The 144179-nt window shown below is 36.7% G+C and overlaps 7 protein-coding genes across 11 annotated transcripts; 3 read left to right on the top strand and 4 right to left on the bottom strand.

The window, feature by feature from the left end:
• The first annotated feature begins 22008 nt into the window (after positions 1-22008).
• LOC126733343 (cell wall / vacuolar inhibitor of fructosidase 2) lies at positions 22009-22810 on the top strand. Its single transcript, XM_050436590.1, has one exon. It carries the CDS (start codon positions 22135-22137, stop codon positions 22684-22686), a length of 552 nt encoding a protein of 183 aa, XP_050292547.1. The 5' UTR covers positions 22009-22134; the 3' UTR covers positions 22687-22810.
• A 47289-nt stretch (positions 22811-70099) lies between these two features.
• On the top strand, positions 70100-75971 carry LOC126733342 (chromatin assembly factor 1 subunit FAS2). Its single transcript, XM_050436589.1, has 12 exons — positions 70100-70278; positions 70710-70827; positions 71288-71314; positions 71435-71507; positions 72956-73059; positions 73173-73387; positions 73483-73579; positions 74412-74484; positions 74690-74778; positions 74870-75008; positions 75111-75211; positions 75320-75971. The coding sequence occupies exons 1-12, from the start codon at positions 70165-70167 to the stop codon at positions 75658-75660; spliced, it is 1491 nt and encodes a 496-aa protein (XP_050292546.1). The 5' UTR covers positions 70100-70164; the 3' UTR covers positions 75661-75971.
• Positions 75972-79965: 3994 nt separating this feature from the next.
• Positions 79966-84350, top strand: LOC126733339 (pentatricopeptide repeat-containing protein At3g26782, mitochondrial-like). Of its 3 annotated transcripts, XM_050436583.1 has the most exons (5): positions 79966-81894; positions 82085-82187; positions 82781-82847; positions 84009-84087; positions 84285-84350. In XM_050436583.1, the coding sequence occupies exon 1, from the start codon at positions 80155-80157 to the stop codon at positions 81640-81642; it is 1488 nt and encodes a 495-aa protein (XP_050292540.1). In that variant the 5' UTR covers positions 79966-80154; the 3' UTR covers positions 81643-81894; positions 82085-82187; positions 82781-82847; positions 84009-84087; positions 84285-84350. The 3 variants fall into 3 exon arrangements, with proteins under 3 accessions (XP_050292540.1, XP_050292538.1, XP_050292539.1); XM_050436581.1 differs by lacking the exon at positions 84285-84350 and having other exon boundaries at positions 84009-84157; XM_050436582.1 differs by lacking the exons at positions 82085-82187; positions 84285-84350 and having other exon boundaries at positions 84009-84157.
• Positions 83779-84854, bottom strand: LOC126733341 (protein TRACHEARY ELEMENT DIFFERENTIATION-RELATED 7A). Its single transcript, XM_050436588.1, has one exon. The coding sequence runs from the start codon at positions 84779-84781 to the stop codon at positions 84005-84007; it is 777 nt and encodes a 258-aa protein (XP_050292545.1). The 5' UTR covers positions 84782-84854; the 3' UTR covers positions 83779-84004.
• Positions 84855-86931: 2077 nt separating this feature from the next.
• LOC126733340 (protein trichome berefringence-like 7) lies at positions 86932-92807 on the bottom strand. 3 transcript variants are annotated; one of them, XM_050436587.1, is made up of 5 exons: positions 92610-92806; positions 91288-92242; positions 88887-89045; positions 87857-88158; positions 86932-87365 (listed from the first exon to the last, which is right to left on the bottom strand). In XM_050436587.1, exons 2-4 carry the CDS (start codon positions 92124-92126, stop codon positions 87864-87866), a joined length of 1293 nt encoding a protein of 430 aa, XP_050292544.1. In that variant the 5' UTR covers positions 92127-92242; positions 92610-92806; the 3' UTR covers positions 86932-87365; positions 87857-87863. The 3 variants fall into 3 exon arrangements, with proteins under 3 accessions (XP_050292544.1, XP_050292543.1, XP_050292542.1); XM_050436586.1 differs by having other exon boundaries at positions 86932-87370; positions 91288-92807; XM_050436585.1 differs by having other exon boundaries at positions 91288-92806.
• Positions 92808-107042: 14235 nt separating this feature from the next.
• Positions 107043-108157, bottom strand: LOC126689685 (transcription factor HEC3-like). Its single transcript, XM_050384893.1, has one exon. It carries the CDS (start codon positions 108060-108062, stop codon positions 107376-107378), a length of 687 nt encoding a protein of 228 aa, XP_050240850.1. The 5' UTR covers positions 108063-108157; the 3' UTR covers positions 107043-107375.
• Positions 108158-128962: 20805 nt separating this feature from the next.
• On the bottom strand, positions 128963-129418 carry LOC126690028 (uncharacterized). The gene has a single exon (XM_050385173.1). It carries the CDS (start codon positions 129416-129418, stop codon positions 128963-128965), a length of 456 nt encoding a protein of 151 aa, XP_050241130.1.
• Between the last annotated feature and the right edge of the window lie 14761 nt (positions 129419-144179).

The raw sequence follows: 144179 nt of genomic DNA, 5'->3' as shown, positions 1-144179 counted from the left end.
AGCCTATTATTGCCATACTAGAGTGGATTAGGGTTAGGTTGATAACTAGAATGTACAGTAAGAGGACTAGGATTGAAAAATTCACTAGTGACATATGTCCAAACATAGTGCAGAAGCTTAAGCAATTGAAAGTTGATTCTAAGTCATTTTCTGCTATTCCATCAAGTTGCTATATATATGAGGTTGATAATAAGTATGAGAGGCATGTGGTTAACCTTACAAGAAAGTGTTGAATGAGGTTGATAATAAGTATGAGAGGCATGTGGTTAACCTTACAAGAGAGTGTTGTACTTGTAGAGTTTGGGATTTGACAGGAATCCTATGTAAACATGGTGCTGCAGCAATTTATAAGAACCTAGAGAGGCTTGAGGATTATGTGCATGCATGTTTTAGAAAGGATGCCTATGTGGCTGCATATAAGGAGATGATTACCCCACTGCCTGGCCAAGATGAATGGGTTGAAACCAACCAACCTGCCCCTGTTGCTCCAATTGTGTACAAGCCTCCAAGCAAGTCTCCAAGCAGGCCACCAATGAAAAGGAAGAAAGATGCAGATGAGCCAAACAACCCATATAAAGTTTCTAGGTCATATAGGCCTATAAAATGTGGGTTTGCCATTAGGAGGGGCATAATTCAAGAAGGTGTAAGGCTGAAATAATTGGTGAGACACCATGGCTAATGAGGTAGAGACTTGAAAGGCAAAAAAATTTGTAAGTAAAATAAGAATGTGTTCACTATGACAATTATATTACAAATCTATTTTTGATGCAAGGCAATTCTTTTTGTAGGGATAAGAGGGACAAGGAACAAGTAGCCAATCAGCCAGCCAGCCAGCCAGCTAGCCAGCCAGCCAACCAGCCAGCCAGTTAGCCACCTAGGCAACCACCAAGGAGGTTTGCAAGGCAAGCACCCTGGTTTGCCAACCAGGTAGCCAACCAGGCAGGCAGGCAGGCAACCAACCAGCCAGCCAGCCAGCCAGCCACCTAGCCAGCCAGCCAGCCACCTAGGCAACCACCAATGAGGTCTGCAAGGCAGCCAACCACCAAGGTAGCTAACCAGGCAACCAATGAGCAAGCAAGGCAGTCAGCAAGATTAGCAAACAAGAGGGCCAACCAGGCAACCACCATTCAAGTAAGGCAGCCACCTAGATTTGCAAATAAGGCAGCCAACCAGCAAGCAAGGCACCCACCTGAGGCAGACAATGCAGCCAAGCAAACAAGCAGACAACCAACAAGTGGGGTAGCTAGCCATTCAACAAGAAAGCCAACCACCCATTAAGCAAGTCAACCAGCCACTAAAGTAACCACTGGGGCAGCCAACAGGCAAACCTTACACACAGCCAACTAAAACATCTGTTTTAGCTTCAAGCAGACCACTAGCATCTACAGCTGATTCAAGTAGACCACCACCAAGTAAAGCACCCATAACTCAATGGTTCTCATGCAGCCAGTCCATCTCTCATACTCCTAAGGAAACATGGGACACAAGAAAACCTCTATCTCAGGTATATACACAAACACAAACACAAACACCACCCTTTATACTTACATAAAACACTAGATTAGATCTTGATATGGAGTTTCTATATATTTTGCAGCCTCGAAAGGGGTTGGTACCACCAAGGGTAGTTAGGAGCAGTCATCTGTCCTCATATGGGAGAGGAGGTGGATTAAGAGCTGAGACATCTGGTACAATGTTCTCAACAAGCAAGGGCAAAGGCAAGGACAAGGGCAAGGTCTTTGGGAAATGAAGATTGGAGAATATGTAAGCAGAAACTTTACTTTACTTTTTTTTTTGTTATTGTGCATGTCTGATAGTGGCATGTCACCACTTTTTTGTTTTTTTGTTATTGTGCAGAACTTTATATTGTAAAATTATTTTGTTATTGTCTTAGTGGGGACAAAACCACCTATTATGTAGATGAAATTTGGCAATGTTTAGCCATTAATGTTAAGTGGAGTCCACTTGTTTTGAACAATGTTTATTATATATGTATGGAATGGTATTCTTGCTTAGATGAAATTTGGCAGTATTTAGCCATTAATATTAGGTGGAGTCCACTTGTTTTGAACAATGCTTACTATGTATGTATGGAATGGTCTTACTTTAAAACATACTTCTTTATGCTTCTTCAATTGATGTAAACAGAATCTTATGGGGTGCATGTCCTTGCCTACCCAATTGATGTACAACATACACAATCTTTATAAAGAAGAACATATTGCATACCCTATTCAAATTATAAGAACATATTACATAAAGAACACATTACAAGGTAGCATTACACATTACATAAATAAGGTAGCATGCTCTATTCAAATTACAAGATCACATTACACAAAGAACACATTACATAAACAAGGTAGCATTACATAAACAAGAACAAATTACATAAAGAATACCACATCACATAAAGAACACATCGCATAAAGAACAAATTGCATACTCTATTCAAATAATCAACAACATTACATAGTGCCAAATACATGGAATACACTTGTCAAAAGTGGTAGTTCTCAAAATTATACAATAACTACAACAATTTGCCTTCAAGGCAGACACAATGGTTTTGTTCTAAATTCTTCCATCCTACCAGAAAACACATAAAAAATAGCAAAAAACCCCAATGACACAACAAGTGCAAGTTCGTACTTCTGTAACTTCTTTTTAGCTATCCTCTCTCTTACCCTAGCTTTTTCTTCCCATTGCTTGGCTTTATTTTCCCTCTCAGTAGCTGCTATTTCCCTATCACAAGCCTCCTTTTCCTTTTCCTCTACAACTCTTGCTTGATTCTTGTACATACTGAATCTTGCAAGGACAATGGGTGCAACTTCAGATCCACGCTTACATGTTTTGCCATTCAACCACCTAAAGTATTTACAAGTAGGTTCATCATCCTACAAACAAAATCAAATTAGGGTTATTCATAAAGCCAACAAAACCTGAAAACTAACAAAACCAGAAAATAAAAAAGGAAAAAAAATATGAAAACCAACTATTACTCACCATATCATAGTAGCTGCACCCATAAAACCTTCTCCCAAAATTGTTCAAGGTCAGAGCAGTTCGTAGCCGACAACTGGCAATAGAGCATGAATGGTGACTGGAACCCGAGTAATAACTTGAAGAAGACATGTTCTGATGCAAACCTCAATCGACACACTTTGAGACCCAACAAAAATATTGGAATACTTGCCCAAGAAAGCTAAAATTTAGATTTTTGATAGAAACCCTGACCCAACGTTTATAATCGAAATGCGAACTAAAGGTATAAGTGTAACACCTTGACCCAATGATTATAATTGAATCACGAACCAAAGGTATAAAGTTTGAACGTCACAAGAAAGAATCTCTGATAAGTTCACAGTTCTTGAAGAACCAAAAGAAGAGCAAAGCCTCACCTTTTGTCTGATTTTTATTCAATTATCCCTCTCTATTACAATGAGTGCATGCTATTTATAAGACATGACTGAAAATAGAAAATCTAAAAACGTACTAAATAATAAAACCCTGATTAAAAGTTGATTTGGTCTGAAATTAGCAAATCCAAAATAGGAAAATAGCTAAAAAAGGTTCTAAATAATAAAATCCTAAAATTAAGGTAGATCTGGTCCGAAATTAGAAGCTCCAGAATAGGAAAAATATCTATTAACTGATATGGAGCTGGAAAATCAATCAGCCATTAATCCACGCCATAAATCAAGCCCAATTAAGCCAAATCAGCCCTCAATAGCTTGAATTAAATTTATTACTCCCTCATCTTTCTTTGGGCCTAGCTCGGAATGTCCTGCGTTTGAATTAGCCCAAATCTCTTGAATCAGCCCATTAAGTGCTTCTTTGATCTTCTTGGATCTTGCTTTAGTAATAGGCCCAATTGGAACATGCAATGGATCCTTGAATGCTTGTTGATTCTCATTGTGTTCAGATTTCACTTTGGCAATCGGAGTACAGAGGGAAATAGATTTGGGAGTTCGAAGGTAGAGAGAGGGAGAGAGCTCGGTCCTTTTTTAGGGTTCTAATTGGGTTCTAATTTTGGCTTATATAGTAAATGAGATTTTCTAATGGAAAGGGCAGAGGTGGGTAACGAGGGTCTAACGAAGGCCATCTCAGGCGAGTAAAGTGACAACTTTTAAACCACGGGTGAACATTGTTAAAACGGGTCAAACCACAAGTGGGTAAAGTGCAATTTCTCCTTTTCATTATATTTTGTCTCTCTCCTCTTTTCTCTCCTTTTTCTTCTTTACATAAAACATAAAAGAAAACCATTACACCTATAGTCACAAAAAAAGCCACAAATCCATGTGAACATACACCCACAAATTCGCTAGCCTTCCACTACTAACCCTCTTTCTTTTGCTGGGTTCTCTAAAAAAAACCCAGATTTGCAAGTAAAAAAAAAAGAAAATCTGCAAAAATAAAACCCAGCAATCTGTTCAAATTTTTTGGGTTTAATGGATTTGTGGGTTAATGGGTTAATACTGCTACAGCCATAGATCCAGCAACGAACCCAACTCTATTCAAAACGGCACCACTCTGAGCCGGTCTAGGAGCTTCAGCAGGTGGAGTACTGCTGTGTTGGCGACAGCGTTGAAGAAACAAATAGAGAATGAAGAAACAAACAAATTTTTCATTTTCTTCAGTTTCTCAGCAAACAAATAGAGAATGAAGAAACAGAATTTCAATAATCTCTTTGAAATCAACTGAAGCAAGTAAACTAATCACATTTAAATTTCACTGACATAGTAACCTTTTATTCCTTTTCCTTCATTTTCTCAGGAAACAAACAGAGAATAAGGAAATAAAATTTCCAAAATCTCCCCAGAAACTTTGAAGAAAGCGACCATTCTCACTGACACACACTAACTTTCTATTTTCCTTTCCTTCAGTTTCTCAGCAACCAATCAGAGAATAAAGACACCAAATTTCTGCAATCTCTCTAAAAACTTTTGTTATTATTATTTTGGGATAATTACACATAACCCACCTGTGGTTTGGGTTAAAATCACTTTGCCCACCCGTGATTTGAAAAGTATCACTTAACCCACCTGAGGTGTGTTTCCGTCACTCTCCGTAACCCACCTCGGTCTCTGCCGTTACAAAAACACCTTTTAACCCCAAAACAGAACATAACGCGAATCAAAACCCCCAAAACTCAAACACTTTTCGAGAGAGAGACCCAAGGTGCAATCAGGCTTGTTCTTCGTGGTTTGGAGCGTCTGGAGAGGGAGAAAACACTTGTTTTGCATCATCAAATCTAGGCAAGGTATGTATGATTGTTTTTCATCTGCATTTGGGTTCTTGATGTCATTTTTTTATCGTGACCCACTCACGTAGTTAGGTTTTGCTGTTCATCTGCACAATAAAATTTTTTTTGTATGTTAAATGTGCATTTTGCTATTTATGTGTAGAATCGCTTAGGATATGCATTTTGCTATGGTTGTTTCTATAATGCATATACCTGAAAGAATCAAGTTTATTTGTCAATGATTGCACTTGTTTGGGAACTGTGGGTAGTGTGGTTCCTATGAATTTGTTGGGAATTTGGTTTTGCATGTGCTTTATGTGGTCCTTTGTCCGTGTGTTGTTGTCTCTTTTGGCTTCTTATCATTTTCTGCATGTCAGTGTGTAAACAAACTATTTATTTTAATTGCAGATGGTTGACTTCACATTTGACATTGAAATTCATGTTGGGGGATGTTTTATGGAGGAGCCAACCATACAATATGTGGGTGGGTCTGTACGTTTATTGACAGAGATTGACCCTGACAAGTTGAGTTACTTTAAAATTCGGGATTTATGCCATCTAGTTGGTGCTCCTAAAGAACACAATAAATATAAGTATTTACTTCCTGAAGGTGATCTACAGCATGATTTAAGAGACATAGAAACAGATACAGATGTCGTAAACATGACTAACCTTCATAAGGCATGGCGTGCTGAAAAAATCATAATCTATATTGACATAGATGTGGAGCCATTGGCAGTTGAGTATCCTGATGCAGGGGGAGTGACAGATGGTGGTGTAGGTGGTGATGGAGGGGGAGTGGCAGATGTTGTAGGTGGTCATGCAAGTGGTGATGTAAGTGGTAATGCAGCAAGGGTTGAAATAGATTTGGATAGTGATTATGATGAAGATGATGAGAATGATGATGAGAGTGATGATGAAGAAGATGTTGAGGATGTTGACATTGATGCAAGAGATGAAGAACAGAATGTTGAAGGAGATGATGATGATGATGATGATGATGATGATGGTGATTGGCTAAATGAAGGCCTAGAGGGGGATGACTTTGGTGATGATATATTTGCTGCTCAAAACTCAGCTCCACAAGGTTCCGCTCCCAATACAAATCCAGAATCAAGCAATGCACCCCACACAGCCCCAGAATTAAGCAATGCATTCCATGCAGACCCTGAGTGGGCTGAGCCAGCCCTTGAGGATGACTTAGTAAGTATGGATGGGTCTGATGATGAGCAGGTACCTGAGTAAGTAGAGTTTAATGCTAAGAGTGACATGAGAAATGTTGTACTGAAGAAGGAGATGAAGTTCCCTAATGCAAAGGTGTTCAGAGCTGCTTTGAGGGAGTATGCAATCAAAAAACCTATTGACATCAAATTCAAGCTTAATGAGAGGACCAAGATATCAGTTCACTGCAAGAATGGGTGTGGGTGGAGATGTTATGCATCTCAAATAAGTGGAGAGCTAACATTTCAAATTAAGACCTTGACTGATGACTGTACTTGCCCCAAGTCTTTTAAAAACAGCCAAGCAACATCAGCTTATGTTGCTAAGAGGTTCATTGAGGATTTTAGCAAAAATCCAAATTGGGAGGTGAGTGGTGTACACAACCATGTGATGCAAAATTTATCTGTTGACTTAAGTGTAAACCAAGTGTATAGGTCAAAGAGAAAGGCAAATGATTTGATAAATGGAGATGAGCAACTGCAATATAGTGTCCTTAGGGACTATGCACAAATGATAACCACTGTAGACAAGGGGAGTAGGGTTATACTGCAGACAGAAATGGCTGAGGAGACTTCCTAGCCAAAATTTAAGAGGATGTATGTTAGGTTCAATGCTCAAAAGGAGGTAGGATTTTTAGGTGGATGCAGGCCATTTATAGGTTTAGATGGTTGTCACATAAAACACAGATTTGGTGGGCAAATCTTATCTGCCACTGCCAAGGATGTAAATGACAACATTTTTCCAGTAGCCATGGCTGTTGTGGAACAAGAAATCAGGGAGTCTTGGATATGGTTTTTGGAAATTTTTGTTGATGATATAGGGAGGCCAGAAGAGCTTCAGTTGGTCTTCATTTCTGATAGGCAAAAGGTATGCAAGTTTTGTTTTGTTCAGTTACACTTGAATAGTTGACTTTATTTGCTGAACTAACTTGTTTTGTTTGTTTGTTTGCTTATTTACAGGGGCTTATACCTGCAATAGAGACACTATTCCCTACCGTGGAGCATAGATACTGTGTGAAACACATCTACAATGATTTCAAAGTTGATCACAAGGGATTGGAGCTGAAAGATGCATTGTGGAGGTGTGCTGCTGCCACAACAGTAAGGGAGTTTGAGAGATGCATGCAGTACATAAGGGATTTGGATGAAAAGGCATATGTGTACCTTGCAAACATTGCACCTGCACAGTGGACAAGGTCACACTTCACTCCTAGGGCCTTAACAGATTGTTTGGTAAATAATTTGAGTGAGTCTTTTAATGCAATGATATTGAAGTCTAGGGACAAGTCTATCTTGGCAATGTTGGAGTGGATTAGGGTTAGACTTATGACTAGGCTTTACACAAAAAGGGAAGGGATATAGAAGTATGCTGGAAAGTTGTGTCCAAGCATACAAGATAGGTTGGAGAAATTGAAGGTTGAAAGTAAGCCATTTAGTGCTACCCCAGCTGGTAGTTTCCTTTATGAGGTAGGCAGTCAGTATGAGAGGCGTGTAGTTGATTTGGTGAAGAAGACATGTAGCTGTAGGTCTTGGGATTTAAATGACATTCCCTGCAAACATGCCATAACAGCCATTTATACAAACATGGAGACACCAGAAGACTATACCCACCCATGCTACTTCAAAGAAACTTACATGGAGATATACAAGAAGGTACTTCCTCCCATGCCTGGCCTGTCAGAATGGGCTGAGACTGGACAGCCTGCTCCCCTGGCACCTCACATTTACAAACCACCAGGCAGACCACCCAAGCAAAGAAAGAGGGCTTCTGATGAGCCTAGGAACCCTTACAAAGCAAGTAGACTGAACAGACCTGTAAGATGTGGGAAATGCAAAAAGGAAGGACATAATTCAAAAAGGTGCAAGGCTGGCATCACTGGGGAGACACCATGGCAGAAGAGACAGAGACTTCAAAGAGAAAAAGTTGTAAGTAATTAGGATTTAAATGGCAAAAAAAAAAAAAAACTTGTTTTTAAACTTACAATAAACACTGTATTGAAACTGGGTTTTGTTGCAGGCAAGGGGAGGGGTGCCTGCACCTAGATCTGCACCTCAACCTGCACCTCAGCCACCATCCCAGCAGCCTACCCAGACCTACAACATGATGTCTGCCACTCAACCTTCCTCATCACAGCAAGGAAATCAACCTAGGTCATCTCACAAGAGAGCAGGATGGTTCTCTTCCTCACAACCAGAGTTTCACACACCTAGGGAGACCTGGGATACCTTACCAAGTTTTTCACAGGTAACTTAGTTCTGGATGGTTGTGTAGACTGGGATATTTTTTAACAAGTGAATCTATTTTTTATTTTGTAGCCTTCACATGCAAATGGGAGCACTGGTGGTGTGAGGACTAGAGGACAGCTTGCTGCACAAAGGCCACCAAAAATGAATCCAGTGGGTGGAAAGAGGAAAGAGTAAAGGCAAGAAATGAATGAAGCTAGTGGGTACGCATGCCAGCATTGGGAGTAAAGCTAGTGGGAACTTGGGGGCTTTTTTTTTTTTTTTTTTTTTTTTTTTTTTTTTTTTTTTTTTTTTTTTTTTGTGAAGACCACTGTTGGCCTTTTGTAATTATCAATTAGTGTAAAAAACAATCACCTTGTTTTGAGCAATTATATGTATGTGTATAGATGTGTGTATGTATATATATATATATATATATATATATATGTAGCTGGCCTTGGAATGTGCTTTTTTGTAATTAAGGTACAATACACTCCAGGTTGTTATATGGAAGTTGTGATATTATAGTTTGTATGGAACAATTTTTGTCCAAACTAGATTATATGAAAGTTTATTTATTTCTACTACAAATTGTGTCCAAGTATATTTTTCTAATATAGTGTATGGAAGTTTTTATTGTGGAATGGTTGTTATGGTATGCACAGCCAAATTATATGGAAGTTTATTTATTGCTACTACAGATTGTGTCCAAGTATATTTTTCCAATATAGTGTATGGAAGTTTTTATTGTGGAATGGTTGTTATGGTATGCACAGGTCATTGATAATTGACCAATACTTCTTCCATTAAATGCCCACAGACTAGTGGCATGACCAATAATTCTTCCATTGAATGGTTGTTATCATATGCACAAAATACTCAATAATTGACCAATTCTTCATTCATTGACACATCAAAACATTACATCAGTAGACTAGTGCTATTACAATGCAAATTCATTAATACCATTGCCATAACTATCTCTACTAACCAATTAACTACTTCAGGGGCAACAATCTAGGTCTCTTCACTCTAGAGAACTCAATTGAGCCAAAACACAACAACATAACAATAACAAAAAAGATCCATGACAAAATGCATGCATACTTCCACATTCTTTGCTTCTCTTCAACAAACATGGCTTTTTCCTTAACTTTTGCACAGACAGCTCGAGCCTTTCTCTCCCTCTCCTTGGCTTTGGCTTCCTCTTCAAGAGCCTTTTCTGCCATTTGCCTAGCTTCTTCTGCCGTTTCCAAAGCTGTCCTTTTCCTCTCATTTGCAAATTGGAGAGCACTCTGAAGCCTAGACATCTTCTCTAGAGCCAAAGGTGCAGTTTCATTCCCACGATGACAGGTTGGGTTATCAATCCAAACAAAGAAAGGACACTTAGGACCAACCTTATAACGGCTACAACCCAAGAACCTCCTCCCAAAATTGTACAAACTCAAACTTGACCTCAAAACACAAGTCTGCTCATTGCACATATGTCCACATGAACCCGAGAAATTACCACTTGATGAAGACATATCAACATAACACAATTCCTGGGAAGTACAAATTTAGACTTTCACACAATAAGTTCACACTTGAACAAAATCTGAAACCCTAAATCAAGAACAGACCCAAATGCAGATGAACAGCAGTCACACATACGTTGCCTAGGTTCGATGATGCAAAACAAATGTTTTCTCCCTCTCCAGACGCTCCAAACCACGAAGAACAAGCTGATTGCACCTCGGGTCTCTCTCTCGAAAAGTGTTTGAGTTTTGGGGGTTTTGATTCGCGTTATGCTCTGTTTTGGGGTTAAAAAGTGTTTTTGTAATGGTAGAGATCGAGGTGGGTTACGGAGAGTGACGGAAACACACCTCAGGTGGGTTAAGTGATACTTTTCAAACCATGGGTGGGCAAAGTGATTTTCGCCCAAACCACAGGTGGGTTATGTGTAATTATCCCTATTATTTTTCTTCCTTTTGTTCAGTAAATTGTTTCCAATTCCATTAACACAAGAGAAAATTATATTTTCCTTTTGATTTTCTCGAAAATCAAACAGAGGATTAAAAAACAAGAGATAATTTATAGGGTTTTAGGAAGTTTCTTTCTTTTTTTTTTTTTTTTTTTTGGTGGTTTATTTAGCGTTACCTGTAAAGCGACTCTGGTGAAGTTGCGGGAGTAGATGAAATCAGCAGTAGGGGCAATTTCATAATTAGATTCCAAGTCCATGGCCGAAGATCAAGTTGATATAGAGGAAATGGGTTTGGGGTTCTAAGGTAGAGAGAGGAAGAGAGCTCGTTCCTTTTTTTAGGGTTCTATTTGGGTTCTAATTTTGGCTTATGTATTAAAGAGGATTTTTTAACAGAAAGGGCAGAGGTGGGTAACGGGGGTCTAACGGAGGCCACCTCAAGTGGGTTAAATGACAACTTTTAAACCACGGGTGGGCACTGTTAAAATGGGCCAAACCACAGGTGGGTAAAGTGCAATTTTCCCAATTTTTTTTTCTTATTGCTTTAAAAAATTTCTCTATTTCTTATTTATAAATTTTAATATTGTGTTTTGTGTGTATGTGGGTTATTAGGATTGTTTAGAGAGTTGGTGAGGGTGTGACTGATGCAGTTCATTTTTAAAGCTAGTCGTTTTCCTTTTCACCATTTTTCCTCCATCAGTGACAGATCTCAAACCTGGTGATCAAGTTTGCTTTGTTATTAGGATTGTATTCGTCATGCTTGCTTTGTTACATAATGGTAATCCTCATAGATGGAACGATAAGTGAGAGTAGTTATCTCAATGAAACTTAAAGTTCTTTGATAAGAACAATTAGCCAAATAGGAATTAAATAATTCAATTTTTTGGTTCTTTATATTGGACAATATCTTAGCCACCACCCTTTTTCTCTCCAGGCCCTATATCTATAAAAAAATTAAAAAAATTTGTCTACCAATATTTGGATTGCTCTCTGTTGTTTCAGTTTCTAATTTTTGTCAACAGCAAAGAAATTTGGAGTTGCAGAGTTTGTAAACTCAAAAGATCGTGTCGAGCCTGTCCAAGAGGTTTGTTTCTTTAAGTTCTATAAAAGATTATCTTTTGGTGATGTGAACTTGCATATATAAACCTTCAATTGTGTATTAATTTTGCTTTATTCTCTTTAGGTTATTGCTGAAATGACTGGCAGAGGAGTTGATTGAAATGTGGACTGTACAAGAATTATCAATACATTTTCTGCATTTGAATTCATGATGTAACTTTCTATGAATTTCTAGTTTTCAAATATTATACTAAGATGTTAAATTAAGTCCATTTAAAAAAAAAAAAATGAAGTTCTTTGTGTAGGGGTGGGGTGTTGTTGTATGTGTTGGCGTTCCAAACAAAGGTGATGCTTTCAATACCCACCCAATGAGTTTCTTGAATGAAAGGACTCTCAAGGGTACCTTCTTTGGCAACTATAAACCACGTTCATACCTTCCCTTTGTTATGAAAAAAATACATGATAAGGTAATTAAGTTGAATCCTTGATAATTGTGATCTAGGATATGCATAACGGGGTGACTCTTCAATTGACAGATACTCCAGCTTTCAGTCTATGACTTAGTTATAGCCATATAGGGAAAGTGAATTTGGGTCTATACCCACATCACCTGTAGGAATCTTAATTCTTAATATAGAACACGTTATAGTGATTAGTGACCATTATATTGGCCTTCAAGTTGCATCTACTAGATTCCTAATTCTTCTATTATCGGGCTGCCATTTCAATAAAGGAAAATCATTGTTTCACACCTTCGGTATACACACTATGTACAAATCATGTGTAAAATGTGGATACTTGGTTTCCACTTTTTACATGTGATGTGTATGGAGTATGTGTGCCAAGAGCATAAAACAATCACGGTCCTTAAATAAAATACTTCAACTCTGCATCATCACCGAGAACAAAATAACAAAAACTTTAAATCCTAAAAGTTGAAAAGAAACATATTTTATCAGATCATAAATAATTTACTACTTTAAGTAATGCCGCTTTGATCTTAAAAGTGTTATATAATTTCGATTTAGAGCCATTTGTTTGATTTTGATCACTTATTATATAAATTGTCATCCTTCATGTTGGTGTTTAGGAGCTTTAGCTGAAGAAGTTCATAACCCACGGGTTCCCATTCTTGAAGATCAATAGGCCTCTTGAATAGATGCTTAAAGGAGCTAGCGAGTATCATCCGCATGGATGCATAGAATGAGATTCCACTTTCAATGTGAGCTTAAAAAAAAGGTGTGGTGAGTGTGATTAGACTTTAACTGGTGAACAATGTACTTCTTTTTCTTTACAATGTGATTTCCTTGCATTCTAAGTGATAAAAAAATTAATGCCTCTTAGCCTGTTTTATAATTAGAATACTTGGTGTTTTGTTATAATTTTTACTGATATTTGGTTTGAGGGAGATGAGAGGAGAGTAAAGGAGAGGAGAATGGAAGATGACTAGAATGTACTAAATTTTAGTATATTACGGTTGCCTTTCCCTCTCCTCTCCTTCCATCTTCCTTTGTTTCAAACATACTATTAATGATTTCATTTCTTTTGTCCCTTTTCATGTTGCTGTAAATTATCCACATTGCAAAATCATATTAGTATTTGGCCCAAGTACAAATTTAGTTTGTACACTTCAGTAGAACCCGGACAATGTACATTCCTAGAAAAAAAAAAAACATTGTAATGGACAACTTTGACTACACCCTAAAGGACTAGTTCATAGCTAATAACATGTTTGATCCATATCCCTCATTTATGAATTCTTATATACTGGTTCGCCAAAAGCAAATTTTTACTAGTACATTTTAAAAATTTAGAGCCGGCCTTTAACATGAGAAAGAATGAGATTATGTAATACTTCAGTTTACAATTTTGATGTTTTTGGCTTTGGGATGATTCTTGGGCATTCTCATAAGGTGTACTATGCAGGAGAGTACAAGACTTCTGTACTAAGAAATTCTAGCTAGTAGTGCTATGCCTGCTTGCAAAGAACAAGCAATACCAGACCCTCTTGTTCCTAGAATTAAAGGTGGCACCTCAGCAAATATGCTGTGAATATGCTTCAGCTAGTTTTGTTTACCATTTGAATATGCACTTCTCTTTTTTCTTTTCATTCCAAATCCATTCCATTACAAAATCTCATAGAAGCATTAGGCAAGCAAATTTTATAGCTTTATTGTCACTTACCTATTTAACCTCTCACATCTTCTCTTGAACTGTAGTGATATCAATTGCTGTGAAAGTAGAACGTGCATCATTTTAATTTTTATCTAGTGCTTCCAAAGAACAAAGAAAATCAAGTTTGAAAATAATAACTTGTCAAATGAGATTTGAGTCCCTATAGGTTCCTTTTTTTGTAAAATCTACTTGCAAAATGTTTTCTTTTTATTTATTTTTATATGCTAATGTGGTTGTCCAGAGCTCTTTGAGAGCCTAACTATTCCTCCGAGTGTGTGTAGTTTTGCGTTTTGTGCACACTAGGTAAATAGAGGGAAGTTCCCTTAGGGCTGACCTCAAGATCTTGATTAGGAGTTTTGAACATAAAATGTTAGGAATCTCATGAGGTCTTAGGAACTGTTGAAATCAAGAATCCAAGCTCGAAGAAGGATCAACAATGGAGGAAAGCATGCAGAGACGTGAAGGAAAGCATACAGAGAGAAAGTGAATCTTCTAGAGCTTCTATGTGAAATGATTTCGTATATTAAAATAACTGACTCTGTTCCTTTTATATAGTAGAAACAGAGGACCAAGTCAAGCTCTACAATTAGCCAATACAAAATGACAAGTGGCCTAACTAACTAAGTATAAAACTACTAAACTAATATCTACAAGATATTCTATGTGACAAATATCTACAAGACTAGATATTTACAATATATTCAACAATGTCATGCTAGTCTAAAATATCTAGTTGTACGTTGTTGCATGGGCAGTAGACATTTTAATACTCCCTCTCAAGATGAACCGTATATATTCATCAGGTTCATCTCAGAAAGAAGATAAAAGAACTGCCTTTGTCCAAGAGCTTTAGTGAAGCAATTTGCTATCTAGTGCTTTGTTGGAATGTGGAAAGTCTTGATAACACCAACTTGGATTTTCTCTCTAATGAAATGACAATCTACTTCCACATGCTTTGTTCTCTCATGATATACCGGATTGGCAGCAATGTACAGAGCAGCTTTGCTATCACAATACAGGTAAGCAGCTTGTGTATGATGCACCCCAAAGGTTTTGAACAAAGCAACTAACCATACAATTTCACTAGTTACTGTGGCCATAGCTCTGTACTCAAACTTGGCTGAGGATCTTGAGACAACTTGTTGTTTCTTGCATTTCCAAGAAATTAGAGAATCCCCTAGAAAAACACAAAAACCTGAAATAGATCTTCTTGTATCAATGCAAGCTGCCCAGTCAGCATCACAGTAAGCCTTTAGTTGTATACTTGAATCTGCAGAGAGAAACAAATCCTGCCCTGGTGTTTTCTTCAAGTATTTGATGATTCTATATGCTGCTTGTAAATGAGGGACTTTAGAAGAGCTAAGAAATTGGCTCAATTTATGCACTGAATATCATATATCAGGTCTGGTCAAAGTTAAGAAGTTTGCCAATTAGTCTTCTATACTGTGACACATCTGATATGGATTGACCAACAGAGTTGCTGAATTTTGCAGATGGCTCCATAGGTGTGCTTGCAGGTTTACTAGCCAACAAACCTGTATCAGCAAGAAGATCCAAGGTATATTTTCTCTGACATAAAGAGATACCTTTGGTAGTCCTAGCCACCTCAAGTCCAAGGAAATACTTCAATGTACCATGTAAGGTTGAATTTATTCAACCATCTAATTGGCTTTATTCCGTGCCAAATTTGCTTGTAATTCAGCATTTAGTAACCCTGTATTTAGGTGGGATTGTTGTAAGGGTAGTGAGTGAGATAGAGTGAAGATTGCTCAAGAGTGTGCAAGAAAACAGAGTGTCGCGGCTGGGACTCGCGGGTGGACTCGCGGCTGCAAGTCGCCAGAAGCTGCACACGTGCCAAGCATGCTGGAAGATGAACAGTCATGCTAGCTGGAGCACTACAGGACAAAACAGGACAACTGGCCATACGGTTAACTCGCGACTGGATCTCGCGACTTGGTCAAGCCGTGAGGTCAAGCCGCGAGCCACCCCTGTTTTGGAAAAACCTGACGTTTCACATTCCTCTTCACTCCAGTATAAATACCCTTTAACCCACGATTGAAAGAGAGCTTCCAGAGAGAATTTTGAGAGAGAAACCCTAAAGAAAAACCAGATTGTTTCAACCATAATCTCTACCTTAGAGTCTCATCAAATTCCCTCACTCTCTTCCTCTCCATTGTCAAATCCTTGAGAGGCATTATACCAAACCTGGTTCTCACCATTATCATCTCTGTGAGACAGTCGTTTGGAGTTCTGGGAAGCAGTTAGGAAGGAGCCAATCTTCATTGGTTGATGCTACGGTGTAGTAGCGGAATCCGGGAAGCTAGAAAAGAAAAAGGTTCGGCGCAACCTCGTTGGAGCAAGAAGCTTGGAGGGCTTAGGTGCACTGGGTAGATTAGGCTTGGAGGGTCTATTGCTGTCCTTGTATCCCAACTGTATTTTCTAGTGGATTGATTACCGCTTGGAGGGCGGCGGAGAGGTTTTTCACCGAGGTCTTCGGTTTCCTCTTCGATAACACATCGGGTGTTATCTTTGTGTTTGCATCTTCCTTCCTCTCTATCTCTGCCTTTACATTATCTGCTGTGGTTTATTTTGTTATGGCTTAGATAGTTGTTTAACCAATTTCATATTATAGCATATGTTAAGTTTCCGCACACTTGTTGTTTGACATATTGCTTGTGTTGGTTAAGTTGGTTTTTGGGGGTCTAAACGTTCAAAAGTGTTTTTGTACACGTTTTTGAACTTTCATACCAAGATCCTTAAGCTTGAACTTACTATCCAAAAACTGTTTGAAAGAATTCACTACATCCACATCATTGCTTGCAATCAAGATGTCATCAACATATACCAAAATGATAATGATAGAGCATCCCTGAACTCTAGTGAAGACTGAATAGTCAGATTTGGATTGTACAAACCCATGATCAACAATTGTGGTAGACAATTTAGCAAACCATTGTCTGCTAGCTTGTTTAAGTCCATACAATGACTTGAGCAATTTACAGACCTCCCCCTTGCTACCAAAACCAAGTGGTGGATGCATGTAGACCTCCTCATGAAGATCACCATGGAGGAAAGCATTATTGACATCAAGCTGTGTCAAATGCCAACCAGAAATTCTAGCAAGAGCAAGTAAGGTCCTGACTGTGACAAACTTAACCACAGGAGAAAAGGTCTCAAAAAAATCAATGCCCTCAGTTTGAGTAAACCCCTTAGCCACCAAACGAGCCTTATACCTCTCCACAGAACCATCAGCTTTCAACTTCACTTTGTAAACCCATTTACACCCAATGGGAACCTTACCAGGAGGAAGGGGACACATAACCCAAGTGTTGTTAGCCTTAAGAGCATCAAACTCAGCTTGCATTGCCTCTTGCCATCTAGGATCCAAGATGGCTTCAACATAAGAATCAGGCTCCTTAGAAACAGAAAGGGAAATGACAAAAGCTCTATGACAGGTAGAAAGTTTATCATAAGTCAAAGTGGATGAAATGGGGTAGAGAATACCTGAAGGAGCAGAAGTACTGGAATCAAGAGGTTGAGTAAGTGAAGCTGAAGTCAACACATGTGAAGAAGCTAGATTGCAATGATAATCAAGGAGATAAGAGGGTGCTTTGTGAGGTCTAGAAGACTTTCTTTGAGGCTAAGGTAAATGAGGAGAAACAGAAGTGGGAAGCACAGGTAAAGTAGGATCAGAATGAGGTTGCTCTAAGGTAGAAGGAGGAGACACAAGATCTGGAAACTCATTAGGAGGGGTTGCAATGTCTATGGTAAAAACAAGAGTGAATTCTACAGAAACAGGAAGAGTGAAAGATTCTGCAGAAACAGGTTGGGATGGAAAGACTGAATCAGAGGGTGTTAAAGAAGGAATGGGGTTGGATTTAGAAGTCCAATGTTTAAAAGGAAAACAGGACTCTTTGAAGACAACATCCCTAGAGACAAAACAAGTCTTAGAAGCCAAATCATAAAGCTTGTATCCTTTGGTACCAAAAGGATAACCAAGAAAAATACAAGCCTTGGCCCTGGGATCAAATTTGGACCTGTCTCTAGCCAAGGTAGAAGCATAACAAAGGCATCCAAAAGATTTAAGATGAATATATGAAGGAGGCTTACCTAGCAATATTTGAAATGGAGTGAGATCGTGCAAAATAGGACTAGGAATTCTATTAATCAGGTAAGTTGCAGTGAGAACACAATCACCCCAAAACTTCCAAGGAAGATTAGCTTGAAATCTCAAAGCTCTAGCAACAGCAAGAAGATGCTGATGCTTCCTTTCAACCACTGAGTTTTGCTGTGGTGTTTCTACACAACTAAGCTAGTGTATGATGCCTTTAGAAGCATAAAAAGAGTTTAAAGAAAACTCAGGTCCATTATCAGATCTAAGCATCTTAATAGGAACCTTAAATTGTGTAAAAATCATATTATAAAAGGTTTGAATTAAGCATGAAGTCTCAGACTTGTGTTTCATTAAGTAGACCCAAGTACACCTACTATGATCATCTACCAAGGTAAGGAAATACTTGGAGCCATTTAAAGAAGGAGTAGAATAGGGGCCCTAAATGTCAGCATGAATTATATCAAAACAAGAAGAAGAAGAAGAAATAGATGCAGGAAAAGGCAACCTTTTTTGCTTGGCTAGAGGACAAACAGAACAGTCAAAAGTTTTATTGATATTGCAATTAATGACATCTGGTACAAGAGAATGCAACAAGACTAATCTTTGTGGGGAAGGGTGACCTAACCTACAATGCCATAGACTAGTGTTGTCAACATTAGATGTACAAGAATTGAAACAAAAGGAAGAAATTTTAGAAAGTTTAGCAAGTACAGTAAACACGGATTCAGGTAATGAAGCAGTAGACTGACTTCTTTGTAATGTGTAGAGCCCACCTTGCTTTTTACCCAACCCAATCATCTTCCAGTGCTGTAAGTCCTGAATTAGACAAAATTGTGAGAGGAAGATGCAACAACAAGAAGAGGATTGAGTCAATTTACTAATGGAGATTAAATTGAAAGAGAATGTGGTAATGCAAAGCACATTTTCTAATAGCAAAGTGGGAGAAACTTGAATAGTTCCAATATGTGAAACCTTAGCCATGTCACCATTGGGCAATCTAACAGAGATGTGAATTATGGAGGTAATGGAAGTAAAGAATTGGATGGAATGAATCATATGGTCTGTAGCACCACTATCTAAAATCCAGTCATTGGAACTAATGTGAGTTGTGACTGTACTGGAAGAAAAAACAGAATATTCTAAAGAAGGAGCTGACCAAATACCTGAAACCTCATGTCCCTGAAGAGCAAAGGAAGACTGAGTAGGCTGAGTGATGATGTTGGCAACTTGGTGTGTGTCAGAACCTCCTCCTAGTGTTGCTTGTGTACCAAAGTGACTGTGAGAATTCAGTAAGCCAAGTAATTGCTGATACTCGGATCGAGTTAAGTTGACACTTTTATCAAGAGAAGCATCAGCTGTTACAACATTATTGGCAAAGGAAGCTGCTTGTGGAGCCTTGTTTTTGAACTTGTAACTAGGGGGGTATTCGTGAAGCTTGTAGCACTTGTCAACAACATGGCCTAAAACACCACAATGAGTGCATTGTGGTCTGCCAGACTTAGCTTTGTTGAATGACCTGCCAGAACCATTAGTCTTGACTGCTAGAGCAGAAGACTCAATAGTATTCTTCTTGCCAACCTTTCTTTGTTTCTCATCTTGAATCAAGAGAGAAAACACCTTGCCCATGGGAGGAATGGGATCCATCAGTAGAATTTGCCCTCTAACTGTGGTATAAGTTTCATTAAGCCCCATCAAAAAAGACATAACACAATCTTCAGCCTGATGACCACAGGAGCAAGTCCTATAATCTGAAAGTTCTTGCCACAGTGACTTAAACTTGGTGTAATAGCTATTGATGCTCAAATCTTCTTGTGCTAAGGAGCAAATTTCTTGTCTTAACTCAAAGATGTGTGGTCCATTGCCTTGAGAGAATCTGTGTTGCAAGTCCAACCAAACTTCCCTAGCTGTTTTGAAATAAACCACACTTGGTTGAAGATCCTTAGACACAGAATTGAATAGCCACGCTAGAACAGTGCTGTTGCATTTGCACCAAGCAGTGTAAAGAGGATGATCCACAGATTGAGGCTTCAACAGAGAACCATCAATGAAACCTATTTTGGATTTGACATCCAAAGCTATGAGAACAGCCCTACTCCAGGTGCTGTAGTTCTCCTCAGTGAGATGTTGCACAACCAATAATACACCAGGATTGTCACTGTTTGACAAGAAATATGGGCTGGAAGAGTTCTCCCATGGCTGAATGGTTGGAACTGTGGCTGTGGTTCTTGGAGTGCTATCACTCATTTCTTTAGATCAAAGATCAAGAATTGATGAACTACAAACAAGGCCAGGAACAAATACTCCACAACTAATAATGATGAATTCTAAATCAGAATTCAACAAGAACAACAACGAAGGCCTCAAAAATCCCAGAATTCAATAAGAACAGTAACGAAAGATTCAAGATTCTCATAATGAGAATTGAACCAAGAATTGTATGTAAATCTTTGAAGAATTGAAGATTTAGACAATGAATTCAATCATAGAAACTCTAAGTCTCTATTATAAGAATCGAGAATTGAATTTTCAACGATCAAATCAAGATCCAAGTGAAATTCAATTATTGAAACCCTAATTTCTGATTTTAATTTGCTAAGAATTGCAAAGAAAATCAAAACATAGGGGAAAGAAAATTGTGCGCAAATCAAGAGAAAATACAAAGAAATTTCTACTCGATCTGAAAAAATGCACAAAGAAGAGAAAGAATTGAATGAGAAATTGAACTAGCAAATACAGAGTGTACCAAGAATGAAGACTCTGATCTAGTTCGGCTCTGATACCATGTTGAAATCAAGAATCCAAGCTCGAAGAAGGATCAACAATGGAGGAAAGCATGCAGAGACGTGAAGGAAAGCATGCAGAGAGAAAGTGAATCTTCTAGAGTTTCTGTGTAAAATGATTTCGTATATTAAAATAACTGACTCTGTTCCTTTTATATAGTAGAAACAGAGGACCAAGTCAAGCTCTACAATCAGCCAATACAAAATGACAAGTGGCCTAACTAACTAAGTATAAAACTACTAAACTAATATCTACAAGATAATATCTACAAGATATTCTATGTGACAAATATCTACAAGACTAGATATTTACAATATATTCAACAATGTCATGCTAGTCTAAAATATCTAGTTGTACGTTGTTGCATGGGCAGTAGACATTTTAATAGGAACCACTAAACTAGCCTTGAATATTTGTGAAATGTTTGTGCACATTGATATGTACTTATTCCCTTTTCTTACAACCCCACGTGACTACACCACTTCTTTTCTGTTATTTTTCCAGCACTAACTTTAAGAGATCCAATAAATTAACCTCACATGCCCTTGTGAGACTAAAACGGACTTTTGAACCATTACAACCAAGAAATGGAACATGCTATATCAGCACAAAGCAATATTCTTTTTATACGGAATAGTTTATGTTTGGATTACGATTGAAATTAATTATTTACAGAACAGTTTTGAACATCAGGATCAGTACTTGTCAACGACAAGTCACATTCTACCACATACTAATTCAAATGTTGCCCACTCCAATATTGGCTGCTAATGTTTTCATATGAACAGATGACATAAACCTTTGATTTCACACTAGATATTATAAATGTAGAAACAAAAACGGTCCATACATCAATAGAAAATTGGCACAGTGATTTTAGATGTTTAGAAAGTTGACAGAATCTAATAATTGGTGGGTCAAGATACTATGTATGCTGACCACATTGTCCAGCTATCATGGCTTCCTTCCCATAGTAAAACAATACATTTCAGAACTCAAAGGACATTGTATTGAGGATCTACAGTTCTCCACACCATTGCCAGTTGTGACCCGTGAACTAGTTTTGGCTGCTGGCTAAGTGCCTAACAAGGCCTATTACATGCAACTTGCCTAACTTGGCTTCCAATCAATAAAGTAAATATAATGTAAAACAACTCATTTTCACAATTAAATTAGTGACCGACAACATAAGTCAAAAGACCTAGATCTAAAATAAATAGGAGATATTGGACAAGAAAGGGACTATTATCACAAAGTCTCTGCTTCCTTGAAATTCCCATCTTAACAAATTCATTCTATCTCTCTTTCACTCCCTCTCTCCATAAGAAACTTGAATCAAAGTTCATCATTCTCCCAAATGGGTTCTACAATTTTCTTGCTCTTTCTTCTCTCCCTTGCATTTCCTCATTACATTTTTTACCAACCATATACTTTTGTGACTGCAGATGATAATCTTATCCAAAAGACTTGCAATAGCACCATATACTATGACCTTTGTCTATCGTGTCTCAAATCTAATCCCAACAGCCCTAATGCTGACACAAAGGGATTGGCAGTCATCATGGTTGGGATTGGAATGGCTAATGCCACAGCCACTTCCTCATACTTGTCCTCTCAGTTGCTTGGCACAACTAATGACACAAACATGGAGAAAGTCCTCAAGGAGTGTGCTGACAAATATACCTATGCTGGTGATGCACTCCAAGCTTCTGTTCAGAATTTGGTTGCCGAGTCCTATGACTATGCTTACATGCACATAACTGCAGCTGCAGATTATCCAAATGCTTGCCACAATGCCTTCAAAAGGTATCCGGGATTGGCTTATCCATTGGAGCTTGCACGTAGAGAGGATGGTTTGAAGCATATATGTTATGTAGTTTTGGGAATTATTGATCTTCTTGGGTGGTGATTGCCTTAACCATATACTGCTTACTCTTTCCCTTGTAATCTTTGTGTTATGTACTTTTTTTCTTCCCCTTGCATTTGTCAATTGTTTCCACTTTACAATCTATTGTCTAATTGCCTTTATTTGACTTTCTTTTCTTTTTTTGGTAAAGTGTATTTGACATTTTGACTTTATCGGTCTGTGAGTTTGTAGTTTTGTGTATCGTAAATGTTTTATATTTCTTTAATGTTTGTGTAACTGTGTAAGAGTATGTAATATTGTTGATTGGCTCTTGTCTCTTGAGTGGGGGCGGATGGGGCCATCAATTATTGGGCCGTGGGGTAACTGGGGACCTGGGGTTGGATATTTGGTTTAGGGAAGTGGACAGGCAGTAAATTAAAAGTAACCGAACAAAACATTATAAAAGATAAATAAATTAAATTATGTTAGGCAGTGAATTGAGCTGGGTAGATGATGCACAGTAGGGTGTGTGTTAGACTGCTAATAGTTGATAAATAAAAATAATGAAATAACTAAATAACAATAATTAATAATTTTATTAATATTACAAATGAACTTATAGTTTATTGTTTATTCTTTTACTAAAATTATGAACAAATTATAAAATTTATGTATTTGTGTTTTTTTTTTTTTTTTTGTTGTTAACATATGAATTTCTCTTTTTATTAGATTGCATAATTTATGCTTCTTAAGTAACATACTAAAAAAAATTTGTGGAGCCACTCAGCCACCACTACCATGTGCATGATGCCTAACTGTTTAGACTTTTAGAAATAAAGCCTATAAATTAATCTAAAGTTCATTGAGAGGAGACCTCTGTAGAAAAATTCCCACTTGGGATGGATCTAGTGCTATCATAAAGTAGATAAGGATTACCATTATAGTAATCTCCCACTACTTAAAGTGTTTTTGTCCTTTTTATTTTTTAAATGACGACCCAGATAACAGGTGTACTAGTGAGAAGACTGCCAAAAGTGATTTCCTTTGTATATGATTTAGATCCCAGACAAATTAAGGTCAAGAAAAATGAAGTAAAAGATTCAAGTTGCTTGCTTACTTTTACAAACAAAATTTATTGAGGCTTTTTTTTTTCTTGGAAGAGTAGACAATAGACTTGCACCAGAGTACAGGCTTTAGGTGATTCAATTCTTTAAAATTCCTAAAACCAAACCAATCTGAACACAGTTGCATTCGTATTCGATGTTGTAATAGCAAACTCAAACTCAAACTCACCCGATAAAAAATGAAAATGCTTTTGTTTTGTAGCATTGGAGTGGTGCCTGAATTTATATGGGATAGGTTATGAATTTGACCTTCAGACAGAGACATTGCCTGATTCCGCATAAAGATCCCTTCCTTCCACATGAAATCATTAGCGTTTTGGGGCAAGGCATGCAGGGACTCCCTGCTGTCCCCGAATTTTAAGAAGGTTTAATAATTTTGTCTAAGCTTTCCTCCAAACTACTAGGTGGCAGTGTGGCACTCCCTAATATATAACACCTTTTTTTTTTTTTTTTTTTAATGAAAAATAGAACACATATTATTAATTTGACAATCCAACCATTAGATTTTCAAAATATACAATCATGATAATTTTTTTTAGTGAGAGATTGAATGTTTTCTCTCTAAAACTAATTTGGAGAGACTTTGTCCTTAAATCATATTATATATGATTTCTCATGACCTTTTTAGTTCAGTAGGCTTCATATATCAATTTCAGTTTTTGTCTTCTCTCCTCTTCCGCCTCTCTAAAGACAAAAGTGAAAATTCTACGCCTTAGCATTGTCAATCACCTTCCACTGATCATTCAACCAATTGAAATTTTTAGACTTGCGTATCCATATCATTTTAAGCATAATCTTAATCTCTTTATTATTAAAGAAATTCCAATAAAGCACAAAAATAAATAAGTAAATAATTCTCTGTATTGTTGGTGGTTGTTTGCTGGTATTGTGAAGCCCATTAAAAAAAAAGTCCTAGCCTTTATGCCTCGAGTTTTACACTACACATTATTTAAAACCCCTTAGGACTTGGTCGATGGAGACATTGGAGAGTGACATATGGGATGGAGCATAGTTGATATACTTCCACTACATGAACATATTATTGTTCTTCATTGATATCAAACTCATATATATCACTACTCTTTCTCATCCTTTTAAACCTTTAGAACACCATAAGAAGCAAGAGTGCAAAAGTTCACAAAGTTTATAAGATCTTAATGTTGCTACAAAGTTAGGAAACACACTCGGTTTTAAAGCCATCTGACGGGAGCTTTTAAGTTGGCATCCAAAGCTTTGAATGTGAAGTGTGGGTAGAGGACACCCCTGTTGGCTTGCAAAATGCGCTCTAAATATTATGTGAAGAAAGAAGAAAAAAGAAAAGAAATATTATGTGTTAGCATCATATTCAAACCATTGGTTTTTGCTACAAACTTAAATATTAAAATAAAAAAAATAAATAAAAAAAGAGGGCTGCATAATTTTTAAAATCACTTCAGACAGTTATGCAAAATAACTTTCCAAGAATATTGCTATATTTTTAATATTTTTATATTAATTTTTTTTATCAATTTATTTTGAGCAAGCAAATTACATGTTTAAACTTTATGTACTATTTTAATCTCTTGAATTGATTATTTTTATTTTTTATTTTAATAATATGAAAAATCATCAAGGGCAACTAAGTAAATTAATCTAGTGTGTGATATATGAATTCTATTTTACTTTAATATTACATTTTGTATGACAAATAATTGTTATATAATTCTTTATTTATTTTTGTTAATGTTGATTATACTTTTCTATTAATTTTTTTTTCTAAATCTTTTAATTCCCCCTCCCCTAACTAAAGTCATGGCTTCACTAGTTGTTTAAATAACTGACATGAATCGCTACAAATAATATCATTGTTACTGGGCTATCAATTTCATCAGTTTAATTGCCTTTTTTGCCAAATGGAACAATTTTAGGAAAAATTTAGAAGAAAAGCACATAGCAAAACTTATTTAGTTATGTAACACTTTTTTGAAACTTGAGTTTGTCAGACTCGAGTTCCAAGTAAAACTCGAGTTTACCAAACTCAAGTTTCCAAGAATTATGGCAATTTGATCAAATATAATACTTAGAACTCGAATTTGATAAACTCAAGTTTCACTTAGAATTTGAGTTTGACAAACTCGAGTCCCAAAAAGTATTATTTTAAATTACCCTAATCGTTTGCTAGAAGAACTTTATTTGAAGTAAAATTTTAAATTATTTGAAAATTTAGTGATAAAAGTTTTAACTAGGGTAAACCATCGTAAAAATTGATAAGTAACCTGATATTTTGGTAATGGAGTTTAATTTAAATAAAATTTAATAATTAATGAGAGAGTAGACACTTGCCGTAAAGAGAAAATAACCACAGCTTCTAGTTTAGAAGACCCAACTTTTATTATTTAGTATATAATATGATTTTATCATTTATTTGACAAATGAAAAATTACAACCATAACTATATTCATTGAAAAAAAAAATTACAAATACATTTTGTTATATATATAGTCTGTTTACATCCTCCAACCAAACATAATCTTAATCGTATGTGTGATTTGTTGTTGTGAATCTTAGCCAGAATTTGAACCAATAACATAATTGGTTAATTAATTAATTTGGCTTATTTCCCCATTTTTATCAACGGGCTCTCAATCATATCTTCTTAAAAATAAATTATTATTTCACAATTTTGGGGTTTTGGGCAATAACTTAAGTTGCGTGGTCCTAGAATCAGCCCCACTAGTGCGATTATTCTTTTTTGGAGAAGAACTGTAATAAATGTTAGTACAAAACAAAAATATAACACAGGGTTTCACTTATGCTTGATACCTGTTTTGATGCAAAGAAAAAGAACTTTTTTTTTTTTTTTTTTAAGAGATAAAAGATAAAGAATCTTTTTTTCTTTTTTCTTTTTTTGAGAAACAAAAGATAAAGAATCTAAACATAGTGGTATTACAATAGAATTTATACTAAACTTGCCTTGTTAATAAAAACGCTTTTAGGGTTATCCAGGGACGGAGCCAGAAGTGTAAGTTAGGGGAGGCGAAGTTTAAATTAAAAAAAGGCACATAACAACACTAGGCACATAGCATAACACTACAATCAACAAACTCTATTAAATATTAACAACTAACCATTAAAATTTCAAATCATCTCAACAAAAAAAAAAAAAAAAAAAAAAAACACTAAAAGACAAGCACCACCATTAATTATTTGTTGCTCCTTTATTCATTTGGGCATATGTTATAAAAAAACAAAATCACCCATTCAGCATATGGGTAGTTCATAAAAAAATATATAAAAATAAAAAACACCTAATGGGTCCAAACTCCAAATAGTAAAAGATTTAAAGTATTGATAGTGATTCTTCATTTAGCAACAGAACAGAAAAAAAATTAAGAGAATTCTCCATCTTCCATTGAGAGAGAGAGAGAGAGAGAGAGAGAGAGAGAGAGAGAGAGAGAGAGAGAGAGAGAGAGAGAGAGAGAGAGAGAGAGAGAGAGAGAGAGAGAGAGAGAGAGAGAGAGAGAGAGAGAGAGAGAGAGAGAGAGAGGTTTGCCCAATGGCGACTCCAGGATTTTTTTCTAGGGGATTCAATAATGATAGAGCAAGAAATTTGTCGTGAGAGTAAATAAAAAATAAAATGATTTTTTTTTCTATACATACAACTTCCATATTATATACAATAATCTAAAATAGTAATCTAAATACAATTCAGTATATAATACAACTATATTGTACAATAATATAAAAAGTTATTAATAGTTTAAAAATCAGTAAGACAACAAATATAATTAATTAATTAATCATAAATTTTTGTCAAAACAATAATAACTTATTATATTTATATGTATTGTCAATTAAATAAAAATATATGATAAAGAAGAATACTAACACACCTAAGAGTAGAACTAGGAGTAATGTGAAACAAAGAAAAAAAAATGGTAATTGTAGGAACCAAGTACAAGACTTCTGGGCCTTAGATCACTTGGGCTCACAATTTATTTGTAGTGGGCTTAAGGATTTCCTACAATGGGTCGTTCTCGGCAGAGGGACTCAAATCAACGCTCAATTGATACTCTCTCCTTGACTGTTTTCTCTCAATTTTTCTGAACCCTTTCTTCTCCCAACTTTCTTCTATTTATAGCCAAGGTTAGTGGGGAGATTATGATTACAGCCACCGTTAGTGCTACTGAAAGTCCAATATTATCTGATTAAAGTGGATGTTTAGGTGAAAGGGCGGTGCAGCATTTATGATCTTGGAACTTGACTCCATCTTGACCGATTATGTTCGGCAACTCAGTTCCCTGTGAATATCACATTTTCCCGGGAACAGTTCATATATTTGACCGGGAACGTTTGACCGATCACCTCTTGGAATTCAATACTCTACGCTTGTTTGTACATTAAGGAAGCTCCAAGAAGGGCGCAGGATAACTGGACCTTTCTGCTGGGCCTGTGCCCAAGGCCGGTATGGGACTGGGCCCAGGGCCTGTGTGGGACTGGGCCCAGGGCCTGTATGGGACTGGGCCCAGGGCCTGTATGGGCCTAGGATCTCGGTGCCGTACAATAGCCCCCCCCCCCCTTGATTCATACTCGGTCGCCGAGAAGAATCAAGGAGCTGTCTGGGCCTTTTGACCTCGGGAATCTTCTAGCCTGGGACTTATGACTGTTACTTCTTATTAATATTCATCTCAAAAGACGTGCCGTTTCGCGGCGCCAGGCGCAGTCGTCATTATTGCCTGACGGTTCGTGGACCGAAGCGGCGCGCGAATCGGTTACGTTTGGCATTCGCTGGGTCGCTCGTAAATTGTGCCCATTTATTGCTTGATTAAACGTTTCTTCTTCCCCCATTTCTTTTTGGCTTTATAAATAGTCCCTCTCTGAACACCATTCCATTTTTCCTTCGCCTCTGATCTTTAGTGCTTACTCTCTGCCGACCACATTTCTGTGCGCTTGCTTGCTCAGTGTTCTTTTCCTCCTTAGAACCCAAAGTAAGTTTTTCTTCCCCTTCCTGTTCCTTCAGCTTTATTTCTTTGAGTTCACTTTTGTAGTTTTAGGTTTTATAGATGGGTTACTCTTACCTTCTAGAATCCCCGGCTGCTTTGGCCACCTTTAGGAGTAAATTTAATATTCCCGATGACGTGGATGTGGCTTACTGCCATGAGAGTGATATGGAACTCCACCGAGGGCAGGGTACAACCTTCTTTCCTTTGATGTCCATTTTAGAAGGTGGGGTCAGGTTCCCCGTAGATATCCTCTTGATAAACACACTCACTTACTATGGGCTGTGTCCTGACCAGCTTCCCCTCAATTTTTACCGGGTAGTTAGTTGTGTCAGTAAGTTGAACCACACCTTTAACTTACAGTTAGACCACCATGACATTAACCAAATGTATAGCCTCAGTGGGAGCAAAGCCACCAAGTATTACCTAAAGACAAGGGATGCTCGGGTACGGCTGATATCATGCCTACCTGATTCGAACAGGAACTCCGCCAGGGAGTTCGTCAGGGTGCACGGCAATTGGTTTGCCGGGGAGATCCCTTGCCCCCTTACACCGTGAAGTGGGTTCGTACCATCCCTTTCATATAATTGCTTTCCTCCGCCTCTTCTTTTCTTCTTATTGGAGTAAAAAAATTTTATTGTTAGAGACTAATGCGCCACCTGTTCTTTTGTAGACGGCAAAGTGTTTGTTCAGGACCTCAGAGCCGTCCACGCCAAGGATTTAAACTTCGTCCTCCGTTCCGAGATATACGTGCATTGGGACGGACAACTCCGGGCCTCGCACTTGATCCTCGGAGTGGAGCCGGTTTATTCTACTTGGCAGCCTTTCAAGCAGGCACTGATAGTTGACAGCCCCCTGCTATCATACATAGACGTCCGGTACGTAAACTTTTTGCCGCCGAAGCTTACAACCGGGGAAGCGAGGGAATTTGGTCGGCGGTTTAATTGCGCAGACGAGCTAGCCCCTTTGCGAGACGAATCCGCAGAAAAAGCATCCCGACGTCTCAGGGAGATAGCCCACGAAGCCATACAGCAAGGAGACCAAGCGCAAGGGCAGCCCATTCCCGAGAATCCAGCCGCCGTGCCTCAACAACAAGTGACAGAAGCGGCTGCCTTGCTAGTTGAAGCTATCCAACCTAGTGGAAGGATGGTATCAAGGAAGGTGATGTCAATAGAACGGTTCGTGCCAGGTGTCCGGCAACCCAATCAGCCCCCGCCTTCCCAGGGCCGGGGTCAAGTGCCTCATCCCCCACCCTCCTCGCAGGCCGGACGTGCCCGAAAGAAACAAAAAGTTACCAATCAACCTTCCACGGGCCCGGGAGATGCCACTGTCCAGACTCCTCCCCGACCAACAGGTGGAATCGTTATCCACGAGCCGCCAACCGAAGTTGGCACGGGAGGCGCGTCCTCCTCCCAAGTGGCTCCAGCGTGGAAGCCAAAGTTCCTTTTGGACGACAAGCCATTGCCCTCAACCGCCTGTGTTCGGATGTGGGAGAAGGGCGAGGGCGGCCGTATTGCCCAAACTTTGGCTGAAGCTCTCCTACTTCCCGAGGACGTGCATGCTTTTGAGTAGGGGCGTCCAGAGGAGTCTATGGGGCGCCGGTTAGAGTGGCACGCCATTGCGGTAATTCTTTTGTCTATCTACTCCTTCATATAGATTTCCTTTTGCTTCTTTTCTAACCTTCGTGCTTGCTAGGCCGCTCAAATGGCTCACATTGTGGCTGCCCGGGCACGGGAGCTTGCCGAGGAAAACGAGCGCGAGAAGGGGGGCGCGGGAGTCAGCAGTTAAAACGGCTAAGGAAAAGCTGAAAGCTGCTGAGTCTGCTGAGAAGAAGGCTGCTGCTGCGGAGAAGAACCGGGCATTGGCCGAAAAAAGGTATGCGGAGCTCCTGACCAAGCAGAATGAGACGGAAGTCAAATTAGCCGAAGCCATCAGCCTTAACACTTCCAACGCCGATGAGATAGCCGATCTCAGGGCAGGCTTGGCGGCCGCGGAACAAAAGTGGTATGACGTAGGTTTTGCTGATGCCGAAAATTCCGCAGAGTCGGTGGTGGCCCGGGCTCGGAATATGGGTTTCGAGGCCGGGTGGTTTGCTGCTCTCCAGGCAATGGGAGTTCCTGAAGATTCGCAGCTGAGAGACCCCAGCCAAATTCCATTTCCGAACCCTGTACCTGCCGTCCAGGACGCCCCGGCTGCTATTGACGAGGAGGAGACGGCCAATATGAGGGAGCTAGTTGAGCAAATCGATTCTCACGCCGAGCCCGAGGAAATGGAGGCCACCAGCATCCCGACTGTGCAGGAGCTTCTCGGTGAGGACCCGCCTTTCCCTCTGACCGTCCAGCAGGAAGTGACACCACCGACCCAACCTCCTAGCTGATTTTACTTTTATTTACTAGCTTATTTTTAATTTGTTGGTTTTATTTGCCTATGTCACCGGGATGTGGTGACTGAACAATTGCCTTATTTTGCTGGTTTTATTTGCCTACGTCACCAGGATGTGGTGACTGAACAATTGCCTTTATTTGTTTAATTAGCAGACCGTTTTCTTTTCCCGTTTCAATTTGTTGAAAGAATTTATATCTATTTGTGTGTTTTGCTTGAATTATGCCAGTGCTACGGCTGCTTAATAGAATGGTACCCCCGAAAACCTGTTGTGCGGCGCTTTGGGTAATTTGAAAGCACTAATGGGACTTAGTATTTGCAAAAGAGTTAGGTTTTCTTCAGGCTTTAGTATAACCGAGAATCGTGTTTTCGTCCTTAGAGTATTCCGCTTGTAAGGTTTCCATCTGTTCGGAGATTTGAGTTTAAACCGAGAATCAGGTTTCTGTCCTTAGGGATTTGTTTGTAAGGTTTCCACCTGCTCGGTGATTTTGATCGAGCCGAAGGTCAGGTTTCTGTCCTTAAAGATTTATTTGTAAGGTTTCCACCTGCTCGGCGATTTTGATCGGGCCGAGGGTCAGGTTTCTGTCCTTAGAGATTTATTTCTAAGGTTTCCACCTGCTCGGCGATTTTGATCGAGCCGAGGGTTAGGTTTCTGTCCTTAGAGATTTATTTGTAAGGTTTCCACCTGCTCGGCGATTTTGATCGGCCGAGGGTCAGGTTTCTATCCTTAGAGATTTATTTGTAAGGTTTCCACCTGCTCCGGCGATTTTGATCGAGCCGAGGGTCAGGTTTCTGTCCTTAGAGATTTATTTGTAAGGTTTCCACCTGCTCGGCGATTTGGATCGAGCCGAGAGTCAGGTTTTTGTCCTTGGAGATTTGTTTGCAATTCTCTGGGTGTGCGGTTACGGAATCAAAAATAGCATATAAAAAAAAAAGTTCATCATGCTCTTAATTTCAATGAAATACAAGTTCTAGCTTACACGGATGATCATGCATAGAATTTCTTCAAGTTGTTGGCGTTCCATGGTCGGGGGAGCGGCCTCTCGTCAAGGTCCTCCAAGTAGTAGGCCCCTGCACCCGCAATGGCTGTGACTCTGTATGGCCCCTCCCAGGTTTGAGCAAGCTTCCCTGCAGCCACGTCCCGCATGGTCCCCACTACCCTTCTTAACATTAGTTCCCCGGCACTGAATTCCCTCCCCCTTACATTTCAGTTGTATCTTTGGGCCAACTTCTGCTGATACTCGGCGAGCCGTACGGTCGCGGCCTCCCTGCATTCTTCTAGCCAATCCAAATGCTCCATCATCAGGTCGGCGTTCTGGACGGGGTCAAACCCGGCGACCCTTGCACTGCATAAGCTCACCTCGGTTGGTATCACTGCTTCTGCTCCGTATGTCAGAGAAAATGGGGTTTCCCCCGTGGATCTCCTAGGGGTCGTGCGGTAAGCCCACAATACACTGGGTAGCTCCTCCGCCCATCTTCCTTTCGCCCCATCCAACCTTCTCTTGAGCCCGTTCAAAATAGTCTTGTTTACTGCTTCAGCTTGGCCGTTGCTTTGTGGGTATGCCGGGGTTGAATACTTGTTCCTGATGCCGAGCTCGCTGCAGAAGGTCCGAAAAGCGTTGCTGTCGAACTGTAGCCCATTGTCTGTTACAAGCGAATTCGGCACCCCAAACCTTGTAACTATGTTTTTCCATACAAACTTCTTCACATCCGTATCCCGGATATTAGCCAAGGCTTCGGCTTCAGCCCACTTCGTAAAGTAATCTACAGCTACTAATACAAAACGACGGTTCCCCGTTGCTCGGGGGAATGGCCCGAGGATGTCAAGCCCCCATTGTGCGAACGGCCACGGGCTGCTGACAGGGTTTAGGTGTCCTGCAGGCTGATGGATCATTGGGGCGTGCTTTTGACACTGTTCGCAGCTCCGAGCGTATTCAGCGGCATCCTTCTGCATCTGTGGCCACTAAAACCACTGTGTCATCGCTCTGTGCGCTAAAGATCGTCCCCCAGCATGCCCGCCACACACTCCCTCATGTAGCTCGGTCAGAAGCTCTTTGACTTTTTCGGGATGTAGGCACAAGAGGTAAGGGCCTGCGAAGGATCTTCGGTACAACTTTCGATCCGCAGAGAGCCAGTATCGGGGAGCCATCCGGCGAATCTTGTTGGCCTCGGCCTCATCCTCTGGAACTTTATCTTCGGCAAGGAAGTCTATGATCGGGTTCATCCAACACGGACCAGCCACTGCTACCTGCGCAACTTCTACTCCGGCCTGGTCGGGAACACTCTTCACATAGATGCTTGGCTCGCTTATAAGTTCTATCGAGATAAGCCGCGACGTGTCCTCGGTGGCCGATGAGGCTAACGTGGCAAGAGAGTCAGCGTGCTTGTTTTGTGACCGAGCCACCTGGGATATCTTTACCGTTCCAAACTGACCGATAATCTGCTTTGCCATACTTAGGTAAGCTTTCATTCGGGGGTCCCGAGCCTCGAAGTCCCCCGTGATTTGATAAACGACCAGCCGAGAGTCCGAGTAAATCTTAACATCCTTCGCGCCCAGATGCAATACGGCCCTCAATCCGGCCAGTAGGGCCTCATACTCGGCTTCATTGTTCGAGGTTTTGAACCCCAATCTGAAGGAGTGTTCCAGTCGTATACCCTCAGGGGTGATTATGACAACGCCAGCCCGGGCCCCCATAGCATTTGATGCGCCGTCCACAAATACCCTCCACGGGCGAATCTCCGCACTACAGATTACCTTACCTTTGCTCTTGGGTGTGAATTCTGCGATGAAATCAGTGAGAACCTGTCCCTTCACCGAGCTTCTAGGTCGGTATCTTATGTCAAACGATCCCAACCGAGTCCCCCATTTGGCAATCCGATCTGTGAAGTCCGATCTCTTTAACAGTGACTGCAAAGGATACTCGGTGAGGACGAACACCGTGTGTGCCTGGAAGTAATGTGGCAACTTCCTCGTGGCGTGCACCAGGGCTAAAACTAACTTCTCAAGGGGCAGGTACCTTGTCTTGGCGTCTACTAAGGTTTTGCTCACGTAATACACTGGCATTTGTACTCCCCGGTCCCTTAGTAACACAGCACTTACGGCATGTTCGGTGACTGCAAGGTACATAAACAGATCCTCCCCGGGCTCTGGGGCCGTCAACCTCGGCGCCTCTGCCAAGTATTCCTTTAGCTCTCGAAAAGCCTCATCACAGCTCTCGTCCCATCGAAACCCCTTTCACTTTTTCAGAAGTTGATAAAACGGCCGGCAGCGATCGGTAAACTTGGAGATAAATCGGTTCAGGGCGGCTAACATTCCAGTGAGCACTTGCACCTCTTTAGGATTGCTTGGTGGTTTGAGGCGGTTCACGGCCTTTATTTGGTCGACGGTTAGCTTCTATTCCCCGAGTAGAGATCAGATATCCCAGGAACTTACCAGCCCCCACTCCGAAAGTGCACTTCTCGGCATTCAGGCGCAATTTGTGCCGTCGTAGTATCTCGAATACTCCCCGGAGGTCTTCTGTGTGCTGTGACTCGATTCTGCTCTTTACCACCATGTCGTCGATATAAACTTCAACCGTGCATCCAATCTTTTCTCGGAACATTCTCGTCATCATTCGCTGATACGTGGCCCCGGCGTTTTTCAATCCAAACGGCATGACCTCGTAGTGATAGTTTGCGTTCGGGGAGATAAATGCTGTCTTTTCTCGGTCTTCGGGCACCAAGGCAATCTGGTGGTAGCCCTGTTAGGCATCTAGGAAGCTCATCCTCGGGTGCCCGTATGTTGCATCTACTAACTGATCAATCTTGGGCATCGGGAATGGGTCTTTGGGACATGCCTTGTTCAAGTCTGTGAAGTCCACACAAACTCTCCATTTGCCGTTCTTCTTCTTCACCACGACAGTGTTTGCCAACCACTTCGGGAAGAATATCTCCTTTATGACTCCGGCCTCCCTCAGCCGCTGTACCTCCAGGTTTACTGCATCGACGTGTTCTTTTGACGCTCATCTTGGTTTCTGCTTCTTCGGAGGGAATAATGGATCCACATTGAGTCTGTGGACAATGAATTCGGGATCTACGCCAGGCACTTCATACGGGTTCCATGCGAAGACATCTATGTTCTGCACCAGGAACAACAACATCTCTACCCTTTCTCGGTCATTCATGCTTGTACCTATCTGGAAATATCTGTCACTATCTGGAAGAATTCTTACCTTCAGCACCTCCTCGGCAACGTCCACCCCAGTTTCCCGGGGTTTCTGTAATTGCTATGCAGTCTCTTTCTCGACGTGCTCAACTTGACCGAGCTGTTCATTTTCCCACCTGACCGCTGCTACAAGGCATTGCTTCGCCACCTGTTGGTTCCCCCTTACCTCTGCAACTCCATACTCAGTAGGAAATTTTACTTTCACGTGAAGGGTGGACGGAACAGCCCCCATGGCGTGAATCCACGGCCTCCCCAAGATTGTGGTGTAAGGTGCGAATGATCGGACTACTATGAATGTAACTATAACTCCCTTGCCTTCCATGTCCACTGGGAGAGAGATTTGCCCCTCGGGAATCACAACTCTCCCGTCAAACGAGACCAATGGCGTGTCATACTTCGCCAAATCCTGGGTCTTTAACCCGAGCCCTTCGAAGAGGTCCGGGTACATGACGTCAGCCCCGCTACCTTGATCAATTATCACCCTCTTCACCAAGAATCCACCTATCCGGGCTGTCACCACCAAAGCATCGTCGTGAGGTTGGATCGTCCCTTCCAAATCATCTTCTCCGAATGAGATGGCCAGCCGTCCAACTTTCTTTTTCTTCTTGGATGATTCTCCCTCCACGCAAGCCACTGTCATTACCCTTTTTGCCGCTGCTGCTCTTCTTGGTGCGGCATGGATGACGTCGATTACCCCCAGGGGTGGTGGAAGGGGGTTCCTTTTCTGTTGGGCGCCCTGCCCGGATTCTCGGTCAATGGAATCTGCTACAAACTCTTTCAGGTGCCCTGCCTTCACTAGCTGTCCGAGATGATCTTTTAATACCCTACACTGCTCGGTGGTGTACCCCTTGTCTCTGTGATAGGTGCAGTATAGGTTTTGGTTCCTCCGAGATGGGCCGCCCCCCATTTTGTTCGGCCATCTGAAGAATGGCTCGTTTCTGATCCGTTCCAAGATTTTGTGCACGGGCTCTTTAAACACCACATTAACCCCTTCGATTTGCACCTCTGGTTCCTGCATTCTGAAGTCTCTTTTCGGCTTTGGCGGCAAAATGCTTTGCCGAGATCTCCCCGCAAAAGGAGCTTTCCCCTTGCTTTGCAGCCAGTCATCCTCTAGGCGTTTGTACTCCTCTATGCGTCTCATCAGTTGCCTCATGTCCTCCGGGGGTCTTCTCGTCAGCGACTCCCGCAATTCAGAATCTTCGGGGAGCCCCATCCTGAAGGTGCTTGCCGCAATTTTCTCGTTTTCTCCACCAATCTCGTTGTAGAGTTCCCAGTATCGGCTGGCATAACTCCGAAGGGTTTCCCCGACCCTCATTTTCATGGAAAGCAATGCGTCGACCGGCTGTTGCACTCGGCTGCATGTCACGAACCTACTGCCGAATTCCTGAATCAGCTCGGCGAAGCTGTGTATAGAACCTTTCCGCAACCCATTGAACCATCTCAGTGCAGTAGAGCCGAGACTAGAGGGGAATACTTTACACATCAATGCATCGTTGTGCGCATGCAAAGACATCATGTGGATGTAATGGCTGACATGTTCCACGGGGTCCGTCCTCCCCTCATACGAATTGAATGGCGGTCGCGTGAATCTGCTCGGCAGCGGGGCCCGTTCAATTTCATCGGAGAATGGAGACCGGGCCGCCATCCGCAAGGCTCGGCTCATGGCATCCACGGCAGCATTGTGGTGCAGTCGTTCCTCCGGCGATTCTGATCCTTGGTCATCGTAACCATGCGACCATGAGCGGTTTCGTTGATGACGTAGTCCCCGTGGTTGCCGGTGTGACTCTTGGGAACGCGATCGGTCTCGGGATCGTTGCGTACCAGATCGGCTGGAGCCCTCGCCCTGATTTCTCCTTTGCTGGGGGTTGCGATTCCTTTCATGTTGCCGATCCCTCGCTTCCAGCTCTAAATCCATTACCAATCTGCGCAACCGCTCCAACTCTCGGTCTCTATCATCATGCTGCCGATGCGCCGAGACGCCGGAAACCGTCCGGTGTGTCTGAGCCGACCCTTCTCCCAATCCAGACCTTTCCTCCCCCCTTGGTTGCTCCCAATCTTCCCGCCGTTTCTGCCTTCTCTCCCTCCACGTTGACCCCCGAGAAGATCCTATGGAGCCGCTCGGTGTACGCTCTCCTGAACGCTCCTCAGACATTCCTTTCGTTTGAGTCTCAGTCAAACCACGGCTTCGTAGGAGGGCCCCACGGTGGGCGCCAATTGTAGGAACCAAGTACAAGACTTCTGGGCCTTAGATCACTTGGGCTCACAATTTATTTGTAGCGGGCTTAAGGATTTCCTACAATGGGTCGTTCTCGGCAGAGAGACTCAAAGCAACGCTCAGTTGATACTCTCTCCTTGACTGTTTTCTCTCAATTTTTCTAAACCCTTTCTTCTCCCAACTTTCTTCTATTTATAGCCAAGGTTAGTGGGGAGATTATGATTACAGCCACCGTTAGTGCTACTGAAGGTCCAATATTATCTGATTAAAGTGGATGTTTAGGTGAGAGGGCGGTGCAGCATTTATGATCTTGGAACTTGGCTCCATCTTGACCGATTATGTTCGGCAACTCAGTTCCCTGTGAATATCACATTTTCCCGGGAACAGTTCATATATTTGACCGGGAACGTTTGACCGATCACCTCTTGGAATTCAATACTCTACGCTTGTTTGTACATTAAGGAAGCTCCAAGAAGGGCGCAGGATAACTGGACCTTTCTGCTGGGCCTGTGCCCAAGGCCGGTATGGGACTCGGCCCAGGGCCTGCGTGGGACTGGGCCCAGGGCTTGTATGGGCCTAAGATCTCGGTGCCGTACAGTAACTAATATAAGTTTTTGCTTTTGAAGTTTATGGCCTTTTTTTTAGAATCATGTATGGCTTTTTAATCATACATGTGATTGCTCTCTTGGAATTTGAGCAAGCACTAAAAAACTTCTTGGACTTGAAAATCTATAGAGTATTTATCAAACAATTTGATTAAATAAAGAGAAAAACTAAGAAAATACAGAAGAGAGAAAGAGAGATAAAGAGAATGGAAAAGCATCACAAATAGAAAGTAAAGTAAGTCAGCAAAAAATATACATATATATTTTTAACAAAGGAGCAAAAATGAAACTTTTTTTTTTTAAATAATATTCAATACACAATACTTTCACAAAAATTTTATAACAAAATTTAGGTGGTAAATTGTTAATGATAGGTAAAAAGTGATATTAATTATGGGTTCAAATAAAAACCAGTTATAACTTGCCATATAATATTTATTATGAAAATATTGTGAAAGTAGTATTAAAATGATCATATTTAAATTTATTTTAGTTGGGTTTAAATAAAATTTAGGGTCAGAGTGTTCAAATTTTTATTTTAGAGGGGTCAAAACAAAAGTTAAAATATATATATATATATATATATATATAATTGACAAGTCAGGGGGTTCATTTGAACCCCCTGGCTTGAACACAACGTCACCCCTGGTTTTGCCTCTACTCAGCTAATATGAGAGAGGGAAATACCGTGCTGGTGCTTTCTTGGTCTCTCTTTGAAGCAGATCTACTACTGATGTGTCATGCCATGTTGCTGCATTTTTGGTCTCAGTCTTCATTCCCTTTGCCTCACATCTCAATACTAGTGTCTCTCTTTGGGTTAGGGTTTTTTTTTTTTTTTTTTTTGTGTGGTGGGGGGGGGGGGGGGGGGGGGGTGGGGGGGGCAATTTGATGGAATGATTTGATGTTTCAAATTTTTTAAGGGCTAGGCTAATGTTTTTGGTAAATTGTCTAATTTTACTCAATTTCCTTTAGCCTTTCCATTTTGGTGATTTTGTTGTAGGCCTAATTCTTGGGGTTTACCCATTTGTTTTTTCTTGTGATTTTAGATTTGTAAATTTTAGTGGGCTTTTTCTTTTTGTTTAAAAGATTTTGCTTATGGGGACAAGTGTAATTGTTTTGGGCAAAATTGCTCAAATCTGTAATATATATATACTCTTTGATTTTTTTCCAAAATTTGCCCCCCCCCCCCCCCCCCCTCAGTCAAAGAATGGCTCCATCCCTAGGGTTATCACATCTTCACATTTCATTTGGAGCATGATACATCCTGTAACTCGTTTCTTCCTTTCATAAAACTATGTCATTTTGGAAAGAATCAAGATATTATTTTTGAGAGATGCTACATCTACAACATTTTTACAACAAATCACAAGTGGTTAGTTGTTATTGGTTCAAATTTGAAACTAACACTAATATGACTTTTTTTGTCCTAACAATAACCAGTAACAACTTGACACTTAGGATTTGTTGTAAAAATGTTGTAGAAATGTTATAAACGTATCATTTCTCATTATTTTTAGAGGTAAAGTACAAATTAAAAAAAAAATCTCTTTTTAATAATAAATATATTAAAAACTAAGTGCATATTTGACAACAAATTTTTTGTTTTATCCTTACTCTTTTTTTTTTATAAGAGCTTTTTTTTACTCTTATTTTTTAATCTACATTTACAAAATAAGCAAATAAACTTCAGAAAAAGGTATATCCAAACACATTTTAAATTTATACAAAAAAATCCAACTGTAATTTTCAATATGCTTTAAATAAAACCAAATTAGTATTACCAAATAGATAAAAATAAAAAATAAAAAAATCTATGATTTCAAGAAGATATAATTTGGTCCTAGAGTCATAGAGTTTGGGTTCCATACACAAATTGCACCCACAATTAATCAATTAGAAATTAATTTAAGAGAAAAAGAGAGATGGAATTGGAGTGTAGTGGTGGTGTAGTAGTGGGCTATGGAAGGAACGGGTCAAGAACTGAGAATCCTTACAGTAGTTGCTCTCCTTGCAATTGGTACCACCACTCGAGGATCTCAAGATCGGTGCTCCGTTGTGGATTAGCTCTAGCAAGTAACAAGCCAATCCGAAAACTCTGTTACACACAGTGTGATTTTGAATTTCTTAGGATTTTTTCTGGCCCTAAGGCTAACATTCAATTCTTGGGAGGGGCCAAATATAAATATTGAGAACCCAAACCTCAAACCTCAAACCATTAAATATCTATCTATATAATTTTAAATAAAATAGGAAGGAGGCCATGTCTTCGTTTATTCTGAAGGTAATAAAGCCTTTGTTCGTGACACAGAACTATAAGTTGTTGGGAGAGATAACATCTTGGAAGACTTCAATTGAAAATTTAATATCATATATATATTATATATAAAATATGAGAATAATAATACTTTTTTTTTTTTTTTTGAGAATAATAATACTTAATTCACTTAAGATTTTGAACCCAATTATATTAAATTAATGGATAAAAATTGTAACACATTTTTTTTTTAAACTAAAATCGTGAGTTGAAGACACAATTTCAGTTTTGAAATCATGTCTTCAACTCACATTTTTAGTTCAAAAAATGGATGTATAACAGGGTGTGTGTAACAAATATTACCTTATATTTAATTCTCCAACTCCTTTACTTTTCTCTAGGTTGAACTTCCACACACACATACACACACATATATATATATATATGGGAAAAATTAATGGATGTCCTAAGGGCTATGGCCTTGGTTTGTAAAATAATTTTAGAAACTTTTTATGTGAAATAAAAATATGATTGATTTTGCCAAAGGCCTTGTAGCTGAATTGGTACCTTCCCATGTACAAAGTGTTTGGGGTTTAGAGGGAAAGGGTTCGAGCTGCGAGGTTAGCAGCATGTTGTAATTATTTATCCAAAAAAAAAATTGATTTTTTTGACAACTTTTATATTTTCCATAAAAATAACATCAAAACTTTCCTAAAATGTTTCTATTAAAAAGGGTACTCATTAATTGATGGGACCCTATGTGTATCTTTAAGTTTCAGTTAAATCTACTAGGGATGGCAATTTTTCCCGTCCTGCTTAACCCGCCCCTCCCCGCTTCGTCTCGCGTTGGTTTTCCCCGCCCCCGCAAAGGTGGTGGGGCGGGGACGGGGCAAGATTTTAGCCCCGCCCCACCCCTCCTCATCCCCGTCCCGTCCCGCGTTATTAAGGGTTATAATTGTAAATTTTTTATACCCTAAAACCCTACTATTTAAACAAACATATCAATATTAGCTTATTTTATTCTATCTAATGTGGTTCTCTACCTTTATTTTGTTATGTGTTATGTATGAGATTTTTTTTATGATTGTATTGTTAAACACTTGGATATATTATTCAATTTTTTCTAAAAATTGATTTGATTTTATAGGATAAATTTAGTTGTAATTTCAAGTATATTTTTATCAATGAAGTAGGTTTCATTAAAAAAATTGTACTAGTTGTAGGGCAAATTAACAAAAAGTAAAGTTTTACGGGGTGGGGTGGGGCTTCGTGGGGCCCCAAGGGGTGGGGATGGGGTGAGAAAGTTTTCCCCATCATGCGGGGCGGGGCAAGGATGGGGCAAGACAAAACCATGTGAGGCGGGGACGAAGACTCCATCCTTCGGCCCCACCCTACCCCATTGCCATCCCTAAAATCTACCACCGCACACCCTTGGTGCAGTGGTCACTCCACAAGTATAAATGCCTGTAGAGTGTGGGGGGACAAGGGCTGGGGTTTAAGTCTCCAAGAGGGAGCTCCACACACATATACACTTAGATTAGGTTAGAGTAAAGTAGAAATTCTATCTTGTATCAAAAAAAAAAGTTTCAGTTAAATCTGTTGATAAAGTTTATTTTGATGAATATTAAAGGATATGAAAAACCACAAATACGCTATACATGACAGATTATAACTGATTAATTATCACTTTCACATGGTGTAATGGACTCACCACATTTTTTTTCACAGGAACGGCTTGTGTCCAGTGGCCAATTCTATTGGACACGTATTTGCATCGCAACGTGTCCAGTGGAATTGGCCACTAGACATAAGCGCCACCCTTTTTTCACCGCTCACAATTCGCAACTTCAAGAATTATGGTAAATATTATCATTTTTTTAAGTGGTGCTATAATTTTCGGAATTTGAATCATGTAAAAAAAAAACCAATTAATGGAGGAAGAAAGGATTTTTTTTTTTTTTTCAAATAACGCCATTTTGCAAGCAATTTCGTTAGTTAACACAGTTTTCAAACTATTTAAAAATCTAACATCTCGAGTTTGTTAGACTTGATTTTGCTAGCAAATCGTGTCTTAAAAACTCGATTTCCTAAGGGAAATTGAGTTTGTAAATCTCGAGTTCTTGCTTTAAAAAACCGAAGAACTTCCTTTTTCCTTATTCCTTCTTCTTCTCCAACTCAAAAATCATGATCTCATCAGCATCGGCATCGGAGTGGCTCTTGGAATTTAAAAAAAAAAAAAAAGGAAAAAAAAAAGGGAGAATCGGAGAAAAAGAGAGACAAACCTGATTCACCACTGAGATGAGAACAGGTGGGTATGGGTCTCCTCTTCTTCTCTGTAGGTATGAATAGTATTTGTTGGGTTTTGGTTTAGGGTTCCAATCGGGATGAGTTGTGGCGCGATTGTTGGTTTTGGGTTTGTGAGTTTCGATCGGTGATGGTGGCGTGTTTGTTGGGTTTGGGTTTGATTTTGAGTTTGCAGGGTTTGGGTTTTGATCGAAACAATCGTACCTAGGTTTTGCTGGTTTGGGTTTGAAGAATTTGCTACAGATGGGTTCTGTGTGAAACTCGAAGAATTTGCTGAAGATGGGTTCTGTGTGAAACTCGAGTCTCCTGAGCTCGATTTCAATGGGAACTCAAGTTTGTTATGCTTGAGTTACTACAGCAAAACCAACTCTAACGAATTCGAGATGTTAGTTTCTAAATAGTTTGTGTAAGGTTGAATTTAATCAACCATCTTGTTGGCTTTATTCCGTGCCAAATTTGCTTGTATTTTAGCATTTAGTAACCCTGTATTTATGTGGGTTTTGTTGTAAGGGTAGTGAGTGAGATAGAGTGTTGAATGCTCAAGAGTGTGCAAGAAAACAGAGTCTCGCGGCTGGATCTCGCGGGTGACTCGCAGCTGCAAGCTGCCAGATGCGGCACACGTGCCAAGCATGCCAGAAGGTGAACAGTCATGCTAGCTGGAGCACTACAGGACAAAATAGGACAACTAGCCATACGGTTATCTCGCGACTGGATCTCGCGACTCAGTCAAGTCGCGAGACCAAGCCGCGAGCCACCCCTGTTTTGAAAAACCTGACGTTTCACATTCTCTTCTCACCCCATTATAAATACCCCTCATACCCACAAATGAAAGAGAGCTTCCAGAGAGAATTTTGAGAGAGAAACCCTAGAGTAAAACAAGATTGATTCATCTACAATCTTTACATAAGAGTCTCTTCAAATTCCTCAACTCTCTTCCTCTCCATTGTCAAACCCTTGAGAGGCATTTTACCAAAACCTTGTTCTCACCATATTCATTACTGTGAGAGAGCTGTTTGGTGTTCTGGTAAGCAGTTAGGAAGGAACCAATCTACATTGGTTGATAATATGGTCAAGTAGCGAAATCCTGGAAGCTAGAAAAGAAAAAGGTTCGGCGCAACCTCGTTGGAGCAAGAAGCTTGGAGGGCTTAGGAGCACTGGGTAGATTAGGCTTGGAGGGTCTATTGCTGTCCATGTATCCCAACTACATTTTCTAGTGGATTGTTTACCGCTTGGAGGGCGGCAGAGATGTTTTACGCCGAGGGCTTCGGTTTCCTCTTCGATAACACATCGCGTGTTGTCCTTGTGTTTGCATCTACCTTCCCTTTTATCTTTGCCTTTTATTATCTGCTGTGGGTTGTGATTTTAATTTGGCTTAGATAGTTTTCCAATTATGTTTTATAGCTTTTGTTCATTTTCCGCACACTAGTTGTTTGACATAAAGCTTGAATTGGTTAATTTGTAAATTGAGGGTCTAAATGTTCAAGGGTGTTTTTACACTATTTGAACTTTCAATTGGTATCAGAGCAGGTACACTTCTAGTGGTTTCATTACCATTGTGTGATCCTTGACTCCCTATTGTGATGGATCGGTCTCAATCCCTAAATGCACCTCCATATTTTGATGGTAGTAATTATGCTTTTTGGAAGGTTTGCATGAAAGCATTTCTGTGTTCCATTGATGAATCTGTTTGGGATGCTATTGAGATTGGTTGGACCAGACCTGAGGCAGCCAAATCCACATGGGATAAGGTAGCACTCGCTGCATCTAATGCTAACATTAAAGCACTCAATGCTATTTTCTGTGGTGTGTCTCCAGATGAATTTCACAGGATCTCTCACATTACCGTTGCCAAAGAAGTATGGGAGATATTGGAGACCACTTACGAAGGCACGAAGAAAGTAAAAGACACCAAGCGGCAGATGCTAACCACTCAGTTTGAGGAGTTAAAAATGAGTGAGGATGAGTCCTTTGACTCTTTCTATAGCAAGCTGAATGAGGTGATTGTAAGCAAGTTCAATTTGGGAGAGAAAATGGAGGATTCTAAAATTGTAAGGAAGATCCTTCGATCATTGCCGGAAAGTTTTCGCGCCAAAGTGACAGCAATTGAAGAGAGCAAAGACCTTGATGACATCAAAGTCCAGGAGCTGGTTGGTTCTCTTCAGACTTATGAAATGTCGCTACCCAATCAATGGAAGAGTAAATCTCTTGCTCTTAAGACCATTAATGAGAAGGTGGAAGACCATGACTCATCGGGAGAAGACGTGGTTGACAAAGATGTTGCATACCTTGTAAAAAATTTCCGAAAATTTTTGAAATTCAAGAATAATGGCAAATTTGGTGATAAAGGAAAATTCCAAAGTTCAGGAAGGGAGAAAAGGGAATTCAAAAAGAAAGATGGAAAAGAATCCCAATCTACACAAGGTGTCACTTGTTTCGAATGTAACAGACATGGATACTTGAAGAAAGAATGTCCGAATTATTTAAAATCGAAAGGCAAAGTATATGCCACGACATTGAGTGACTCAAATTCATCCGACTCAGATTCTGAGGAAAGTTGTGACGGAGCAGGAAATTATTTAGCTTTTATGACTATTGCCCATGTTGAGTCTTCAGACGAGTTGAATCTGCTTGTACGAGACCTTGGAGAACATAGTGATGAAGAATCATTGGGAGTTGTTGAAGAATCAGATGCTGAAGAAGATGAAAGCACAGCCAATCTTTAAGAGAATTATAACTCACTCCTAGAGAAGTCGGGTGAGTACATAAGGGTGGCCAAGGCAGCTGTGAGAAAAATGAAGAAGGCAGAGGAGGATTATAAAGTCTCCTAATCCGATATAGGGAGGCCAAATGTGAGATAGAAACACTGAACGGTGAGCTGTCAGAAGCTTACACAAAAGTAAGATTTCTTGAGCAAGAGGTTGTGCAAGCGAATGCTAAAATAGAGAGGGTTACCACCAAGAAGCTAGATGATGTTATTTCATCTCAAAAGAGCTTTTCAGACAAATCCGGATTGGGATATACCAAAGGAAGTAGCTCATCTGGAAATGTCACTAAAGAAGTGAAGTTTATAAAGGTCAAGGAATCAGCTGATGTTGGCCCTACTACTGAGAAGCCCAAGATAGAGGAGAAGAGGAATGTGGGGAACAAACGGTTGTTGAATTCACGTAATCAATCTGTGGGCAGGTCTGAATCCTTAGCCAAGTCTCGTCCACGACCACAAAGAGGTCCTAGATCAAATTATGTGTGTCACCATTGCGGACTTCAAGGGCATACTCGACCAAATTGTCAAAAGCTGAGAGCAATGAATAGTGAAACTCCTCAAAGGTCACAAGGACCTAGAATGATAGGAGAAATTGGGCTGGTGAACCATCAAGAGATCAAAACGGTGATCCCAGAATGATGAACGTGATGAAGATAATTGGTGCATTCACCAACTGCTTGGAAAGCTTCACACGAAGGTTTGAAAGCCCTAACTCCCGTACCCAATCCTATAAGGAAATCACCCCAAACGCAAGTGACATGTGGGTGAAAAAGGGTACTCATGCATAAGCATTACAACATGTCCATGCATTAATTCTTCCTATGCTTTGTGACTGTGTTTGATTCTTTGCTTATTGTTTATGTTGATGGTTGTTTGTTTGTCTATTTGTGCATACTTTTGGTCATTTTTGTTTTTGATCAATCTTTTTCTTCTTATGTGTCAAAAAATCCAAAAATCACATAAAAAATAGAAAATCAAAAAGTTTGATTGACATTGTTTAATTTTTTCTCAAAACTTGTTTTGTCTTGTACCTTTATGCTAATGGCTTTGTGCATTTTCGTGCGTAACTTGTTTCATTGCACTCTTATCACTATGGGAGAAATCTTGAAATCTATGTGATTGTTGTAAATAGATCTTCAAACTTGTCATGAATGATTAGTGAATGGTTATGTTGATCTTGAGACATGCATAGACTTGTGTCTATATATCTTCCCACTCTTTATTTTTGTTTTTGCTAAAAAGAGCTCACCAAATGTAAATCTCCAAATGAAAAGAGATATTGAGCTGCAAAAGTCTGTCGCACATACTAGTATTCGACTAGGAAAAAGGGAAAGCAACCAAAAATTAAAGTGAATGTTTATTCAAAAAGCCAAAGGCTATCTCATCAAAGTGAAATATCAAATATCACTCTCACAATGAGAGGTGATTGTCTCAAAAGGATCAAAAAGATCAAATGTTATGATTGAAAGTGGAGTTAAATGTAAAGCTCCAAGTTATGTTATCAAGTTTTGTAGGAAGTCATATATGCATACTTCTATAATTGAGATGGGTCTCATGATCTAGTACTAATTGTGTATGCCTTGGTTGAATTGATCATCGAAACTTCACATTAGACTAAGGACTATCTCATTGTTGATATCCACACACGACACACAAATTTATGTTCAAATAAATGACATATTCATTTGTGTGATTGTACTTGATAAAATGTGTTTTCACATGCTCAATCTTTGTTGATTCAAGTACAAAAAGATTTTTGAGTGTTTTAGGTGTTTTTGGAAAATATTTTGTTCTTCAAAAACTGAAAATTTCAAAAATCATTTTTGCCCTGTTTTAGCGACTTAGTCGCGGGTAAGTCAAGTCGCATGCCACAGTCGCGAGGTCGCGTGTCAATTTTGGCGACTTGTTCGTGAGTGGAAGGTCCAGTCGCGAGGGTTACATAAAGATTTTCACAGCTCAACTCGCGACTCCCTCGCAGGTAGACCCTCCAGTCGCGAAAAACACTTAGAAATTTTTTTCAAAATTTTGTCTTTGAATGGTTTGGTGACTTGACCTAGCGTCTTGTTGGCTACTCACTTCAGTCGCAAAAAACGCGTGTTTGGCAAAAACAGGGGTAGTTTTTTAAATCTTTTTCAGTTTTCCCTCGAACTTTTTGTGACTATTCATCTTCTCTCTCAACTGTCTCTTTCCCAAACGCTCCGTATAACCCATTTCAAACTCCATTGTTGCTTCATTTCTTCTCAAAATCATTAAGAAAAGGTATGGGTCTTCTCTTCTTCACTTCATATGTTATGGTTTGTGTGGTACTTTCTTGTTGTTTGGGTTGTTATTTTTGTCATATTGTGTTCAATCGTTTTACTCTTTGTGTGCTGGGTACGGTGGATTGTGTTTGATGCTGATTTCATCTGGTATTGTTTTGTTGGTCTCAATGTTCTTATCTTTGTTCTGTGCTTTGACATTTGTTGGTGTTTATACTCTTTTGGGAAATGGGTTTGGTGTTTTTCTGGTTTTTACTCCGTTTGTGTGTATGAAAGTTTACTTGTGTCTGTGATTTTGGATTACCCATCTTGTTTCACTATGTTTTTGGTGCCATTACATATGTGTGCTTCTGTCTCGAGTGTATTACTTTAATACATTCATTTTTCTGTTTGATTTGTCCCACTGCCATTTTTTTTGGTTGTATGTAGTTCTGATTGTGCATTTTAGACTCATGATAGATTATCTTATTGACAGTCATCTTTAAGGTTATCTTACTCTGTGCTCTATTGCACTTTCACCATTGTGTTGGACCTGCCTTATTCTATATTGTCATGATTTTTGTTTGAAATTATGTGTGATTTCTATGTCTTACATTCATTTTTGAATCTAATCAAGTCGATATCTATCCTTTGTGGTGTTGTTTTTGGCTCTTTGCTATGTGCCTATTCTCTTACAGATGTCTTGTCGATCCTCTAAGGGCAAAGACATTGTTACTGATGATCCATCAACCCCAGTTGCTAAAAGGACTCGACTCTCATTTCTGTCATCTCAAGACTCCAATTTGGAGAGGTTCAGAACCCCGCTTACCTCGCACATCTACTCAAACATTTTTGACAAGGCATCTCCTATAGTGGAACGGGTGGTTGAGTTTGACACCTTAGGGACCACCTTTATCCCTCAAATCTTTGAGCCACGAGATTGGGCAAACCTATTTGGGAATTTTGTCGATCCAATGGATGAACTGGTTAAGGAATGCTACTCTAATACAAGTGATCTTGGAGTTGAACTAATTTGCTGGGTCAGAGGAAAGGAGTTTGGCATCTCCTCAAACTCCATAGCTGATATTCTCTGCATCACTAGACCTCAGAATGTGGATCTTACTCCGTATGATGATCGAACTCCAGAGACTCAAGACATTCTACAAGTTCTAGGATCTGATCATGAAGTATCCAGTACAGGCACATCCATAAGCACCACAAAGTTTGCACCAGAGCTGACCACACTAAAGTTGATCATGTTCTCTAATCTCTACCCACTGTCCAACACTACCTTCATAAATCTTGGAAGAGCGCAATTCCTTTGTGATCTTATTACAGGAGCCCCCATTGATATCTGTGCCCATATCTTTCAAACCATGAGGAAGACCGCAGCTCGAGGATGTATTCCATTTTGCAGTCTCATCATGAAGTTCATTCTTCGTGAAGGCATTGTTCCTCCCTCAGATGGAAAAATGTTGACCCGTCAGCATCCAATTTCCATGTTCACTCTACAAGCCAGCAGAAGCCATTCCTCTAAAACACCTAAGAGTGCACACATCTCTCCGATTACTCCATCTGCTCCTGAGTTAGAGACACCTGTACATACCACACCTACTTCGCGTGTCATCCCTGAAGTTCCACAAACTAGCATTCCGCAAGCACAGTCTGATTCTCAAACTGATAGAGTGAGTAGTTTGCTTGCAAATATTCAGAAACGCATTGATGAGATGGTGACACTTCTCTACTCCACCAACAACCATGTTCAAATGCGACTCGAGTCCATGGAGAATCAGCTAGAAGCTATTCAACAAAAGTTAGACGACAGCCTTTATCTATTCGTGCCAAAAAGGGGGAGAGCATTCAGCAAGGGGGAGAAAGCTCAAAGGGAAGTGTGCATAGTAATAGGAGGAGTACACACATACTTTTGTTTTAAGACTTATCCTTTAAATTTATAGGTTTATGTCTTTGGATATTTAGTGTTTCTATGGGTTTGATACACTGTAGTTTTGGTGTATTTTTGTCTCTAACTCATAACTTATAAACTTGGTTTACTCTTTATATATATATATATATATATATATATATATATATTGTTGATGTTATTCAGTATATATTGTGATTTGTACCCATATTGCTTTTGTAAGCTTTTAGGGTTATGTTTTTATGCATATCTGTAGGCTTTATGGTATGTACCATGCTTTATGCAGTTTTTTATGCTTTGTTTAAATCAGTACTTCTATCTAAATGTCATGCATTTTCTGATTAAGTACTGTCACTCTTGTGCCCTTGTAGGATTGTTCCTAGATGCATATACTTAGTGTATTATGCATTGGTTGAGTGTTGGGCATACAAGTAACTTGCATTGTTCTTGTTTGCTTGTATGTTCAAGTGTTCATTCCAAGTGTGAATGAGCACTGTGATCACTACCCTATAAGTGATTACTTGTTTGATCAAGCCATGATTTGGTTCTTAACTTCATCTTTGCTTGATCACTTTATGACTGTTTCATATGCATTTCATGCTTTTCTGCATACAATGATCATGGTATATTGTTATGTTTCAGGAGTTTCATGTTCATATGATTCAAGTGCTTCACAGCTTCTAGAGTTAGGTGTGAGTGAGTTTTGCTCAACTATTCTCAACTCACATGTTAAGTCTAGAGTCTGTTTTAGGGTTTTATCACGGAATAGCCGAAGGGGGAGATTGTAAGGTTGAATTTAATCAACCATCTTGTTGGCTTTATTCCGTACCAAATTTGCTTGTATTTCAGCATTTAGTAACCATGTATTTAGGTAGGTTTTGTTGTAAGGGTAGTGAGTGAGATAGAGTGTTGAATGCTCAAGAGTGTGCAAGAAAACAGAGTCTCTTGGCTGGATCTCGCGGGTGACTCGCGGCTACAAGCCGCCAGATGCAGCACACGTGCCAAGCATGCAGAAGGTGAACAGTCATGCTAGCTGGAGCACTACAGGACAAAATAGGACAACTGGCCATACGGTTATCTCGCGACTGGATCTCGCGACTCAGTCAAGTCACGAGGCCAAGCCGCGAGCCACCCCTGTTTTGAAAAACTTAACGTTTCACATTTTCTTCTTACCCAGTATAAATACCCCTCATACCCACAAATGAAAGAGAGCTTCCAAAGAGAATTTTGAGAGAGAAACCCTAGAGTAAAACAAGATTGATTCATCTACAATCTTTATATAAGAGTCTCTTCAAATTCCTCAACTCTCTTCCTCTCCATTGTCAAACCCTTGTGAGGCATTTTACCAAAACCTTGTTCTCACCATATTCATTACTGTGAAAGGGCTATTTGGTGTTCTGGGAAGCAGTTAGGAAGGAACCAATCTACATTGGTTGATGCTATGGTCAAGTAGCGGAATTCGGGAAGCTCGAAAAGAAAAAGGTTCGGCGCAACCTCGTTGGAGCAAGAAGCTTGGAGGGCTTAGGTGCACTGGATAGATTAGGCTTGGAGTGTCTATTGCTGTCCATGTATCCCAACTACATTTTCTAGTGGATTGTTTACCGCTTGGAGGGCGGCGGAGAGGTTTTACGCCGAGAGTTTCGATTTCCTCTTCGATTACACATCGCGTGTTGTCCTTGTGTTTGCATCTTCCTTCCCTTTTATCTTTACCTTTTATTATCTGTTGTGGGTTGTGATTTTAATTTGGCTTAGATAGTTTTCCAATTCTGTTTTATAGCTTTTGTTCATTTTTCGCACACTAGTTGTTTGACATAAAACTTGAATTGGTTAATTTGTAAATTGGGGGTCTAAACGTTTAAGGGTGTTTTTACACTATTTGAACTTTCAGTTTGGAAACTGTGTTAATTTATGAAATTGTTTACAAAATATTGTTATTTTGAAAAAAAAAAAATCCCCAGGAAGAAAGGTATAACGTACCAACAATATTAATTAATTGGAAAAGAAAAACAGTAATTGGGTCGTACCCATACACAGCTTTATCAAACTCAAGTTCACAAGACAAATTTCGATTTTTCAATAGTGTATGCGTATTCCAATCTTGATACATGAATAAAGTTGAATTAAGAATCTACGTTCTTCAAGATTGAAGTTTTATGATTCCTCAGAATAAAGTTGAGCATAGTTGAACAATATTGTGATCATATTTAACCCAAAAAAAAAAAACCAATATTGTGATCATATATAACAATAGTCTGGTTGAAAAGTGTGTCATATATTGTGGAGGAATGGAGCATTTCATTTCCATAGAGCAGTCTCATTCGACAACTTTGGGTAAAAGAAACGTTGGTGAATCAAGCGGAAGCGATGATCAATCTGTCGTTCCCACTGAGGGGGCCACCTTGAATAAGAGCTCTATAGTCGATGAAGAAGTAGGTACCAACGTTATTAATATATATATATATATATATATATATATATATATATATAAGTTCACTTTGTCTTTTATTTTTATTATTTATTTTATTGTTCAACGTTTAAAAAAAAAAAAAAAAAATTCTACGATTAATTAACCAACACATGAATTTCAACCCAATTCAAAACAAAGCACAGGATTTCAGTTTTTTTATTTTGATCTCTCGCACATGAGGGAAAGAGAAATTCACCGACCCAATGCCTCTTCTTCTTCTGAGACCCATGGCTTTCTGTCTCTCTCATCTATGAGGCCAACCTGTCATCGTTGATTTGTTTGCTTATTTTACTTTAGCCAGACTTTCGTGTTGCCCATTGATGAAGTTGTGGCATGTGAAGTGAATTTGCAAATACTGGTAAATATCTCCTTCTTTTTCAGTGTTAAGTTTTTTTTGTTTGTTTTTTCTTTTCTTTTTTTTTTTTTTTTTTTTTTAGAAAATATAAACATAATTACCAAACAAATTTTCTGTTTTTGAGAACACAATTTATTTATTTATTTATATTATTCCTAAAAACAAGTTTTTGAAAAGAGGAAACAAAAATAGTTATTAAACGTAACCTTACATTTTTAGACTCCAAGAACATAATTTATAACCTGTACCCCATCAAAGAATATTCACCCAAACTAAAACCTATCTTTGTTTTTTTCTTTTTTGGGTAATTAATTCATTTTAAAAACAAAAATGTACTATATTTATGTAGTCGATATAAATCACTAATAATAGTGATTTATATACATTAACGTATCATAAAAAAAAATTCTGCTTATTACTTGTAGGGTCTCGATTTACAGTCCAAACCCAAAACATATAGGATATTGGCCCAATAAACCCAATATAATAAATTTGTAGAGAGTAAGTCGAAGAACTAAGCCCTAATGAATTAAACAACGGCTAGTACTGAATTGCATGACAATCAAATACAAGTAAGAGATTCTGATCTCAATAGACTTTCAGTCCAAAGAGTTCACCTTTGTATAAGTTAACCATAGATGGATACAAAGATAATTTAGATTGCTACAGTGCTCTATCTCTATTTTTCCAATCCCCCTCTCATGGAGGGTCTCTCACATTATATCACTCACTTTGGGTCATCTTGGTCTTACACTTGTTGATCATCTGAGCTCCTACTTGAGTACTCATCCCATCAGACACCCTCTCTGACTTTCTGTGAGTTGTGGTAGCCAAGACAGCACTATTCAGAGGTCTTCTCCACATAAATGCATCCAGAAAAATAACTGTAGTGCATTGAATGCGATGGTAGCAGCTTTCCCTTAGATATTTTTGGGTTTCCTTCTTTCTAGTATGTTTGTAAGGCACGTTCCTATCATGGAAGCTTCTTGGAGGGTCACTCTAATTGCCAGAATACATACTTGAGCTGCATTCATCATATCTAAGGAGGAGTTCCTCCTCAGATCACCCTCCACTCGTCCCCTACTTATGAGACTTTAATTGAGAACTTCTAATAGTTATTTGTTCCTTCTCGGACCTATCAATGTCTTCAGACAAAACCCAAGACCCAATATATGATCTTGGGTCTGTATCCCTACATTACTCTTATACCATTCTTATCTTGTTATTACTCTTATGCTATTCGTATCTCGTTAAATCAAAATGTCTTCAAAATATATATTCCTAATAATAGATAAATTTATGCATTTTTTTATTCTAATATCATACATAGCTTATTAATTCAAAGAATATTCAAGATATGTTCATAAAAATAGATAGCTAAATTTATTTACTTTTTAAAAAAAAAAAAAATTGTGTTTGGAGAATTAGCTATCGAACACTATGATTATTTATTGTGGATTTTTGGTTAAGACTTTTTTTGAGAATGTGGTTAAGACTTGAGAGTAAAAGATTCATATTGCATTTGTCATCTATATATGAACAATAATGTTTTTCTTTAGTTTTTATTATTGTTATATTGAGCCTTTAAACAAAAAAAAATATATATATCTTTATTATATTGGCATGTATGTGTACTGTGTAAAATGATATTAAATTATTTTTAAATTGCTTAAATTATATGTTTTAAAACTTTTAGAACTATTTTTTTTATAGTTTATAGAACTATTTTTATATTATAATTGTGTAATCTTCAAATTATATGATAAAAATATTGAAAATTTAAAGGATATATATTTTTAGAGTCCCATTTGTTATAAAATTTAAATCTTATTATATTTGTTATAACATATTATTTATAGAAATATTTTTATATTATAATTGTGTAATCTTCAAATTATATGATAAAAATATTGAAAATTTTAAAGTATATATATTTTTAGAGTCCCATTTGTTATAAATTTTTTTTTTGAAACCCATTTGTTATAAAATTTAAATCTTATTGAAAATAGAATTATTAATCAACATGTTATATTACCATACTAAAAACAAAATAGAATTAATAAATAAAAAAATAAAAAAAGGTCTATGAAGGGGGAAAAAGGTGATTGATGGTTGTAAGGAAATAGAATATGCTTTTTTTTTTTTTTTTTAATTAAAACCTAATTATCAAACGTAGAAAGTTTAAAATAAATTTAAAAAATTCACAAAGAACAACACAACTTTATCCTAAGAAGTGATAAAACAATAGATGAAAAGTTGATAAGAACAAATAATATGTTATATTTATCACCCTTCCTACCTATTTACAATATTATACATCTTAAATTACCAAATATCAAGCTTTTCAATTGGAAGGATCAAAATCTTCTGTAATAGTAATTTTTTTTTTTTTTTTTTTTTTTTTGGTTTTTCTCTTGCAACAGGCCTCTGAATATTTATTTTTCCATGATTTATATTTCATTGAGTCCAAACATATTTCTTATTTTGTTATTATAACCATTTGATTGAATGAAATCAACACCCAAAAAAAAATATGATTTAAATATCAAAATAAGAAATAAAAATTAAATTTCTTTTAAGTGTACAAGTCCAATTTATTTTTTAATCTTAAATTTTGAATTAATTCTTTTTCCATTTTATTTATTATTAAATTTAATTATATTATCAAAATATTTTTTATTAAGCTGTGCATCGTACGGGCATAACACTAATAAATATAAGAAGTGGAAGATAGATTTTTATTTTTATATGTCTTATCTTAAAAATATATTAGGTCTATCATCCAAACTTCACTACCATAATAATTTTAGTAGATAATGAAAGAAAACCCGAATGCTATATACCAAATATCAACCCCAAGTTTAATTTATTGTAGTATATGAAATATAAAGGGATAATTACATTTTACCCACCTGTGGTTTGCCTCTAATTTGATGTGCCTACCCGTGATTTAAATTTTGACACTTTACCCACCTATGATTCTCATCGTTACTGTGCCATAACCCACCTCTCCCTCACCGTTACTCTAACATAGAAATATGTAAAAAACAGAAACCCCACAGATCAAAAAGTTAGGGTAACATGGCATCGTTTAAAATTTTAAATAACTCTTACCTAAGAAAATATAATCTTAAATTTTATTTATCTATAAAATATTAATAGCTTCTTGTTGTTATTCAATTTATGGCAAAAGGTTGACAACAAGGAGGGCAGGAATATGAAATGGACTCCAACTACGGTAAAATTAGAGAACCCTATTTTTTTTCCGAATTTGGATCCAAACATAGATCATCCAGACTAGTTTGTTGAAGACTATGTTTCAAATTTGACCAAAATTCCCATGGACCTGTCCAAAGCATTATGGGAACTCCACCTCCTCAACATTAAAACCTCGGATGCAGAGGCAGTCGGAGTATTTCGAGTCCACCACTCAGTTGATGATGGTGCATCTCTCACTTCACTTCTCATTGCATCTACTCGAAAAACCTCGGACCCAGAAGCATTGCCTACTGTTCCCATAAAAAAACGAGTTGGTTCAACCAATTCCAACACTACATTTTGGTGGCTATTATCCATTTGGTTTGTTTTGAGGTTGATTTGGAACACTTGTGTGGATTTTATGTTGTTCCTGGCAACTTTTTTGTTTCTGAAAGACACACAGAGCCCCATCAAAGGTGCACCCAGGTGCGATCTGACTACTAAACGATGCCATACCACAAATTTCAATAACCCTAACTTTTTGATCTGTTTGAGCTTTTGTTTTTGACATATTTCTATGTTAGAGTAATGGTAAGGGAGAGGTGGGTTATGACACAGTAACGGTGAGAATCACAGGTAGGTAAAATGTCAAAATTTAAACCACGGGTAGGCACATTAAATTAGAGACAAATCACAGGTCGGTAAAATGTAATTATCCCAAATATAAAATAAAATAAATAGAATGTTAATCACCACTTCAAATTCTACCTAAAAACACATGATCATCATGCGGTGGGATTACGCATGAGTTGTCTAAGCTTAAACATGATTCTCTCCATTCAAGTCTTTTCCATTTCTTTTATTTCACGGTTAAGTTTTTATATTCAGGATCTAACTGTGCACATACTATGACATCTTTATTTTTTAAGATTTGTAAAATTAATTTGAACCTACTAAAATAGTGAGTTGGGTCTAGCTGACCCCAAGAAAAAAAAATCCCATGTTCTCATGTGCTTCTTTACAATGAAAACAAAAAACAAAAAACATATAATTTCCAACTTTGCTATTAATTAAATTAAATTAATTTTTTTTTAAAAAGAAACTATATTAAGAAACTTCAATGACTCATTTATTTTATTTGCTATCGATCTTTATATGGAGCTTTTTTTAGGCATTAATATTACATAAAAATTGCTGAAATATTATTAGATAAATTCACTATTTATAAAAAATATTAAATATGAAAAAAAAATTATTAATAAAATTTGTGTAATACGTTTTTAGTGTTATTTGTTTCTTATATGATATTATTGTCCTTTTTAATCTCTTTTTAAACTTCATAAAATTATCTAACTAAATAAATATGGTCTTACACATAATAGAATCCTTTAATTCCATTTCACTTGAAATAATAGAGAGAAGATTTCATAGTTGAGATTTTATTTATTAAATCTAATAGTATACAAACGGTCACATTATTTAAAATTTTAAATGATATGTACTAAATATTCATATTTAGATTTATATAATATAATTTGAACTATTATTTTTTTTTTTTGAGAAACAAAAATAGGGGCCTTTATGGCTATATTATACCCCGGGCAGGGCGCCAGATAGCCTCGGACGGGGTAGCCCGATCTCGAGGGCCCACCTGTACCACTGTGTGGGGAGTTACCCCACTAAGAATGCCCACCAATGGACTCCTGCGGGCAGCGGGATTCGAACCTAGGTGTGGTGCACGAAGTGAACAAACCTTGCCCACTCAACCAAGCCCCCCGTCGGCTAATTTGAACTATTAAGTAGATATATTTTAAATGGAGAGGAATTACCCATTTGACATATATACCTTTTCTCTCCAAATATGTGGGTTTCACATATTCATATTTTTCCGTAATATGTGAATTTCACGTATCCATTTATTGTAAGGGAGGCATTATATCTTCTTCATGAGACACAAAACAAAAAGTATCTAAGTATTCTTAACTATGATGAATCTCCAGAGCGAGGAGGATGAAAGACAAGAAAGGAATGAATATGGAGCAGATTGGCCAATCAAGGAAGTAACATACCTGCGATCCATTCTGCACAATGAGGATCAGCTCATAAACAAAAATGAACTCCAAAAAGTCCCTTGTCCGAAAGTCCCACCACTACTGCGAAAGAAAAAAAGAAGGAATATTATGATCCCAAGATTGTTTCTTTTGGACCTTACCACCATGGGAGAGCTGAACTCCGAGCAGCAGAAACGATCAAAACAAAAGTCGCGAGAAAGTTTATTTCAGAAAATGGCAAATCCATCGAAGACTTGTACAAGGTGCATAAACTGAATGAATACGCTGGACGTTGTTACATTGATGGTTCGACGGGCGGCTATAGTGAAGAAGCATTTGCATTGATGATGCTTTTGGATGGTTGTTTCATCATAGATTTAATTGAACATTTCGTATCTCGAAAGCAAAAGGGGAATGAGTTTTCAATGATAAGAAGTCATCTAGGCATCTTGTCACTTCAGTATTTAATTCCAGACATGCTTTTGCTAGAGAACCAAATTCCTTTCAGAGTTTTGGAGGTTTTGATGAGAAATATTTACAGCAATGAAAAGGAAGGGCTAACAATGATTAAGTCATTCCTTAATATTGTGCATTGGGGAAAATTTCAAAATGGAGCTACCAAAGACGAAGATATGCAGCTACCGGTTCATCTCCTCGAACTTCTTAAAACACAGATCTCCAAACATCATCCTGAGAAAGGCAAGCGAGCAACGGATTTAGATTTCACTCGTTATCTTCAATCATTTGGTTCAGTTTGTGATCTTCAAGCTAAGGGGATCAAATTCAAGCCATGTAATACTATTTCTCTTCATTCAGCAAAAAATAAAAAAACAAGATCAATTTCTCTTCGAGACGTTGAATTCAGATCATACTTATTCTCTGGAGAGCTTAAACTTCCCCCCTTGGTCCTTCGTTCTGATTCACAAGTATATTATACAAACTTGATAGCCTTTGAAATGTGTGCTACTGGTACTCACCATAATGATTTTACAGTTTCATCTTACATCAGTTTCATGAATTCAATTATTGACAATCCCGAGGATGTTAAAGAGCTACGGTCATAGCGTATAATTCTCCACACACTGAGCAGTGACGAAGAGGTGTTTAGAACGTTGAAAGAGATATCCACCACAAACTGGCCGCAGGATTTTTATATTTACCAAGAAGTTAGAGAAGTTATTGAAAAGCACTATAATAGCAAGATAGGACCTGGATGGCTGTAATAAGTCACAAATATTTTAGCTACCCATGGTCTACTTTCGGTTTATTAGTTGCAGGTATTGCCATTGTTTTAAGTTTTCTGCAGACCATCTACACTATTTATCCTCCAAAAAGTTAAGTGCATGGAATCTATTTGCAGCTACCTTTTAAAGCAGCTAGCACATCTGAATAGCATACGTACCACTGGAATCTATTTAATTCTACGTCTTTTGTTTGTAATTGTTACTTTATTAATAAAAGAGTAATTTTTCTTAGTAATTGTTGGGAATTTAGAATTGGGGATAGCACTAGCTAGGATGGGGTAGTGTATAAGAAAGTACAGAAACTTTGAAGAAGAAACAGAGAAACAATGAACGAGAGAAAAGAGAATGAAAAATTCTGATTTCAATTCAATAATGAATCTGTACAAGCTCTGTGTCTAAATACCAAAAACAGAGGCCTGGAAAATCAGTTACACCCAAAATCTGTTACAGCACGTGTGACTTTCTGTTATTCCACGTGTGTGGCTCCTTCAACTTAAATACATGGAAAACTACAAGTAGCTTATGTACAGAAATTATAAAACTACAACAATTATATTTACACTAATGTCGTTTAGACAGAAAATTCATTTCTTCGTTGCTCTCTTCTTTTGCTTCATTTCTTTTCTGTCTTGCTGAGGTGGCCTGCTATAATCTTGATACTCCCCCTCAAGATGAGAATTGGGATTATGAATATCCACAATGCACATCTTGGATAGTAAGGCTTGCAATTGCTGGCCACTAAGAGCTTTTGTGAGGAGATCAGCTAGCTGAGAATGAGTGGGAGTAAAAAACAAACGAATGACCTTATCTTCAACTTTGTCCCTGACCAAGTGGCAATCAATTTCTATGTGCTTGGTTCTTTCATGAAACACAGGATTCTCACCTATGTAGATGGCTGCTTGATTGTCACAGAAAAGCATGGCAGGTTTGGGATGAAAAATCTCCAAATCCTTTAACAAGGCCAGAAGCCAAGTTATTTCACATGTAGTGACTGCCATAGCTCTATATTCTGCTTCAGCAGATGAACGAGAGACTATAGATTGCTTCTTGGTCTTCCATGAAATGAGGGAATCACCTAAGAAAATGCAAAATCCAGTAGTGGATCTTCTAGTGTCAATGCAGGAAGCCCAGTCTGCATCTGTGTATGCCTTCAACTGTAAATCAGATTTGGATGAGAAAAGGATGCCCTGACCAGGAGTTCCTTTAAGATACTGCAGCACTTTATAAGCTGCATCCAGATGAGGTTTGCGTGGCTTGGACATATATTGGCTTAATTTCTGTACTGAGTAAGCAATGTCTGGTCTAGTGATGGTAAGATACAACAATCTCCCTACCAATCTTCTGTAAACACTAGGATCAGGCAGTAACTCTCCACAAAACTTGCTTAACTTCAAATTTTGTTCCATAGGAACCTTACTTGGTTTGCAACCTGACATCCTAGCATCTTTAAGTATCTCCAAGGTGTATTTCCTTTGGCATAGACAAATGCCTTGTTCTGATCTGGCCACTTCAAGACCAAGGAAAAATTGCAGGTTTCCAAGGTCTTTCAACTTGAATTCTTGATCCAGAAACACCTTGAGGTCTTCAATAGCATGAGCATCATTACTGGCAATAAGGATGTCATCAACATACACCAAGAGAGCTATAAAGGACTGATTAACTTTCTTAGTGAATAGAGAATAATCTGACTTAGATTGTTTAAAACCACATTTCAAAATGGTAGCTGAGAACTTAGAGTACCATTGTCTTGAGGCCTGCTTAAGTCCATACAAAGACTTATTAAGTTTACACACCAAAGACTCCCCCTTGCTGTGAAAACTTGGAGGCAGATGCATATAAACTTCCTCATGGAGATCACCATGCAGGAAAGCATTGTTCACATCAAGTTGAACAAGGTGCCAGCCCTTCACAGCAGCAATAGCAAGGATAGTCTTCACTGAAGTCATCTTAGCCACAGGAGAGAAAGTGTCTGTGAAGTCCAAACCCTCCTGCTGAGTGAACCCTTTGGCCACAAGTCTGGCCTTGTACCTCTCTACTGTACCATCAGCCTTATACTTGATCCTATAGACCCATTTGCACCCAATGGCCTTTTTGTGGGAAGGGAGTGAAGTAAGAGACCAAGTGTGGTTGGATTCCAAAGCTGCAATCTCATCAGCCATAGCATTCTGCCACTTAGGATCCTTGATAGCCTCAAAATAGGATTTTGGCTCGAAAATAGCAGTTATTAGGGAGCAAAAATGGGCATAGGAAGGGGAAAGACCAGAGGTATCAATATAGTCAGAGAGAGGATACTTAGTACCTGACATGGAGGAGGTGGAACCAGACTTGATGGTTGAATTGGAGTGATCAAACTTAGCATGAACAACAGAACTGCATTGAAAATCTTGCAAATAAGCAGGAGCTTTACTGACTCTAGCAGACTTCCTTAAGGGTGGAATGGAAGCAGGAATAGAAGGAGGTACTAAAGCAGGAATAGAATGAGATATAGGAACAGGTATGGGATCTGCAGAATGAGGAGGAACAGAAGCAAAAGAAGGGGTATAGGTAGTGTCTGGAATAGGTGAAGGTGAAGTAGAGGAAGAGATAGTGTCTGGAATAGGTGAAGGTGAAGTAGAGAAAGGTGAGATAGGATTTGAAAAGGCAGATGTAAAATCTGTAATGGGATCTGTTGTGGTATATGGATCAACATTGGGAGTAGCAACAAAAGGTAAGGAGTCAAGGTAAGGATCTAGGGAAGGAAAAATATGAGGTAAGGTGATGGTGGAATGAGGGGAAGAAGAATATGTGGAAGAGATAAAAGGAAAGACTGTTTCATGGAAAAGAACATCCCTAGAGATAAAAATTTTCTTGGTGGCCAGATCAAGGACCTTGAAACCTTTAACTCCATAAGGATAACCTAGAAAAACACATGGTAAGGATCTAGGATCAAATTTGGACCTATTGTGAGACAAAGTAGAGGCAAAGCAAAGGCAGCCAAAGACCTTTAGATGATCATAGGAAGGGATAGTATTGTATAGTTTCTCAAAAGGAGTTTTGTTGCCAAGGGTAGAAGAAGGCAGCCTATTTATAATGTACACAGCAGTTAAGACACACTCACCCCAAAAGATGAGAGGCACATTTGACTGAAACTTCAAAGCCCTTGCAATGCTCAATATATGTTGGTGTTTCCTCTCCACAACTGAATTTTGTTGTGGAGTGACTACACAAGAATGCTGATGCAGAATTCCATGCTTAGCATAAAAGTCTTTTAGAGTGAATTCATGAGCATTATCAGTCCTAATGGCCTTGATTTTAGTGCTAAACTGTGTGAAGATCATATTGAAAAATGAAATCAACAATGACCTGGTTTCAGATTTAGTTTTCATAAGGTATACCCATGTGGATCTAGTGGCATCATCAACAATGGTAAGGAAATATCTAAAACCATCATGTGTAGACTTAGCAAAGGGGCCCCATACATCACAGTGAATAAGATCAAAGGGATTTGCAGACAAATGATTAAAGAAAGGAAAAGGAAAACGTTTTTGTTTAGCAATGGGACAAAGAGTGCAAGTTTTATTACTATGAACACTGCTTACATCAGGAATACAATCATGTAAGGCATGGAGTTTAGCATCCGAAGCATGTCCTAGTCTAAGATGCCAAAGAAAAGGCTTGGTTATGACAGGAACATTAGAAATATTATTGACAAAAGTGCCAAAAACAGAATTCAAAATGGACGAAGCTGCAGAATCAGATTTGCAAGGAGTTGTAGATAGCAAGTAGAGGTTGTTATGCAGTTTTCCCACTCCAATCGTTTTCCAACAAGAAAGGTCCTGTATAAAACACAAATTTGACAAGAAGATGAAACAGCAAGCTAAACTTTTTGTCAATTGACTTACAGAGATCAGATTGAAGGTGAAGGCAGGTACACATAATACATTTTCAAGTGTAAGGCTGGCTGTCACTTGAATGGTGCCAATGTGTGTGACAAGAACTCTTTCACCATTAGGTAATTGAACAAAGGATGAGACAGATTTGGTGATTTTAGTGAATAGATTGACAGAATGAACAATGTGGTCTGTTGCACCAGTGTCAAGGACCCAAGTGTGTCTATCAAATGTTGTTTTACTAGCAGGAGTATTGGCAAAAATGGAATGTTGCATACTTAGGCAGAAAGAGTCATGAAAAAATTCACAAAGATTACCTGAAATGGCAGAATTGGCTGTGGCTATATCATCATTGGAATTACCAGAGGTGGATGCATGAGAATTCAGTAGAAAAAGCAACTGTTGATACTGCTCTGAAGTGAAAGGAAAGGGATTATTCTGTTGCACAAATTCAGATTGACCTTGGTTATCATCTACCATAACCTGATTAGCCTTGGCCATCTGTCCATTTTGCTTGTAACCTGGAGGAAATCCAACAAGTTTATAGCATTTTTCCATAATGTGACCAAGTTTCCCACAGTGGCTGCATACAGGTCTTCCTTTGGTAGTATTGCCCTTGAAATTTCTACCATTGCTGTTGTTTGAATGAGAACCTTGATTGAAGACTTGGTTCTTAACAGCAAGAGCTGTTGATTCAATAGAAGGAACACCATTAGAGGTTGAGAACCTTTGCCTTTCTTCCTGAATTACTAATGAGAAAGCCTTATCTATTGATGGAACAGGCTCCATCATAAGGATTTGAGTCTTTACTTGTGAATAACAATCACTCAATCCATTAAGAAACTGCATTATTGAATCTTGATGATAAAGCTGCGTAATCTTATCATTTACTCCACAAGTGCATTTTCCACATGAGCAGCTTGGCAAAGGCCTGAGATTCAACAGTTGATCCCAAGTAGCTTGAAGATCAGTGAAAAAAGTTGTTACTGTAGAATCTCCTTGCATTATAGAGGAAATCTGCTTCTGGAGCTGAGAGATTCTTGGTCCATTTGCTTGTTGGAAACGGATCTTTAATGCATTCCACACTGCACGAGCTGTGTCTCTGTAAATAACACTAGCTTTAATGTGAGGTGAAACAGAGTTTAAGATCCAAGATGAGATCATCGAGTTGCATTTTGACCAAGCTTGCTTCTCAAGCGGTGTGATCGCCATTGCAACAGTGATAGAACCATCAACAAAACCGAGTTTGCTCTTAGCATCTAAAGCCATTATCATTGCTCTAGCCCACGTTGGATAATTATCCTCAGTCAGGTGTGGAGCAACAAGGATCGCACCAGGAGACTCACCATGGTGCATAAAGAAAGGACTGCAAGGATCTTCCATTGGAGAAAGCTCGCGATGCGAAGAAGTAGATGAGACAGTTTCTGTGTTTGACGCCATTGATAAAGGCTCAAGCTCTGATACCATATAAGAAAGTACAGAAACTTTGAAGAAGAAACAGAGAAACAATGAACGAGAGAAAAGAGAATGAAAATTTCTGATTTCAATTCAATAATGAATCTATACAAGCTCTGTGTCTAAATACCAAAAACAGAGGCCTGGAAAATCAGTTACACCCAAAATCTGTTACAGCACGTGTGACTTTCTGTTATTCCACGTGTGTGGCTCCTTCAACTTAAATACATGGAAAACTACAAGTAGCTTATGTACAGAAATTATAAAACTACAACAATTATATTTACACTAATGTCGTTTAGACAGAAAATTCATTTCTTCGTTGCTCTCTTCTTTTGCTTCATTTCTTTTCTGTCTTGCTGATGTGGCCTGCTATAATCTTGATATAGTGTCCAATCATGGGGTGTCCATCCCTGATTCATTCCCTCTTCCAAAAAGGGAAAATACGTATACAAAGCAGGAGCAAGCAGGTGGGGTTCTAGGGCAAGATTCAAGGAATCGTTCTAACCCTATTGAGATGGTTCAAACATTTATTAGATAAATATGAAACAAAAAGAAAAATGGCGATAGTGTGAGAGTACTACGTAAGAATAATAGACAAATATTTCGGAGATGGTAATAAATGTGTATAATAAACTACATTATAACTAGTATATACATATAAATAATTAAATTCTAATCCTAGGCTATTGAGATATGACACATTATTATTTGTGGGAGATCATAAAGCTTGATCCCATCAGGCTTGAGCCGAGGAACGTAAAGGCTCAGCAATCAACTCATTAAACTCAAGTGGGCCCAGATAGACCGAAAGGAAGAGCTGAGCGAAGAAGCAGTTAGTTTGAGGAAGGTGCTCGGAGAAGGATAGTTCGAGGAAGTAAAGAGGTTCTATTGACTGAACCAATCGGGTATTGATCTGAGGAAGGTAATAGTAACCAACGTGGACAAGAATTTGGGGAAATTTCATAGCGAAGCTACTGGCACCTCAACATTAAATGCACTACACCAACTAGGCATGCCGCATTAATGACCAAATGACACCTAAACAGTGCCACACAGTCTGTTATCTACCCAGCATAGCCTCAAAAGGAGGAGAAGAGAAGGATGTGACAAGTATCCAAGAGGGACAGACCATCCACCATCCAAGTGGAAGGCCAGGATTGAAGTAATGGGACTATAAAAAGGAAAAGATCCTTAATGTATAGGGATCTGATCTACAAAAAAGGGAGAAAAAAGAGAAAACAAAAATATAACAGCCTAATCTTGTATTTCAGTAAGTCTAAAGGTTCCTTGGTATTTCCTTGGAAGAAGAAATATAACAAAAACTTGTCTTATTATTAGTTTTTATCCCATATACTGCTCATTATCAATATTTAGTGAGAAATTATTGTTTCAAGTTCAACTGTTGGTTCAAAAACTCACCTCTATAAATTAATTGTTGTGGACTTTGGTCTAGCCCAATATCTTTTTGAGTTCATAAGATTTTAGCCCATAATTAATTACAAAAATATTACCTTATTGTTACCAGATTGAATTGAATTTTAGAAGGAAAAAAATAGAAAGGGTAAAGTGCAACTTTGTTTAAATTATACATATACCTTCCCTATTAAGGTTTGGATGAAATTGAGAATATTATCTTAGTGTGTATTTGGCTCCACATTGAAAAACCAGCTTATTTTACTATTCAGCTACTTTTTGCTACTATTTATAGGCCTCACTGCACTTTTTGGTACTATTCATGGGTCCCATTGTACTATTTCAGCTAATTTTTACCTTTATCTACAGTATTTTCAACAAAAAGTTTTCAATTTCAGCAAAATAAGTAAATCAAATAGACTCTTATTGTTAGAAAACATGGAATGTTGGAATGTTTGTCTTGTTTCTAAAGGATATTGAGATATTGTCTTCATCAACTTAACGTGCTTTCTCTCACAACTAGGCTTGTCCAAAGGTCGGGTTAGTTCGGTTTTGGACCCTACTTGGAATCAACCTGCCAACATTGGGTGGAAGGCGAAGGGACCCAAAACTGACCGCCGACATCAATCGATCAAGTTGATTTTCAGGTTCGAGTGGTAGTCGGTTGGTTCAATCAGTGGTGAAAGTTGTTGGAATCTGTAAAAAAATATCGCCAGAATTTGCTTCGAAATCGTCGTAATATGCAAAAACTCTCTGAAATTTGTTGGGATTTGGCCAGATTTGGCTAAATCTCACCAGATCTAGTTAAGATCTCGCTGAATCTGGCTTAATCTCCCTAGATTTGAGTTGATCTTGTCGGAGTTAGCCGAATTTTGTATATATTATCAGTCGAGTCGGGTGGCTCGAGTTTTGGAGAAGAAAAGCCGCCACTCGATCCACTAACATTAGTTCTTGGAGGTGGAAATTTGCCGCTAACTGACGGGATCATTCGTTCGGGTCAAAATCGAGTGAGGGTTGAGTGGTTTGGTCGATTTGGCAAGTGTTGGTTAGGTCTGGACACCCTTACTCACAACAAATCAGTAACCCCTTCTCTAATATTCTACTTTCAACTAATCAAGCAGAAGTTAGAGATAGTTAGTTTAGTCTCATTTCTTCCTTTTGTAATTATTGTTTATTTAGGGGGAAAAATAAGCTATATAAATTTGGTATTCAAAGTGAAAATAATAACAAGATGCACAAAAATAAAAACAACATTAGTATAACTTCATAAATTTTAATAGGAAAAAGAAAACAGATACTTTAAGGGGGTGTTTGGTTCACTATAATGTGTCCTTGATGTGATGTGCATTACGATAATGTAATATTAAGGTTTTTGGTTTATTTTATTTTTCCAACATTACCATAATTTAAAATTATAAAATATATCATATTATCTTAATCTCATCACCTTCCTAAACAATGTAATGTTATATTCTTGTATTGAGATTATATTAATGTAAAATTACAATAATGTAATATTATGACGTAATATAATATCACGACAAATAAAACGCCCCCTGAGAGTATGGTTTAAGAAATATTTTTAGAAACTTTTTATTAAAATAAAAAAGAAAAAAATAGTTTTATTTTATTTTATTTTATAGTTTTTTATATTTCACATAAAAATTGTATAAACACTTTTCTAGAATGGTCTAATCAAATGTTCTAAAGGCACTTGTTAACAAGAAATTATAAAAAGAACGATGATTGAATCACATCTAAAGTAATGTGATTGCTTATATATAGCCTTATAGGTTTGTGCCTTCCCATTAAAGTTAACAAATAATAATGAAAAAAAAAAATCATTATAAATTTAATAAGTCAAATCTATATATATATATATATATATATATATATATATATATAAAATAAGTGTAACTGAGAGAAAATCCAATTATATTTCAATTGAATTCTCAATTTTGAGGCACATGTTTTTTTTTTTTTTTTTGGTCAAGTGAGTTAATTGGATTCTCAATTTTGTGCCATGTGTCCTATCTAAATTTTTGTGCCAAAATAAATAATACATTAACACCTAATACAAAAACCAAGAAGACCACAAAAATAACCTAAACAAGAACATTTCACCTAGACACTTCTATATAGACTCTCAAGTTCCTCTCTCTCTCTCTCTCTCTCTCTTAAATGTTTCTCTAAATATAATCTCAACCCCTAACCACTTGCTATCATCGGCAAACAACTCTTAACAATACACCGGTAACCCCCCAATGCATAACAAACAGATTTATAAGTAAACTTGTAGTCCTATTTCTATTCATATTCATTGACTTATGAAACATTGTCAATTCCTTTCCTCACATATTTTTTTAATGATTAACAACTCTTTTGCTTCATAACTAACCATTGAATTTAACAATATCAATATTCAAATGTATAAATGAAACTTAAATCCGGTACAAGGATTAAAACAAGCAACCATACGAATTTGAAAAATATGGCTTTTAGAAACAATACTTCATTATAATGCTATTTGGAGATTTTATTTAATATTAATTTTGTTGTTGTCGTATGCCTTTTTTGTTTTGGGTTGCATCTCAACAATAAACAAAGCCAATAATCCAATTATTTGTGATAAGAATATAAGGGTACGTATGATTGGGCAAGACCAGTAGTTCTTTTTCTTCCAAGTCCAATGTACATGACTTATTTTTTGGAGACATCAAGTTGAAAGTGGTATTTCTTGAAATTTTTCATATTGCATGAGATAAGATCTATAATGAAAAAACATATAGTTGAATTTAGTTATACGATTAGTAACAATAACCAAACTTTAATACAAGTTTTTTATACAATAAGGTAGATGAGATTTATTGACTAAAAATTTAAAATATATTTAGTTTCTCAATAGGTAAATATAGAGAGATAATATTTACCTAGATCCAATATGGGGGATAGCACTCAAAAGCAGTAAATATTCATCAATAGCTAAAATATAGCATTCCATATGAGTGTTGTTACCTAACTTTGAAAATGTCATATCCAAAAACAAACAAACCAAAAAAATAGGAAAATTATAAATTCGGCCCATTTTCAGATAAATTTGTTTAGTTTACGAGCTTTTATAATAGGGTTTTTTTTTTTTTTTTTTTTTTTCCATAGTTTGTAATGCTCTTCAAAGTATATACTTAGTTATGTGTGACTTTTAATGAAGCTAAGTATTGCTAGAAACAATGGCATCATATAGCAAAAAATATAGTGGATCAAATGAAAGCTCTCAATGAATGCTATTTATTTGCCTTAATTCATGAGCGAATTTTGGTTTGGAAGATTCACATATGAATGAATCTAGAAATATTTCATATGAGAATCATATATTATAATTACTATAATATAATAGTGGGTGAATGCCATGGTTGAGAGAGAAGATGCTTTAAAGTTTGATTTGTGAGCTAGAGGATAATAGTGGGTACATGTCATTTGATAATTGTATTTTTGACCTTAAGCTTCCTAAATCAAATGTACATAACTTAGCAAGGCAAGCTTTGAGTTTTAAATTTTTTAAGACAAAACTTTTTCTCCTGAATGTTGTCATTCATGGTCATTTTATGTCATATTGAACTTGATATTAGAATCATGTATGAAGCATAGCTTCATACATGCACCCATGGAATGTGGCTTATAATGTAGCTTATTCGCCTTCTCAAAAAAAGTAAATACTAAGGTCCCTATTCAAGTGGAAGCCAAAGCTTTTTTGTGGGCTGTGAAATTAGCAAGTCAAAAGTAGATTTAGAATGTGGTCAAAAGTAGATTTAGAATGTGGTAATTAAGGGTAATTCCAAAATTTGAGTTGAGTTAATGACCAATAGATCCAAATTAGTGCACTAGAAAACTGTTAATTTTGTTGTTGAAGTTAGATTGCTATATGCAAGATTTGACCGGCTGGAGTTCAATTGGGCGTATAGGAATGCTAATAAAGCTACATGTCTTAGCAAAACGGTCTTTGTCAAACTCTTTTCCAAGTTATTTTGGTGAAGGGATTGGTCCCTTAGGAAATGTTGTCTTGGCATGACTAATTAATTTCAATTTGTTTTTTAATTCATAATCAATAAGTAAACAATTTATATATATATAAAAATAATTGTGATTGTTTTTAAATGTACCATGCATATAGAGGGGGTTACACACTAGTTGATATAAAATAAAAAATGGTGATCAAATAAGAAAATTGTGATTAAATGTGTGATGTGTCATGTTGGTGGTGGTGGCTTCCCGATAAAATTAGCAAAAAAAAAAAAAAAGGATAATTGAGGGGAAAAGAGTGTGAGTGTACAGTACATTTCCCGCCAAATGAAAGCAGCGCGCCAAATATCTCAGACCCAAAATAAGAAAAGAAAAAAGAAAAAGAAAAAGAAAAGCCCTCTATTATTATTATCTTAAATAAATTGTGTTCCTCTTTCTCTTTCCCAAAATTCATTTCAGCAAAAGCAAAAAAGAAAGAATCGAATGAAGGGAGGGACAGTACAAATCAACTGGCACGACACGAAGCCAGTCCTAACCCTAGATTTCCACCCTCTTTCCTCTACTTTAGCCACCGGCGGCGCCGATTACGACATCAAGGTCTCTCTCTCTCTCTCTCTCTCTCTCTCTCTTTCTTTTATTATTATTATTATTTCAACCATTTCTTTCTAATCTGATCTAATCTAATCTAAGAGTAGTAGTAGTAGTATTGTGTGCTCCTAATTACTGATTACTTTGTCTGTTATTTCATTTGCTACTCAATTCAGTGACTGTTTCCATTTTCTTGTGCCATAGATTATAAATTCATGACATTTTCTTTTTGTGTTATTTTCAGCCAATGTTGCTCACTTTGTTCAAATTATTAAAATCCTTCTTTGGGTTCATATGAATTGCTCAATTGAACGATAAATCAACATATAATTTTTCTTTTTCTTTTTTAATCTGTGAATCAGTAATGAACTGAAGTTAGTTCTTTAAGTACTCTTGTCAAGTCAGACTAACTATTCTGTTTTTGCTTAATTTTGTTTCAGCTCTGGTTGATAAATTCAGACTCAGACGAAACAGAGAAGAAAGGCCCAACAGCTACCTACCAAAATAGCCTTTCTTACCATGGTTCTGCTGTTAATACCCTTCGCTTCTCTCCTTCCGGTAAGGACGCACCAATTCTTTTCAAATTTGTACATTTCGTTAAGATTTGGATGGTTAGCATAATGTGTATTGCAATTCTATCAAACTATGGTATCACGAAATACATTGCATCTGTGTTGTGTAATTACATTAGTAGCGAAAGAAAATAGCTTCTCAGAATACATTTAACTAAACCTTTAAAACTACAGGAATCTTGCTTCAATTGGATATCGCACATTAGCAATAAACCCATCTTCAATGGATGCTTCATGTTGTTTCTAATATTTCAATGTCTTTTTTGTCATCTGAATTCTTAAATTAATCTTTCATACCAAACTTCGTCAAAGTGTTTATAGCAATGACTCCAGCAGTGGTTTCTACTACTACTTAGTTTGTAATTTAGTTATCTGCATGTATAAATTATAATCTTGGTGATGCTTTTTTTATGCTGGAATTGATATCACTCTTTTATATAATGCAGGAGAACAACTTGCGTCTGGTGCCGATGGTATGATTTCAATCGCTGCGGCTTTTTTCTTTCTCAGTACATTATCTACGCTAATTCTATCATTGCTTTAGCAAGGCAACCTAGGAAATTTTCCTTAAACCGACTTTTCCTTTTTCTCAGGAGGTGAGCTGATCCTATGGAAGTTACACCCCACAGACACAGGTCAAACATGGAAGGTTTTCAAGACTTTATCGTAAGGCTATTCATCTGCGTTTGTCCTTTTACTTATCAAAAAGGCTATTCATCTGAGTTTTTTATTGAGCTTTTGCATGCATTCAAATTGATTTTAGGTAAAACAAACCAGGTTTTTAAATCTGAATCAGACTGCATATTGACAACCTAAGCCAATTTTTCATTTATATTTTAATACTGACAAAAAGAATCAGTTAAAGTCCAGATAGGAATCCTGTCCTTGAACCACTCACATTCTTGGCATGGGCAGAGCCAGAGGGGTTGAGGGGGACAATTGCACCTCCTGACTCCACCCAATGAAAGTCTCCTACAACACAACAACAACAACAAGGCTTAAACCCAAATATTTGGTGTCGGCTATGAATCCTCAATAGATTAGCTAGGGTTGGCCGCATGTATTTTCAATTGAAGTCTCCTGTAAACCAAAAAAAAATATCAATGTTGTGAGTCTGCATTTAAAATAAAAATAAAAACAAAAGTGAAATATGTCAAAAAAAAATTTTAATTTTTAATTTTTTAAAAATTTCAGAATAAAGAAACGCCCTTTTTAGATTGCTTTTAGATTTGTATTTTCCATTTTAACATTGATTTATATCTCACTTTACTCTTCAGTATTCAATTGACATGTTCAGATTTCTTATAAATTAATCTTTTGAGTTAATATTTTATTATTAATTGTTTTGCTTACCTCATTTAATTGTATCAAATGTATATGTAGTTATTTAAGATTATGGAGAATAGATTTTATTGAGTTCCAAGAATCTTAAATGAACTTGTATAAAGATGATTTTGTTTTTTGTTTTTTTAACTTCTTGCAAATCCTTGCTTAAGAAGACAAAATTTTATTCCCATCTCAATAATTAAATTCTTGTTTAATTGTATATTGTTTTGTTACTTATATCAGTTAACTGTTTTTCAAAGTTATCTCGATTGGTATAGACATGAACAACTCTGAATTGAATCAGTTTCTCCTCAACAAATAAGTGCTTAGGCCAATAAAATCCTACCTAATGGGGATAGGGGAGATAGTTGGAGAGGTGACAAAACCTTATACTTTTCATTACAAAACCAATAAACTTTTCTTTCAATGTTGTCTTTTAATCTTAGCCCTCCTATATTAAAATCTTGGCTCTACCACTAATTCTTGGGGTCCAATTTAAAACTACTTAACCAATCTGATCATATTTCTGAATATATATATATATATATAACAAAATAACTTACATTGAAATAGATGTAAATCTTTAAATGACGAAGAAAACATTGGTTAGGTTTGGTGGCCCAAGTTGAATGTAATTTGTGTAAGGTTTAGTTGGGCCTGTGGTGTTTGAATTAAACCTTATATCTAGATACCAAATATGAATTCACTTACATTCTGGATTTGGAAAGTTTGGGTATTATTTTCTGGAGATGAATTATATGCTCATTAATGGGCTATTTGTGGAATAGATTTCACCGGAAGGATGTTCTGGACTTGCAGTGGTCGGGCGATGGTGCATTTCTGATTTCTGGATCAGTTGATAATTCTTGTATCATATGGGATGTAAACAAAGGTTAGAAAAAAATACATAACTTTCAGAATGTTTTGATTAAAAAAAAGGAAAGAAAATGTCAGTTAAAATGTTTTGTTAATTTGTATACTTTTGTGGATGATTCTGTTCTTCAGGTTCTGTCCATCAGATTTTGGATTCCCATTTCCATTATGTTCAAGGTGTTGCATGGGATCCATTGGCCAAGTATGCTGCTTCCCTTAGTTCTGATAGAACTTGCCGTATTTACGTTAATAAGCCTCAAACAAAAGCAAAAGTCTTGGAAAAGAAGAATTATGTTTGTCAGCATGTCATTTCCAAGGCAGAACAGCCATCAGTAGATGATTCCAAGGTAATGAAATAGTAGGTCATCTCTGTTTTTCATGTATTGTAGACAAGTTGCCACTTGTTATAAGTCTCACAATTTACAAATGGTTTCTGATGCAGTCTGTGAAAAACCATCTTTTTCATGATGAAACATTGCCATCTTTCTTCCGAAGATTAGCTTGGTCACCTGATGGATCATTTTTACTTGTGCCTGCAGGTATTGACCCAATTAAATGTCCAATCCAACCTACTGTGGACTTATTTAGACAAGTCCTTTTTCTTTGAATGTTGGTAGTCTTAGAACTCTTGAAAGTAACTTGATGAAATTATCTGGTTGCTTGATGGGATTTTCATTAACACCTTGGAGTCTTCCTATCAATTTCCAATTTTTTATCATTTCAAACTGTTTGTACGATAAATTATTTGGTAGATGGTTGTTATCTTACTAAAATTGCAGCCTTTGTTAGTTTGTTTTGGTAGCCAAAATGTAATTGTGGTTGTCGTTTCAAGCATTGACTTATGTGCCTGTGATGTTAAGACTTTTAACCTGAGTTAGTAGAAGAGGGTTAATCTGCTTGTTAATCATTATTTTATGTATCATCGCTATATTTCTTTAGGAAACTTAACAGGTAGGACAGTTAAATCTGATTTATATGGAAAATAAAGGTTTATTAGCATCTAAAAAGCCTACATGGTACCTTCTACTCTGCTAGTACATGGAGCTTGTGAGTGTGTTTGACTTGAACATTGGTATCCAAATTCCAATTATAACGTGGCCTTTAATCCATTTTGCCCAATTGTTCCTACATCAATGCCATTGAGTGAGGCAAAGTGGATAGAAGATAAATCATCTTACATTTATATGAATTTTTGTGATTTTTTTTCCTAAATGTTATCGTGTTCTTGTTGTTGTACAAGTAGGAAGCCACGTATCACCCAAAGATTATTTCCTTTTACAATGACTACATCCTTTTCTGATCATGCTCTATTTTACTTATTTGATCATTCTTATTAAAACTTTTGCTGGTATTCCACATTTTTGCTTTTAGGTTCTTGCAAACTTTCGCCTGCATCTGAACCAGTAAATACAGCTTATGTGTTTTCAAGAAAGGATCTTTCAAGGTAAGATATTTACTCTAGGCTTATTCACTTAGTTCTATAATATTATCTATTGATATTGAGCCTGATATCTTGTAATGCATGGTCAGCTGAATTAATAGCAGTGTATGCATTTCAATATGTGATAACTGTTTTAAATGGTAAAATAAGTTTGAAGGAGATGTTCTTTTGTCTGGCAGTCATGTTTTCTCAAATTCCTGACATGCAGGCCTGCTCTACAACTCCCAGGTGCCAGTAAACCTGTTGTAGCAGTTCGTTTCTGCCCCATAGGTTTTTGCCTTCGGGGTTCAAATCCAGGTACCCTATTGATGGTCAATCTGTAGTTTCAAAACATGATTTTCGGACAATTTATGATTGTAATTTGAATTGTTTTTGGTGAACTGTGCAGCTGCAATCTTTAAGCTCCCTTATCGCCTCATTTTTGCGGTGGCCACTTTGAATTCTTTATACGTTTATGACACAGAGAGTGTTCCTCCTATAGCAATCTTGGCTGGTCTTCACTATGCAGCCATAACCGATATTGCATGGTAAATTATACACTAGTTCGCATGCAATATGCTCTTTTGATGATTATATTTAATAATATTTTCTGGGTGGTTTTGAATGGCTATTGCTATTTCTGTTGTAAGGTCACCTGATGGTCGTTATTTGGCATTATCCTCCCAAGATGGTTACTGTACTTTACTAGAATTTGAGCATGATGAACTGGGATCACCTGTCTCTTTATCAGGTTTGCTGTTCTTTTTTCACTTGGTTTTACTTTTTACTTTATTTCTTTCCTCTTTCGCCTACAACTGTTTTGTTCCTTCCCTAAATTTATTGTTTCAATCTGCTCTAGAATATAAGAAAGTAAAGGATGAGAAAAAGAACCCTGTTCAAAAGCCAGAGGATATGGTGATTGATTTGACAACAAATAATAGCGTCGTTGCAGTGGATGGCACAAAACGAAAAGCAGGCAACAATGAAGGAAAACAGGAATCACCAAATAAGAACCCTGTTCCAAAGCCAGAGGACATGGTAATTGATGAAACTACAAATGATAGTGTTGTCACAGTGGATAGCACAAAACCAGAAGAAGGAAACAATGAAGGGAAACAGGTACCACCAAGCTCAGCAAGTACTCCCGTCTCAACTAAACCAGCTAAGAGGCGTATTACTCCCATCGCAATTGATCCTTGATAAATGCAGTGCTCACCTCTGTAAATTTTGATGTAGCGTAATTTGAAGGTTTCGTTTAGAGGTTGTAGATTTATCAATAGTTTTCTAATGTAGGATATATGATATATAAGGAACCAATCAGCTCTTAGTTATAGGTGCTCAAAAAATGATATATATATTTATTCTTTTAATTTTCCCGGAAACCAGAGTTTTCTTTATAGTAGATTTTGGTGAGAGATCAAGCCAATTTTGTTATGTATTGGCTTCTTATATTGAAAATCTGGTCGGATCTAGTCATATTATGATGACCTTTGCTACGTTGGCTTTGTTCATTATTGTTTCACTTCTCTTGTGGTTGCATTATGTTGGGTTGTTCACAAGTGTTCCACTTCTCTTGTGGCTGCATTATGTTGGGTATACACTGCAAGTGAAGTCTTACAAGTGAAGTCTTACATTGAATAATAATAAGAAAAATGATTAATTAATATAACATAATTGATAAATACACATTAGGCTTAGGCCTTTTGGGTAAAAGGGTGTCTCTAATAGCTATTATGAACTCAACCTTCACTCTACTGATCTTGACTGTTCAGTAAAAACGTCTATTTTGGATTATCCCACTGCAATCTTCATTAAAATGTGTTTCTGAATTTATACATCATCATGCAATGCAAAAGAATTTAGGGTAAATTGAATTTTTAATCTCTCAAATATGGGCTTTCTGCAATTTTGGCCATTAATGTTAAAAAGTTCTAATTAAGCTCTTTAAGTTCAAAAAAAGGAACAATTTTGTCAATGTTTATTTTATTTCCACTTCTTGCTGTCTAAACTCTTAGAATGGGGTGTCTTACCATTCTGTTACTAGATATAATCCGAAAATAGATAGATGAGTTAAATTGTTACATTTAAAAGTTTGATGTCAAAATTGAACCTTTTGATTTGATAGATCAAAATCAAACAACCCATATATTTAAGGAGCCAAAAATACAATTTACCCAAGAATTTATATATAATCATGTAATGAAAACCACTAGACTATTTTTTTAGGGGGGAAAAAACCCACTAGACTAGAGTAGTATATCAATTGAAAACTGATTAAATTAACAAAATCCTCACTCTCATGAAGTATTGTCAACATGTGGAAGAACATAAATTAAATAAAAAGTGAATACTTTTCACGACAGCTTTTCTCATTTTATTACATAAAAAGTTATTTAAATGAATAAAATCCTCACTCTCATGATTGTGTTGGCAAATACGAAGTATTACTAAATTTATATTAGATTTACATGATTTATAGTTTCTCGACTTCTACATCACCTCTCTCTCTCTATTAAATATTACTAAATTTTTTTCATTGCTAAATTAACTTTTGATTTAAGAATAATGCCTTTGCATGGAAATTCACCATTAATGAATTTATTTTAAAAGTCATTTTTATTTAATTAAAATGATTTCTACTTGAAGGATTATTATTTTCATGCTTTATTTATGTTGTACTATTTTCTATTAACCTTATAATATCATGAAAATTTATTTGAAAGTTTGTTTCAATTTTTTTAGATATTTTTATGTCAAATTTGCTAATATTTACAAATTCAATATCTTTATTTTTATTTTAATTAATTACTAAATTAATTATGACATTATTACAATTCAACCTAGATCCAATCTTAAAAACCTTGAACATCTTTTCTTAATAGTTCTTTGAACAATCTGAGTCTTAAAACCATGTATACAACATCCCTCTCATATTTGGTGAATCTTACGTCTATGGGACCATATAATGTGAGTGAGATGTTGTATAAGTTTATTTATTAGATAATTTTCCTACTTATGGGGGTGTTCTACTATGATATGTATGTTGTGTACTAGTTATGCACTCCACGAAGTAATTACTAATTACATGTAACAAAATACCAAATCCTCATTTATTCGTATTTGTGGTTGTGGTGTGCAAGTGTGTGGTTTGCCCAAAATTGGAAGATGGTATTGTAGGGATGTTAGGCCCAGTAGAATATATTGGGCCTGGGACCCAATCTGAGGACATGAAGTAGTCCGAGGAGGGGTGAACATTATCAGAGGAGTCCGTGTTGGTAACTGAATAGGTTAATTTTGATCATAAGGGTCCATGAGAGCGGTCCGAGAATAAATACCTCCTCGGCTAATCAGAGTCGAGGTCTGAAATGGTGGTCTGAAATGGTGGTCTGCCATCCAGGGTAGCATTCCAGGAGATTCTATTGATATGGATAAGCATCATAGAAGCCCAAAATAGAGGGAAATCCTAAAATATCTAAAGAGAAAGTTGTTATCACCACATTGAATGCTTTGCACCTAATCAACTGACTGCATTAATGTGGAGGTGATACCTAAACAGTAATTTTCAGCCTTACAGCTACTACCAGAGATTTCAGGAAGGTGTTGATGGGACAAGGATCAATACCAGCAATCTGCCCTACATGTGAAGGGTAAAGAGGAAAGAAGGAAGATAGTATAAAAGTGAAAGAAGACCCTGAAGAGAAGGGACCAAGAAATTGAGAGAAAAACATTGTAGCCATCAAGAATTGAACTTGTAATCAAACTTGAGTAGAAATATATAAAAACTGATCTCCTTGGATTGTGTCGAGGACGATTTTGGTCAGATTAAACCAGTCTATCTGCATTTTCTTGTCATTTGGATCTACTTCACTTGTTGCCTGACTCATTAAAGCCTGGTTTTTCAACCCACTCTCTACAAATTTATTGCATTAGGTTCTTTAGGCCTAAGTTCATCCATTGTTTGAGCTTGGGAACCAAATTGTGACCTTATAGGTATTATTTAAAATTACTCTTTATATATCATCGATCATCCTATCTGTGTATCTTGAAGATGTCACTTGCATAACAACCTATGAAACAAATTGTACAACAATGTTACACTACCTAATTTTTTATTAAATTCATATTTTGAAAATCACACTATCGAATTTCATGTTCTATATATTCTTAATATGCACATCAATTTTCATGCTTATCAAATTTTATTTACCATTCGATCTATAAACTCATCTTTTATGCATTATTTTAAATATAAAAACTTGAATTTAAACAATTGATTGATTACATGGTTATTGATCTTTGATCATTTTGAAATTTTGTAAGCATAGAGAATATACAAAAATAATGTAATCCAACGATGGATTTGTCAAAATTTGATCCAATTAAAAATATTGGGTAGTATATATAACAGTGCCAATTAAACTACAAGCCTCTTGGCTAGAGAAGTATCTTATGTAATAACTAAATAAGTTTTAGGTTGGCTAAGATATTGTCTTGGGGGCACACACGCTTAAATCCAATGAATTATTCAATACTCTGAACTAATGTTCCCTCTTAACACATAATAATGGGCTCTGATAATAAAATTTATGGTGGGATCCACTATTTATGTGAAAGAATGGATTATTATTCTCAAAATATTGAATATTTTTTCCTTAATCTTTATAGGAGTTATTAACTTATTATATTCTTAGGAAAAAAAAAATACTATGATAGAAAATTATGTTGGACAATAATGCAAATGATTAAAAATGGATTTGGCTACAAACAGTTCGCACCAAAAAGAGTAACATAGTTATATATTTTGAAATTTTAATCGTTAAATCACATATTCTATATGTTCAATACACATGTCAAATTCGTGTTAATCAGATGTTATTTAATATTTTATCAATAAACTTATTTTTTATGCATAACTTTTAAACTACAAAAACTTTAAATATAAATATTTCATTGATGATATAGCTATTGATCTTTGATCATTTAAAATTTAACCTCATGATAGATTTGTCAAAATTCACATATAATAAAAAGATATTCAATGTAGTTATAGCCTAAACATAGGCCTAAAGTTTTTTGCAAACTTTGTCCTAATGCTATTAGTGTCTAAAAAAAAAAAAAAAAAAATCCTATTAGTGGAGGCAATCATTATATCTAAAAAATTAGCGGAGGATAGTGGTTTAAATTTTAATAGTCGAAAAAGTCAAAATTTTTTAAGGACACACAATTTACTGGGTTATCTTATCTCATTTCTCACCAAGAATTTTTATGTAAATTTTGAAATTTATTTTGTGCACCTTTAAAAAATTTCTTTAAGAAAACATCTTTTAGTTTTTTAAAAAAAATAAAATTTTTCAATTTTCAAGAATATACTTAATTTAAAATTATATAAAATATTGAATATTCATTAAAAAAAAGGGCAAAATTATGAAATTATAAAAATAGAATAATGGACAAATAAAATGAGAATATACTTGCATGATTTGATTTTGAAGAAGGAGATCAAGATAAAGATAAATTTTGACATTTTGTGTACTAAAAAAAAAAAATCAAAACCATTCCAACATGGCACGAGTTTAGTACTCCGTGGAAGTCAAAAAGCAGGAAATTACGGAACAAGATCCACACCTGATTATAACTCATTCTCTTCCCTCCAAATCCTCATATGACCGTTGGAAATTTAGAACTTCGAAAAAAATGTCTTACAAAGCTGCTTTTTACTTGTCTTCCCTACTCAGAAACTGTGTTCCACTCTCTGCAATTTACCAAGCTAAGCAAACCCATGCACAAATCCTTGTCCTTGGCTTCCTTTCCAACGTGACCCTTCAAACAGATCTCTTACTGTTCTACTCTAAATGTGGGGTTCTTCAAGATGCCCGCCAAGTCTTCGACAAAATGTCTGAAAGAAATATGTACTCATGGAATATAATGCTCGCTTCTTATGCTCAGAATTCTCTTTTTTTGGATGCTATGAATGTTTTTTATGATTTTCTGAAAATGGGTCTTCGGCCTGATCATTATACAATGCCTCCAGTGTTTAAGTCATGTGTTGGAATAGGAGATACTTTTTTGGGTAAGATGCTTCATGGTTGGGTGGTTAGGCTTGGGTTTGAGGAATATGTTGTTGTGGGAAGTTCGGTTTTGGATTTTTATGTGAAATTTGGTAATTTAGTTGATGCAAAGCGGGTATTTTCTAATATGTTGTCTAGAGATTCTGCGGTTTGGAATTCAATGATTTCAGGATTTGGGAGGGCTGGCTTTTATGTTGATGCTTTGAATTGTTTCAGGAGCATGCTTAGTGAAAGAGTGAACATGGATTCCATGACGATTCCTAGTATTTTGAATGCTTGCGGACGGGAAGGAGACTTGATGAAAGGGAAGGAAATTCATGGGCAAGTAGTTAAGAGTCTCATATTCGATGGAGATGTCGCAATTGGTAATTCATTGATTGATATGTACGCAAAGTGTGGATGCTTGGATGACTCAGAAAAGGTCTTCAGGAACATGTGTGAACTGAATTTGGTAACTTGGACAACATTGATATCTTGTTATGGTGTTCATGGGAAAGGCGAGGATTCTTTGGCTTTGTTTAAGAAAATGAAAGATTGCAGGTTTAAACCAAACTGCGTTACACTAACAGCAGTTTTGGCTAGCTGCAGCCACTCTGGTCTCATTGATCAAGGCCGGAAGATTTTTGATTCTATAAGTTTTGAATATGGATTGAAACCCAGTGTAGAGCACTATGCTTGTATGGTGGATCTTTTGGGTCGTTTTGGACATCTAGAGGAAGCACTTGGATTGGTGAAAAACATGAAGTCAGTGGCAACAGCAAGTGTTTGGGGTGCCCTACTTGCTGGTTGTGTGATGCACAAGAATGTTGAAATTGGAGAAGTTGCAGCTCTTCAGCTTTTTGAATTGGAACCTAGAAACTCTAGTAACTATATAGCTTTGTGTGGTATTTATGATTCTCTTAGCATACGTGATGGTGTTTCAATAATCAGAGCAAAGATGAGGAATTTGGGTTTGGTTAAAACTCCTGGTTATAGCTGGATGACCATTGCAGGAAAAATACATAAGTTCTATCAGGGAGACTGCTCTCATCCTCAAACCAAGATGATACATGAAATGTTAGATCAAATAATTAAGGCACCTACGTTGCCTGGTGATTGTGGAAACTACCTTTGAGTAAAACCATGGGTTGCTAATTTAATGTCCTTTGCAACATGAATATGGCCACATTTTTTATAGTTCTTCCTTATGAGGGTTGGTAATTCAACCATTTTTCTTTAGCACATATAGAATAGCTGGAGGATTCATTTTTCTTCATGCAAACGCAACTGTATCGCACATCAGCATGATCTGTGAATATATGTACAGAGCTATGGAACATATGCAAAGTGACAGAGTCAGATGGATCTTGGATGCACTCATTTAAGGGTAGAGTTCTTTACCTTAACATTTATGTAATCTTTTTTTTTTTTTTTGGGTTTTTGTTTTTTTTTGTATCTACTGTTAAATTACCGACTGTTCCAAAAGTTTAAGCTATTGGGATATGGTAAATTTAATCATTTAACCTCATATTTCTAACACTTTCCTTCTCGTGTGAGCTCAAACTCTCTTTTAATAGGTGAGGTCCAACACGTGAGATTTTAAATGAGAAGTAAAGTGGAGGAGACAGAGATCGAACTCAGAACCTCTTGCATTGATTCCATGTTAAATTAACAAATATGGTAAATTTAATCTTTTAACCTTATACTTCTAAGTTCTAACATAAGTTTTAACATGTTAAATTACCAACTCTTCCAAAATTTTAAACTATTAGGAGATGGTAAATTTAATTATTTAACCACATAATTCTAACACTCCCCCTTCACGTGTGGGCTCAAACTACCTTTTAATAGGTGAAGCCCAATACATGGAATTTTAAATGGAAGGTAGAGTGGAGAAGTCAATGATCAAACTTAGGACCATCTACTTTGATATCATATTAAATTACTGATTGCCTTAAAAGCTTAAGCAACTTAAAACTTTTTGGAGAATTGGTAATTTAAAATCTACACTCAGGAATAAGAGGTAGGTCTTGGGGTGATGGCAAGTGCCTTCCACCAAAAGCTATAGGTCACAAGTTTGAGTTTGGGAATCAATTTCTCCAACAAAAATTGGAGTAAAAGGCTGCCTAGTGCCTACCAATCATGTCTCCCAAACCTCAAGTGGGAGATTTGTGCATTGGATATAACCTTAAAAAAAGAAAATGGTAAAAAATCTACATTCAAGAATAACAAACAGTGTCCAATCTTTCACCATTTGTTTTTTTGAGTGTCAGGTCTTCTGCCAAGTGTCAACCTTCTTACATTCTGGCAAGCAGCTTGTGTTACTTTGTGCTTCTGAAGGTACACTTCCCATCAATTTGACTAAATGTTTCATTTTAATATTACCTGGTAATTAATAATTGTTAAACAAGAATCTGGCTGAATGGTGTCTACCGACAGAAGTTCTAGAGGAGATCTGTCACTCGCCAAATTTAGCGAATGTTATTGGGTTTTCAAATTATAAGTATTCTTATTAAATTGTGAAATCTTAAATGAGGGGAGTTGTTGACAGGGTAAGTTATCCATATGGTTCATTTCCTATAGCAGTCTATGGTGAAAGATAGTTAACTACAATACACTAGTTTCTGAGGGTTATTATTATTATTTGCATTTCACATTTCTTAGTATATATGTGAGTTGTTATTGAGGATATCACTAATTGGATGTTCACCAGACTTCTATGAAAATTAAACTATCAAACACTATATATGTTTAGAATTGGAGAGACATTTGAAAGGAGAAAATCCTACTGTAGCCTACTTCTATATGATGCTGTTTAATCATCCTTTTGCCTTTATATCTTCATAATTATTTCACTGGATGAGAAATAGTGATGGGAAGCTTAAACTGCCCCTTGCCTCTTCATCTAAATATACTTTAGCCCATATTTTAAGGATGAGCTTATAATTGGCTACTTCACAACATATTCACTCTTTTTTTTTCCCCTGCGCACGATTTTATTTCAATTAGCTGTGTTAAACTCAGAAAAATTATTTGAAATAAAATAATACAATAATATTTAAAGTGACCTCGGTAATTGCTAATATAATTAGTAAGGGTTATATAATTGTAAAAGACAAGCATGATTTAGACCAGATTACCTACACTGAGTTTGATCGAATGTTAATGGCTTAATGCTCACAATGTGCAATAATTGCTTGTGGGGTTGTTAGTGGCTATTATCAAAGATTCAAAGTTGATAATACACCCAAATTACCTATAAAAAAAAAAATGATACCCCAAAGATGAACTGAGTTTTTTATATACATATTTTAAATAATTTATTTCTAGTATACAAAGGGAATGTCAAGGTATTTTTTGACAACCTTTACAGTTTTTATTCTCACAAAAAACAAGTATGGGAAAGAACAAGAAATTGTAGTTTGTTGTCTCAGAAAATAGTGGTTGTAAATATAAATCATTTTGTTGCTTGTGACATTTATTTGTGTAGCTTTGAATCAGGCCTTTTGCTCAAGATGATTATGACTGGACACAGAAGAGGATGCTGCCGCTTGAATAGCTTGAGGATGATTCTTTGCAGGTTTAATATGTGGACCTTCACTCACCTTCTCATTTTTCTTGATCTCTTCCTCAATATGCAAATCCTCTTCGATTGATAATACCTTGATTTGTTCACCATGTGGGCCTGGTATAATGGCTTCCTGAACCTTTATATGTTCATCAATATTTATAATCTCAGTTTTCTGAACTGTTTTTTTCTTTCTCTTCTTAATGAAGCAACACAGAGCAACTGAAAGGAATGCAAGAAAGAATAGACCACCAAGTGAGACAAATACAATAACAATAACAGTAGAATGGTGTCCTGGTGCTGGTGGTGGGGAAATAGGATGAGGCGGTGGTGGTATCACAGTTGGGGAAGGGGGTGAAATGGTGTGGGGAGGTGGTGGATAGAAAGAATGATGGGGTGGTGTTGCTGGTGGCGGAAGTAATGGCCGTGGTGGTGTAATGGGGCCATGGGGTGGGTTATCGTGAGGTGGTGCCACCTTTGGAGGGGATGGAGTGCCATGTGGTGGTGCAGCCTTTGGAGGTAATGGAGGGTTAGGAGGTGGTGCCACATTTGGAGTTGGAGGAGGTGGAAAATTATGTTTATGTGGTGGGGCCACTTTTGGAGAACTGTGAGGTGGCAGTACTTTTGGAGGGAATGGAGGATATTGGTGGGGTGGTGGTAGAGGAAAAAATGGGTAAAAATAGTCTTTATTTTCGCTAGGAGCCATTTCAATGTGCAAAAGTTTTCAAAATTAATTGATAGATTTGTGCAGGTATTGGAAGATGGACAACAAGGCATGTGTTCAATGCCTATTTGTAGTTCCTGAGTACGGGTTTGAATTGTTTGATGTTTTGAATACTTCAAAGCCTTTAGTAACTTGACTTCCATGCCAAGATTTTGCAGTGTTGTCATTGATTGCATTGAAAAACACTTAATTCTACTTAATTAATTTCTTTTTCATTTTGCTTTCTATCAAAGTCTCCTCTTTACAAATAAAAAATGTCAGTGGGGTTGATTAGTAATGTTTTCTGCATTGAACGAATCGACATAAACTTACTCTTTTTTATCACCTCCTGATTATGAGGTGAGGTATTTTGGGAACTTGCTTTTTAAAGTGTACCAGCTTAAGGAGGATTCTACCTAGGAAAATGTTAACGAGTGCCGTACGGCATTGGTTAAGAATCTAATTAAAAAAAGTTTTTATGGAAAAATTAAAAAAAACAATTAATATTTTAACAGTTTTTTTCATTTCCCATAAAAGTGATGTCAAAATTTTTCTAAAATGAATTCTTAACAAATACTGCAAGGGATTCCTCACCCTATTTCTGCCTTCACATTTAGGTATGTCTAACTTTTTCTCTAATCCGTATCAGTAATCATTTGAAGATCGTACGGTACAATCTGGGCCAAAAAAAAAAAAAAGAGAGTACGGTACAGGGAATGAATACCCTAATTGAAATATCAGATCTACTAAGGGGCTGTACATTAGGCATTTTGGTAGTCTTACAATTTTTTAGATGATAAGATAATCATGTTAAACTGGTGGTTGGACTAAATGCTTTCTTGAAAAAAGGAAAAGAAGATATTGTTGTAACTTGGGTTGGCACAAAACCTATTATTAATCCATGACCTGAAACGTGAAAATATTTTATTTTGTATGGCTCAATTTTAAGTCTGGTCCTGGTCATTAAAATACTCATACTATTACTAGTCTATGCATAGTAATGGAGGATTCCCTCGAAATTGAAACTTTAGTACAACCAAGGATCTAACAGTAATTAAATTTAAGACAAGTTAATTTTTCCATTTATCAAAGTTGGGTAAAGGAAAGGAAGAAACATTTAAGTGCACTTCTTTGGTTAAGATCATAGTTATCAGTATCGTATGATACGCGATACGTATCGCATCGTGTACAAAAAGTTTCGTATCGTAAGGACGTATCGTTAGTTTTTATGAATTGTCCGATACATAAGTGTGTATCATATGAATCATATCGTATCGGTGAATCGTACGATACATAGACATATGGGTTTAAAATGAGTTTTTTGTTAAAATTTGTGGTTTTATTTGATTTAAACAAGTTGTTAGATTTTTTTAACACAAAATTATTGAGAAACTTCATTGAGTCTAATAAAATAGTCCATGAGTTTTTTTTCCTCTCTTCTCTTTCTCCTACAAAATTTAGACTATACTCATAATACTCACTTTCATATTTGCAAATTTATTTTCTATGCTATTAATAATGTATTAAATGAAAATATAATTATCTTTTGTTTTATTATTATTTTGAGTCTAAAAAGCTAGAATGCCAAGAAATTATAAAGAAAAAATTATTAGAATTAAAAAAAAAAAAAACTAAATGTTGATAATAATGAAGAAAATGTCTATTAAAAACTAATTTTGTAAGATGCTGAACATGATGATAATATTAACTTAGATGGATTTAATTAACTAAGGTGATGAAAAGATATTATTATTTTGATTCATATATCATGTATTACTTTTGAGTTTAATCAATTTGAATATGAATGTTATAAACATAAGTTAATTTGATTTATTTAGTTAGCTTTGTTAAATTTTATTACAAAAGTAATGATTAAATTGGTCATTAATTAAATATATTTTGAATTTATAATGAATATACCTTTTATATATGTATATCTATAATTATTTTATAATTTTATTAGATGTTTGTGTATCTTACGATACATAATTCGATATAATACACGATACTGAAAAATCAAAAATCGATTCACGATATGATTCACGATTTGACAACTATGGTTAAGACTTAAGACATTGTCATTGTATTACACTATTCATTTGTCAAAGAAACAGCACAAATTTAAAAAGAAAAAAGAAAAGAAAAGGCAAATATGATGGTAAATTTCAATTCTCATTCTTTCCCCTTCTCTATTTTGTTTGAACAAAGATAGCATTGTAATCAAAACTGTGATTAATGAACAGGAATGGACAATTTGTTACATCTCTGAGACAAAATTTTAGCCCCTTTTTAATACAAAAGAATTTGCAAAAAGAATGAAAAAAATTGGTTTCTGTGCAAAATTGTATCCTCCGTGTAATTCTAGATTTTCTTTTGAAAACTTGGTGCTATCTTGAAGAGTTGTAGAATGGTTCGGGCGCTGAGCTGCTATAGAATGACAAGTAATAAAGGAAATAAACTTAAGCTCAATTCAATGTTACCCAATTTTTCTGGCTTCCAATCTTTGAGACCACGGGTGCTGGTAGTCTGGAGGTTTTGGCAACTTGCTTCATCAAAACTGGTACCAGTAAATCCACTTTTGTCCACTCTGCACTGATTAACAAGAATCATTTTACTATCAAAAAAAAATAAAAAAATAAAAATTGAAAAAGTTGCTTTAATGGCCCACTTTTTTACCTCAAAAGGGGAGAGAGAGAGAGAGAAGGAAAATGCAATTCTTACTTCTTCTTTTTTAGTTGTTTTTATTATTCTTTTCTAAAAAAAAAAAAAAAAAAAATCGAATGTCAGATATACCCCTCCTATTCCTAGTGCTTCCAACCCCTGTGCCAAGGCACAGGGATGAAACGTATGAGAAATACTGTTTGAGATGGTTTTTGCTAAGCGCAACAAAAACCAATGTGCGCAAATATGGTCCGTTGAAGGAGTTAAAGCAACAAGATGAAGGAACATATAATGTGGATTGAGTTTTTCTACGAGCAAAAGTCCCAAGGATGAAGCAATTTACATCAATTATGCTCGGATGTACATGAGCAATAATAGGAAGAAATTCAGAAAGTAATCAGAGCTTACTGTACTCACCCATCAATCAGAAATGAAGCCTATAGCCTGTAAGCAGGTAAGAGAGGACAATTTCGTTCCACACATCAGGTACCCCAGGTAGACACCAGTGGCTACAATCAGGCGTATATGGGCTGTCACTCCAGTTACCCACATGAGCATCACTCCGGAGAGCTGTCATGGAAGTTATGTGCAGAACAGTTACAGGAACTGTCATATTCTTTGCCACCTCCAAAATAGTATCTGAAAATAGGTTCCGGTCCCTTCCTCTTGCTTCTGATAGGGGGTGCTGGGTCATATTACAAAACCTACGAGTTTGATCACTGATGCAGAAATAAACCATATCCTTAGTCGTGTTGAAGCCAGTTTGTGTCCACCTCAAGAGGAATTCAAAATACAAGGGAAACAATGAAACAGACTAAAACTAAACAAATATAATGGTAACATCAGCCCTTCAAATGTGGTTGGTTGCAACTTGTAACTATTACTAAACTTGTAACAGAATATCAATTCTAGAAACCTTTTAGGTTGCATTTGGATTTAGGGACTAAAAATTGAAATCAAGGGATTTAAAAAACAACTGCTAGCTTAAATTACCTGTTGTAATTGTAACACAACACATAATGGATTAACTTTAAGGATTTTGTTTGAACTTGTATTATGAATTTGACATAACATCATACACCTAATCATTTCCAATCTACACATTAACATGGTGTAAATCCATCCATGAATTTTACAAAATTGAAAAATTTTGTACTTTCCATACTCTATTCAAGTCATTTAAAGTAAAAAATGAAATCCAAAACTTTCTCTACTTCCATTCAAATAAACCATTAGAGAATGATTAGCAACTTTAGGGGAAAAAAAAGGATCAACATTGTTATTGTGGGAAGCAATTTCATGAGAATAGGCCAACTGATAAGTTACAACAGGGAAAATTCATTTTTAGTTCTGTAAGCAGAGACAGTAGTTTCCAAGCAATAACATGAAGTGGAAAACCAAATATGTTTGAGAACACAGGATCATATTGCCAATATAGAAGGCATACCTCCAGTGAGATGGCTCAAAACTTCGGAAGAAGACACGCGTTCGATTTGTATTGATGTTTCTCTCAACCCATGATGCCCATGTGCCTAGTGCAGTTCTGTAGGCAGCAGAAATTGGCATTCCAAGCTTTAAAGTGTTTCGAACCTGGAAATAACAGCCACTATCCAAAATACAATTTAGAAGCATTTTATACAGTTGTACTAGAAGATAATAATTTTCAACAAAGACTCAAAAGTTTCCAGTACATTAGAAATTTTGTGGATGGATAAAATGAGAGCACGGCATACAAATTACTAATGCTAAGATAGGGAAGCCAATATCCATATAAATTACTTTCTACAAGGCTTAATAAATATTGTCTGTGTTAAAAAACTATATATGGAGAGAAAGGAATTCAGGTGGAGAAATTTTGTCTGTGTTAAAAATCTATATATGCAAATATAGACAAATATAGAGAAATTTGTCTGTGGAATGATTAGAGAAATTTTGTCTGTGTTAAAAAACTATACATGCAGAGAAAGGAATTCAGGTGGAGCTTTTACAATTGAAAATATAGGAAACAAACCATAGGGATCACCCTCATGAATAAAAATCTCACTTTGAAAAGTTTTGTTTCCATAATAGCCTTCATATTGGACAGGGTTTAATTTGACTCTGCAAGGTCACAAGCATCCAATGAATGTGATTCACCCCTGCCCAAAAAATTTTTGACTTCCAACTTGTTGGGGAAAGTTACAAAGATCATTTTTTCCCTCAAGCTCTCTATGAGCCCATCCTTGAAACAATTTTCCAACACATTAGTCAAAGAGAGGATCTGTTGCAAAAGAATAGTTATACTCCTATATGCTGACAGGTTTGAGGCTCTGCCAGTGTTTGACAATGAAGCAAAATTGGTTAAGTGAAACATTATTATTCCAGGATAATTTGGGGCATGGCTTTAGTCAGGGGTGAAACATGAGAGGGTTTTGTTGAGTGGATTTCAGATGATGACTTTAGTCAGCAACGAAAGTTGAGAAGGTTTTTGGGATAAACACTTTGTTAGGTGGAGTTGAGGTCATTTTAACAATCCTTTTTCATGCACAATTAGCCTAAAAGGATATCCATAATCTGATGTAAACCAGTACAATTATTTCACTCAGTGGGGCTTTCAATCTAGAGAAGGGTGATTCTCGAAATGTCTTATTGGTGGATCAAAATCCATGCAGAAGTATCATTACTAAGCATAATGTCAATATCTTATCCAGGATCTAATCCATAAGAAATCTAGACTGAAAGATCCTGCAGCTTGATGCTTTGGTACAGAAGAACACTGTTCCATATGGAGAAATCTTCATCATTAGAGAAATGGCATAATTAATAATCTTTTTTTCTTTTCTTTTTTTGTGTGGCAGCAGAGGCATCTCAAGGAGTTCTTAAATGGATAAGCAACCATGAATAGGAAAAAAATCAATATGTTGCTATCTTCCCAAATAGTTTTCATTTCACAGGTGTTTGCCTTTTACTAAATGAACACTATCACACACAATGTGCATGTTAAATCTAATCCGAATTTATAGAACTGGGGTTGATATGGCAGAGGAAGATAGGTATTTATGGTGAGGCAGAGGTTCTTACGGATAAGAATTTATGGATGGAAGCTAATGATTATCTAAAACTAGTTTTACATAATTATTCCTCAAGTGCCATGTTACAACTATAAATATATTTACTCCGGGTGAGAAGAGAAACTAACAATTATTAAACTTCTTTCACATGACTATCAGTACTCCTCAAGTTAGGAGTTAAGGTTACTTTTACTATTTTTACTTGAGAGAGAGAGAGAGAGAGAGAGAGAGGAATGTGCCAATAAAAGCAGGAAGATCACTTATCTTCTTATAGTAGCACTAAAAAGCTACTCTTTCCAATGGTACACTCATCTAGAAAATTAGAAGAGTGTTTCCTTTCCTATTTTTGTACTCATTTTACCATTTTAGATAGTATATATATTATATGAACATAGAAAAGGGGATTGAAGCGTAGGGATTTCTATAAGTTGCATCCCATGCCATAAGTTCCCATACCAATACAAAAACACTATGACCATTAAGATCTGTTCAAATGAATACATGGTTTCTGCATTCTGCAATATAACATAAGTGCATAATCCGAATTATAACTAGTACAATGTGATGAAGTTATAATAACACTTTCTATAATTCAAAACTTTGATTTGCATGTTAGATAAATGGAATCAGGGTTGGATTGCAATTCTCCATAAAATATCATGGATATGAGAACATCTGAATTAACCCAATGGTGGATTAACCCATGCTTCAATTCTAGTAATCCTATCCAAGCAAGGAATTTCATATAGAAAAGCACAGGTAGCATGGAGATTGATACACAGAATCGAGAAAACTTACGTTTCAAAAAGCTTTCCTGGCACCCACCATTGTCCTGTGTTGAATATGAGAACATCTGAATTAACCCAATGGCTGCTAATATTGTCTAACTTGTCCAATTTAAGTGTCGACTTGACCCTCTTTGGTGCATGTCTAGGCATCCCTCCCGGTTGCACCAGGAAAACTGAGCGAAAAAACTCAACAGTAAAGTTGAAGGAACTGAACCGAACACCTAAAAATCTAATCCGTTTTGTAATCTTATTTCCATTCACTTCATAGACACTCTTCTTATCTTCTACCCCTGTCATAAGCAAGCATATCAGTGACTCCCACTGTGTTCTACTCATAGAATCACCAACAAAAACAACTCTTTTGCCTCGAAGCATTCCTAATATGCTTTGCACATCAGGCCTCGGAATAACACAATCCATAGGCTTCCATCGCCATCGCAAATAATCTTTATCTTCCCGTCCATTTCCCAAGCAATTGAATCCTTGTTCTACAAAAGGGCATTCTGTAGCATTGTACAATGGATAGCTATCATCCAAAACCCAACTTCCATTAAAAATATTGCAACTACTTAATGAAACATTAGTCTTGGATGCACCATACCCGTAAAAGGCTTGGCTGAGACTTGGGAGCACAAACATATAACCACAACCAATTGCTATGAGGGATGAAATCACAAAACAAATCACCACAAGAACGTGAAACAAGCGTGAAACCCCACTCCACCGACTGACTCTTGGGCTTAAAACACTCAATCCCCTTGGACTTGTAACATTCAAGGCCCTCCGGTTGATTGATGCACTGCGTTTTAAGGATGCAACCCTTTTGAGACTTTTCATCATGTCAATCATCCATTGAAACTATTCACTATCCCAGTCATCCAGAAAACATCAAAACTGCTCCCATGTAATACAAACCGTTGGTTCAGGATCCAAAATAGTCCGTCTTTCCATATATAACTTCAATCCTATTATAAAACCAATCCAAGAACCATAAAAATCCAATCACTATCAAATTGAAATCCAGCAGAAATCAAAACCAACATACAGCCACCTCAAAAAGTCGTCAACTTTGCAAGCATATTAGCAATGTCACCAATAAAACTTCAAAAGCACAAAGAAACAAAAAATAACTGTACAATCTACAAATGCAATCCAAGAAGTCAAGAATTCAAGCTCAGAACCATGGTGTGGTCAAGACCCATAATAGAAATGAGTTAAAAACCAAATGGGCATGCTTCAAATCTCAAGAAAAACAAACCCAGTTGCCTAGAATCTTGGATGAATTAGTGAAGAAAAAGAGAGACGCTAACAAAATTAGAAGACAGTAGCTACCTGTGAAGGTGGCATAAAACAAGGATATGGAGAATCCACCGTTGAATCTTGAGGGGACTTGCAGAGTTGGAGAGATGTAGGCAGAGAGCAGAGAAAGGAGATGCTTTGGAAATTTGGGAGGGTTTTGATTCAGAGGTGGTTGAGAACAGAACGTGTAAAATAACAAAGAAAAACAGAAATAAGCATGGGGACTATAATATTCAAGTAGTTAGAGACCACTTACCCCCTTCCCAAAAAAAAAAAAAAAAGAGTGGTTAGACTTAGAGACATTGTACCAAAACAAAAATAATTAGAGACCCTATCAATAATTTCCAATTTTTTTAATCGAAGAAAAAAAGAAGAAGATGATATGGTTTGTTACTTTGTAGAAAATTATTAGATCATTGATTTATCTATCATAAAAATAAATTATCCATATTAGAACCTCTTTCCCTCTCCCTTGTATGTATGTGTTTGTTTCTCAAAAAAAAAAAAAAAAGTCTTAGTTTGGGATAGCTTACATTTATTGACTTATTTAACTTTAAAAATAAATTAAATCCCATAAAAGAGATAAATTAGATAAACTACGACTAGATTAGTGCCAATTTATTAGTTCAATATAGAATTTTTTTACTCAAACAAGTGGGTTTAACTCGAGTTTTTGCTATCACATGGCCCACACCACACAAAGTGACAAAGAAAAAATTTAATGATTTAGTACCAAAGACTTTTACAATCATTGTCTAACATCTATTTCGATCAAATAATGCCTCCCATGTATATTTCATCTATCTGCTTCTACAAAAGAATGATGCATACTCAAAATTTAGCATTAATAGTGCTGCTAAAATCTAGTGCACTCAAACAATCATTGGGCTCAAGCACAAACACAATTTCTTATATATACTAGTTTTTATTTTATTTTATTTTTTGGGGGATGCCCCCCTCTGCTCTACTGTAGGTCTGTCCCTGTTTGTATGACCAGAAGATTTCCTTTCATTTCTCCTTTGTATGGTACATAATGATATTCATTGAAATTAAAGTTTTTATTATCCTTTTCAGTTTTTTTTTTTAAAAACCTATTATCTAGACAAAACTAATTATTAAAAAAACGTAGTAAATCTCTTGATACTAGGATTAAAAGTATATTAAAACTGTATTTTTTTTAATGAATAAATTTGATGGTTGAGGATGAGGGATTTAAACTTTGAACGTTTCTATTAGAAACATTAAAAAATGTCGGTTAAACTATAAGACTTTTAGCCAGAACATAATAAAATATTAATAATATATAAACACAAAAAGATAATTAAGGTAGATAAAGCCCGATTATATTGGATTATTCTCTTAGCATTTGAATATTTAGAAGAAACAACCTTGACCAAATTATGCTACTGCTATATGCTCATATCCAGCTGGTTGAGAGAGAGAGGATCTCTCAATGGAGCCGCACCATCCCTTCTTCCCATTCTCACAGTTCAATGTCCCGTCCCCAGCAACCCCGCGCTTCCAATAATTCTGACAATCCTCCACCAAACTACACAATATTTCTCATAGATGTGAAAATAACCACAAAAGGGTAGGAAAAATAAATCCCAAAGAGAACCATTCAGATTTTTAGTGTAAAGTTCCCAACAACCATTTCCAAATTACATTCTTTTAGATCAGCGGCTTGATTGAGAGAGATCCTCTCTCTCTCACTCTAAAAATTGAACCCAGTTTTTTCTCTCTCAATCAGATGCTTTGGTGTTTGTTTTCTTTAATGTGCGTGCGACGTGAGTTTACTCTTAGTATATTTAAGAGCAGGGTGACAGAATTATTTATTTGGCACATGTATAAAGTTTAGGGAGTAAACTAGCCAAAATAAAAGTTTAGGGAGTGTAATGACCACTACCTTATAGTTTAGGAGGTGTCAAGGCATCTTATCCTAAAATGAGAGATGTGTAATTCAAGTGCTGGGAAAAAAAAGTTTAAAAAAAAAAAAAAAAAAAAAAATTGTTGAAGTGAATTTGATTGAGAGCACGATCACCGCTAGACCACAGGATTTGGATCATCTCCATGAGGGTGTCCATTTAAAGACCATAATTCAAAATAGAGTAAATTTAGAGTCTAGATTTTGCCAACTTATTAATTCTAGATTAGTTTACCATAGGTAAATTTTTACCACATTGAATGATGACTATTAAATGGACATTTCCCATTTTACTTTGAAAGGCAGAGGATTTGGATCTCGACGACGACGTAGCTCAACAGATTATAAGTTGGTTTTCATTTAGGTATTGCGTCTATTTTTCTCATTATGACCTGTAGTCCACACAGGCTATCGTTATCAAGTGGTGAAAGGGTCATAAGTCATAATTAAAAGTTGAAACCCATGTTTGAAGGTAAAGGTATATCTCTATTGATATTTATATGAAGTTATGAAGACCTTTATAGCTTTCTAACCAAAAAGAAATAGAAAATAAATAAATAAATAAAATTAGGAGGTTGCATACATGCATTATTTCAACTTAATTGTTTCTTTCTAAAAAAAAAAAAAAAAAACTTAATTATTTTGTCCTATTAATGAAAATTTATAGTAACGTGTCCTTTGTGGGATACAATTAAACGCTGGACCAAATTTTAGAGGTAGGAGAAGAAGGGAAAACGTGTTAGTTTAACCAATATAAAAGATGATTAGGCATTGTCAGCTATAGTTATATGCTTTTAAACATTCTAGAAGTTTGTTTAAGAATAATGATTATGATTATTAATAATAACTAGTTGAATGCCCTTGCGTTGCACGGTTTTGGTCAATAACTTATTAAATACAATATATAATAATGCATTTGAGAAATAATAAATTAAATGAAATATTTTTATTCATAATTCTCTTTAACAGTACCAATTGTCTAATAAAACTAAACAATAAAAACTAATATCAACATTTAACAAAATACTATGTCCATGTAAATTAATATTTAAGCATTAAATCAGTATCAACATAAAATACACAAATTATAAGCTATCCAAATGTATAAGCATTAAAAAAATAAAAATAAAAATTCCATTTTCTATATATATATATATATATAATATAATATAAGAGAATTGATTGAGTATCACAACACTTAGCCTACTTGATGATATAGTCGAAATTCTACGTTGTATTATACTTGGGTAATGCACGACTTATTTAAAATTTATATGGAAATAAATTATAATCATATTGATAATAAGTGAGCCATATGATAAAATGGATTAATTTTATAATATATATAAATTCGTGCAAGTATGGTATATAGTATATGTAGGGTCACGTTCCAGAACGAACCGAAATTGTAGTTGGGTCAGGACGTGAATGGGCCCATACAATATCATTTGTAGAGAGTGGGATCGAAAGGCTAAGTCATGTTTACCCGGTGGTGGTTTTGTTAAGCTGTTCATACATGGTTCAGGTGTATTCACCTTTGGAACCCCTCTCTCTCCCCGTGGGACTGGAGGCCCCTTGTTTAGGTTACATATTTTTTCTTTTATACTAGCATGCGTTCAATTTCCTTTGTCCACGTGTAGGGTCGACATTTCCAAGACTGATACTTGTCCCATCTGTCCCAGACCTAAGTCGTTGGGAGTGGCTGATAAAGCCAAAGAACACGGCTCTGTTAGGTGCAAAGATCAGTCTGGGAAAGGCAGTAAGGTCAGCCTTTCCTAGATATTTCAGATTTTCTTTTAAGATTGTCCCTATGCCGCTTTTGCCCCTTTTCCTGGTGGAGTTTTGGACCAAACCGAGGGCTGTACCGTCCTCGGCTGCCTCTTTGGGCCCATGTGTGCTTTACACTAATGAGCTTGGACTAACATCTTCTTCGGCTTGGGCCTTAAAGCTTCCCGTGAACAAATGGGCCTAGCCCATATATTGTTGGGCCCCACAATAGCCCCTCAAAACCCTGCTGTCCGACCTCTTGGTTGGAAAGGGGGGTTTTGGTAACTCCGAGCCTTCATTACTGCTCATTTAATTCGACCCTTCCCTGGCGTTGGCAATTCTCCAAATACCCAGGAAACGCTCCGACCTACGAGATATCCTTCTTGATTTAGCCTTGATACGTTCTGTCCGTTTGGTTACCCGAAGTAGGTCTTTAATGTTTTCCCTTCACGAGACCTCTCAAATTCAATGGCTACTGATGACGTGGGGGAGCGGAACAGGCGCATTCTCGCTGGCAGATTTCCTTGAAGCTCTGAACACATTCAATGCCATCCTTTTCGTCCCTTATATAAAGAGGGTGGACATGAGTTGTTTCTTTCATAAGTGAATCCCTTAATCCCCCAGAAAACTGAAGTCCTTAGATTCCTCCCAGAATTTATATTTACCCTCTGATTACACCTCGACTCGTAATACGTTCGCCACAGTCATAGGTGATGAAGAAACCTTCTCCCCCCCAAAAATACCTTGTTCTGGCTAAGCCCGAGATGGCTCGATCGGGGCAAGGAAGGCGGAGACTCAAGATTTGTCTCGCCTATCTTTCAGTCAAAATCCGAAGCAGGAACTCGTCACGTCGCACCTTCGACGTGACCGAGCCGAGGACACACAGCATCATCACCACCCGCTTTTTCATGAGCGTATCTAATGTGGTATCGGTGTGCTAGGAGTCAGGACGGAGGCAGGGACTAAATGCCCCTGCTTCTTCCTCTCTTTGTTCACTGGTGCCACCCTTTACTTTTCTTTCTTCTTCTTTTCACCACCAGCTCCCTCCTGGGGCTTTTCCTTCTCTCTCTTTTGCTCCTTTCTCCTTCTTTTCATTTCTTCCCTCTTCTTCTCCTCCTTCTCTTGCTCATGTCCTCCATCTTCCTCATTCATCTCCTCCATCTTCTTCTCATGTCCTCCATCTTCTTCTTCCTTTGCACTCTTCGGTGACAAGAGCTTGCTGAAGTGCTTCCATGTGTTCCAATTCTTCTTCCTTCTCCTTTATCTTTTTCTAAAAAGGTTCTTCTCCTGATACGAGCAGTACTGAGGCAGAGATTGGAGAAGCTTTGAAGGCGAGTTTAAAAGGCAGCTGACTATTTACCTATCTGTATTGCAGATGCTAGTGTTGTTTTGGCAGTTCATTTTTTGTATAGGCTTGTTTAAGCCCTTCTTTGTACGTTGTAACAATTTTCCATATTAATAAAAGTTGATATTCATTTATTTCGTATGTTATGTTTTTATGCTTTTACAAGTTTACCAACGCTGCTCGGCACCGTAATATAGTATTTGAATCAATGATAACTAAGGCTAAAATGTTTGCTAATAAAAAGGTGTCACCATGACTTTAATAAAATTATTTAACATAGCAAAGCCGACCAGTGAGGAACGAAACTCACCTTAAAATTAGCCAAGATGAGGACTAAGTGCTTGATACAGTGTAGGAAATAACTATCCGAGGACATTTCACTCGCCAAATGGACAGTTTCCTTAGGTTAATGAAAGTTGGGCCGTTTCGCCATCTTTTAAACACACTGGCTTTAACCTTTTACAGTATTTGAGCCGAGAACCTCCCCCATTCGAATAGTTGGTTTCCCAAAAGGCCTGGGTCCGAGGACTTCGTAATACCTGGGTTCTGTCTTAAACTTAGACTTTTTTCCCATTACTTGGTTTCCCCATGGGTTTGAGTCCGAGGACCATGCAAATCTTAGGTTCTGTCCGAAACTTAGGTTTTCTCAGTATTTGGTTTCCCCATAGGCTTGGGTCCGAGGACCATACGAGGCCTAGGTTCTGTCCAAGACTCTTTGAGTTCAGTTTCTCCCTTTCCTCAGGTATTTCACGAGGTGCCGAGCAGGAAGTTGTCCTCGGCAACAGTTATTCCTCGGTGTGGGCCATTGCCCCTAGGCCCCCGTGCAGAACAGGCCTGGGCCACGAACTCACTTGGCCCACAACTTAAAGGGTATTTATGTAGTTTTTGGTTACGTAGTACTTTTTGATGTCCCAATGTTCGAAGTGCACCTTCCAGAGACTCCTTTAATTCCCTGGTTGCAGGTGGCGTGGGAGATTGAGCCTACGCCATCTTGTCTGTAGCATTCCTTGGGACGCTGCGTGAATTAAATGCCACCTCTTTATCTCTTTAAATAAATAGGAGAGAAAGTTACTTCATCCTCGCACCAGTTCTTTAGTTTTCTCCCAAATCACAGCTCCTATACTCAGTGCTGTCTTTCCTTAGCACAATATGTCTGAGGCGAGGGTTGGGAAGAAGGAAATCTCTCCGCCACGGAAGCGCCGTGCACTTATGAGACTAAAAATGGTGAGGTATGGGCACAGGAAGCATAAGTTCAAGAGAGTACCCCATTTCAATAGAGGGGAAAGGATGTCTCTCCCTCTTTTAGTCAAAATCCGAAGCAGGTTCTGTTCATACCAGAACTTTGGTGTGTCAGAAGAAAGATTCTCCGCCATCATCGCCTCTGCCTTATGGCGGGCGAATATTTAGAGAAAGCCCCTCAACTTCCAACTCCCTGCACCTTTCCTTCAGCGATGTCAGGCTCAAGTTAGGTCTCTTTTGCTGTTTGAGTTGTGGGCAAGTGAAAGCATTGAGGAAGAACAAGATCTTGGAGCTGTAGCCAACCTCTCCTCTGATCTACTTCCTCGGCTTTACTTTATTCTCTTGTATCTTCCTTTCTTTTTGGTTATGTAGTGAGCTTTGACACAAACTGATTCTAGCTTTTCATTGTACGCTGTACTATTTCTTTGCTTTAGTAAAAAATGGAGATTTCTTTACTTGTTTTGAATGCTGTTCCTTTGATGACACTACTTTGTGAGTGGGTGTGCTCTATGTGTGTATTCCTCCTCGGCGGTATTTAAAGCAAGAACTCTTGAAACACAATCCACCTAATTCTAATCTACCGACACTAGGTGACATCATCGCTAACATCATCGCTAACATCACCCGTCACGTCAGCTGACGTCATCGTTGACCCGCTGTTGACCATACCGTTGACTTGTGTTGACCTGACTGTTGACTTTGACCGAGGGTTGACTTTGATCGGTGACTTTTTTCCCTAGAGTTGACTTTTGCAGTCCAAGTGCTCCTTACCCAGTTTTTCGCGTAGATTTCATTTTTGCAGTCCATTTTTGCATATTTTGCTTCTAAATGAAGAATAAGGATAAGTCTTCTTCCTTTTGCAACAATCGTCGCCGACAATCCAGCAAACGTTTTTGTAATTTTTGTAAACGTTTTGACCACAGTATTAAGACTTGCTATCATCGCAACAAATCAGCTGTTTCAATTTCTGCTGCTACTATTGCTAACACTGAGAGTATCCAACCAATGGCTTCCGCCTCTACACAATCTTAGTCTTCTGGATCCACTTTCACCATTTCCAAAGATGACCTTATAAACATCATCGCTAATGTCATTCGTATGGTCGGTAATACATCTTATTCCTCTTCTCTCTCAGCTTTATCTGGTGTGTCTCCTACCTCTTGGCTTATGGATTCTGCTTGTTGCAATCACATGACACCTCGCTCGTCTTTATTTTTTGAACTTAAACCTGCACCACACCTTCTTAATATTCGTACAACAAATGGTTCCACAATGTCTGGTCATAATATAGGTTCCGTTTTGACCTCTAACCCCTCGGTTCCTGGGGTCTTTAATATTCCTGACCATTCTTACAATTTATTCTTTGTGGGACAATTAGCTGAGTTGGGTTATCGCATTATCTTTTATTATTCTGGGTGTATTGTGTAGGATCCAAGGATGGGACAGGAGCTTGGGATCGGTCCCAGAGTTGGGCGTATGTTTCCCGTCGACAACCTTCGTCTTCCACATGTTGCTTTTGTTTCTGTTGCTGCAACTGCTGCAGTTTCTTCTGTTCCTCCTTTTGCACTTTGGCATGCTCGACTTGGTCACGCATCTTCCTCTCGGGTACAACAATTGGCTTTTAGAGGTTTGTTAGGTTCAGTGTCTACAGAAAATTTTGATTGTGTCTCATGTCAGTTAGGAAAACAACCAGCTTTGCCTTTTAATACTAGTGAATCAATATCCACTGATATCTTTGATCTTATTCATTCTGATGTTTGAGGGCCTTCCTCTGTCTCTAGTATTGGTGGGTCTCAATATTTTGTTGTCTTTGTTGATGATTACTCTCGCTATAGCTAGATTTTTAATATGAAATATCGTTTTGAATTATTGCAAATATATTCTAATTTTGCAAAAATGGTTGAAATTCAGTTTTCCAAACGCATCAAAATTTTTCGATCTGATAATGCTCTTGAGTACACTCAATATGCTCCTTTTTGGGGCGAAGCTGCTTTTCATGCTGTTCATGTTATTAATCGCATTCCAAGTCCTGTTATCCAAAATCAAACTCCATATGAGCGCCTTTTTGGGTCACCTCCAGACTATCACCACCTTCGCTCCTTCGGTTATGCTTGTTTCGTTCTTCTTTAGCCACATGAGCATAACAAACTTGAGACTCGGTCAAGATTTTGTTGTTTTCTTAGCTATGACGAAACTCAAAAGGGGTATTGGTATTATAATCCTGTCTCTCATTGTCTTCGTATCTTTCGCAATGTAGTCTTTTGGGAACATCACCTCTTTGCCAAGCTCTCTCACTTCCGTGCCTTCCTATCTTCCTCCTCTGTTTTAGATCTTTTTCCAGATGAGGCACATAATCCTTCTGTAGCTACTTCTGATCCTCTTGTAGTTGCTCATGATTCTCCTGTAGAGATATCATTGATCCCTTTCCTAGTTCACCCTTTAATGAACAGGTGGAAGATGAATAGGTCGAAGACGAGCTACCTAATTCCAATCCTGAGCTTGGGTCCCCTGCTCCTGCTCCTGTTCCGCTTGAAGATCTTGCACAAGACATTCCACCTCGTCACTCAACTCGGGTAAGGTCCATTCCTACACATTTACTTGACTATCATTGTTACACTACCCTTGCTACACTACACGAGCCTCACACCTATCGTGAGGCTTCCACTGACCCTTTAAGGTAGATTGCAATGAAAGAGGAACTTGATGCATTATCTAAAAACCATACTTGGGATTTGGTGACACTCCCTCCTGGAAAATCTGTGGTTGGTTGTAAGTGGATCTACAAGATTAAGACTTGCTCTGATGGGTCCATTGAGTGCTATAAAGTTTGTCTCATTGCAAAAGGTTTTACACAGGAGTATGGGATTGATTATGAAGAGACCTTTGCTCCGGTTGCTCGTATCTCATTTGTTCATGCCCTCTTAGCTGTTCTGCTGCTAGTAAATGAGACTTTTTTCAGATGGATGTCAAAAATGCATTCCTTAATGGGGATTTAAGTGAAGAAGTTTATATGCAACCTCCTCTTGGTCTCTCTGTTGACTCTAACAAGGTTTGTCACATTCGACGTGCACTTTATGGCCTTAAACAAGCTCCACGAGCTTGGTTCGCCAAATTCACATTGATGTAAAATACACAGGAGCTGGTAAAATTCACATTAAAGAGGAGTGGCAGATGCTTGGTTGGCAGCCTAGTTTATCTCACTGTCACTCGTCCAGACATTTCCTATATTGTTCACCAGGTGAGCCAGTAACTGTCTGCTCCACGATCGACTCACTATGCTGCTATTTTGCGCATTCTTCAATACCTAAAAGGCACTCTCTTCCATGATTTTTTCTACTTTGCTCAGTCTCCTCTTATTCTCCGTGCATTTTTTGATGCTGATTGGACAGGAGATCCCACTGATCGCAGGTCCACCACTGGTTATTGCTTTCTTCTTGGTTCTTCTCTGATTTCTTAGTGAAGTAAGAAATAAACTCATGTGACCCGCTCCAGTATTAAAGCAGAATATCGTGCCCTTGCTGATACCACATTTGAGCTCCTTTGGCTATGATGGCTTCTCAAAGATTTAGGTGTGTCTACATCCTCTGTTACTCCTCTTTATTGTGACAACCAGAATGCCATTCATATTGCTCACAATGATGTCTTCCATGAACGGACTAAACACATTGAGATCGATTGTCATTTTATCTGTTATCATCTTGTCCATGATGTTCTCAAGCTGATCTCAGTCTCCTCTAAAGATCAACTTGCAGATATTTTCACCAAGTCACATCCTAAAGGACGCCTTCGTACTTTGGTTGACAACCTCAAGTTGGTTTCACATCCACCTTGAGTTTGAAGGGGGCTATTAATGTGTATAGTGTTGTGGACTTTAGGCCCAACTAGATTACTTATATAGCATACATTCTTGTACTACACTCTTACTTGTACTGCACTCATATGTCTCTTATATAAAGACATTCATATATATTCTTTCATTAGAGAAATACAATACTATTGCATTCAGTATTTCTAACAAGATTAAGACTAGCATATTCAACATAGTGTATCAATGCTAATTTCTGACATGTATATTGTCGAATTAACGTGAATGTTACTTTTCATCTAATATATAAACTTGTATATATCCGTACAATTGAAAAAGAAACGTGAGACGTGAGTTTTTACTTTATTTTATTTTTTAAAATTTGATAGAGGGATGTGTATTATACCATAACATACGCCCTTTAATTAACTAGTAAAAACAAGTCACACTAGCTTAGGAACAATGCTTGAACTCGAGCACATCAAAAGTCTAAAACCTTGAGCTTAATATTAAGCTCTTAAATTCGAGATCCAGTACAAGTACCTTAAGAAGCCCATTTTGATTTAGATGAGTGGTCTTAATTACCAATTGATTAAAGGCTTAGTAAGATATGAATTTACTTACCAAGTCCATAAATAAGTCTATATAGGCTTAACTTTATTTATTTATTTTATCAAGCTCTATTTTTCACAAGTTTGTTTATGATTTTTTTTTTTTTTTGATTGGGTTTGATTTGTTTATTAAACAAGTTTAAAACTAAGGCTTAAACTAAGCTTATTTATAAATAAATAAACATTAACAAGCTTTTTAGTTTCAAAAAAAAAAAAAAAAAAACATTAACAAGCTCTTTATCAAATTAAGCCAAAGTTGTTTATAAACAACTTGATTTATTTATAGCCCTAATCATAACCGTGAATATTATGCATTTAAATCAATACCCAATCTCAAACATTCCTTTTTTTTGGACCAAAGGAGGACGCCAAAAGGAAAGAAACATAAGTGCAAAGTTTGCAAGAGTCGAGCTCTACCAGAGACACACGCACGTATGTTCCATTAACCCAAGACACTCAATCCAACCAAAACCCATAAACACGTATAGCCAAAACTTACTCTAAACCATATATCTCACTTGATAGCCCAAATTGCCACTAATGAAGAATCCACCTAAAATGGATTCATTGTCGATTACCAAGCCTTAAGCACTGCCATCAAACCTATATTCGATTGAACCCAAGAACCACCATCAAACACGGATGCTTGACTACGTCATCACCTCGGTCTATATTGGCTCTGTCAGTGTAATGCCCCCACCACCTCATGGTGGCACTCTTTAAAAGTAACGTCGTGATGGACAAGTCGAGAGGTGAGCTTGAGAGAAGAGAGAGAAGTGACAATGGGAAAGTGAGAGATTGAGAAAAAAAATAATAATAATAATAAGGAAAGGAATATTATTGTTGAGAGCTAGGTTTGCAATATTCTTAAAATTTTAAAATAACTATTAGGGTTTTATTTATTTTTCTCCAATAGAAATTGCTTTTTGACATTTAATAACAATGGATATTGGCCGTGGGAGGGAGTGAGAGAGGCTGTTTTTTGGGTTTTAGGGTGTTTAATTAGCTAGGAACCAGTGTAAGATAGGTTATGTTTGGTTCTAAGATGAATTTAATATGGATTAACCTTGAATTATTTTGGATTTTTATTTTATTTTTAATATATATATATATATATATATGTATATATATTACATCTTGGTGATGAAGATTATGGGTGGGGTTTTTTGAGTGTGGGTATGAGTATGCAGTGATTACCGATTAGATCAAGGTCAATTTTCCAAGTGGTGGAACTCTACACTTCGATATGGCATTGTCTTTCTTTTTTTTTTTTTTTCTTTTTTTCTTTTTTTTTTTAATTTTTATATATATATATATATATATATATTTATGTCTTCCCTCAAAAATAAAATGTTAATTAGTTGGATGATTGGCAATTTAGGCCAACTAGGCGATAAATAGGTGACATGTCCAAATGTCTAGGAGCTTATTTGGTACTTGACAGCAAGCTCACTAATGTAGATGAACAGAAAGATCCTTTTGAAAACGGAATTAAATTTGATGTACCAAAAACAAAAAAACAAAAAAAAATTAAACCTCAAGGACCATATAATAAAATCAACCTCAAACTTTTAATTAAGGGGCAAAATTGTAATTTACTAATAAAAATTTTGTTTCTCTAACGTGTGGCATCTAAATCTAATGGGTGGGCATGAAAAGGTGAGATCTACAACCTATATGCTCTTTGTCATGTTTTCTTCATGCTCTTCTAAGCTATCCATTGTCAAAAAAGCTACAATGATATCAGTATAATTAGTTTGGATCAAGTTCTTTCTTTATAATCGAGGGAAAATATAAAGAGTTTTAAGAAAAGTCTGTACTACAAATTAATGGGTCATGTTTCCATCTTTAGATTTTTTTTTTTTTTTAATGTCTTTCTTTCTATTTTAGACAATACAAGCAATCTGAATAATCCTGGCTTAGTCAGTTACTAATGTGAGGGTAAAAGAAGAAGAAGAAGAATTTACTCTCCATTTTTCTAGAGTTTATATATAATATAATTAATCTTTATGCCATCCAATATTAAGTGCTACAAGCCTTATCATCTCATCAAGTTAATTAAGAAAACATTGCGTGAAGACTTAAAACTTAAAAGTCTTTATCAATTACTTCATTTTATCAAAATATTTCTTTTCTAGATCTAAAATTATCTTGGTGTGCCATTCACACAGAAAGTCACCCACTATATATCGAAGTTTGAGCATTTTAAAACTCTCATTTTAGATTTTTGTGTTCTTTTTCTCAATCAATAATCATGTCACTTGTCAAACCTCCTATTTTTGGTAAAAAAATTTGTAAGTTTCAAGTTAATTACTTGAATTTGGGCTTCTACGGATTTCTCATATTAATCAAGAAGCGAAGTCTCGAAGGCATAGAAGTAGCTAGGTAGGATGCATCCCTGTGAGGATAAATCTAACATATCCATGATATACCTAAAAATGCTATATATATATATATACATATAGCCACAACTAGAGTTTTTTTTTTTTGGTAGCCCTCACAATTATAAGATTTTCTTGAATGTTAATCCTTGGGCTTTAGCTAACAGTAGTGAATTTTCAATATGCATTTATAATGTATTTGAATATGGCCAACTTAACCTCGTTAATTATAAAAACCTCATATACAACAAATACAATACATATAACACCCTTCTAGCAACACCTTTAAACAACCATATATAGTGGATTAACATGATTTCAAAGTTCACCAGCAAATAGCTACTTATTTGATGAAGGTCTTTGAAACTGTTAGCCAATCAGTCAATATAGTGCAAACTCATACTTTGAAGTTTGAATCATGAAATAACTTCTTGTACTCATCCAGAATAAAAAGAAAATAATTTTGACTAATGGGAATACATCACCTAAAAAATGAAATCTGTATCTGATCAGGGTAACTAGGACCTTTTTGCATGAAAACTTCTCTTGTATCAATCATATTATATGCATCAATGCATGGTTTAATTATTATCAGTTAAACCTTCATGAAAATTAAAATCTTTGTAGCTATTTCAACCTTAATATCATAATAGATATATAGGCGTACTAGAGAAAACTTGAGCACTCAAGACAGTCTTGAGACTATCAGCAATCAATTTCCTACGCTGCTGCTCGCCTCAATTCTCCATAGGGGTACCATCTGCAAGACTAGCTAGGTCTGCTCAATCTAGCATAAAAGGTTGTATGCTGCACACAAGAGCTTTGAAACCTTAAACTACGTAATCTTGCATAAAGAAAGAATTTTTTTTTAAGGTTCAGTAGCATGTGATGTGAGCCTCTAGGGTTTTCACTTTTAAGACTTTTAGGGTTATCTTTCACTAGACCAAAACAATCATTTCGATCTGCAATAATTTTAATTGCAATCCCCCTTTTCCATATCCATCTCATACACACATGCCAAACGCATGTGCACATTCATTATTGCCGACCTATTTGCATATGACACACACACAGAGTACCAGATATATTCATATTTGTATACTTTTCAGGACAACAAAAATTAAGTCTCAATTCCAAAATTTTAAGACAATTATAAATTAACAAGAGACTAATCAAGATTATATGCTTAAACATACACTTAAAATACATACATATAGTGTGTGTCCATCTTCATAAACTTTTCAAAACAACAACAATTGAACCTTAATCTCAAAATTTGAAGACAATTATAACTCATCAATATGATAAACACACTTAAAATACACACACGTACATATATATATATATATATATAGAGAGAGAGAGAGAGAGAGAGAGCGAGAGAGAGAAGTGTATAATCATATTCAATTGTATTTAACGTCACTGTTTTATTCCCGGAAGAGAGTCTGCCAAACAAACTTTCCGGCCAACTTTCACACTCCATAGGCCTTATTCTATATTATATAAATGGTTGTACGTAAGTCTAGCTAACTGTTATGATTATTCCACAGCCTTTAGTCAACAATATCCTAACAACTTTTGTTCTCCACATGACCCTAAAATTATATATCACTTTCTTTTTTACACAAAATTCATCACCATATGCACACTTCCTTATTACAATTAGAACACAATCATTAGCCACTAATCACTAGCTAATTACCTCTTAATGCCAAGCTAGCTAGCAGCTAGGTTTCTCCCAGCTGGTTGCTCCCTTTGTTTATATAGGTGAATCCTGTAGTTCCGGCTTGAGGGTCCATGGAAGTAGAGCCATGAGGTTTATTGAGTGTAAATGGCCAAACTCCATGGACTAAGTTTCCCATAGGAGCTTCCATGCATTGTGGATTCTGAGTTGATTGTAACAAACGGATTTGTTTCTTCAAGAACTTGACATAGCGAATTGCTTCATCTAACATAGAAGCTGTGTCCATTTTAGTACCACCTGGGACAAGTCTTTGAAGGATTCGAATTTTCTCGCTTATCCTTTCCCTTCTGTGACGCGCGGCCACGCTCTGAGGATCATCACTAATCCGAACGTTTCGCCTTTTTGGCTTTCGGATTGTGGCTGGATCAATGTCCACTGGCTGCATAGCTGCAATCTTGTACATCATTTCCTTCATGGCTCCGAGCTCTTCTTCTTCTTCTTCTAGTTCTACTTCCATTTGGCTCCCAACGGGATCAGAAAATACATTATTTGTAGTGGGAATAATATGGTTGGATGATGATGAGGATTGGAATTGATGGGTTTGAAGAGAGTGGTTTGGCCAAAAGGAATCAAAGGAAATTTGGTGTTGATGGTGGATGGGTTCTTCTATAGCAAGGTCAAGATTCCAACTGTTGTCTATGAGCTTATTATGGTGGTTTATGTTGTCCATGGCGTAAGAGGGTTCTCTTTTTCAGTAGAGAGAGAGAGAGAGAGAGAGAGAGAGGGTTCTTGGTTCTGACTAATTATATAAGTTATGACACATAAGAGAAACCATGTGTCTGTAAAATAACCATAAGATGAAGAGTTTGGTGCGTGGTGAAGGAAAAACCTCTTAGATATCTTTGTACTTTTAAAGAAGCTTAATGAGAGGGAGAGTGATTTGGCGCAGATTGTTAATGAAAGGGTTGAATGTATGACGCAGAAAGGGTTTTTTTTTTTTTTTTTTTTTTAAGAAAAAAAAGATTGAAAAGAAGCCAGATATTGGGTGGACCCCACCAGCTGGCAGGATCAAATTAAGAGTAAAGATTTTCTTTGTTTTCTGGCAGAGTACTCTAAAAAAGTCTGGCGTCAAGAATTGTACCTAGCTAAGCTTTGTAGATGTTTCACATTCATAGAGTTTACCCATTTATTATTATTTTTTATATGGTTTGAAAACTTTGTATATCTTCTCAGTCCTTGATATGATTACTTTGTTGCTTTTTCATTCAATGTTGGATTCCATGGTGTTTCTTGGGAGACAGTGAAAGTTGGTTGGCTTCTTTAAAATTACCAATTTGTATTTGAGACAATTTAGCATATTTATCTCCATAAATGTGTAATGATTTTTTTTTAAATCTATATGCAAGAGAGGCTTTGCAATAGGATTATCCACTTCTTCACGAAACCCATTTTTCCCTAAATTCAACCTAAGAAATCTCCTTTAATTAGAAAGAACTACTTAATATTATATTAACTCACTTCTTGTTGTTATTGCTCTTAAATTTTAAATCATCTAAGCACCCCCTCCCACTTTCCACTCACCCTTTAAAGAGGAGAAATAAAATGTTGAAAACCCTACTCTCCTCCCTCACGGTGGAGTAAACCAAAAGATGATTTTCATAAGCCTACATAGCTTCTCTTGCGGGAAATTAAAGCCTTTGATGCCTAGGTTTGAGATGATGAAAATCACTATGAGAAACGTTTTTAGACATGAAGATTTCAACAATAACAAATTTTAGTACCAAAATTTTTTAGTCCGTTATGAATTCTTATCAATCTAATCAAAGTCAAATATATAAATTCTTTTTCATTATTCTATTCTATCTAAATTCTAAAATCATACTTTATGTTGCCTTCTTAATTAACATGTCTTCTTTTTAATTACTACTAATTTTATCTTAGGTCTTCCTCTATCTTTTTTTGTTCACTTGACTTAAACACTCTTTCTCCCTAGGGCATTAACCACTCTCCTATGTATATAACCATATATCACATCAAATACTGATCACTCTCCATCATCTTCATCAATATATAGAGGGCCACACCTATCTTTGAGAAAATTTTCTCATTTCAAATCATATTTCTTCCTACAATTCTGCTTATCAATTTTAATACTCTCATTTCCCTTATAGTCATTTATTATGAACATGTTTCTTCTTAATTACTTAGCATTCAACATAGAGCATAGGTGGTCTTAGAACAATATTGTAAAAATTTCTTTAACTTAATAAGTATCTACAATTATACAATACCACTCCTAAATCGATCTAGTGAACTCATCTATCACTAGTGCAAACATATATGATTTAATACTTATTCTTAATGCAAACCTATAATGATAGGAAACTCACTTATAATGCCTATAACTTTTATTGAAGGATAAAAATAGGGGTTTGATTTACTAGGAAGATTTTTAGAATTTGAATCCATCAATTACTGGAAACAAATTAATACACTTTTTTTTTTTGGTGGCATGTAATTTAATCCAGCATGTTATCATGATGTTGAACTTAATGATCCGTGTTATTGTAGAACAAGGCATAGAAAAGCAAGGTCAAGTCAATTAGAAATCATTAATTATACGAGGTGGATTTGGAAAAATTATGCATAATAAAAGAAATATCAATGTGCAAGTTGCTTGATAAGTCACTCTCGACTTTCTGTAATTAGAAACTAGTGCACCATCATATAATTAATCGAGGGAGTATCGTGTACTTTAGTCTACAGATCTTTGAAAAAAGAAGCTGAATTCAGATAATTACCAAAGGCACTTGATTTAAATTCTGGATTAAAGTGCATTAAACTGGCATAGATTAAATAAAAAAGCTAAACTTGAGCTCCTGGAATGAACCTTAATTTAGTTAATTGATTGCATAGAGTTTACACTGCAAAACTTCTAATTGCAGTCACATTAAACACGATGTAAGATTATTATTACGAGAGAGAGAGAAACTTTTAGCTGTAATTAAAAAAAAAAAATTACAAGACTAGCTTGATACGAAGAATTCTTCATGATCATTATTAATTAGTATTAGTACTAACTTTTAATTACTACATATCTAAGATATGAAAGTTGGTGTCGTTTGGATTAACACCTAGAGTGAATTAAGCAGTTCAATGATATGAAAGGAGTAATAAGTACAACTGGAACGGAATATAGTTTCTCTTTTTTCTGGAAGTGTGAATAATTGGTTGTGTCTTTTCATGAGGATTGAATGATTTGAAAGTCATTTTCCATAGTAATATAAATGCACTACCTCCACTTTATTATTGATTGGTTTAGTTTTCCTTTTTTGAATGGATTGGTTTAATTAGTCAATTGTTTGTTAATGCATGACTTACCCAAGAGGAGGAAAAAAAGGAATGGAGTGGATTGAAAAAAGCTTTTTATTTTTTTAATAGTATTTCATCTATTTTTTTGTTTGAAAGTTTGATAGAAAGGAGTAGAATAGGTTTTAGGGAATGCTCATTCCATTCCATTATTTTCTAAGAATTTCTCTCAAAAGTGAATAGAACACTCATTCAGTCATTCCTATAATGAAGTAGAGGTGAAATCTCATTTTTATCTTTATTTTAAGGTTGTTAAAGTGAATGGTATAATAGTAAAAACCATATATTTAATTCATTTCCATTTGCTCTTTTATAAACTTCCAAGCATAAAAGAGAAAATACACTTTTTTACATTCAATCCATATTTTTTTTAATGAATTATCCATTCCATTTCATTCTTAAAAAAAAAAAAAAAAAATTACTTCTATTTAGCTTTTCTTGATGTGGTAGGTAAGTTGACTCAATTACTTTTTTTTTTCCTAAAAAAAAATTCCTTTTTTTGTGTTTTCTTTTTGGAAGGAAATATATTTCTTTTAGTGTTGAAAATCCATGATGAGAGCTATGTAAGAGAGGTTGAGAATTGTAATCCTTATTAAGTAGTGGATACTCTCTCTCTCTCTCTCTCTCCACATAGACTATTTGTTGAACCACGTAAATTTCTGTGTATATGTGTGCTTTTTGATTTCTTTATAACTTTACTATTATTTGTTCAAATTAATCCTTGAGTGCTATTGCACAACAAATGGTATCTGGGCTTCTAATATTGCACAACAAATGGTATTAGGTTTTATACAAGTTTGTAATAGATCAATATCAGCACACATGAGGTTGGCTATGTAAATGATGATTATCTTGCTTGAGAAAAGCATGCTTGGATTAAGGTGGATTTGTCACAACTAAGAAGGAAGATTGATGGAATCTGTAAAGGTGGAGATTTATTGAAATAGTCTCAAATTCCTATTTGGCTCTTCTTGGAGTGAAAGAAAAGTTGACTCAGTTTCTTTTTTAAAGTTTTCTCCATGTGAAAAGAAAATCTATTCCTTGTTTTTTTTTAAAAAAAGTAACTAATACGCTTGTATGTGTGTGTGTATATATACTAGGTTGGGTTCAAGTTACACCTCGTGTAACTTTAAGCAATATTACACCACCCAATAACTTGTTATTGAATTCATATTTTAAAAATCCAATTATTGAATTGTCTATATGTTCTTAATATGCATGTCAATTAGACTTAATTTACCTTTCAATCCATAACTCATCTTTTATGCATTATTTTAAACTACAAAAACTTGAATTTAAATAATTAATAGATAACATGACTATTAATCTTTGATCACCTTAAAATTTTGCAAGCATGGAGAATATACAAAGATAATGTAATTTAACGATGGATTTGTCAAAATTCACATCTAATTAAAAAATTTTGAGTGGTATAACATTGCTTAAAGTTACAATAAGTGTAACTTGAACTCAACCTATATATATATATATATATATATATATAGCAAGCATAGTAAAGGGCTAGTGACCTTGACCCAGTGATCCTCCCATGTAAGAATAAGAGAAGAGTTTCTCCTAGGAGAAGAGATGACTCTTAGAAGAAGAAATTCTTTTGATAGGGGAGAAAAGTCTTAAAAAAAAGAATAATTTGATAGTTCTTTTAAGGTTGAAAGAATACACATGAAGAGAGCTATGTAAGAGAGATTAAGCATTGTAATCCTTATTGAGTATAGTGGACTTCAACTCTATATATCTCTTCATGGAGCTATGTTGTTTGTTGCACCATGTAATTCTTATGTTCTCTGTATGATTATTAACTTATTTGCCTTTGTTATTGTTTGTTCAAATCCTTGGGTGCTATTGCACAATAGTGGTATAAGAACTTTTGCTATCACACAATGAGCCTCTTCTTCCCTCTTTAATTCTTCTTTTCCTCGTCAAAAAACTTATAACTCAACTGCCATTTTTAACGAAAACATCCAAGATTTAAATGCTCTTTTCCTTATTGTTGTAATTATCAAATTATTAAACAAAAAAAAAAAAAAAAAAACTCTTTTGAGAGAGAGAGAGAGAGAGAGGGGATGAACTCCATGGTATATAACAGTATATAATTCATAACCCAAATTAAATGAAAACCCACAAGTTTTAAGTTCTGTTTTTATCTTTCTGATTCAGAATGTAGCTTTGTCCATCATGATACTTTTTTTCTTTCTTTCTTTGAGGAACCGGTTCATCATGATACATTGACACCTACCGTTCAGAAAGTAAAAACTTGGAAACATCAAATTGCATCACAACATCCAATCTGCATCAGAAGGTGGGCCAAGTCTCTTAGGTCATCTTTTGTTTTCATGTGCAATACACCTAGTCTCTTTGTATCCATGTCATAATTCTTGTTGTTCTCCACTTGCGCATGCACAAAGCAATCATTTTAGGGTTTTACTACTTGTGTGTTCCCAAAAACCCATGATGTAACATTACAGTCATGCATGGATATATTAATTGTATGGAACCATATGTCCATGCATGAGTGTGCCAAGTCTGGTGCGCGTGTGTTTTTATTATGCACGTTTTATGTCTAATTTGGATCACAAGCAAGCATAATTACCATGGTGGTACTTCTAATGGATATTATTGGCTATTCTCTGCAACAAAACTTTCCAATTGAGGCATGAAAACCACAGGCTTTCGAGGAATGGCCTACAGCCATAAATGTTATATGCTTACATACATATATTCTTGGAACGAAACCTTTTAAAAATGTGGGTTTAAAAAATTGATTCAATTGTGTGAGTTCATGAATAATACACATCCCTTAAATTAATTGATGGTCAGGAAAGTATCACAGGGAAATGCAAGAAGTCATTTATTGTACCGCATGTGAATGTACATGTACTGTTTGCATATTTCAGCAAGGGCTTATAGTTATGGACTAGCTAGGACCATCCATCATATAATCAATGTAATTATATAGGGGGCATGAAAATCTAATCTACAAGAGTACACTTTGCAGCAATGGTTGTTGAATTGAGACCCAAGAAAATGGCTTACTAAGGAATCCACTTAGTCAAGAAATTCAGTTGATTCATTCAGGGATGGCCAATTGGCCATACCCATTGGATAATAGATATCCAACCTTACCTAATTCAAATATTTTGGGTAATACCTAGTTCTTAATGGGTAGAAGGTAATTGGGTAGGGTTTGGATATTACCCAAAATTTTTTGGTAGGGTTTGTAGGGTTTGGATATTACTCATTATTACCCATTTAACTAATTAAATCTAACCCAAACTCAACTCAACCAAATTATTATGCGTAAACTCCAACCCACCCAATAATCAAAATTACCAAATTGCCCGTAAAACTTGAAAACGACCAAAGTACTCCTAAAATCCTCTATAATTGCTGAAATGCACCCTAAACTTAAAAAATGACTGAAATACCCCCGAAACCTAAAAATTATCAAAATATCCTCCTAAACCTAAAAAAATGACCGAAATACCCCAAAACATAAAATTACCAAAATACCCCCCAAAACTAAAAATTGCCAAAATACCTCCTAAACTTAAAAAATGACCGAAATACGCCCGAAACCTAAAAAATGACCAAAATACCTCCGAAACCTAAAAAATGACCAAAATACCCCCGAAACCTATAAAATGACAATAATGCCCCTAAAACCTATAAGATGATAAAAATACACCCTAAACCTGAAAAATGACCAAAATAGCCTCGAAATCTAAAAAATGACTTAAATACCTCCAAAGCTTAAAAAATAACCGAAATACTCCCATAACTTAAAAAATGGCCAAAATAACTTGAAACCTAAAAAATTACCAAAATACCCCCAAACCTTAAAATTACCAGAATACCTCCGAAACCTAGAAAATTACCAAAATAGCCCTAAAATCTGAAAATTACTGAAACTAAAACCTAAAAAATGAAAAAATGCCCCCGTAACTTAAAAAAATGACCGAAATACCCTTAGAATCTAAAAAATGACCAAAATAACCCCGAAACCAAAATAATTACCGAAATTCCCTCAAAACTTATAAAATGACTAAAATATTCTTAGAATCTCTAATTTGATGAAAATACCCTCAAAATATTCAAAACCTCTATTTTGGTAATTTAAAAGGTTTCAAGCATATTTTGGTAATCTTACAGTTTAGGGGTATTTTGGTCACTTTCAAGGTTTCAAAGGTATTTTGGTCATTTTAGATATTGTGAGGAGGTATTTTCATCGTTTTAGAGGTTTAGGGCTATTTTGGTCGTTTTATAGGTTTTGGGGTATTTTTGGTAATTTTAGAGGTTTGGGGTTATTTTTGTTCATTGTGGAGGTTTTGGGTGTATTTTGGTCATTTTAAAGGTTTAGGGGTATTTTGGTCATTTTATGGGTTTGAGGGTATTTCGATCACTTTTTAGGTTTAGGGTGTATATTTATCATCATATAGGTTTTAGGGGCATATTTTTCATTTTATAGGTTTCGGGGGTATTTTAGTCATTTTATAGGTTTCGGGAGTATTTCAGTCATTTTTAAGGTTTTGGGGGTATTTTGGTAATTTTTAAGTTTTGAGGGTATTTCAGTCAGTTTTTAGGTTTTGGAGGTATTTCTGTCATCTTTTAGGTTTATGGGGTATTTAGGTAATTTTTATGTTTTGGGGGTATTTTGGTCAAATTTTAGGTTTTGGGGATATTTTGGATATTTTATAGGTTTTGTGGGTACTTTGGTCATTTTTTAGGTTTCGGGACTATTTCAGTAATTTTTAGTGGTTTTTGAGCATATTTGGTGATTTCAGGGGTATTTTAGTCATTTTCAGGGGTATTTCAGAGGTTTTGCTCATTTTAGAGATTTTGAGGATATTTTATTGATTTTAGTAGTTTTTGAGCATATTTGGGGATTTTATACCAATCAAGTTTGGGTAGGGTATGGATATCCATGGGTAAATAAATCGGGTAATAATTCGATATGGATACTAATTGGGTAAGGTAATCAAGTATACATAGATAAATTAATTAGGTCAGGAATGGGTATACCCTACCCATGGCCATCCCTAGATTCATCAACGAGCCATTGTAAACTAGATCTTACAACATTCTTAAAAATATATAAATAAATATATGCATAGACATTAATTGTAATCAAAGAAAAAAAAATTGTAAGAACAAATGCATGATGGTACCGGATAAAGACCAAATAAAATATGGACCCAAAAGGTGTGATTTATTTTGAATAGTTTTCCAATCCATCTTATCTCATTTGAGCAATTTGTCTTCTTCCAAAAGAAAATAACTCACCAAGGCATCTAGGCAGAAAAGTTAGAACTTTTAACTGAAAAGATCAAGGGGTGCATTATTTCCTAACACTTTGGTTCAATTCCCACGACCAGAATGTGAGAGAAAACAAGACAAACGTACCAAAAATGGTCCTAATAATTGTATGTACATTGAAAAGGGTGGGGTTATGCCTTTATCACAAAGAGAGTCAGTTTTGTCAATAGTTAGTAAATGAGGAAGAACATTTTCACATGAAGAAATTGGATCAGATCTGACATTCAAGCATTAATTCATCTTCACACTCCCCATACAAAAGATAATTAGAAGGGTACCCCGAATTCAACCCCACCCCTGCTTAGAGTTTGAACAATGGTGGCTTGCTTAGAGTCAGGAATTTCAAGTTTCCGATTTTAGAAAAAGAGAAACAAAAGTGAATGTCAATCTTGTTGGGTCTTAAAATGGCACCCAAGAAAGCTTATTTATTGAAACCGGACGTCGTTTCTTTAGGCATAGGAAAGAGCACATGGTTGATGTGTTTTCTTCTTTGCTTTTGTGAAAGCATTGAGATTCTAATTCAATCAAAGGATGTACATAAGCTTTTTGGCGTAGAACCATTGGACAAATTTGATTTGATTTTTTGGGATTTTGTAGCATGGTAAACTCTTTTCAAGTTTTTCTACTCAATTTGGGGTACTTAATTATACCGTAGTATTTCAATTATAATCAATTTAGGAGTGTTTAGTTGGAAATTAATTAGTTTTGTGAATCAAAATATAATGATATTGTTTTATGAGTTGTCACAATTTTGTTAGTTGATTGTAAACTTTTCAGTCTAATGCTAATAAAGTAATCATAATCTTACTTGTAATGCAAGTAAGTAACCTTAGGATTATTATTCTAATGTTAATCTATATATACACCCTTCACTAGGTCATTGGAGCACCCAAAAAGAAAAGAAAAGTGATAGCTGTTATTAAAATTAGGGTCGCATATTTTGCTTCTTCCAAAATAGTTGTGCAAGTTCTGATGATTACTTTGCACTTTACAATTTGGAAAGTAAAAAAAAAAATTATTATTATTGAGACATCTGCAAAGAAGGAAAAGTAAGTTTGTGTCAATGGGTAGCATAAACTTCCTTCTTGACAAAGAGCGAAAAGATGTTGGTTGATTTTTTTTTTTGCGTGATTACTACAAAATATTGCATTATATTAGTATAGCTTATAGACGTGTACACCTACTGACAATTTCATCATCCACCTAGCTACCAAATTTCATACATCTTGTTAATCAATTCCGGGATGAAGTACCAAAAGAAGAGACAGATTTGTGGTTTGACAGTCTAAAGCAAAATTTGTAAGAAAATATTAAAGAGGTTGATCAACAGCATGTCTTCCTACGCAAGTTGAAGAAGCACTCCATTGATGGTTATGCAACTTTAATCAAGGAATTCTATAAAAGCTACATCATATTGATGATTACTATAGTTATAGTAATTTCCTTTTGGTGTTTTCAGTCATCTCTACGTACTGCTTACTAACATTAAGTGTGCTAAATGCTAAATTTTTAGTATTTAGCATACTAAACACAAAAAAAAAAAAATTACTTTTATGAAATGTGTCAAATTTGGCATTTGTTACGGTAAGATTCTAATAATAGCATTGTATGGAAAGATGTTTGTATAAATATTTGGTTTTTTTTTTTTTTAATCAAAATTTTCTCTCTTCTTGACCGTTTGGAATTTGGGATTAATTAATTATTATTCAAACATTTTTTTTTTCTCTTTTATCTCTTTACTCAGTTTACTGAACTTTGGGAAAAATAAAAAAGAAAGCATAAAAAAATAAATAAAGTGGTAAAAAAATAGAATATATGATGTAAAATGTATTGTAAAATAGTGTGTTAAAATAGACAATATCATATAAATAATTTTTTGATATGTCAAAATAGCATTTATTTTAGAACTCCTGATGAATGCTAATGTGGGGACACGTTTTGGAGCCCAAACCTAAAATGTAAAGGGATATTGGCCCAGTGAGTCCAGTACAATAAATTTGTAGAGAGTGAGTTAGAGAACTAGGTCATAATGAGTTGAACAACGGCTAGAATGTGTTTGAAAGATAATCAAACAAAAGTAAGAAGGATTGATCCAAATAAATTCACTCTCGACACGGTCCGAGGAGGTAAGTTCTAATATAAATCAATTGAACATATTACTAATACAATTTTGATTGCTACCATCCTTCCTCTCTCTATCTTCCGATCCCTTTCCTTTGGGGTCTCCACTCTCATTTATACTACGTCTCTTCTTTCATCTTTACCCTACACATGGACAGCTGATGGCTTATGCTGATCCTTGTCCCATCAACCTCCTCCAGAAGTGTTTGGGGGTGGTTGTAAGGCTAAAAAAGTACTGTTCAAAGATCACTTCCTCATTAATGCTGCCAGAGAGTTAGCTACAGAGCATTCAATGTGGTGGTAGCAGCTTTTCCTTAAATATTTTTGAGTTCCTATCCTTTTTGTACGTTTATGAGGCACGTCCCTATCACTGGAGCTTCCTAGAATGTCACCTTGATTATTATGATACACATTTAAGCTGTGCTTAGCTTATTCGAGGAGATATTTCTCCTCGGACCACCATCTCATTCATACCTCACTCAGAAGATTCTAAGCTTGACCCAGCCACTACCATTTATTTGTCCTCGGATCACAATGCTCTCGGCCAGAGTCCAAGGCCCAATATATGAGTTGGGCTCTTAACCCTACAGTAGCCCCTCAAAACTTTGGTTTTTTCCCTCTCATCAGAGGAGAAAAGTGGGGTTTTGATTTTTTTAAGAATTAACACTATTTTCTCCTTTGATTTACACACGTAGGAGTGTCATTTTGCATGCCCCATAATTGTCATTGACGCTTCGGAGCTCGCGAGGCATTATTAATTGCTCTAGGCGGCGCTTTGTTCCCCACATCCAATGGTGAGGTGCAGATCCAACTGTTGATATTTCTCCTTGGATTTTGGGCGGGATAACTCCCACTCAATTTCGCCCTTTATATAAGGCACCTAGGGAAATCATTTTCCTCATTTCACAAGTCCTCAAGCTTTTTCAGAGACTCCCAACTCTCAAATCTTCAACTCTTCTTAATCCTTCAAGATTTCTTGCTCCTCTCCTTTTAAAATTTAAACCTTTAAGAAGCACCAGAGGCACCACAAGTGTTAATTTCCATAAGTTTGTTCTTTTCCTAGGTTCATTTCTTCTTGGTCTTCCAATTCATATTATTTCCCTTGAAACTTCATTTGTTTCCTTGTAGTTTGTCCAAATGGGTAGGTTTAAGCATCTTGTAGACTCCCCTGTAAAAATAGAGGCCTTTAAGGCCAGATATCACATACCACAAGAAGTTGCTCTATGGTACCATGCTCCAAACCAGCTATTAACACATAGAGAAGAGGGGGAAGTCATCATTCCTATGATAGCTTCTATAGAAGGAGAAATGACGCTCCCTATGGGTAGAATAACCCGAGACTACCTCATTAACCATAGGTTGTGTCCTCATCAGTGCACACCTGTGAGAGACCGTGCCCCCGGCCCGTTTTTTATGATGTTGGGCCAAACCCACGTGAATGGGTGGAGCCGTGTTATTGCATCTCAGAATGGAGGTTCGACTGATTATATTTTTCCCTTATATTTAAGGTTTTACAATAGAGTCGCCACTTATTTAATTATTGGAATAAATAAGAAAACCAAAATTGAAAAATTCCTCATTTTATTTATTTGAAATTGAATTTACATTGATCATAGGAAATTATATGACTTTGGTCCTAGATACAATCTAAGATAAAGTACATGGCTTTGTTTCCTAGTTACAATCTAAAAATCGAAAATTACATGGATAAATATTTGATCTACTAACCCTTGATCTAAGCTCGAAGGCTATGTTACAAGGTGGGAAGGTGTTAGGCACCCACCTTGCCCGGTGAAACCAGTCTTCTAGACTATGGTGGCCAACATGCATATCATATCATTCAATATGTTATCAATCAATTTGCATGTTAAATTTAAAGTGTGTGCATGTGATAAACCCTTATTCAATTTATTAAGCATTTCATTTGGATTGAAAAATAAATTCTAGTGAATGTGTGTGGATTGTGATATCCTAGATTCAATGATTTGAAAGAATTATGAAACAAACATGTTTTTCATATTTTTGATGTGGATTTAAGATTAAAACTAGTGTTATGCATGAATATATGATGAACAACTAAGAACATGTGAAGAACACATAAGAACATTTAAGAACATTCAAACATATTCAAGAGAATTTAAATAGTTATTATCATGCTTTAATCCTAAATTCTTATCATGGCAACTCAAAAAAACAAGTTAGGGAAATGGATTATACCTTCATGCAAGATCCATATGGTGAAGGAGGAGACTCTTGGTAAAGGTCCTAAGGGTGGAGGAAAAGAAGAGTTAGGAGAGGGAGAATGAGTCTCACTTAATACCTTGAATCTCAAGAAGACCAAGATATGACAAGATTACTCAACTTCACTAAAACTCAAGAGAGGAGAATAGAGGGGATTTTTTTTTCCTAGAATAAAGGAGAGGGGGGTTTATATAGTAGTGGTGGAGAAAATATAAACAAAAGGTCATTTAATGAGAGTTGACAAAGAATCATGAACCTAGACCTCATTTTAGCCTTTGGGGAAATCTGGTGCATTAAATGCAGAGATTGGTGAGAGTGAGGAGCAAGCCAAAATTCGGTTTTCCCGTAACTACTGTAACAGCCTATAGAGCCAACTTCGAAAAATCATATCTGACTTAATTCTGATCATAATTGTCTCGTTCTTGTGCTCAAATTGAAGCCCCGGATGTCTAGTTTCTAGGAAAATTAACCTCATTCACAGATTCAAAATATTCTGAGAGATATCGATGAAATGGTGAGTAGAGGTCATTTGTTAAAAAATTATTTTAGCACAATTACCATTAATAGGTCCCAAATTAGCTCCTAATTAACATTAAATGGCTCCAATCACTCCTATTTCAGACTTAATTGGTTCCAAATTTACCCTAATTAAAAGATAATTGAACAAATTACTCATTGAATAATTAATATTTAATTATCTAATTAATTAGATGTATGCAACCTCACCATAAAATGTAGTCCTAACCAATCAAATTATGACACATCATTGATCTTAAATTGATTACACTTATAACCAATTGAAATCAATTGTTCATAATCACATATAGTCGGATTCAATTTGTGATAGTGCATCTTAACCATTAAAACTTAATTTGATGATAACTTTCAATCTGGTGGTCCTATTAGGGCTTATGACCAGTCGATTTGATCGTTACAACATCAAGATCATTTTGGTGAAATGAGATTAAGGATCTAATGGCCAGAATCAAGATGCATATTTCCAAGGCAAAATTACCCTTTTACCTTCCAAGTGAGGTTAAATGCGAGTTGCAAAAAGAGGTGTCAACAGCACCCAACCTTTTTAGGGTCTTAGGCAGTGTCGATGCTTTAAATGAGCATTTGGGTTTGGGGCTCACCTGGCATGATGTGGTCCATATGTATGAGTGCCATTCACTCGCTGACGCGGGGTTTTACCTCAAGTCCAGATCGCCTATCGTTAGGCTCATCTCATGCCTCCCCAAATCTAATAAGGGTATGAAAGATGACTATCTGATAGCTTCGAGAGCGTGGCATGATGGCCTTCACTACCCCGTCCGAGAGGGAGAGTCAGGTGGGATACCTTAGAGTTAGGTTCCTTAGCAAGAGATTTAGATCTTTTGACCCTAACTATGTTATTATTTCTCTTTCATTTTGCTTTCTTTGATGATGGATTTTAACTTTCTAACCATGTTTTGCTCCTCGGCTATTTTTGCAAACAAGAGGCAAGTAGCACCTAGGCTCAGTCTAACCAACGTTGCAGCTCTCAACTATTTGCTAAGATTCAAGATCTTTGTAAGTGAGGATAGGCAGTTATGAGCTGTCTGCTTGATCTTGGACTTTGAGCCCATCTCAAAGATATATCAAGAAATAGGTCACGCCATAAAAGCAGGTGACCCGCAGCTGGCTCATATTGACATGTCAATCCCAAATTTCCTAGCCCAAGAAGACCTTCCACCAGTAGTATTGCCACTTCAACGGGTTCTGCCTAAGGCAGCAGTAGCACCAAGGGAGGAGATTGCCTCTTCACGCTCATCACTTGAGAAGGAGATAAACAAATTTCACTTTGAAGAAGAGGAGACTCAAGGGGCTCAAGTAGTTCATATCTCAGACGCCGAGGACGAGCCTGATAGGCACTTAGGTGTTCACGCCCCGATTCTGGTGATTGCCCGTCCAGACAACACCTCCGAATGAGAGGAAGACGAGATGGCACTGAACCGGGGGAACAAGGGCCTAAGAGAGCTCATGGCCACAAGGAACAAAGGGTCAACTTCAAAAGAAGTCCCCAAGTCCCAAGTTCCTCCCACTCTTCCCCTTTCTCCCCCTCCACCCCCTACTGACCTCGGATTGCACACTATTCCAAATCTAAAGAAGAAGAGACCAGTGCAGGAGCTTGAGGAAGGGGAGGTGGCCCCTCAGAAGGGTACTAAACAACAGAAAATGGCCAAAGACCCTAGGGACAAGAGGGCCACTTCTATGGACAGTCAGGAGGAGCAAATTGGGGTCAATTTGCGCCTTCAGCACCATACCTGGTCTCCTCTGTTGGAGGTAGATCGGGTTGCCATCCATTGGAACGCCTCTGTCAGGGAGTTCCAAAGAGGTCATTCTGTCCATATAGCTGAAGCCTTGGAGCAGCCACTTCTTCTACCCAAGGATATGGATGCTGTAAGGAAGATAAGACAGCCAGACCTCTTTATGTCCCTAAAATGGGACCTTGCCATGGTAAGTTCACAGCCACACACTTTTTATTTATTTAAGTACTAACATGTTTTTTCTCTCTCTTTTGTTCACATAGGGTTGCTATATTGTTTTTGTGTAGATTACCCAAGAGGTCTTTGTGGCTGAGGAATGGGTTAAGGAGGCCCGAAACAATGTTAAGAACGAGGTCTACCTCCACCTCGAGACTGAAAAGGCCTTAGGGGCCACGAAGGAGGAAAACAAGGAGCTACTCTCCAAGCTGACTGCCAAGAAGAGGGAAAGAAGGAGTGCTGAGGAAGGATTAAAGAATGCCCAGACTCAAGTTGAGGACCAACGCAAGTTGCTTTATCAAACTGAGATAGAGCTGGCCAATTCAAGGCAACTTGTGCTGGAGCTAAGGGCAGATCTGCAGAAGGCTAAGAAGGCAACTCAATTGGCCAAGGAGGCAGTAGAGGCTGAAAAGCAAGCATCCTACGCCTTCGGCGTGGAAGAAACATAAGCCAGGCTCACTGAGGATCTAGCCGAGGTATGTAGGGATTACTGCATGGTAACATGGGCAGAAGCTCTCAACCTTGTAGGAGTCCCTGCAGACTCGGAGTGGAGGCAACTGGGGAATGTATACTACCACCTCGAGATTCGTGAAATCTCGGTTGCCCTCTCATCTCCCTCTGTCACTACTCCTGAGTCTTCAGAATAGCCTGACTGCCCAGGCTGCTCTCCCCCTCCCTAAGGCTTCGAAAGGACCCAGCCAAGCTGGTGATTAAGGCCAAGGGGCTGATGGGGCCAAAGACAAAGGTAAGGGCAAGTAGACTAAGCCCTCTTTAGAGGCCAAGGATGCTGCTAAGGCCAAAGCAAAGGAGACAGAGGCCAAGACCAAAGAGATTGATCCTCAGGCCAAGGATGCTCCTGCCTCCCAGTCGAGCCAAAAAGAAGACCCCCCTAAGGCCAAGAAGTAGCACTTAGGACTTATCTTGTAGTTTCTTTTGTTGTTGTTGTTGTTGTTGTGTATTTTTTTTTTTTTTTTTGGTGGCATTCTATCAATGTATATAATGTACCCCCTCTTCTGTTTAATGAAAATGCTTTTCTTTTTATCTCTTGTACCTTTACTTTATCTGCTTTGAAGCTTATTACTATTACAAATAGCATTGAACTGTTGCTACTTTGTCTTTAATAAGAACTAACAATAATACATTGCTAACAATTTAAGTAATTTGTTCAAGCACCAGCAATAAAGAGGTTTTCCACATACTTGTATTGAGAATTGAACCTTTTGCAATTAAGGTTGAATCTAATGGAGATAAATATATACTTTGTAAAAAATAAAAAGGGCAGACAACCTTCATCCTGCTCATCATTTAGATAAATAAATAAGGACTTCAACTTACTCAAAGCCATCAATCCAAGGAGTTGAGTATAATCTTGGATCTGTTTTGACACTTAGTAAAAGACCAATAGATATCACAATGTTAATTTTTCCTAAGTATGTGATCCGAGGGACCAGACATGACTAGGGTTCTATTTAACACTTATAAAGATGTTATTGAGTGTTAATTTTCCCAAAGTATATGGTCCGAGGAACCAGGCATGACTAAGGTTTTGTTTAACACTTATAAAGATGTCATTGAGTGTTAATTTTTCCAAAGTATGTGATCCGAGGAACCAAGCATGACTAAAGTTCTGTTTAACACTTAAAAAGATAATAATGGGAAGTACAATGTATTTACACAATAAATGAGCATAAAAGGAAACTTTCATTAATAATAATACATTTTCAGGTTTTTTACATCTCAAGGGCATGGTATTACATGTTCATCTAGGTCTTCAAGGAAATATGTTCCTATACCAGCTACCAAGGTGATGCGATATGGCCCCTCCCAGTTGGGCTCCAGCTTTCCCCATGTTGGGTTCTTTACAATACCTAAGACCTTTCTTAACACCAAGTCACCAAGCGCTAAAGGTCTCAGCTTCACATTGGTATCATAACCTTGCTTGAGCTTGTGTTGGTAATATGCCAATTGGATCATTGCATTTTCTCTCTTTTCTTCAATAAAATCTAAGCTCTTTTCTAGCAATCCATTGTTATCGCTCAGATTGAAAGAACTTGTCCTCAGCGTTGGGAAGCCAGTCTCTAAAGGAATAATCGCTTCGGCTCCATAAGTCATTGAAAAGGGAGTTTCCCCTGTTGATCAGCGAGGTGTGGTTCGGTATGTCCAGAGGACATGCAACAGCTCTTCCACCCATTTTTCCTTCGCATCATCTAACCTCTTCTTGAGTCCATTCACTATGACATTGTTAACAACCTCGGCTTGTCCATTCCCTTGGGGATAAGCTGGGGTAGAATATCTATTCGTAATTCCCAAGTCACAACAGTATCTCCTGAAAGATTTTCTATCAAACTGTAGGCCATTGTCTGAGATGAGGGTATGAGGGACCCCAAACTGTGTGACAATGTTTTTCAAAACATATTTCTTGGCATCCATATCCCTGATATTTGTCAAAGGCTCAGCTTCAACCCACTTAGTGAAGTAGTCCGTACTGACCAACAAATACCTCTTGTTCCCTGCTGCCTTAGGGAAAGGGCCAATAATGTCTAAGCCCTATTGAGCAAATGGCCAAGGGCTGGATAGGGGATTAAGGACTCCTCCTGGTTAGTGCACGTTTGGTGCAAATCTTTGGCATTGATCACACTTCTTCACATATTCTTGTGCTTCCTTTTGCATGTTTGGCCACCAATAGCCCTGTGTGATGGCTCTGTGAGATAAAGATCTGCCTCCTATGTGGCTACCACAAATCCTTTCATGTAACTCCTCTAGGAGTAGTTTTGATGCCTCAGGGTGTATGTGGAGTAGATATGGCCCAGAAAATGAGCGCTTGTACAATTTCTGGTCCTCGGATAGCCAGAACCGAGAAGTCTTTCTCCGTATCTTATTAGCCTCTGATTCCTATCCTTCTTCAAGAATAGTACCATGGGGTCCATCCAGCTAGGCCCTACTCTAACTTGGTGAACATGGACCACCTCTCTTCTTACCTCTGTGGGTTTGCACAAGTCCTCTACAAGGATGACCCGAGGTAAGCTCCGCGCTGAGGAGGTTGCAAGCGTGGCTAGGGAATCAGCATATGTGTTTCCACTTCTAGGGATGTGTAATAGGTTGAAAGATTCAAACCTTGATTGCAAATGCCTGACTTAACTCAAGTATCCTTGCATTCTCTCATCTTTTGCTTCTAAATCTCCCTTCACTTGGCCTACGACCAATCTTGAGTCCGAGAACATTTCCATTGCCTTTCTGCCCATTCTTTGAACCATGGACATTCCTTCCAGCAGAGCCTCATATTCAACCTCATTATTTGTGGCCCAGAAGCTTAATCTTAATGACTTTTCAATGGTGATTTTTTCAGGAGAAACCAAAACTAGCCCCACTCTAGAGCCCTTTTGATTCGCTGCACCATTAACATATACCTTCTAGAATAAACGTTTTTGCAGAGAGATTGTGCCAACTGATTTTCCATCCATACCTTGCATCTCTACCCTTTTCTCCAATGAGGATTCAGCGAACTCGGCAACTAGATTTGTGAGGACTTGACTCCTGACAGAGGTACGAGGCATGTATTTGATGTCAAAAACTCCTAGGATCGTGCCCCATTTTGCAATCCTCCTCATGTAATCAGCATTTCGGAGTAGAGCTCTGAGTGGAAGTCGAGTTAGGACTACAACCGTGTGTGCCTAGAAGTAATGGGGTAGTTTACATGTAGCATGTACCACCGCCAGAATGGCCTTCTCCAGTGGCATGTAACAAATCTCGGCCTCATGTAGTGACTTGCTCACATAATAAACTAACCTTTGTATGCCGCTGCCAACTCGTACTAACACTAAGCATACAGTATGAGGGGCCACAACAATATAGGTAAACAGGACCTCATCCACTTCAAGACTGGACATGATAGGTGGTCGAGAGAGATATTCCTTAAGCTGCTGGAAGGCCAAAGCACACTCCTCGGTCCACTAAAATCCCTTCCACTTATTCATCAAAAGGAAGAAGGGTCTGCATTTATCCGTTAATTGAGAGATAAACCAGTTCAAGGCAGTAGTCATTCCGGTTAGCTTCTGGACTTCCTTGGGATTCTGAGGTGGTTGTAAATTGTTAATTGCCTTAATCTGGGCGGGATTAACCTCGATTCCCCGATGAGTTACCATGTAGCCCAGAAACTTGCTTGATCCCACACCAAAAGAGCATTTGGAAGCGTTAAGGCGTAACTTGTGTTTCCTTAGAATTTCAAAAATGTTCCCGAGGTCTTCTACATGCTCGGACGCCACCTTACTCTTCACCACCATATCATCTATATAGACCTCAATACTCTTACCCAACTGTGGTTCAAACATTCTAGTCATCATTCTTTGATAGGTAGTCCCTGCATTTTTCAAACCAAAGGGCATCACTTTGTAATGGTAGTTTCTAGTGGGAGTGACAAAAGTTGTCTTTTCTTGATCACCCAAGGCTAGTGGTATCTGGTGGTATCCTTGAAAGGCGTCTAAGAAGCTTATCCGAGGATGGCCTAAAGTTGCATCCACTAGCTAGTCTATCCTAGGCATAGGGAAGGGATCTTTCGGGCAAGCCTTATTTAAATCTTTGAAGTCCACACACACTCGCCACTTCCCATTCTTCTTCTTCACCCCCACAGTATTGGTCAGCCACTTAAGGTAGAAAACCTCCTTGATAGCCTCTACCTGCTTAAGCTTTATCACCTCGTCTTTGACAACATCAGAATGATCCTTGGACGAGTGCTGAGGTGGTTGTTTTTTGGGCGCGACAGTTGGATTAACGTTTAAATTATGGCAAATGAAGCTCAAATCCACCCTTGGGGTTTCGTAAGTGTTCCATGCAAACACATCAATATTTCTCCTAAGAAACTCTATCAGCTCTTCCTTCTCTGAGGAAGCAGCTAAGCTCAATCTGAAAGAACTTTTCTGGGTTATCACCAACATCAACCGTTTCTAAATCTTCACATTTCGCCTCCTTGGTTGATCCATTGATAGGCAACTCCGAAGCCTTTAATTGCTATAAGCCCCTTTTAGCAGAGGCCAAGGACTCAGCTTTGGGCTAATGTAGGATGGTAGCCATTAGGGACTGCCTAGCCATGGATTGACTCCCAGCAATCTTTTCAATCTAGCTCCTCACCGAATATTTCACCTTCTGGTATAGAGTAGAAGAGATGGCTCCCGAGGCATGAAGCTAGGGCCTGACCATAATGGCCGTGTAGGGGGAATAAACGTCCACCACGATGAAGTCCACCTCCACTATTTCTGAACCAGCCTACATGGGTAGTCTAATCTGACCACTCGGAATGACAACCTTCCCATCAAAACTCACTAAAGGAGAATCGTAGGCTATTAAGTTTTCGGGTCTCAAGTTTAGCCCCTTGTACAAGTTGGGGTACATAATCTCAACACCACTGCCTTGGTCCACCATCACCCTCTTCACGTCATACTCCCCAATTCTTAGCGTGATCACCAAAGCATCATCATGGGGCTGTATGGTTCCAACCTTATTTTCATCCAAAAAGCTTAACGCTGGTTGCATACTCACTTTAGCCCTCTTTGGCTCAAAATTTGAGTCCTCAGCGGACAGCCGAGTGATAGACATTACTCTGGAGGGACAGGACCTGGTCCTCCCTAGAGCGACGAAGATGACATTTATCGTGCCTAAAGGAGGTCTTGAATAAGCATCTCCAGGGTTCCAAACCTGTTTGTCTCCCTTGGCCATTAGAATGATGTAAAAGCTGCTTCAACTTTCCTTCTCGGACCAACTGGTCCAAATGGTCCCACAAATTTCTACAATCTTCTGTATTATGTCCCTCGTCTTGGTGATATTGGCAATAAAGGTTTTGATTATGCATCATGGGGTTTCCTACCATCTTATTTGGCCATTTGAAAAATGACTCATTCTTAATCTTCTCCAAAACTTGATGCACCGGTTCCCGGAAAACTGCGTTAATCGCCTGAGTATTGGCAGACCCTGACTGCCCAGCAAAGTCCCTCCGAGGTCGATTGTTGTTGTATCGGTCTGACCTAAAATCCCTCATCTCTTGAGGGATAACCTTAGCCTTTCCTTTCCCCTGCTACTGGTCTTCCTTAACCCTCTTATATTTATCAATCCAGTCCATGAGTTGGCGTACACTGGTGACAAGTTTGATAGTCAAAGATTTTCTTAAACCGTGCTCGGCTAGGAGGCCGACCTTGAAAGTACTGATGGCCACGTCATCAAAGTCACCATCTATTTCATTGAACATCTCCAAGTATCTGTCCGAGTATGTCTTCAGAGTCTCCCCTTCTTGCATGGATAAGACTAGTAAGGAATCCAAGAGCCGAGGAACCCTGCTACACGTAATAAAACGAGATCCAAATGCTCGGATGAGCTCCTTGAAGGAATCTATGGAATCTGCCCTTAGACCGTCGAACCATCTCATCGCCATGGGTCCTAAACTGGATGGGAACACCTTACACATCAAGGCTTCGTCTTTGGAATGGACAGCCATTCTCTGATTGAAGTGACTCACATGCTCCACAAGGTCCATTTAACCATTATAGATGGTGAACGTTGGCTAATGGAACTGCTGAGGAAGTATTGCCCCTTCAATCTTGCGCGTGAAGTGCGACTTGGAAATCTGGTTCAATGCTTTGCTCATAGCCTCATTTCCCAAGCCTCTGCAAGGCGGGCTCTTGTATCTACGTTTGTGATGGTGTTCTTCATCGTAGGAAAAAGACTCATTGGGTGGTGTTCTTGACCTTTGCTTATAACTAGCATCCTTTTCACCCTTAGAGGAAACGTCAGAGTTGAAGGGGGTTCATTCTCGCCATGCATGGTGCAACTTCCTCTTTAACTAGTCAATCTCCAGTTGCATGGCTCTGTTATGTTGCTCTTGAGAGATGTGAATTCCAATTCGAGAGTGGCTTCTACTTGTATGCTAGTATGCACGCTACCCTCTCAATCTCTCCTACGTTCAAGATTAAGGAAATCATCCTATCGTTGGGACCCTGTGGACTCTTGTTGATGGGGACCTGATCCTACCATAGTTAACCGTTGTACTCACTATCATACAAGTTCTTCCCACAAACGGCGCCAATTGTGGGGATACATTTTGGAGCCCAAACCCAAAATGTAAAGGGATTTGGTCCAGTGAGCCCAGTACAATAAATTTGTAGAGAGTGGGTTAGAGAACTAGGCTCTAATGAGTTGAACAACGGCCAGAATGTATTGGAAAGATAATCAAACAAAAGCAAGAAGGATTGATCCAAATAAATTCACCCTCGGCACGGTCCGAGGAGGTAAGTTCTAATATAAATCAATTGAACAGATTACTAATACAATTTTGATTGCTACCGTCCTTCCTCTCTCTATCTTCCGATCCCTTTCCTTTGGGGTCTCCACTCTCATTTATACTACGTCTCTTCTTTCATCTTTACCCTACACATGGACAGCTGATGGCTTATGCTGATCCTTGTCCCATCAGCCTCCTCCAGAAGTCTTTGGGGGTGGTTGTAAGGCTGAAAGAGTACTGTTCAGAGATCACTTCCTCATTAATGCGGCCAGAGAGTTAGCTATAGAACATTCAATGCGGTGGTAGCAGCTTTCCCTTAGATATTTTTGAGTTCCCATCCTTCTTGTACGTTTATGAAGCACGTCTCTATCATTGGAGCTTCCTAGAAGGTCACCTTGATTATTAGGATACACATTTGAGCTGTGCTTAGCTTATCTGAGTAAATATTCCTCCTCGGACCACCTTCCTATTCATACCTCACTCAGAAGATTCTAAGCTTGACCCAGCCACTACCATTTATTTGTCCTCGAATCACTATGCTCTCGGCCAGAACCCAAGGCCCAATATATGAGTTGGGCCCTTAACCCTACAGGTAATATGCTCTTTGAAGGTTTAAGAAAGTAGAAACAAGAAAATAACTACTTTGGGAATGGAAATTGAGCTCCAGTGCCCACTGCCCATTAACCGAAAGTTGCATAGAATACATATTTTTATCATTCTTGGGTTTAAAGCCCCATATGTATTCTGCGATTCAGCAAGAATATACCACGTCTCTTTTTTTTATTTAGCAAAAAATTAAATAAAAAATTTTAATTTTTTGGGTCTTTTTTTTCTCTCCAAATATTTTATACCAATAAATCATCATCCATGATGAACTAAATCCTAGTATCATTTAAATGAGGAACATTAATTACTAATATCTTAGTGATCAATTTTTTTTTTTTTTTTTTTATAATTTGATAATTAGGGGTGAGGGATTTGAACCCTAAATCTCTTTATTGAAAAAACTAAGATGTGCCAACTAATAGAATTACAAGGCAACGATAAGTTAATCATACTATATTTTAGATCTTTTGACCATTTTCTATCCAAATATTTAAAGAAACCTAATTCATATTGAGCTGCAACTAGTCTAGAGTAAATTTTAAAAAACCCAAAATTATTTAAAGAATTTAAATTTTTCTAAAAATTTCTAAGCCAAGATCATAATTCAACCACAAAGCAAATAGAATACACACAATATATATATATATATATATATATATATATATATATATATATATACACACACATATATATGTACTAAGACTTATGTGGAAAACCTTTCAAGTTGATGAGAAAAGTCATGTGACTAGCTTAAAAAAAAATCCATTATAAAATCAATTGTCTCTTAAGTTTATGTCCAAAACTACATATCACAAAAATTTGGGAAAAATACAAAAATATCACCTATTTGTGAATATATATGAGATTGAATAAATTTCAACGGGTAGGTCTAATGATTCTAAGATCCATATGAGATTAATGAAGCCTTGAGTTCGAAATTCTTAGCCAACATTTTGGGACCACCCTTATTTCTCATTATAATTATCTCATGTGTGGTAGTGTGGGATGGGTGGACTACCTACAACAACAACAAAAATCTCAAATTCTTATTGCGTGTCTCTTGGCCAATAGAAAAATATTGGCAACACCAATATAAACTCAAAACCTTCTTACACTTTATAATATTCTTTAATTCAAACAATTAAGCCAAAAATACCATTTTGATCCCTATAATTTGGTAGCAGTCAATTTGATCCAATTTTCAACTTACAGTCGATTTTGCCCCTACAATTTGGTAAAAGTCAAATTGGTCTATGCTATTTTCAACTTGTAGTTAATTTAGTCCATTTTATTTTCAATTTGCTACAACTCTGGATCTAAATCTAGTTTTTTTTTTTTTTTTTTTTTTTTTTTTTTTTTTTTTTTTCTTCTTGAGTTGATATATATATGCTTGTAGGAGTTGGAGATAAGTAAATTTAATTTGTGTTTTCGTGTTTGGTTACCTAGATAGTGTAAGAAAAATTATGATTTAATAATAGAGATCAAATTAACTGCTATCAAATATATGGACCAAATAATTTTTTTTCCTTTAAATAATAAACAAACTCTCAACTCACACACTTGATGGTGTCATCAAAACTTTTACAGAATTGTCTAAATATAAGACTAAAATTATATTTCGTAGTGAATAAGAAATACCATCTTATCAAAAAAAAAAAAAAAAACTTATTTAATAATCAGTACCAATTATTATCACAGGTGGAAACTGTAAGTAAACAACCAAGTCGAATATCAAATATTCATCCAATAAAATAAAAAAAAACCAAGTCGAATACAAATTTGAGGTAATTTCTCCATTTTCTCCAATTTAGGATTTTGTCAAGTCTAATATGTGACAATGGCCCAAACGTTTCCGATCCAACTTATGCCCACTCCAAAAAACACATCAATCAATCAAAATCCAAGTTTATCCGAATTCAGAAAACTCTACCACAAATTTATAGTACCATAAATATTGATGCCACTTTATATCATGAAATTGACAAACGATGAGACCATTTATAGATCAACTAATAAACCCATAACCTGTGCTTTGGACTAGGGTGACAGCAAAAGATACAAAGTAATAAACATCCAACAATTAAAGTACTCGTAATCGTTGTTGCAACGGTGATAGCGAAAGATAAAGCATCCAACAAATTGAAAAGTACTACATGGGATGGTGTGTGCAAAACTCATTAAGGAATGAATGAAGTATATTTGATGAGATAAAGTTTTTCTCTAAACTTTATCTTGCATAATTTTAAAAAGATAAAAGAATCAATAGTTAAGTCGATTAATTAAATGTTTAAATTTTAAGTTTTTATAGTCTTAAATTATATATAAAAATATGTTTATAGATCGAATTTAAACGAAATTTAACATACATATTAAAAACACAAAAAATTTCTCTTCAAAAATATAGTCATATTAGTTTTTTAGTGAGAGTTTGAAAATTTTCTTTTTAAATTAGACTTTGTCTTATTATATGTGTCAGCAATGGCAGTATTATCAAAATCTCTCTTCTTTTGAGAGCATTTCAAAATCCAGCATTTTGTAGTAGAAGTGTGAAACGTCCAGTGAGATTCATTAATTTTTTTTTTTTTTTGAGAATCGAGATTCATTAATTAAATGGCCTTGAAAAGTAATATAAAAAGTATGGTCATAATATTTTACTTAATATAGAAGCATATTATTAGAAATGCAAATGAATAAAAATAAGTTCTTTATAAAAATTTCTTATAGTAGAATGAAACAAAAAGATATGGGTTTCCACAAGAAACTCCCCATAAATTCGGTATGAAAAAGAGAACAAGCTTAGTATCCGTTTGGATTGCGATGAAAGTCTCTTACTTCTGTGTTTCACATTTTCAGATGTGGGACCCACGGCTGCAGTGCAAGAAGAGAAAAGTGTTTTCAGCAAAATTATGCTTTTTTAGTGGACCTAATGCACTATTTACGGGACCTGCAAATACTTTATTCAGCAAAAAAAACTTTAAAACTGAATCCTACGCTATTATTTATACATTTAAAAATTATTTTGCTATAATATTTTCAATTTTTAGTTTTCAATTTTTAACAATAAGCAGTATCTAAACATATCCTTATTTTCATTACTATAATGCATGTACGTTTGGCAGCCTAAATCTTCTGTATCTGACCCTTTGGTGTCTTCTTTTCTTTCTGACCTTTTCTTTTCTCTATCGGAACGAGTAGTAAGCTCTACGCAACTGTTTTATCAGTTTTCTGAAGTTAAAGGCATTAAATAGTTGTTACTTCCATTTTAGGGTAGATGACATAATGGCTGATGAAGGATTGGACTCAAAAGTTTGGCAAAAGGTCTAATTGAAGTTGTGGGTTGAACTATTAAATAATCCGATCGATTTCAGGCATTAAAAGACCATGTTCATGAATCACAAAAAAAGAACTGACTTTGCATTCCTTGATTTTGCTTCTGTTTCTTAAGGTTCCATTTTTTTTTTCCGACCTAAAATGTTTTGACGGTGCTGAAATCATTTTTCGGAAAAATATTTTAGTTTTTAATGTTTGGTTGTGTCTTAAAATGGTCTGAAAAATATTTTCCAAACGTAAAATAAATTTTTTTATATATTTTTTATAGGAAAATAATTCATGACCAAACTACCTTAAGAATCTCTAAAATGATCAAAATACATTCAGAACTTCTAAAAAGATCAAAATAATTTGAAACCTCTAAAATGACCAAAAAAAAAAAAAACTAATATATTTTAATTGACCAAACTACTCTTGGATCTCCAAAATAAGTAGAATGATTTCAATGGTAATTTTGGTAATTTTGGTGGTTTCAAGTATTTTGGTTGTTTTAGAAGTTTCATCCATTTTGGAGTTTTTAGTGATATTTTGTTCATTTTGGTGTTTTCGATAGTACTTTGGTCATTGTGAAAGTTTCGAGGGTATTTTTCATTTTTTTTTGCTTTTAGGCTGTGTTTGTTTTGGCTTCAAATCACTTCCGGAATTGCTTTTCCGTAAATGCGGGTGTTTGGGTGCGCAAGAAAAATTGGGTCAAACGGAAAATCATTTCCGTTGACCATAAAATATGCCCTCTAACCCTGTAAAACCATTTCCGTTTGTATTTTACCTTCAAATCAATTCCACCCCAGGAAAACAGAAGAGAGAGAGAAACAGCAAGGAAGAGAGATCGCACACCAGCACTGGCGAGCTCGCGACACCTGAAGCACCACGGAGATCGCACACCAGCACCGGCTCGTCGTACCCTAGCACTAGCAAGATCGCACACCACCATGAGCTCCGATCCACATCCAAGCTACCCAGAGAAACATAACCCAATCCCCATTTCGGCAAACCCATACCCACCTTGCCCGATCCACACCTACCCGATCTCGCGCCGCCTGAAGCACCACCGAGATCGCACCCCAGCACCGGCGAGATCGCACCCATGACCCACCCATGCCCGATCTCTCTCTTTCTCGATCTACCTCTCCCTTTCCCTCACTTGTCGATCACTCTCTCTTCCTCCTTCTCTCCGTTTGACCGAGTTTTTGAATTGTGGAAATGTTTTGTTCTGATTTTTGTTTGGTTTTGTTTTGATTTTTGTTTGTTTTAAGTTTATATATTGAAATTTTCTATTATAAAAATTGTTTGGTAACTGAGAAAATGGGTGAGAAAATGTGAGAAACAGTAGGAAAATAGCATTTTCAAAATGCAACCAAACACATGAAAACATTTTCTAGAACAGTTTTCATAATGCAGCCAAACACTTGAAAATATTTTCTTTTTCCGAAAATAGCATTTTCGGAAAATATTTTACATGAACCAAACACAGCCTTAGTCCCCAAAATCAAAAAAGTGTTATCATTTCCCTATTGTTATCTCACTAACAAAAATAACTTATGTGGCACATGAAGTACACACCTAGCACGTTAGACAATGAGGTGGCTAATAAAAAAAAATGTCCACGTCAAATTTTAATTTTTTTTAAATTAAATTTATCAATTTTAACAAAATAAAAAAAATGAAAAAAAAAACCATAATTAAAAACCAAAGCACACTTGAATTGAGATCTATATACATCTTGAACATGAACACACAAGAACAAATTCAAACACAAGAACAAACAAACCAGATTGATTAGTTTTTGGATTATCAATATTCAAACCAATACACAATTATCTTTTTGTTTTAGTCAAACCATACAATAGAACAACAGAAGCCAAGAACAAATAAGTGCTTGAGTTCTTAAAATCCAATAGCTCCTCATTCTAACTCTTACTCTTTCTCCCACCTCACCTTCTCTCAATTTGTACCCTCCATGAATGAGCTCAAAGAGCTTCCTCCCTCAAACTTGAGGGAAAATAAAAATGAAGAGATAAGGTTAAGGCTTTTCCTGGATATTGGGTCAAGGTTGCAAGGTCTAGCTTCTAACCCCTTTGATTGCTTGGATTCTTGGGTTTGTGGTTTATTTTCTCTCCTTTATTTTTTGTTTATGGCCGAAGCTCCCTGCTAATTTTGTTTGGGTTTATTGTATTTTGGTTTGATTTGGTACTTTTGGGTTTTGGGATTTGATGATTTTTGGGTTTTGGGTTTTGGGGTTTTTGGTTTGTTTTTCCTGTAGGTATTCTGATTTGAGTTTTGGGGTTTGGATATGTGTTCAGAGAGAGAGAGAGAGAGAGAGAGAGAGGTTGACGTAGCCACTTGGGTGGCTAGGCGACTCTAATTAGGTTCGGATATGGGAACTTAGATGATGAGGGTGAGATAAACGAAAGAACCACGGTGATTTTAAGCATTTGGCAACCAAGAAACTGAAAGAAAAAAAAATGCAATTTGATATTTTTTATTCAATTTTTCGCAAATTCCAATTTCAAATATGGTTTCTTTTAGTATTGTACGAGCCCACAAAGGCTAAGCCCACTTAGAATAGTGGAGTTAGGTTTAGAGGGCCCAATGCAATTAATTTGTTAGAGTATGGGCTTCCAAGGTCAATTTTAATTCACTTTCATGGTCCAATTGCTAGGTTAATGGAGAAAAAGCTAAATGAATCATAAAAAGAGAAACTAAATCTGGAATTAACACTACCTTGGATCTGGCCGAGAAGCAAATGTTCATAAAAAGTTTCAAGTCTCAAATACAGGATTGTTCAACACAGTTTTTATGTTTTCTTCTAATTCTTCATCCCCCCATTTGGAGGGGTTTCCTTTCCTTATATAGTTAATCAAATTGCATCTAAGCCCTCCACTTGTATAGCCAAAGGCATGAGTTTGGGTGCTTGTCCCATTAAGGCTTTGCTGGAGGTGGTAGAGTGTGTTGTGAGCTATGAGATTATTGTTTAGGGGTCATTCCTTCATTAATGCAGCTAGCTGAGTTGGTATAGTGTATTGAATACAGAGGTGATGACTACTTTACCTGGATATTCCCTTTCTTCTTTACTTGAATGTCTATACTGCCTTCCTCGGTATCCTATCCTTTGTTGCAAATGGCCTAGTCAATGCCTCCCAAGGTAGGCTTGCTCATCAAGTTCCTTGGGGAGTGAACCTCCCCATCCTTCCTTTTCGGATTCTCATCAATGGGTTGGGTTAGAACTTAAATGTAGATGGGTCCTTCCATCCCACGGGCCCTATTGCTTACTCGGATCTTACCCGTCCCACAAGTATAGTAGGTTGATTGTTGTGTTTTGGCTGTGAAGAAAATGGTGTTGGAGGTTTCACGTTTAACTTTGGGTTGTGTTTTGGATGTTCTTGTGTTTGTGTTCTGGGTTTGTGTTCTTATGTGTTCATGTTCAGTAAGTATTCAAATCTTAATTCAAGTGTATTTCGGTTTTTAATTATGTTTTTTCTTTTTTTCTTTTTTTTGTTAAAATTGATAAACTATTATTTTTAAATCAAAAGCTGATGTGGATGTTGGTGTGGAATTTTTTATTTTTATTTTAGTAGCCACATCGGCATCTAACGTAGCAGCTGTATACTCCATGTGCCATGTAAGATATGTTCGTTAGCAAGATGATAGTAGGTACCAAAACGAGTATAATTTTTTTGATTTTGGGGACTAAAAGCAGAAAAATGAAAAAGTATGGACCAAAATGGAAATAGGGTGAAAATGTAGGGACGAAAAAATGCATTTACACCATTATTTAAAGGTTTCAAGAGTATTTTGGTTATTTCAGGAGTTTTAAGGTGTTTTGGCCATTTGAGAGGCTTTAGGGGTATTTTGGTCTTTTTGGAGTTTTCAATTGGTATTTGGTCATTCTAGATATTTCAAGAGTATTTTAGTCTTTTTGGAGAATCTAGGTGGGTATTTTGGCCATTTTGGAGTTTCCAGTGATATTTTGGGCATACATGGGTATTTTGGATGTTTTAAGGGTATTTTGGTAATTTTGTAAGTTCTAATAGTATTTTGGTGGGTAAATTGCAAAGTACATCACTAAAGTTTGGAATTGTTGGGATTTCACATCCAGAAGTTTGAGAAATTGGATTTTTACCCTGAAATTTGGTTTCGTTAGCAAAACCTGATTTTCTATTAGTTTTGACTATTAAGTGACACGCTAGCATGTTGAAGATTATTATTATTATTATTTTGGCCAAATCAACCTCCCAAAATGAAGCAGTTTCACTTAAAATAAATAACACTACAGGTGCTTCCAAAGCGACATTGTTTTGGGAGGCTGATTTGGCCAAAACAAAATACACACCAACACTCCAACGTATCAATTAATAACCAAAACTAACGAAGGGTAGGGTTTTGCAAATAGATAAAACTTCAGGTTGTAAAATCCAATTCCTCATACTTCAGGGTGTGAACTTCAAACAATCCCAAACTTTAGGAGTGTACTTTGGAATTTACCCTATTTTAGTCATTTTGAAGGTTTCAGGAATATTAGTCATTTTTGGGGTTTCCAACTTATATTTTGGTCATTTTCAAAGGATTCAAGTGTATTTTCATATTTTAATCATGTTAAAGGCATTTGCTTTGGATAATGTAAAAGGGGTTGAAGGCAGAAAATGTTTTACATTTTTTTGGGCATAAAACATTTTACAGCCATCATAACTGTATTTTTTTTGTTCAACAAAAAACATTTCCATTTTGGCTAGGATTTTACACCGTACCAAACACTTGAAAGCACAATTTAAAAAAAAAAAAAAAAACTTGTCACTCTGAAGCAAATGCAATATCGATTTGGTAAACTAGTTTTAAATTATATTTTTTTACAGATTTTTAAATAACCTTATTTTCTCTTTTGAAAAAAAAAAAATTGAATCGAGCACCTAATACATGACCTCACTTTTCTATAATGAATTAAATATTAAGTTTTTCACATATATTGCATAATCATTCCATGAAAAATACAACTTTTCAACTCCAACATAAGAATTGTAACAAACACTAATGTGATGCACTTTACCATGGGTTGCAGTTATGGATGTTCGCCAAACAGTTCAAATCATACGACTGCAATTAAACCGACCAAAACTCCCTGCAAAATGGAGTAACCGCACTGCACCGTGTGGTGCAGTGCTGTGTGCAGTTTTATGATAAGAAAACCCCACAAAACTGCACCAGATTGCATCCTCTCTCTCTCTCTCTCTCTCTCTCTCTCTCTCTCTCTCTCTCTCTCTCTCTCTCTCTCTCTCTCTCTATATATATATATATATATATATATATATATATATAAAGGGTTGTGTTCAAGTTACATATTGTGTAACTCTAAGTAATGTTACACCATCCAATAACTTGTTATTGAATTCATATTTTGAAAATCTAACCGTTGAATTACATGTTCTATATGTTCTTAACATGCATGCCAATTTTCATACAAACCAGATGTAATTTACCATTTGATCTATAAACTCATATTTTATGTATTATTTTAAACTACAACAACTTAAATTTAAATAATTGATTGATGACATGACTATTGATTTTTGATCATTTTTAAATTTTGTGAGCATGGAGAATATACGAAGATAATGTAATCCAACAGTGGATTTATCAAAATTCACATCTAATTAAAAAATATTGAGTGGTGTAACATTACTTAAACTAATAACCATATATATGTTTGATGGTTATATTCTCTAGGGGAGGGTGACTAGAGCAGACTACTTCCTTGTTTTCTTTGGTCCAATTTGTTTTGGTGATAACACAAGATTTTCTGTGCCATTCAAAATGGTTCTCAAAATATTAAAAGAAAAGGACATTTGCTGATATCTCTTTCATGAACTCTTGCCATTTGGTGTACACTTCTATCTTCTGTTCTTTGGTATGATTTGCCTTATATGCTTCTCTTTTGACTTTGTTTGCCTCAAAGTCAAAATCATCACCTAAAGACTAATGATTTGGGGTGAAATCTTATTTGATGACATTGAGCTGATGACCTACTGGGGGTTTAACCTGCTCAAAGTCTGATTGAGTTGGGGAGGATTGACTGTGGTTTTCATCCTCATCAGTAACTAACTCTTGTTTGGCTGTGTAGCATGGTGTGCTAATTTGGGATCTAGTCTTGACTCTTTGGAGTTCTAAGTCCAAGTTTTTTGTATAGGGTGGGGGCCTAGATGAGCTGCATTGAGAGGTAAGCCTACCTTTGAGGAGTATAGGGGAGTGCATCCTGGGTTGGTGAAGATCTAAGGGAAATCTAAACCTAGACTAGTCAAAACTTAGCCTTACAATTCCATCAGTTAACTGCTGGACAAAGTCTAAATCTGGGGTTTGGGTAAGGTGTTGGATCTGAAAAGAATAATTTTCATTTTGCAGAGTCCAATCTTGTGGGAATGAGATCTCTGTCCACTTAAGGGTTTTGGGTACTTGAATATGAGATCCAAGGGCCGTGGTCTAAGGGTGGTTTCTCCTTTTGCTTTCTTTTTAAGGGCTTGGTCATTTAGGTTTGTCCTGATGCACTTGTAGTAGACTTTATATATTAGGGCTAACTGTTTGGTTCCTGGTACCATGAGGGTTCTTGAAGTCTTGATATTTAAGGTGAGGGCTTTCCTGATATGTGGGTCATGAAGGGAAACTGTAAAGTTAGGGAAATAATCGAAATGGATTGGTCCACTACTAAGATTGGTTTGGATGGTTCCTAAGAGACTATCCTCAAATCTAATATGCCTTGTGTCTCTAAAGGCCATAAGGATTGAGCAATTTAAGCCTTCTCTGATTAAGGGTTTAACTCCTACCTAGACCAAACCTATGTGTAAGAAGTTGTGCCCTTCTTTCTGATGTGTAGTTAGGGTTGAAGGTGAAAACAAGTAACAAGTTTCATATTCTTTGTTTATACCATAAACTTGTTCTATAGTCTTAACATGGTAATCTGTCTTAAAAGCTTTTAAAGGGACCAAGAAGACTTATAGATCTGATTGGTGGGGACTTTAGGCATATTCCAATCTCCTAAATTTAAATCCAAGTCTGGTACCTCATAAGACTCTAAGTTGACAATTCCAATGTCTTCTGGAATCTCAGGGATGGACAATCTAGAGCTCGTGGAAGAGCTACTTCTAAACAACCTATTCATGGTTCTGGATTACAAATTTATGTTAAACATTTAAAACCTAATCACTGTTATCTCCAAATTATTGTATCTAACCTTCGATCTATTACAAGGGATGCTTTCCATGATTGATTGCCATTCCTAACTTTAAGCCTTAGACACCTATTTCCGACTAAACGGCCACTTGCTTAGGATTCCAAGACTTATAGGTCAAACCCGTACCACACTGAAACAAATTGTGGAGCTAAACACAGAAACTAGAAGAAGCAGATGAATAGAATATAACTAGTTAACATAAACTGATAATACATAAATTTTAAACAGGAGTGAAGAAAGAAACTTACAACCACAATAGTTCTAGAAAAGAGGAAATATAATAAAAGATGATAATGGAGAAAATATAACAAATGTAGAAGTAGATGAAGGGGAGAGTGAGAGTTATTATAAAATAAATGTAAAATAAAATATGGGAAATGGGAGACATTATGATATGATACTGAAAATAAGGTGGTATAACCGGCCAAATGTATGCAAACGGAAAATAACTAAAATTAATGCTTAAAAATGTAACTTACAACTATTATCAGCCAACTTGGCTCTGATACCATTCACTGGGTAAGTTACAACTTATTTATGTGAATACAACTAAGTCGACTGAGGCTATATGATGAAAATAGAAATGCCATTTAGTTACAGGATTGGATATTCCTAATACAGGATTACTAAGGGATTCTGTAAGAAGGAGATATGTTGAACCAAGCCTGTCTTCGAATGGGACTTCCTCTTCCTTATAAAGACCTGGGGGAGCTTAGGATCCTCTGGGTAAAGCATAGGATCCTCTAGAGGTTCCTGAAATTTCAGGGAGGGTTAAAATACTTTTTTTGGGGGTGAAAACCTTTTCCATCGAAATTAGACGGGAATTTGGAAAGAGCAGCGAAGCTACAACACTATTCATGTTTTGTCTTTTGTGTCAGCAGGTACTTTTTTGTCATCTTGCGTCGGCTAGTACCGTTTATGAATAGTAACTTGTTTGCTGGTATTGTTCATGAATAGTGATCGAATCTGAGACTATTTGGAACTATTCTAGGTAGTGGCTGTTGCTACTAGAATGATGTAGGGGCTGTCCAAATTATGGCCTTTGTAGGGGTCTTGTGAATCTTGGAAGGGATCAAATCATTGGTGACTGGTAGATGCTTCAGAAGAGGCAGGAGAATCCTTTTCTTCTTCTTCTAACTGTGAAGCTTAGGGGAGCAACTTGTCAGCAAGATCTTTTAATTCTCTACTAGATTTTTCGGTGACTGAGACAGATTCTAGGCTAGACTAGGACCTTGACTTCTGGGCGATGGCTCTGTGGACTAGAATTCTCTATTTAGCAGATTGTTGCTAATTGCATAGGACCACATGCTAATCCAATGGATTTCATACTTGATGGTCATGTGCAAGATTGTTGAGAACTGGGAATTGTAATGGTTGACTTGAAATCTTGAGCTGAATATATATATAGGGGCAAGGGCCCAAGATCGTATATTGGGCCTTGGGCTTTATCTGAAGGGATAAATAGGTCCGAGGAGAAGCAAATAATTATGAGATATCCTCATATCAAGTTCCATAAGTGGAGAGCAAATGAATGGCTATCCGAGGAGTACATACTCCTCGGACTTAATGAATATGGTTCAATATATATAACCCAGCAATTAAAGTGACTTACCGAGAAGGTTCAATGATAGGGATATGCTTCATGGACATGTGAGAAGGAAGAGAACCTAAAAATATCTAAGAGAAGGCTGACACCACCGCATTAAATGCACAACAGCTACTTTACTGGCCGCATTTATGTGGAGAAGACCTATGAATAGTGCTACCTTGGCTACCACAACTCACAGAGAGCTGGGGAAGGTGGTTGATGGGACAAGTACTCAAGTAGGGGCTCAGATAATCAACAAGTGGAGGGTGAAGATGACTCAAAAAAAGATATATAAGGTGGAAGGCTCTTTATGAAAAAGGGAGAGAAAAAATAGAGAGAGAACACTGTAGCAATCTAAACTGTCTTAGTAACCAATTGTGATCAATATACAATAATTGTGGCCTCCTTGGACTGAAAGTCCATTGATATCAATATCTTTTATTTGTGCTTGATTGTCATTTAGTCCAATACTAGCCGTTGTCCAATTCACTAGGACCTAGTTCTTTGACCCATTTTTTACAAATTCATTGTATTGGGCTCATTGGACCAAGACTCTATACATTTTAGGCTTGGGCCCCAAATTGTGACCCTACAATATATATATATATATATATATATATATATATATATATTAAAAGGATTCAGAAAGTTAGTTATGCCTTTAGAAAATGTCAAAAATACCCCCAAACTAATTAGATAATCCTTATTCTTAAAAAATAAAAAATAGGGTTAAAATTGTAATTTAACAAAATTAAAAAAAAAATACAAGAGAGTGTGCTAATTTTTTTTGTAAAAATTAGCACACTCTTTATTTAAATATATTTCACGCATGTTTGATACATTTTTTTTTATAAAAACTAGCACACACTAAACCCTTATTCTATTTCAAATCTTAAATTTTATTTTCTTAAAAATCTCTTCATGAATAATCTCACTAACAATAGATAAATTCAAGTTGAAAAATTACATTAAACTCAAAATAAATAAGTAAAAGCCTCATCACACGTGCGGAGCGTGTGTGATGAGGTTAGTGTGTGTGTGTGTGTGTGTATATATATATATATGGTTATTTGTTCTCACTTCACTTCTCCATCAATCCGTCTCATTCTCACTCTTCTCTTCTCTCCTAATACCCTCTCACTCTTAGCCTCACTCTTGTTTTGTCTTTATTTTTATTTTTTTTTTAAAGCTATTGAGTTACTGAAAGTGTAGTCTGTAACTTTGTGTCATGTTTTCGTGTCATTCTTAAGCACCATTTTTTTACAAAATAAAAACAA

Source organism: Quercus robur, chromosome 6, assembly GCF_932294415.1.
Source record: "Quercus robur chromosome 6, dhQueRobu3.1, whole genome shotgun sequence".
Classification (NCBI taxonomy): Eukaryota; Viridiplantae; Streptophyta; class Magnoliopsida; order Fagales; family Fagaceae; genus Quercus; species Quercus robur.
The sequence above is the reverse complement of the archived record's forward strand: the minus strand, read 5'-3'. Positions and strand labels throughout refer to the sequence as shown.

Coding starts and splice junctions, on each gene's coding strand:
- LOC126733339 (XM_050436583.1), top strand. CDS start 80,155: ATGTCTTACAAAGCTGCTTTTTACTTGTCTTCCCTACTCAGAAACTGT.
- LOC126733343 (XM_050436590.1), top strand. CDS start 22,135: ATGGGTTCTACAATTTTCTTGCTCTTTCTTCTCTCCCTTGCATTTCCT.
- LOC126733340 (XM_050436586.1), bottom strand. CDS start 92,126: ATGATTGACATGATGAAAAGTCTCAAAAGGGTTGCATCCTTAAAACGC. Junction 89,046..91,287: donor CCAGGAAAGCTTTTTGAAAC/GTAAGTTTTCTC, acceptor TATTTTGGATAG/TGGCTGTTATTTCCAGGTTC. Junction 88,159..88,886: donor TTTGAGCCATCTCACTGGAG/GTATGCCTTCTA, acceptor TTTCTGCATCAG/TGATCAAACTCGTAGGTTTT.
- LOC126690028 (XM_050385173.1), bottom strand. CDS start 129,418: ATGGACCTTGTGGAGCATGTGAGTCACTTCAATCAGAGAATGGCTGTC.
- LOC126733341 (XM_050436588.1), bottom strand. CDS start 84,781: ATGGCTCCTAGCGAAAATAAAGACTATTTTTACCCATTTTTTCCTCTA.
- LOC126689685 (XM_050384893.1), bottom strand. CDS start 108,062: ATGGACAACATAAACCACCATAATAAGCTCATAGACAACAGTTGGAAT.
- LOC126733342 (XM_050436589.1), top strand. CDS start 70,165: ATGAAGGGAGGGACAGTACAAATCAACTGGCACGACACGAAGCCAGTC. Junction 74,779..74,869: donor CCTTCGGGGTTCAAATCCAG/GTACCCTATTGA, acceptor TGAACTGTGCAG/CTGCAATCTTTAAGCTCCCT. Junction 75,009..75,110: donor GCCATAACCGATATTGCATG/GTAAATTATACA, acceptor TTCTGTTGTAAG/GTCACCTGATGGTCGTTATT.